We start from the raw sequence: 127,954 nt of genomic DNA on the forward strand, positions 1-127,954 counted from the left end.
CGCAGGCGCGGGTGCACCGGGACTGGAAGCGGGGCCCGCAAGCGTCTCCGACGGTCGGAGCCCGACGCTCGGCGCCCTGCGTCCTCCCTTTCTCCCCGGGATGCTCGCGCAGGTTGGCCCAGGGCACGCCGGCTCATAGCGCCGGGGGCCGGCGGAGGGGGCGCGAGCCGGGCGGCCTGGTCGGACCCACTCGGAGACCTCGTCCCCCGGTGAGTCCTCAGCGTCGCCTCCCTGCCCCACTCCAGGCATCCCGGGAACTGCTGACTTGAGCGCCTCGATGTAGACGTGAGCCGACGGGAAGTCCCGCACAGCCCGCCGCCGACCCGCGGCCGCAGTCCGTCCTCCAGGCTCCCCCAGAGGTTACTGTGTGGATCCCAGGGCCCTTCTCCCTAGACTGGTGTTGAAATCCCATCAGCGCCACCCGCATGGTTGAGGTCACAGCAGAGAATCCCTTTCTATACAAAGTATTGTGAAATCAACTGGGCCTTAGGAAGCATCACTATGAACAAAGCTGGTGGAGGTGATGGAATTCCAGCTGAGCTATTTCAAATCCTAAAAGATGGTGCTGTGAAAGTGCTGCACTCAATATGCTAGCAAATTTGGAAAACTCAGCAGTGGCCACAGGACTGAAAAAGGTAAGTTTTCATTCCAATCCCAAAGAAAGGCAATCCCAAAGAATGCTCAAACTACCGCACAATTGCACTCATCTCACACGCTAGTAAAGTAATGCTCAAAATTCTCCACGCCAGGCTTCAGCAATATGTGAACCGAGAACCTCCAGATGTTCAAGCTGGATTTAGAAGAGGCAGAGGAGCCAGAGATCAAATTGCCAACATCCACTGGATCATCGAAAAAGTAAAAGAGTTCCAGAAAAACATCTACTTCTGCTTTATTGACTATGCCAAAGCCTTTGACTGTGTGGATCACAACTGGAAAATTCTTACAGAGATGGGAATTACCAGACCAGCTGACCTGCCTCCTGAGAAACCTGTGTGCAGGTCAAGAAGCAACAGTTAGAACCAGACATGGAACAACAGACTGGTTCCAAATCGGGAAAGGGGTAAGTCAAGGCTGTATATTGCCACCCTGCCTTTTTAACTTATATGCAGAGTGCATCATGTGAAATGCCGGGCTGGATGAAGCACAAGCTGGAATCAGGATTGCTGGGAGAAATATCAATAACCTCAGATATACAGATGACACCATCCTTATGGCAGAAAGTGAAGAGGAACTAAAAAGCCTCTTGATGAAGGTGAAAAAGGAGAGTGAAAAAGCTGACTTAAAACTCAACATTAAAAAAACAAAGATCATGGCATCTGGTCCCATCACTTCATGGCAAATAGATGGGGAAACAATGGAAACAATGACAGGCTATTTTCTTGGGCTCCCAAATGGCTACAGATGATAGCTGCAGTCATGAAATTAAAAGACGCTTGCTTTTTGGAAGAAAAACTATGACAAACCTAAACAGCATATTAAAAAGCACAGATATTACTTTGCTGACAGAGATCCGTATAGTCAAAGCTCTGGTCTTTCCAGTAGTCATGTATGGATGTGAGAGTTGGACCTTAAAGACGGCTAAGCGCCGAAGAATTGACGCTTTCAGGTTCTGCTGGAGAAGACTCTTGAGAGCCCCTTGGACAGCAAAGAGATCAAACCAGTCAATCTTAAAGGAAATCCACCCTGAATATTCATTGGAAGGACTGATAATAAAACTGGAGTTCCAATACTTTGTGAAGAGCCTGATCAAAGGAATCTTGAAAATTCACAAGAAACCCCTTTGGAAATGGAAGGAGACCTGAAAAGCTTACTAGCTCTGATGCGAGAACCATCTTCAGGACACTTTGCACTGACTGGGGTCTGTGGAAGCAGAGAGCAGGGCTTCCTGATGGGAAGAGCCGACTCCTTGGAAAAGACCCTGATGCTGGGAAAGATTGACGGTGGGAGGAGGGGACAGCAGAGGATGAGACGGTTGGGTGCATCACAACTCGATGGAATGCGCTTGAGTAAACTCCAGGAGAGAGAGGACAGGGAGGCTTGGTGCGCTGCAGTCCATAGGGTCGCAAAGAGCTGGACGCCGAGCGACTGCACAGCGGCGTGGCACGCCTGGCGGTAGCTGGTGGCCCCTGGCTTGTTCCCTCGCCAAGGTGTATCCACAAGGCTCCCACCAGTGGTGGAGCACATTCACCCGGCCCCGTGCCCTGTCCCTGCCTCCATGGACCCCAGTGCAAAGTGTCCTGAAGACGGTTCTCGCGTCTTTTCATGAGCTAGTAGATGTTTCAGGTCTCCTTCCAATGGAAGGAGTTTCCTGTGAATTTTCAAGGTTCTGTGTCTGAAATATTAGGCTATGGGCGTTTTCACTATTGCCAGTCCTCTTCTCAGCCAGTCCTCTGTTGAAAAGAAAAAAACAACCTTATTTTGATGTGAGCCAAAGTTAATATAATTTTGTATCCTTTTTCTTTTAGGTCATTGCAGTTGTTTGTTTTTTTCCATTGCAGTTTTTTTTTTTTAATAGATATTTTTACTGACTCCTCAATATTAAACGTAACAAATATCCAACTATGAGGGGTGGTTGGGTCCCTCGATTAGTTCTGCACCATTTCTTCAGACCTTTTCATTCTTTGAAAAATTTAGCACCAGATCCACTGTTTGTCTCTGCATTTTACTTCCTGGCTTCCTACTTGAGACACACCTTTCCTTAGAATCGAAGTGAGAGCTGTGTGTGCGTGAATCACGGCCGATCCACGGCGCCCTGGCATGTCAGCTCGCAGGCCCTTCTCCTCCAAGGGCCTTATCCTCTGTGCAGCCGTGGACATGGACCCCCTTGCTGGCCACTGACCCAGCGCCTTTCACATGCTTTTACCTAGGACCACACTACAATTTACACTTTATGGGTACAGAGTTTCTGCTGGGGATGAAAAACCAAGGGGATAGTTGCACAAGACTGTGAATGCACTTAACACCGCAGAATTACAACACTTAAGGATGGTTAAAACGGCAAATGTTACGATACTGTACTTTACTACAGTAAAAAAAATTGTACAAAACACATTCTCCACCGTGGTCCAGCACCCACACGCCCAGGGTGACTCTCAGGATGCAATCTGCACTCTTGTGCAAGGCCCTGATACTTTCCATCCTTATTTTTCTTAACCACAGCGCCCACGTGACCGCGTGGTTTCCCGAGCCTGCCATCTGCCACGGCCCGCGGGCCGCTCCCTGCCTGGTGACCACCCTCCAACCCTGGACGGCGGGCAGCCCGCCCTGCCCCACCACGGCCGCTGTCGCCGCCCCCGGGGGCCCCGCACCTGCCCGCCCTCAGCCCCCTCCTCACGCCGCACTGTGGGTGGGTGGGCCGCTGGGCTCCGGGCGGTGCGGTCGCCTGGGGCCCTGACCATGCCGCCCCGCCGCCTGTGCCCGTCCAGGCCCCCTTCCCGGACGGCGCCCCTCCTCGCCCCTGTCCCGTCCCGCTCTCAGCCCACTCCCTGTCCGCCCCCCGCCCGTCCCCGTGTGCCCGCCTGTGCACACATCCTGTCTGCTGCGTCGTCATGGCCTCGTCGCTGGTTGGGCCCACGGTTATCCCCCCCACTACTATTGGCACGCATCCCCCGAACCCTGCAGAGCGCGGCTTCTCCCACTTCGGGGTTCCCAGCCCCCTGCCCCCCACGCCAGACCTGGCTCGGGGCTCAGCCTTGTCTGAATGGACGGTCACCTTCCTGAACACCTTCTCACTCGGGCCCAGGCTCCAGCCTCCCCCTCTCTGGCCTGGTGTCCCCAGCTCCTCCACCCTCCTGAGGCTGAGACAACTTCCGGCCCCCCCAGCCAAGCAGTCCAGGCTCCCGTCCACGTGTCCCCCCTGGGAAGTCCACGAGACCTCCAGCTCCGCAGACCCTCCATCAAGCTGCCGCCTCCCCCACCTCAACAGAAGCTGCCTCTGTCCCAGCGCCGCCCGGGCCCAGGGCTCCCCTCTCGCGCCTGCGTCACGCCCCGGCCGCATGGCCTCGGGCTCAGGCTGTGCCTCCTCGATTCTGTTCTCTGCAGACCGATGCTTTGAGGACCTCCCCCAGATCAGCCGCCTCTGGAAGCCGCCAGGAGCATTCTGCCTCTCTCTGACCGAAAGCCACAGTCCCTGCAGCAGCTGACCCCCGGCTCTCCGAACTTCCTGCTTCCGTCCCCGGGAGCTCAGAACCAGCTGGGCCTCAGGACGGAATTTCTGACGCTAACTGCGGGCTTGGGGTCTGCAGGATGATGACCCTCCTGGAAGTGGTCACAGTGTAAGCAAGGGCTCGGTCAGGTGGGTGTTCACGGGCTGAGCTCCATCCAAATGTGGGTGCGTGGAGAGGGGGTCTTTAGCAGAGAGTAGATTAAAAGGGGACTTTAGGGGGTTGGCTCTCACGCAGTCTGACCGACGTCCTTCACGAGGAGGACATGGAGACACAGAGGTGATACACAGGGTCACAGAAGACGATGACCACCCACAAGCCAAGGAGCGGCTTCAGGAGGACCCGAGCCAGCTGACACCTTGGCTTTGCACTCCCAGCCTCCAGGCCTCCGCGCATGAACCTACTGCTGAAGACGCCTGGCCTGCAGGGCTTTGGTAGGCGGGTGCGGCAGGCAAACAACCTGGGCTTTGGGGACAGAGACCACGAGCCGTCCTCCAGAAGGCCCCGCTGGTGCCCAAGACCGCCGGCTGGCCTGACCCAGCAGCCTGCGGGGGTCTTGGAGGCTGGCACCCTCGGCCAGGCGAGGGATGGAGTCTACAATCTGAGCGGCTGATGGCTTCCCGGGTGACAGTCAAGCCCGTTAGAAGTAGCTGCTGTCGGCATAGCAACCACGAGCCATCTCGCGTACTTTCCAGATTAAAAAAGCTCCCTGCTTCAGGACTGAGGGGAGAAAGATGTAAAGGCAGAGATGAAACTGAGCTGCCAACGGGAGCGGTTGCCATGGCGCCCTGCTGGCCTGGCGCGTGTCAGCCGCCACGGGGGTCCCTCCCTTCTTGGTGCAGATGAGGGTCTGAGAGGCAGTGATGACCAGCCCCCCACAGTGCAGGAGGGATGTCACAGCCGTGCTTTACCTAGAGAGGGGAGTGAATAATGAGAATTCATATTTGAGAATAACTATACGGCCAATATACAGAGCTGCTCAAAATCTAAACTCTCTGGCTGAGGATTTGTTTAAAACGTTTGCTGAAATGCAGTGTGTCTGGGGTGGGGTCTAAGGTCCCACGTCTGAATGTTGGATTGTGGAAAAGACACGTTCCATCCCGTCTGCCATCTTATCCCAGAGACGCTGCGTCTGAACCGGCCCCGGGGGAACGCGGTGCGGCTGTTCCGGGGTCTGTATGTTGTGCGTCAGGTCTTATCAGAGCCTTTCTTTGTGCCGGAGTCTGAGGGAGGCAGCTGGACCTGAATGAGCAAGGCATGCGGCTGCCAGGCGGGAACACCCCGGCAAGGGGAGGAGGGAAGAGGTGACGCGGCTCCAGGGCACTGGGCGGGGCGCCCCGGAGTCCCGGTGCGGCTGGGCTTTGCCTGTCGCGGGGGTGGGGGCCTGGGGGCGGGCTGGGCGCAGGAGCCTGGCGGAGGTGGGTGAGGACACGCGTGCTGAGTTGCTGCGGCCTTTCCCTTCTGCTCTTACAGGTCATGCTGCAAGGGGACTTCCCTGGAGGTCCAGCGGTTAACCGTCTGTGCTGCCACCGGGGCGGGTTCCATCCCTGGTCAGGGAACTAAGATCCCCCGTGCCATGCAGTGCATGCGGCCAGAAGTCAAAAAAGTTAAACGAACCGACAGACCATAATGCTGGGCAAACACCTCTGTCCATGTGGCTCTTCGCCCTAGAATTACTGTCTGGGGCGAAAAAACCCAGTCATGGAATTCCGGAGTTAAAACACACCTTCTGATGGCTCTGTCACTCTCCGGGGGTGTTCACCAACAGCTCACGAGCACGGCCTCACAGCTTCGCACGTTTGGCTTTTATCACTTTGCTTTCTCTAAAACGAACCAAACCAGAACAACAAAACCCCTAGGAAATAGGGATGGCACAAAGCAGCCCTCCATCTTGGCTTTAATTCACATCTCCCTACTTACTAATGGCACGGGATACTTCTCCTCATTTAGCAGACAAAGTTCTTCGACCACCTGTCAGTTGAGAATGAGGCAAGGGGCCTGTATTTCTGAGGTTCTTTTGATGTGGAGGAATAGACTTTTCTTCTTGGGCTCCGTGGGCTCACCTGCACTGTGGTCCTTATGTGTCGGTGTTCACGTTGGATATGGAGATGTTTCTCTCTAACCCACTGGTTTGTCCAAAATACTGGACTGAATAGTTTTCTGTAGCCATTTTTCCAGTAGTCATGTACAGATGTGAGAGTTGGATCATAAAGATGGCTGGGCGCCGAAGAATTGATGCTTTTGAAGTGTGGTGTTGGATGAGACTCTTGAGAGTCCCTTGAACTGCAAGGAGATCAAACCAGTCCGTCCTAAAGGAGATCAACACTGAATATTCATTGGAAGGACTGATGCTGAAACTCCAATACTCTGGCCAGCTGATGCGAAGAACTGACTCATTGGAAAAGACCCTGATGCTGGGAGGGATTGGGGGCAGGAGGAGAAGGGGACGACAGAGAATGAGATGGCTGGATGGCATCACCAACTCCATGGAGATGAGTTTGAGTAAACTCCGGGAGTTGGTGATGGACAGGGAGGACTGTGCTGCAGTCCATGGGGTCGCAAAGAGTCGGACAGGACTGAGCGACTGAACGGCTGCTAAGCCGACAGCCTGCACTTCTGTTCGTGACTCTTGGTTTTAGTGTCAACACGTGAAGAGCTTGGAAATTGTCTGCTCTCACAATAAGAAAAAAGCTGAATGTCCTGAAGCTCAGTGACTCCTCCCAGACCCACTGGAGTGTGGAGGTCACAGCAGGGTTCCCAACCCCACAAAGTTCAAGAGAGAATCACCGCTCACCAGCAGGAGCCGAAGGACCCATCAGTGGTGACACCGAAGAAACGCTGGAGGCCGAGTGGACTCGTTTGAGTTAAAAGCTCAAGGGGACCCGTCTGAGGGGCCCCACCCTCGCCCGCGTTTTCCCTCCAAGCAGCCCACCGGGTTCTCACAGTGAAGACGGGAGCAACACCACCTTGCCTGTGACTCGAGGGGCAGCACCCGGCGTGACACAGGCTCGGATGGCCCTCCACAAGCGGAGCCAGCGAGCAAGGGAGAGGACGTCCTCCGAGCTCCAGACGACACAGAGGAAGGGCAGAGCCGGCGGCACCTCCCCAGCCTCGCGGCCTCACTGACGGGGGCAGAGAAGCCCCGAGAAGCACTCGTGAGGGTCACGGGCCCCCGAGGAGACGGACACCTAGTCGTGTGATCAGGAAAGTCCTCCGTCCTCCGCGTCTTCCGCCCCATCGACGGGGTCCTGTGTCTGCAGACGATCACCGCTCAAGGGGCAGCAAGGCTCAGGCTGCGCCCAAGGAGGAGTCTCCAGGGGAACCCAGGGACTGCGGGGGGGACAAGGCCGGGATCCCGGAGGACGGCTCAGCTCTGACACTTACAGCTGAGCAGACGGCGAGCGGAGCCGCACTTCCAGGGAGAAAAACATAAAAACCTCACACTAAAAGCTCCGTCCACCCCAGGTCTACTACGCAACAGATCCACTACACTGCTTTTTAGCAAAAGGTTACCCATGCATTGGAGAAAAGGAAAGACACAGTCTGAAGAGCAAGCCTCAGAACCAGCCCAAGACGTGGAGAGGTTCTGGCCCCACGGGACTGGGAATTCAACACACCTATGGTTACGATGCTACGGTCTCTACTGGAAAACGTGGGCAACGCGCAGGAGCAGGTGAGTGTCAGAAGCAGAGAGACAGAAACACTAAGCAAGAATGGAAGGAGAATTCTAGGGGAGAAGAACCTCTCGCCCCTAGACTGGACATCACTGAGTAAAGTGTCCGTGAACTTGAAGATACACCTCTAGAAACTTCTCAAGGTAAAACTTTAACAGAGAAAAAATAAGTGGGGGGAAAAAAAAGGAATCAGAATGTTCAAGAACTGTGAGACAACTGTAAAAAAGTGCAACGTGTTCACAGTGAGGATTCCAGAGAAGGGAGCAGAGAAAAGGGTTAAAGGCATAATGGCCGAGAGATTCCAAAATTCACGCCAGGAGACAAAAAGTAACTGCAGGCATCTCGGACGGCAGGGCCGGTCCACATCCAAAACTCTCCACGGGCGTGCATCACGCTCAGAAGCAAAGGCAGAGGGGAAGTCGTGAAAGAGGCCAGAGTAAACCAAACAACAGTCGCTTACTGGAAGAGAAACATGGACAGCTGCCGGGAGCCGGCTCACGAGGTCCCACCCATGACAAGGCCACGAGGAGACAGCCTGACGGGCAAGGCGGATCAGGTTTTCAGCGATTCCTAAAAGCTGCCCCCGGCGCTCACCTTAAAGATGATAGCTGTCTCTCTGATGCCTGCCTCAATAGACTACTCCCTAGTTTCTGTGACACAGGCAGAAGGCCTTCCTCGATCTCTTCCCAAATAAGAATCCATTTAGAACTTTAATCATTAAGTTTCCTGGGTTGGTGGTATTTTATGAGATTATCCAGGGTGAACGGAGTGTTTTAATTTAAACTCCTTTGCTTGTATTTTAGCTTGTTTGGCAAATGCATTTATGCCCTTGGTACTAATATGCATGATTGCTTATAATACCCTAATCATAAAATAACATAAAGAACCTGATCATATAAAGGCCCTAACAGACATAGAGCTCTTCGGGGGTGAGGAAGCCCTATTAGAAAACACAAGAAAAATTATTCTATAGGTGGTTATTGGGATGTGATTTGCTTGCTGTGTTTTGCTTGCTGTATTTTTGCCTTTAATGTGCTAAGGCTGTGTTATAGAAACCATTGTTAATATAGTTAAAGATCTAGAGAAATAAGAGCTTAGCCCTAGTGTGCGAACAATGAGATGGTTGTTAATTGTCAGCCAGGAGTGCTAGGCGGAGGCTGCCTCACCAAAGTCGCAGAGTCAGTCTGGGGTAAACTTCTTAGATAACGCAACTGAGAACTTCTGCAGAAGGATTTTTGTGTTAACAAGGTTATACTTCTACTCTGCACTGTTGCCCTATGAGACTGCTACCTTTCAGTTAAGGTCACCATAGAAACAGAAAATAGGTTTACATTCACCTGACCTGCATAAAATGTTAATAGGCCCCAAGACCAGAAGATAATAGACAAGACCCTCATAAACAAAGAAGTATGCAGAAAACACCCTGGTTTCGTGAAGAACAAGCTGACGTCATGTTAAACTATCTTCCCCTCAGAAATGTACTTACTTAGGGTATAAAAGCCACGGTGAAAAATAAAGCACGGCCAGACCCTGCAAACACCCCCGTCTGGTCACTCTCTCTCTCTCTCTCTCGCTGACGCCGTTCATCCTGACGGTTCCCCTGGATCCTGCTGGCGCTGGACCCCGGCAGACAGGAATTACAGCAGACTTTAATAAATTAAAGAAAAATTATTTGGTGTGGCAGGTCTTAGCTAGGGCACGCGGGGCCTTTTGGTTGAGCGTGAGGGGTCTGCTCACTGACCAGGAGTCGAACTGCCCCTGTCGGACGGAAGTCTTCGCCTCTGGACGCCCGGGAGGGCCCCCAGGCGCCACTTTCTGACTGAGCAATTCTGTGACAGGACGGTGCGGCGCAGGGCCCCTCCTCACGGCCTTTAGGGGGCGCCCTGGGCGCCGGACGGCCGCTGCCCCCAGGGGGCCACTGGACGGACCCCCGGCCAACCCGCTGGCTGGGCTGCCCTGGAGGGGGGCCTGAGCCCCTCAGCTTGTTCCTCCACGGCAGCCAGGCCCACAGGAGGCCGTGGGCTGGTGGGGCTGGAGCAGCAAGGCCACCCTCTCTCGCGTGGGAGACCCCTGTGACCTGGACTCTCAGCCCTGAGGCCCCCAGGTGGCCCCCAGAACCAGGCAGGTGGGTACACCTGTTACCTCGGGGCGGAACTGAAGGCAAAGTCGAGACACAGCAGGGGTGTGTGTGTGTGTGCGCGTGTGTGTGCAGGGGTGTGTGTGTGCGCGTGTGTGCATGCACGTGTGTCCCCAAGGGCTGAAGCGCCTCTGCCATGGGGGTGGGGGCTCAGACCCTCATCTCTTCTCCCCCCACCTCACTGCCTGCAGACCGTGCTCTCTGACTCTGGGGGGCCAGGAACCGGGGTGGGGGTGGGCAGCAGACCCCCTCGTGCACAGCCAGCAGGTCGCCCCGAGGGAGGGGGCCCCTGACGTCGCCCAGCAGGTATCTCCGCCCCGTGGGGGTCTGCTTGACCCCCGCCCAGGCCCCAGGGCTGTTCCAGGACCTCCTGTCCCTTTGGAGCAGCTGAGCAGCCTCCCGCAGGTGGGCAGTCCTGGGGGTGGGGGCCCAGCCCCAACTGGGGAGGCAGACAGGCGGGGCCCCCACAGCATCAGCCACCTTGTCGTCCTCCTCACTTTACCCCCGCGCAGCTGCTTGTTTCAGGGAATGAACCCAGTGGCAGGAACCCCCCGGACCTGTCTGGAGCCCCCCACGCCTCCTGGGCAGGGCGGGCCCCACCGATGGTCACTCGCTCCCCTTGGACCCCTGCCTGGCCCAGCGCGTAACCGCAGACACACGTCCTCCGACGAGGCAGCTGCCCCTGCGGGCCCTCGCCGGCGCCAAGGCTGGCTGCTCGTTCTCCGTCCTGACAAGCTCATCCCAGCCGCCCCCACCCGCGCCTGGACCTCCCCGACATTCCTGCGACAGGAGGCGACTCCAGCCAACCCACCCGGGGCCCCCAGAGCAGCGGGTATCCTCGGGGCCGCTTCTTCGCTCTTTCTGCGGCGTCTGCTCTCCCGTCGGCTTCGAGGACCAGCTCGGTTCCTCTGGGGAAGAAGCGGCCGGCTCTGCGGGAGGCCCTCAGCCGGCGAACCAAGCTCACTTCACTTCACGGAAGGAAGGGCGCTGGTCACAGAGACGCTCGCCAACTCCAGCAGCGTGGATGCGTGAGTGCGGCAGAGGCTTTCACAAGGGACCCAGACCCCCAGTTCTTCAGCGAAGGTCTGCACGGCCTCCTGGCCCGCGCCCCGCCTGTGGTGTCACCGGAGTCCTGCTCCCTGGAGAAACCCTGTGCGCCCGCCCCGAGTCAGCCAGCCCCCCAGGCTCACGGCCGGGAACACTCCAGCGGGGAGGTCTAGTGTTCTCTGCTTTGAGAAAGCAACGAACCTCGCCAAGGGTGGGCGGCCGGCTTGCATGCGCCTGGACAGCCTGTCAGCAGACCGCCCCACCCCCGTCTGCACAGGCCCCCACCCCGGCGCCCGCCCTCTCGTCCCCCAGCGTTCCCATGGCTGAAGCCCGGCTGGCTGCCCTTGGGTCTGTGAAAAGGGGGTGCTGGCTCCCCTTACCTTGAGCCCCAACACCTCTTTCCAAGCCAGCGGCCACGGCAGGGAAGGGCGGGAAGCGGTCCTCAGACACAGCCCAGCCCCGGCCGAGTCGGGACAAAGCCGCCGCGTCTGGCTGGTCCACGGGAGAGCACCCCGACGCTGGCCGTGAGCATACAGTGCTGGGATCAGAATTCCTCAGGCTTGCACGTTAAAAGGAATTAGGAAGCAAGATGAAGGGGAAGAGAAAACAGAAAATCACTCGCCCAGACGTCAGTGATTAAAGGTGCTTTAATTTTTAAAAACTATTAATTTCGCTACGCTGGGTTTTCGCTGTGGCACGTGGGATCCCGCTTCCTGACCAGGGATCGAACCTGGGCACCTTCATTGGGAGCGCAGCCTCAGCCGCTGGACCACAGGGAAGCCCCCCCGACGCTGTCAATCCTGCAGTGAGCTGCTCCTGCCTATTTTCTGCATCCACAGCACGGGGTGGCTCTCGAGGCCCTGTGCGAGTGAGGGCCACCCACGGGGTCTCCCCATCCCCCCAGAAACAGCTCTGCTTCCAGCTGACAGGGACTCAGTTCTGTCACGGGTCGCCTCTCATCCGTGCGTGGCCCCGTGCAGACTCGGGAGCACCGCGGCGCGCCGGACGCAGGTCCTCTTGGCCTTTTCCACCTGGAAGCCCCTCCCTCTGCGGCTGGTAGGGTCTGGCCCCGACCATGCCCCGGGCCTCTGCCAGCAGACGCGCTCATCAGCTTCAGGGCTGGGAGGAGGGCCGCTGGGCTGGACTCTTCCAGGGCAGTCCACACTCAAGGGGACGGGCCTCCCCCCTGGCCCTGCAGGTGACCCAGCCGGGCCCCGGAGCCCACCTGCCTCCCCGCAGGCTCAGCTACGGCCACACCTGCCTGCCTGGGGGGCCGTCGGCCGGCCACCCCTCCCGGTCCCGACCTGCCTGCCTGAGGGGCGCCCGCTGACGGCCTGGCCCTGCAGGCCGGCTCTGGCCCAGGTCCCTGGGACTGCCCCTCCTCACCAGGCAGGTGCCCTCACTGGGGCAGGCGTGGCAGGAACCACCGCCCCGACCACGGACGACTGTGTCCTCAGCTGCCCTTGGCGCTGAGCTCCGCCCCCGTGGCCCTGGTCTGCCTGGACACAGCCCCCGACTGGCCTCGGCTGCCCCCGTCCCGGCGCCCCTCCACCGGGACCCTCTGCAGTCACGGTCAGCCCCGGACGCTCCGGTCCTGACAACACAGGGGCCCGGGCCGGCCGAGCAGCTGCCCTCACTGCGGGCCAGGCAGGCCGCGCCGCTGCTGACACGGGGGCCCGTCGGACGCCTGTGGGAGGCTGGGGTCGTCAGGCTCCTGTGCCCACTCAGAGCAGGGCCACCGGAACCACCCTCTGAGGGACGAGGACGACAGCGAAGCGTGTCCACCTCTGCGGGCACAGCCGGTGAGACACAGCGCCGCAAACGCCCGCCACACTCCGCCCGAGGCGGGGTCCGTGCTGTTCCCCCGAGGCCGTGGCCTTCCTCTCAGCAGACACCGTGGGGAGGTCCACAGCACGACGAACGAAGCCAGGAGGCACAGGGGGGCCTCCCTCTCGCTCGGAGGTCCCCTCGAGCGGGCGAGGTGCGGCCCCAGGCCCCCAGCTCGCCGGGACCCTCGCCGTCCCACAGGCCGCTGCGCGACGCCCCGCAGGGCCCGGGGCCGCAGGCCCACAGTCCCGCCCGAGCGCTGCTCTGGTCTGGAGAGACGTGGCCGCCGACGGTGAAGGAGACGCGGGGAGAGGCAGGGCCGCCGGGCGCGAAGCTCCGGGGCCCTCGGGGCTCCGGCTGCCGCCGCCCCCAGGAGCAGTCAGATCGGGAGACGCGCTTGCCGGGGCGTGTGCTCAAGGGCCAGACGGCGTCCCATCCTCACCTGGGGATTCCAGGTAACTAGACATGCACGGTGCTATTTTTGGTAACATGGACACAATTTAATGATTCTAATTTTTTTGTTTTTTGTTTTTTTACAAGTCAGGTGCCGTAAGCATTCAAATAATCCATCTTTTAGAAAGTACGTTTACAGCATCAAAAGAATTAAGATGAAATATAAACCTTTCTACTTACAAGTTTTATACAGATTAACCAAATCACAAATACCACAAATAAATGTTAAGTTGTAACAATATAATGAATAAACATTCAGATTCTTAATAAAATCTTCCTTTAACATTTGTTTTTAACTTACCATTATACTAAGTAATCTATGCAGAATTTGGGGTACAATACCAAGAAGGCACCCACAGTACAGAGCAGACAGGAAGCAGGTTTGGACCTTTCTCGAGTGCTCCACGCGCAGAAAGCGCAGGGAAGGCGCGCGCTCCAGGGGAGCCCGTCCGGGAGGCCCTGGGTTCCTCTGCTGGACACGCCTCTCATCTGCGCTAAGAGGGTCACGTTTCAAACACCAGCACAATTTTAAAGCACGAACGCTTTAAAATGTATAAGCAGAAGGACTGCTCAGATTTCCAAAACCACTACATTTACAAAAATATTTCCCTTAAAAACTTGGGATTGTCCAAAACACTGACTTACAAATATAAAAGTATGATGGAAGGGCCTAAAGCACGTGTGCATATTTACGTGTTAACATACCGTCATGTACTATAGAAAAGTTACCAATTTAAAACCGTATTAACACGTTAGCAACCGAAGGTCAGTCTCCTCTGCGCCGTCCGCACGTGACTGGCACACGCGTGTCGCAGGCTGTGCCCCCAGCGGCCTCGGGGACAGACCGACCCCGGGCCCTCCGCACACGGCTGCAGCAGGAGTCACGCGGACACGCCACCAGATGCAAGGGCCTTCCGCCTCATCCGCGGCCTGCACGGCCGTCTCGCGCGCTCGCAGGCCCGCCCTGCTGCTGTTAGGAGTTCTGTCTCATACTCACTGAAGGGCTTGGAATGTTTCAACAGGAATTTTTTGCTTACGTTTTAGACACCAAGAAAGCCACTGGCCCCAAGCTGAGGAGCAGGGGGCAGTCACAGCGTGAATTCACGTGACCTCACGCGCATGTTTCGAGAGGCGCAGGCAGACCCGACGGGTGAGCCTCACACACCACAGCCAGAGCTCTTCACAGGCTCCTTGTGGAGACAACTCCCTGACCTGCTGAACCAAGCTTGGCGTGACTAGTAAAAGGCTGCAGGGATGTCAACACAGCGTGAGTGGCTTCCTGCCCACCGGACCCCTGGACAGTGAGGGTCGGGGAAGCCTCCAGCCCCCAGGGGTTAGTAACCAAGGCTACGGCTTTGTCTGGTTAGCGAACGGCAGGTTAACCTCCTAACACTACTCTGGAATGTTAGTAGTCAGCAGAGAGCAGCAAGGCAAGAGACCGCAGCTCCTTTAAGCTGCACCCAGGGCCGCCGCAGCCCTGCCTCACGGCCCCGCGGGTCTGCACTGCACAGCTCTGCGCACGGAGGCGAAGCCACGGCTCCCAGGGCCAACACCCAGATGCAGTTCTGGTCTGCGGGGGAGTCCAGCATGCCAGGCCCTCCTGGCGCTTGACTGGGACACAGCCACCCTCCAGGGAGAACCAGAGAACCCAGCTTGCGACTTCTGGGCTGCGTCCTCAAGAGTCTGACAGAGCACTGCAGACCTGTGATCTGAGGACAGGACCGTGTCAGAACCGATGCTCTGCTGTGTGGAGGGAAAAACCCTCCACAATGCTGTCTGCATCACCTCACACAGACCAGAGCGCTCGGCGAGCGCCCAGCAGGGAGGGGGCCCGGCGGGCTTCCTGCTCTAAGCGCAGCCTGCGCGTGACTGTTGCTTCGGACCCCATGATCCAGAGGAAATCAACACTGAATCTCAACGTGAACACGGAGACAGAGGACGTCCGTTTATTTTCAGGAATGACAAGTGCATTTCTGTTCGTGTTAGCAGTCTTTATATAACCCATTCTCCACTGCTGTCAAAAACCAAACAAGAGAGAAAGGACAGCTGAGAAATGAAAAGCTGAAACCGAGCGACTTTTCCTAAGTGAGCTGCTGGACAGCATTCCCCGTGAACACAACTCAGAGGTAACAACAAGAGTTTTCGTTTCAACCACAGGCTTGTGGCACGTGGACTCATCTCCGCACAGAAGCTGTAACAGTCATGCGAGGGAACAGTGACGGCGGAACAGGCAGAGTTCTGAGCGCGGGCACGCGGGGGCGCCGGCACGCGGGCCGGAGGGCGGGCGGGCTCCACGCGGCGCCCCAGGCGTGAGCGGGCCCTGGCACAGGCTCCCCAGGCTCTAGCACACGGTCACACGGGAGGTGGAGGATGAACTTGAGATGCTGACATGCTGCAGGAGGAAGGAAGTGTACAACAGCTGCCCCCCAACCCGGCCCTCAGGGGTCAGGCGGGCGCCCGGCGGCCTGCGCCCCCGACCCGATCCCGGGGAGCCGCCGCTGCTGGCTGCTGGGGGACTCCCGCAAGCAGGCAGGGCCGCGTGTGACGCGTCCTGCACGTGCTGTTCCCCCCGCCGGGGCAGGTGAGCTGCAGGCCGCCTCCTCCTGCTTAGAGAAGAGAGTGCTCTACCCCTGACGCCCGCGAGGCATCAGCGGGATGTGAGGTGGCAGGAGTGCAAAGGGGGCTGTCACTGCCGCAAGGCGCCCGGGAGACGGGGCGGCGGGAGATGGGGCGGGACTCAGGAGGGGAGGGGCCACGGCATCTCTCAGAGCAGAAGGCGGCTCGTGACTGAAGCAAGGTGGGCGGGAGCAGCCCTGAGGGACGCACAGCCGCAGGTCACGGAGGCGACGCACACGGGCCAGAACAGCGCTCTGGCCGGAGGGAGTTCTTGGAAAGCACAGAAGCCGCCCCTCCGACGGCTCAGAGGAGTCAGGTGGACACGCAGACGGGCTGGGGACGGGCGGGCCAGGAGCTGCAGGAGAGCCGCGGGGTCTGCATGCCGTCCTTGGGCCCGTGTCCTGTGGGGAGACAGACAGACCCTCTGTGAGCCACGGACGCGCCACGGGGAAACCGCAGCGGCAGGAGGACAGAGAAGCGTGAAGGCAGAGAACACTTCTGCGGCAAAGGCCGCCTTCCCGGAACCACCCCGCAAGGCGGGACTCGCCTCCAGCCCCGGGCACCTGCCCTCAGACGCCCCCAGAGGCCACCCCGGGACGCGGGAAGGCTGGCGCCCTGCCCCACCGCCGGGCTCCCGGACGCCCTTCTTTGGCCACAACTGACAGCACGTGGCGGGAACTGCTTCCCAACCCGCGCTCGAAACGGCGCCCCACATCTGAGGTGCGGCTCACGGGGAGCCTCCCAGCGGCCTCTGATTCTTCCCTTTAGTTTATTTTTGGTTGCGCTGGTCTCTGCTGTGGCAGGTAGGCGGCCCTAGCTGCGCTGCGCAGGCGGGGTGCCTTTCACCAAGCGACAGTCCACCCCAGGACGCGCATGTCTGTAAACGCTCTGGACGGGCAGGCGGGCCAGAACCACCACACGGGCACAGCCGGCGCTGCCTTAAATGCCCCAGTTTTCTTTGCCCAAGCATGACCAGCACAGCCACGGGCTGGTCGGAGGCACGAGGCTGGCAGGCTGGACTGGGAAGGGCAGGAAGGGCCCCCTGCCACCCCGAGCCCTGAGAGGCGGCCACGAGGGCCCAACAGGCCTCCGGGAGGCCCCAGCACCCCTCTAACGTCCTGTCCTACTTGAGAAAATCATACTCCAGGTCAAACCCGCACCCCTTGCCGACAGACCCGCAGTCTCGCTGGGAGCAGAAGGACTTGGGGTTCACCGCCCTCCCCCAGGACCGTCCTGGGGGAAGGGCACGGAGAAGCCGTGCGGAAGCCCCTGCCCGGCCCTCCGACGTCCAAGCCGGCCTGTCCCAAGCATCTCCCAGCAGAGGCCTCAACCTTGTCCTAATTCTTTGTGACACTCACTTCTAGAGTTCTGATACAAGCCCCACTCTCTCCCGTTCCATAGAGACTCTAAAACTGAGATCAGTGTTTCCTCTATTGAGCACTTTTTTAGAAGAACCTACCAACACTGCTGTATGGTTTACCACACCTCGGGTTGCGAAGCTTCCGCACTAAAATCCCTCTTTAATAACACTCTGTTGTCTCCTTCTCCAGGACTTATCATATGGTTAAAGCTCCAGGTACCTGATAAATTTAAGATCGGTATCCCGGCTGGAATCGAGCAGTCTCTTCAAAAATGAGCTCTTTGAGCTTTTCCTTAGGCAAGTCGTCCAATTCCATGTCAAACTTGAAGGGTGCTTCGGCGACAGGCTTGAAGAGAAAGCAGAACTTTGAGATGAGGGAGGCCGTGGCGGAGGCCGCTGTCCAGGCTCTGGGTTCCCGCCGGCAGCACCGGCCCCTGAGGTGTGCCTGGCGCGCCCTGGACCGCCCGCGGGCAGCGACCCCGCACGGCGCTGGAGTGTGGCTAGGCGCTGCGGGGGCGGGAAGGGCTGCGGCTGGCTGCCCTGTGTCCACAGCCAAAGCCCCGATGCTCCAACACGTGCGTCTAGTTAAACACGCGATAGCACCTTTCTATGAAGAAGTACCACAGTAAAGCACAAAGCCTCAAGGAAGATGAAATTGTGGCAAACGGCCACATTTACGTTAAACAGAATGAACCCTGCTTTATCTAAATTTAGATACAAAAATGTAAGAATGAGATGGAAATACTCCAAAATTTTAATAATGATATCTGTGTAATAAGACTACAAAGTGATGTTTCTTGTATTTTCTGGTAAGTTTTTTTTTTTTTAAATATCCCCTCTCTATATAAATAACCAGAAAGTTAACACTGTCTATGTATGTCAATGGAGAAGAACATGGCAATCCACTCCGGTATTCTTGCCAGGAGACTCCCATGGACAGAAAAGCCTGACAGGCTACGGTCCATGGAGTCGCAGAGTCGGACACGACGAAGTGACTCAGCACGTGCGCCAGATTGTCCGCACACGCTCAGTGACGTCACCAGGCACGCCCGGCCTCACCCCTGCCACCCTGACGCCAGGTCCTAAGGGGCGGGAGACACATCCCACACTCGGCGCCGGCCTCCTCAGAGCGGGAAAGGGGGAGACACGCCGGCGCTCTTCCCGCAGGAGGGCTCACCACGTGGGGCCCCGGGCACGCCGCCCTCTGACCCTCCGGCACCCAGGGCAGTGGGAGCCCCGGGCCCCTCGGTCTCCGCTGCTGCCCTCTGACCACAGGGAGGCAGCCTCCACCGCTGCTGGGGGAGCTGACGGCTCTGCGCGCCCTCCGCCCTCCCTGGTCCGTGGTGGCGGCCCCGACAGGCAGGCAGGCAGGCAGGCAGGCGGCCGGACTCTCACCTCGTCGCTCGGGTCGTAGTACTGCTCCAGGTACGGGTGAGCCAAGGCCTGCTCCACCTCGATCCTCTTGTGAGGGTTGAATGTCAACATTTTGTCCAGTAAATCCAGAGCTACAGAGAGAAAGGTTTTGCACAGGTGAGAACCCAAAGGAGCAGTCACCAAACACCTCGCTCTTCCTGTTTAAGTCAAGAGCCACAGACGGGGGAGCTGAGGGAGCCGTGTGCTCAGGGGAGCCTGCGCCACCTGAGCGTCTGACCGCAGAGACCAGACTCAGCAAGGCGGCGCGCTCAGCAAAGTCTGCACACGGAGCCAGGATTCAGGCCCAAGTCTGCCCACAAAACGCGGCCTGGTCCGAAGGCACGGCTGCGCGCTGCAGGGCCGCAAGCCGAGCCTGTATGCATTACTGCTCCTAGGTCAGCCCCAAGGTCACTTCTGTGGTGGTTACTTCCTGCCGTGTGGCTTCAGCCTCCTTCCATGAGGTTCTGGCTGACTGGAAACACGTTCGCTGCTGGAGGCAGCAGGTGGGCGGTCTGCCCAGGGGCGCTGGGCTCTGCCCCCATGAGTCGCCTCTGCAGCCCGCCACCCCTACCCACCTTCAATGAGGAGTCCATCCACGGAGTAAACCACGTTGGATGTGATGAGAAACTCCACACAACAAAGGACTTTTTTCAAGTCCATAAAGTGAAGAGTGAAAAACAGTGGATCTTTTTAAAGTCCACATAATGAATTTCCATGAATACATTTTCCAACTAGCAAACGGGGAAACACGGGACACCGGCCAGGCCCCAGTGCCCCCCAGGGCCTGCCCCCCGGCCTCCCCCAGCACCGGCGTCTGCTTCGGGACTTGGTGACCTTCGTCTGCGGCCTTCAGAGCCCCCAGCATCGTCTGTAACCTCCACCTCCTGCTACTGCTGAGACGGACGCACTCCCAAGCAACGGCATTCCTAAATCAGACCTCGCATTCCTTCAAGTTCAATACTAGGCAACAACTTCAAAGGAAAAGAGTTTTTTTCTTTTTTTTTTTTGCTACTGGAGAAAGGCCTGGCTTCCAGCCTGCTCCACCTGCACCGTGCGCAGTGACAGGAGGCCGGGGGAGGCGAGCCGCGGGCTGGTGCAGGCCGGGCTCTCCGCCACACGCCCAGCACGCCGGGTGCTGCAGTTGCAGCGAGCCACGTTGCCCATGCACATGCGTGCCTGGGTGCAGAGGCCAACGGCCCTCAAAGACCGACGTCCCTCTGAGGCCGGATGGCATCCCGCCGGGACCCTGCCTCTCCCGGGGGGGCCAGGACCCCACGCTGTCCCCTAACTGAGGGGAGCGCAGCACTGTAGCCCCACTGTCTGCCCCACGGGTTACTCCCCCGCCGGGCCCCGGGGTGGCTCGCCTGGCTGGTGCTCACTCTGAGCCTCCTCACCCACCAGGTGGAACTCTGGCCAGAAGAAGGCTGCCGCCTGTCCCATCCACCCGCAGCCCCAGGTGCCGAGCGGGGCCAGAGGAGGCCCCCTGTGTAGGCTGTGCCAGCACAGCCGCGCTGCTCGGACTCTGAGCTCAGAGCCCGCTTCTGAAACCCCAAGGACCAGCTGTCAGCACAGCCCTGGGCCTCAACGGGGCGCTGCCCTGGGCAGGCCCGCAGCAGGGACGCCCCGCACGCCCTCATCACTGAGTCGCACACGGCGTGAGCCAGGGGGTACGGAGGACCGCGTGGGGCAGAGCGAGTGTCCGCCCCGGGCTAAGCCCGCCCCCGAGCATTCGGCAGCACAGGGCAGCGTGCAGACGCCCAGGCGCTGTCACCAAGGGCTGTCACCCCACGGGCCCCGGGGGCCTCAGGGCTGAGGAGCACACAGCCAAGAACTGCGGGACCCTGGCCAGTCCTCCTCTGTTCCGAGTGAGACGCCTCCCGCTCACGAGGCGGGTGAGGCCCTCCCCGCGGCCGGCGCACGCGCCTCAGCACACCCTACGGGAAACCAGGCCCCCCAGGGCGGCCTCCCTGGACATCCCTCCTGCGGGCCTGCACGCATCCCTCTGGGAAAAGGGGACCCTCTGCCCTACAAGGCCGGCCCTCCCTGCTGTGTCCTAGCCCCACACTCCCGGGGTCCGTTCTGGCTCTCCTTCAAACTCCTGCCCTGCGCCCCCACCCCTGAGGCGGTCACCAGGACCCGAAGTGAGCCCCCTCCTCTACAGGCTCCGAGGCCCTGCCCCCTGGCGCTGCCCAGGGAGGACTCCTGCCCACGCCCCGAGTCCCAGTCTTCACCCCTGACCTCCTCCAGGACCTCGGCTCACTCCCGAGTCAGCTCAGCATGAGTTACTTCTCCCATGCCTGGGAGACTCTGTGGGTGGACAGGACCCTGACTGGCGTCCCGCTGAGCGTGCGCGTGCACACGTGTTTGCAGGGCAGTGAGAAAGTCTGCGCGCTTTTCAAACAGCAGGTTATCTGACAAACGGAGACAGATTTCTCACAAGAACTGCGTTTTTTTAAATTTCAAAAAACAGGGGACTTCCCTGGTGGTGAAGACTTTGAGCTTCCAGTACAGGAATGTGAGTTTGACTCCTGCCTGGGGAACGAAGATCCCGTGGGCAGCTCTTGCCTGGGGAGGCAGGGACAGAGGCTCGGCCGCAGTGCCTGCCAGGGGCAGGGACACAGAGGAGCGAGCTTGCAGGAGGCGACCGTGTCACCACCAGAAACGAGGCTGGCCAAGGAGAGGCAGGGGGGAAGGCACTGCTGCATCGCAAGCCCAGACTAGGTCACAGCGGCCGTGCCTGGAGTCTGGCCCCCAGGCTGGTGAGGCCCTCTGGGCTGAGGCCGGTCAGGGGGCTCCCGTGAAGGGCAGACAAGGCCTCCGAGCCGGCCCTGCAGTCTGGGAGGACTCCCCGCACCCGCAGCCCGCCACACTGCTCGTCTCTGACACGTCTGCGGAACCTCCCTCCGCGTCTTCACACGGCCGGGGCCGCACTGTGTGCGACAATGCCGTGCCACTTCCTCAGTGAGCACTGCTCCCTCGCGCGGCCCCTTGCTGCGGAAACTGTAAAAACCCCAGTTAGGGTGTATTCCCAGCTGTCCTACGAGCTGGGTGAAACTTGCCCCATTCTGAGGTAAGGAAAACACACAACGGTGAGGTCAGTGACTGTCCCAAGTCGCAGGCCTGGGCGCCCAGCCTGGCCCTGGAGCCAGCCCAGGGCCGAGCGTGGGCGAGCGGCTGTCACACAGGGACGCTCGCGAGGCTGTGCGGCCCAAAGCGACGCGCACACGGCCCAGGCCGGGTCTGATCCACTCCACACTCCTCTGTGATCAAACCGAACACCGTTCACTTACGCGTGTCTTCTCGGTGTGCTTGTCTTTAAAGCTCAGGAAGATATTTTCCCGCACGCAGAGATCAGAAAAATACTGAGCACTCTAAATACTGTTAATTTTTAACAGTGTGATTTTTAGAAAAGCATTTGATCATCAATTGTTTTACAATTCACTCTGATGTGTGAATAGTGATTTAATCTGATTTTCTTTCAGATAGCTATTCGACTAGCCCCGTGCCATCTGCTGAAGAATCATCTCTTCCCCTTCACCACAGTCACTTTGGAGAGAATCCCAAGCTAGGTTCCTCTGAAGGAAAATCTACACTACTACTGGTTCAAGGCACTCAGCAGCCAGAAATTTCCAACAAACATGTGGAAAGACATTCAACCTCACTCTTAATTAAAGAAAAACAAGTTAAAATGCCACTTTCCCATTTGGTTGGCAACCCCCCAAGTTCAGTACCCAGAACTGCTGGAATAAGAAACGCGGCACGGCTGCCGACCTGCCTTCAGTCCAGAGCGTCCACTGCTGGGCGGGAGGACGCCCCTCCCACGGCCGTGACCAGAGAGGTCACCAGACTGTGACGGCCTCTCAAGGCCCACACCTCGCATAATAAATCACACCTAGGCTGGTCTCCTGTGTTTAGGAGACTTTACACTTCCTTCCCTGTGAACCACCACTAACGAGACAAACCCAGACGATCAGCTGCCTGCAAGCGGGCTCTTACTCTGTCCACCACTGCTGCACGTCCAGGGCCTCAGAACAGACACCCGCACGTTTCCTAGGCGGACACAGTGGTCTCTGTGTGCTGCAGCAGGAGAGCAGACGCGAGCTGCTGGCAGATGAACCGGCTCCACCCCGCTGCACCTTCTCCCAGTGCGGGGAGCAGGGATGACCGTGAGACGTGCTCTGACCGCAGGCTGCGGCAGAGACGCCCTGCTCTCAGACCACGCAGCCCCTGAGCTGGTGCTTCCGGGACACCGTGGGCATGGAACGCCCCCGTCTGGCCCACTGCAGGACAAGGCCAGCAGACCCGTCCAGCCCGTGGGCTCAGCAGCGACTGGCTGTCAGGCCTGGGCGAGGGGGGGCGACTGACCACAAACAGGCACAATGCAGCTCTGGGGAACAACGGAAATGCTCTGCATCCTGACTAGGGTGACGTTACAGGACTTCATACGTCTGTTAAAATTCAAAGGCTTGCACAACTGAAAAGGCTGAGTTTTATTCTATGTAAATCATTCTGTGATAAACCTGACTTTAAAAATTATCCAATGACAAGATGATTCTGAAGACATGAACTTAATCCAAGTTAAGAAGTTCCAAAGAAACCTACATGTGGAAAGCTAGACATCACCTCCAGACCCCTTAGCCCCCGGCCGTGGCGCAGTGCCCGCCACGGCTGTGCTACCGACCAGCGGCCGCAGCCCAGGGCCCAGAGCGCTCACGAAGACGACGGACGAGAGCACATTTACCTTTGGAGTCAGCGTTCGGGAACAGCCTGTTCCATGGCACCTTATTTTTGTGTGGAAGAGAGAGCAGATAGTTTCTAGCTTTTAAATTTATTATACAATTCAGGTCTTCCTGCGATGGGGATCCAAGAATACCTGTCAGATAAAGCAATCTGCAGTTAGTTGTCAGGCCTGAGGTACACCAAACGCGCGCCAGCAGCGGGGGATGGGCCCTGGCGCTCACTGTCTTCTCACCACCTCCCAATGCTGGACTTTCTTACCAAGTTTTCAATCAAGGACGAACAGAAACAGCTCATGCCTATGACAGGTCCAAGAGCTGCAGGAACTCGTCTCCACTCCACCTCATGAAGGGCTCTGACGTGAGCGTGGGCCCCAGACACTGAGGACCTTACCCAGAATGTGGTTCAGCTGGTCAAGGTAATGCTTCCCAGGGAAGATGGGCCTGTTGGAGAGCATCTCGGCTAGGATGCAGCCCACGGACCAGATGTCGATGGACTTGGTGTAGCCCTGCAGTGGGAGAGGGGAGAGTGACCCTGCCGCTCCGGGATGACGTGTGCTGCCTGCTCTGCAATTCAGAGGTGAGTGGAGACAGCACTCATACAAGCGCAGCCGGCTTTCTTGTGAGACACCAAAATGTCAAGACTGCTTGATTTCACTCCTCTCTTCAGAGCAGATTCACTTGTTAAGAAAGAAATTCTGTAGCAGACCTCATTCCTTTCATCAAATGATTTGTGAGAAAGAATTAGAATGCCTGTAAGCTTAAGCTGGGAAAACGAGAAAGCAGTGAACAGCCACTGACTACTCTCAGACATCCGTGGACCAATCACTCATTCTGTAAACTTGGAAGACACTCAAAAGGGGCATTGCTCCATTTCTAGAATATCTTTCTTCATTTGGAAAATCATTAAAAACAAAATAACAACCCATGATTTCTGCCCCCCCCCCAAAAAAAAGGTGTGCTAGCTCCATCCTATTTAACTAATTCCTATTTCTCATCTTCTTTTTCTATTCATTTTTCAGGCATAGTTTTTCTTTTAAAGGAGTTTGGTGAAAAGACATGGAAGGAACTGCCATCCAACAGCGACACCAAGGCGTCGCCGTGTGAGCAGAGCTCTACGGAGGACGCTCACGTGTGGGTAAGTCAGAGAGGAAATGTGGAGAACAGCTCAGGGAAAAAAAACTGTCACATATTAAAGGCTATGGAAATATGGCAAAGTGTTTTTTGAAAATCAAAGACTTAATGATCAGATCTATGCCTCTGATAAAGTGGGCTGAATTTCAAAATAATTCTTTCCAATAAGAATTGGAGGTTTAGCGGCATCTCCCTAAAATGTCCTAGTAGTTATTAACCTGCTGGTTACCGATATTATTACTATAATTAACAGCAACTATAACCACGATTAGGTGGAGACCGATGTCCTCAGGCAGCACTTGAGCCACTGCTAAGGAGGCACACACTGAAATAGTGGCAGCTCCTCCCCAAGTGACTCACGCAGAGACTCGCACGGGGGGAAGAGAACGAGGCGGCACGCGAGGGCGCGGGCGGGGACGACACAGGGGAGACAGTGTCCGGCGGCCCGTGAGGCTGCCCTCCTCTCACATGACGTGGTGTCCGCGTCCCCTGGTCACTCGACCTCCCACACGTGCGGGAGGCTCTTCCGGGATGCCACATGTGAAATGAGGCAACAGCGAACCCTGCTCTCCCGACGCTGGGCATTCCAGAATCTCACATGGGCATGGGCGTCAGCAAGAGCCACCAGGCCGTGCTTTCACGTCCAGGGGGCAGGCACCCTTCCCCGCTGGGTTCCAGTGTGGGGTCAATGATACCAACTCTCCCTTTCCCAGCTTCAGGCCAAGACTCTTCTTCACTAACTCAAACCAAAACAGCAGAGTTGAGAGACTGCAAGCAGCTCCAGGGGAGAAGCCAGCATGCTCAAACCAAGCCAAACGCTGAGGAGACACTGCTCTCCTCACTAAAACGCTTTTGCTGCGGAAAATAAGCAGTTAAAAAACGAGAAATACCTAATTCACGTTAACTTTTATTTTAAAATATGCTTAAAAATTAACATATCAAAACCTTCTCAGTTTTAACTTTCATATAGTAAATACTGACAGAGAAAACCCACATAAACAAAACCTGCTTAGGGTCTTGGATCAACATTTGGACCCTGAAGGGATCTGTAGCACAGAGTGTGCGAGAACCCCTGCCTTTTCCATTCCTGCCATGTTTCTGCGAGTTAAAAATCCTATCAAATGAGATGTTACAAATACACAGAGCACTCTTGCTGGCCAAAGCTGAGACAGTGAGTACTTAAAAAAAACACAAACAGGAAGATAACAGACAGCACAGAAACAAAACCCCCACAGCCACCACGAGTCCACCATAATGTTTTCAAAACAAAGATGGGGTCAGAGGAGGAGAAAGAGAAAAGGGGGAGCTCTCTTCTTCACAGATGAACACCAGCTTGTTAATGTAATTTAGAGAAGCCTGCTCTGCACACCCCAGCACGAGCAGTGACAGACACAGCGGCGCTCACGGCACCCCGGGGAGAGGCTTTGGGGAAGAGGAGCCCCAGACACAGCCTGAGACCCTGCGGGGCCTCTGCAGCCGAGTGACCCGGGCCCCTCAGGAGGAGCCCGCCCCGAGAGGCAGGAAGAGAGCTTGGGCGGGCCTGAGGCCGCCTCTGCGCTCCCCAAGGGCTCCAGGCCGTGCAGCAGCGGGGGCGACCCCACACGGGCCCGGCACAGGAGCAGCACACGAGCCGCTGTGAGGGCGCAGCCAGGCAAGCGCCGGACGAGGCCGCGGTCAGGGCGCGCGGAGGGCGCACCGCCTGCCCGGGAGAGTTCGCCAGCTCCTCAGGTTAGTCCGGTAGGCGTCACCGAGCCCGGCATGGGGGAAGTGAGAGGACTGCTGGGAGACAGGCAGGCAGATGGCAACGCGCACACAGGTGTGCCCCCGACCCAGTTCTTCCGTGGGTGTACTGAGGAAGATGCTGGCCACACTGCTGGGAGTGACACTCTCAGGCCAGAGGAGCCACGAGTGAGGACCCAAACCCAGGCTTTACTACAGTGAACGCCCAGAGCAGAGGCCGCCCCCCTGGGGGCCCCCCTGGGGTGGTGAGAGGCCCCCGGCACGCGGGTGCCCCGGGCATGGAGCGACTGGCACGCGGTCGTCCACAGCAGGAGCCGGCCCTGTGGGACTGTCTGCCGTCCGGAATTGAGAGAATCAACACAGCGTTTTCTTCTTCGAAACATCTGTTAGGCCAAGTCCTTCCTTACGATGGAATTTATTCTAATGGAATTTTACTTCTACAGCTGACTAAACACGGGTATGACACCTAGAGTAACTACCTGCTTTAAACAAATTCCATTTCCTCACAAAAGCAACCTAACGGATGGCCAAGTCCTTTACAAGTCAAGGCTGGAGGACGAGAACCCAGCCCACGGTCCGTGCACGTCACTCGCTGCCATCGAGCCTCCCAGGACGACTTCCGGTTCTGACACCTGAACGTGGGTCCAGCGCTACTCTCACAGCTTCCCTGACACGTTCGCTACGGAGGAGGGAACGGAGCTCTTCAATCTCGACCTTGTGACACAGACTCGGGACGAGGCGAGAGACGTCAGGTGAACCAACCTCCTCAACCGAGACGCCCGGTCAGACGCTACCTGCAGTGACGCGCCTGGACGCAGGCGGCCCCACGGCGCCCTCAGCCCTCACACGGGGCTCACTCGCGACGGCCCTGCTCTGCAGACGCTCCGCTCGTTTCCTGCGAGCAGACAAAGGCCCTGCCGCAGTGCGCCCTCAACCTGGGTGCAGGACCGCCGTGCCGCTCTGAAAGAGCGACAGCAGCTCATGTTTCTTCCACACTTGTGTTTTCTTCCAATTTTATTGCAATTTTGCTGAAGAAGCTTCCTCATCATCAGGTAGGTGAGACTCTTAGGGGAAAGCCCTGGTCCGCATTCACAGACCACAGGCCGTGCAGAGCCCAGCCTACAGGCCGGCCTGACCCCGGGAGCAGCAGTCGCAGGGGAGGAAGCTGCGCGGGCGGAGGAGGGCTGGCCGGGGGCAGGACGCAGGTGGACAGTGATGGGAGCACGCCCCGCGGCTCTGTAAGCCAGCGCGAGCCCAGCCGAGCGCTGGGACGTCAGTGCTGAAGGGAGACAAGACGGTACCCTGGGGCTGGCCAGGCAGGCCAAGCCTCAGGCCAGGCTGACTGCAACTCACGTCCTAAGTTCTCTGGCCTCCCGGTTTTCTTCCCACGCAAACCTGGTCCTTACCTTGGAATTCAACATGATTTCTGGAGCCCGGTACCAGCGAGTGGCCACGTACTCTGTCAGGAACCCTGTGTGGTCGTGGTCCGGATCTGCAACACGGGCCAAGCCAAAGTCACAGATCTAGGGGAGAAGAAGCAGGACACCTTCTGAGAGAGTCGAAGTCGTTCACAGCAGAGCAGCACAGACACTAACAGGGCAACGGCAGCGACGAGGACCAGAAGTGCTACCACCCTCATGCGGCAGAGCTCCGAGGGACTGACCCATGCCCTCACAACACCTGAGAGGCAGCCGCCTCGTGTCACAAAGGGGCAGGCTGGCGAGCTCGTGCACGGAACACATTGTCAGAGGTATGCAGTCTCTACTAATCCGCTTACCCACAGCAATCCTGCTCAGGTCACTTGATAAACAGTTATGCACCAAGAATAAGTTCCAAGCCCCAGCAAGCGCTGGAACAGTCACCGCCGCGAGCAACTCCGCCAGCACGCTTCTCCCCACACACGTGACCTCCTCTGCCTGCACACCTCCTTCCCCTGCTACAGTCAGACCCACCCGCAAAGCTGTACGAGACGCTGCACTCACTGACGATGAACCCTTACCCCCCCAAAAAATCCAGCTATTAATTTCTCCTGACTCATGCAAGCTGGCCTTGACCATGCAACAGTTGGGGCTACTCCAGATTACAATGTGTAAGAAGAGTAACTGGAACGTATTTGGTCCCAAACAACTGCAGGACCTTTTAATTCCTAGCTCCTGGGGAACTAACCTGAGAGAGAGAGATGCTAACACAGACGGGAATCTAGCAGAAGGCCACCTGGAAGACAGATCGCTTCAGAGGCTGACTGCTTTAATTCAGTCGAAAACTGACAAGGGTCTGAGCTCAGTCCATAAAAATAGAAATACGGAGGCAGGACACGGCTCAGGGATATTCAGAAGACTTAATGGACACCAACCTCTGCTCAGAGACCCTACAGCTGATGGTCTCGACAACTTAAAAGGACTCTGAAGGCCCCGCCCACCTCCTCAGGGCCCGTGGCCGTGGACACTGGCAACCCCTCGCAGCACCCCTGACCCCGGGCCCTGCTGCTTCCTCGATGTGGCACGCAGACGTTTCGTATCCGTGCCGCCCAACTCCCGTCCTTTGAGCCTGTCAGCGCGCCTTCAGGAGGAGCAAACGCCATGCCTGCTCCGCGTCCCTTCCAGGGCCGTGCTCTGGGCGCTCCAGGAGAGGGCCGCACAGTTGCTGCGGCATCTTGAGGCCCCCGTGGCCTCCAGCACCAGCCTCACCTCCACAGCCAGACGGCTTGCTGAGGCCATCACACCCTGGACAGCCGCGGGCTGACGGACTGTCTGAATCTGCAATGCGCCTGCGCCGTGCACCAACCCCTTGGGCACCCTCGGCGTGGCCGGGCCCAGACATGAGTCACAGCTCTCTGAGGGTCAGCAGAACCAGGTGAGAAGCCCGCATACAGGATCCCAGACCAGTGGGCTCAGTCCTGGGGCTGACGTCTCCACCCTCCTCTGGGAGCGGAAACAGAAGCAGGAGCCGCGCTTGGGCAGGCGGGCGGGACCTCCCAGTTCTTCAGAGACAGGTCCACGTAGCGTGAGCAACCTAAACACAGCTGTGGGAAGGGCTCCTCTGGAAAAGGCACGCCAACATAACCCTGACCCCACTCTGGCCACAAGCTCTGGGGCTGAGCTCGTACCAAGAGGGCAGGATTTATCCTCTCTCCTCTGGAAGCTGGGCAAGCCTTTCCAACTGCCTGAACCAAGAGAACACGCTGGAAGCGACGCTGTGTGACTTCTGAGGTGAGATCAGAAAATGCAACGTGGCTTCCACCTGGGGAACTGGGAGCCTCTGGGAGGCTGGACACTGGGAGCCCCCAGCGTCCACGTGGGGCCACCAGGTCACGTGGGCAACACGTGGCCCTGCCGCGGCACCACCCGCCAGGCTGTGGGGGATGACCTGAGCCTCCAGGGCCATGCCTTTCAGCTGCAGTCCAGAGGCTGAGCCCAGAGCAGTCACCGCCCCCCCGCTGCCTGACCAAACTCCTGACCTCAGAAACTACGAGTTCAAACATGACTACTGCTGTTTCGGGCCATGACATCTTGGGGGGCTTGAGAGAGGCTCGAGCCCGAGTGGACGTGAGAGGTAAACAGGTGTCCACATGGGGAGGTGGCAAGAGCCCCCAAGGGGGCTGGAGTCTGAATAGAGGGTCCAGGAATACACTGCACCAACCACTTACATCACTGGAAGCTGCAAAACGGTGACTTCACTAACTTTATCATCCCTTGTGCGTTTATTAGCTGGCATTTACTTTAAGGAAGCACCGTCACTCATCACCCGGGGCTTCGTGCCTACCCTGATGCCCGGAACCCACGGGGAAGACAGGGAAACCGTTTCCTCCTTCCCTGTCAGTTACCAGCTTTCAGAAGAGCGAGCTGGCTTAAGGAGGATCGTGTTTTACTACTGGTATCCTACACTCCCAGTAGATAAAAATTATTGGCTATAATTTAACAAATCAAGAGGTACATGTAGGGAAATTCCATTCACGGTCATCCACGGGAAGCTCACATGACTCTCTTAAAGTTCTTTTAACATTGCAACACTGAAAGTTAATACAGTATTAACCAAAAAACTGCCAAGGCTACAAAAAAGAAAACACACACACACACACGACAGTTCTATATTGAGGACGGTAGACAACCAGGATGTGGTAGAAGAAATAGAATAGGACTTAGTCAAATGTCCCACCACTCTTACCTGGCTATCTTTGGGACTGAGTAAATTCAAATTCTAGAACAAAAGCCCCAAAGACATTTCATTTTGTATCTTTTGAATCCTCCTTTCTAGGCCCACCCAGACGCATACATGCTATGACCCTAGCAACCTGGGGTCCCCCGGGGCTGCTGGATGAGGCTCAGTGAGCAAAAAACGAGGACAAAGACTGCTGGAGACCACACACCTCTGGAAGTTTCACCAAAAACACGTTGCAAGCAGAATCTCCAAATAGGGTCCACAACCCTCGCTTTTCTGTGGCCCCGAGAAATAAACCAGATGCCTGCAAGGAGAAGGTTCCAGGAGGGCCGTGAGAGGCCAGGGTGTCCTGGGTCTCGCGGCTGGGCACCGAGCACAAAGCATGTTTATGGAAGCCAAGAAAGGAAGCTGACTGCTACTGGGCTTGACTGTACCCGAGTCAAAAGCTAAAGGTCTAAGACACTTAAAAGAGCTGACGTCCTGAGGGCTCAAGAGTAAAAAATACTTACTAACACAGAAGTCAATGGAAAAAGGAAGAACTAATGTAATTACCTGCTTGAAAATTCAAAAAAGACCCTAAATAACAAGACATCAGTAAAGCCACTGGATACGAACTTTCTAGGCCCGGGGCTGTGGGACGGCATCGCGGTCACCCCAAGCTCTGAGGAGGGGACGGGCGTCCGATGAGCTCAGAGCCCTCTTCCCACAGGCACTGGCTGCAGCCCCCACCCCGGGCCCCTGCGCTGCCCGTGGGACACACTCCCACAACCAGCCCGTGGCCGGGTGACACGCATCACACTCCCATCTGGAGTGAGACTCTGAGGACGTGTGCCCACGTGGATGATGCATCTCCCACGTGGACATTTTCCAACGTGGGTCAACTGTACTGCTCTAAGTATCTAACACACCCTATTGTATTCCTGAGTGTGTGTTAAATTGAGTTTTGAAAACAATGCCTCAACTGTGCAGATGGCCGGTAACACACACATCAGTGTGGGTATGCATCCTGGCGAGCAGGAACAAAACGGTAAAGACAAGTCCACCAGCAGAGAAGAGGCAGCAAAGCAGTAGCTTCCGTGTCCTCTTCTCAAGGAGGAGCATTTTCACGCAAAAGTTAACTTCTCCCAGAAATATTACATACTTTAAAGATTAAGAATAGCTCTCCAAAACCAAACAAAAGCAATCTGCCGTAACAGGACGGTGAAGGTAACGAAGAGAAAGAAAAAAAGAAAAGCAGTAGGAGACATCAAGATAATTCCTGTGATTCTTCAAGAAAACCACTAAGAGCTGACCAGGTTTGGCTGTTCCTAAGCGCACCCTCATCTTTCAGGCCACTCTGACTCATGTGCCCAGACCCACGGACAGTGATCTGGGGGCTACACCCCACGTGGGAAGGGCATGAGTCTAACTCAGAAGGATATTAAGGGGTGACAGAGTCCACACCAGCCGTGTCTGATGCAGGAAGCTTCCTCCACCACGTCTCACAGGCTGTCTGCTACAAGGCTGTAAACACCCGAGACAGCAGATAAGCCAACTGTCTGAAGACAGGGCCACGGACAGTTCTAGAAGACTCTCCACGCAGAGCAGGCCTCGGTGCCGGGGCGCGGGTCCCCCACTTCTCCCTTTGCTACGGCTCCTTCTGTCTGCGGTCCCCTGCACCCGGCACGGCCGCTCACCTACTGCAGGGCCGGCATGCTGGGAGGGACAGCATGATGCCACCTCCTTCCTGACACGTCATGGCCCTGGTCAGAGCCGGTGGCCTTCCCCTCTGGGTCTGGAGGCGCTCCTTTCAGAGCCTCCGTCACCGCAGACGGCACCACAAGCATACACTCTACCGCCGTGATGTACAAGCAACATGCCACTCCTGCCAGGACCACCCCATCTTAATGAGCACAGCTCGGTAGTAGGTCTGGGAACCAGGAAGAGTGAGGCCTCTAGAGCAGCTCCTTCTGAACACTGTACTGGGTCTCCTGAGTTTCTACATGACTCTCAGCATCAGCCTGTCCATTTCTGCAAAAACAGGCACCTGGGGCTTTGACAGGGACTGCATGAAGTCTGCAGACCACACTGGGAACACTGCCATCTCAAGAACACAGAGTCTTCCAACCCAGGAACATGAGGTGTCCTCTCACGTGTGCAGGCCCTCTCGGACTCAGACGCGCTTCCCCTGGGCTGTACAACCCTTCACCGCATCTGAGCCATCTGCAGGCCTCCCTCCGTATTCACCTCTGCCGTGTAGTAAGATTGGCACTCTTTACTTGCATTTCTTTTTGCCATAAAAATGCTTTCAACTATTTCTGGTATAATTTCAAATATGAATAACAATAAATACAAACATGCCCCAGTAAAAGAAGTGTTTTCAACAGCTACGTCCTGAGAGTAAACACCGGGCTGACCTTGAGATCGCAGGTGGTGTTGAGCAGCAGGTTGGAAGGTTTGAGGTCACGGTGCAGCACGTTGGCTGAATGGATATACTTTAACCCTCTGAGGATCTGGTAAAGGAAGTAGCAGATATGGTCATTGCTGAGGTGTTGCGTCTTCAAGAGCTTGTAGAGATCTGTTTCCATGAGGTCCTGTACTATGTACCTGTTTGGAAGGTTAAGGTAACACCGAAAGAGCTGGGCACACTCAGCAAAGCGCTGAAACCAAAGGACCGCCAGCAATCCACTGTTCCAGCCTGAGGCCCCGGAGGGAAGGGGAACCTGCTGGCAGGCGGGCGCACCTCAGCGGGAGGGTCCGGAGCTGTGCCCTCCTCCTCAGCTCCCGTCAGACAGCACGTGCGCTGACGCCCCAGCGGAGACCTGACCTCACGCAGGACACGGACGTGAGTCCTGCCCCCGCAGCGGCCCACCACCAAGAGGAGCCGCTGGCATCGCTGAGAGGGGTGGGCGGCTTCAGGCACTTTCTCCTCTGGCCCAGCAACAACTCCCGACTTCACTGGTCTTTGACCTGCCTTCCTGTCCCCCTCCTTCCCCACAAAAACCAACCATAACACTTTTGGAAACACAGGCTGAGAACACGTTCGCTACTAGACTCAGCCCTTGGTCTACCTGTCTGCCTCTGCAGTTCAGGCTAAGACACTAAACACATCAGACAGTGCTCGCTGCGCTACCAAGGGGCCTGTGGGCTGCACCCCGTGGCTGTCCGCCCCCCCTCCTCAGCGTCTAGAACCTCAGGCGTAGCTGACTTCGTTTCCACGGAAAATAAACCGTAAATGCTGCCCGCGTCTGACCTCACCACAGTGTGCTTCTGTCAGTGTTCGGGGGTTTAAGCTCACGTCTCTGCACACATCACACACCCACAGTCACACCTGCGGGGACACGCTTGGGATGTGAAGGAGACACGACTGGAACACGTGTCATCTGACAGAGACGTGATTTTTAAGGCAAAAGGTAAAGCAGGACCGCAGGCAGCAGGGGCACTGCACTGAGATCAGCAGACTCAGCGCAGAGCCGGTAACCGTGGGAGTGCCCGGGAGACCGGCCTCCCCGGGGTGGAGCGCACGGGGCAGGCACGCCGCCTCCGCGCGGGCCCCTTCAGCACAGCCCACGCCTGCTGAGATCAGGACGGTCTGGACCTGACCGGTGCCGTGCAGGCCCCCTCTTCCACAGTCCATGGCTCTGTCCTGTTCACCATCATAACCAACCACACCTTAAGTGGGAAGAGCATGACCGGAAAAAGTGTTCACCAAAACTTTCCACAATTGCACTTTCTGAAAGGAAACCTTCACTGAAACTGACAGACTGAGAACAGTTACTGACAACTGGAAAGCTGAACTGGAGAAAAAGCGTCAGTGATGCGAGCAGCACAGTAACTGGCGAGCAGGGGACAGCGCCCCCCCGGGCTGCACTCCTCCCCTCCCCTAAGCAGGACGCGTCCAGGCCGGTGACCCCAGGCCACGGAGCAGCTGCCTGGGAAGGATACACATCTTTCATCTGCTCGATGGTCGGCGCTCGAATGATGTCATTGATTCCAATGATGTTCTCGTGTCGGAAGCGCAGGAGGATTTTTATCTCTCTCAGCGTTCTCTGGCAGTAGGTTTGGTGCTCAAAAGGACTGATTTTCTTGATAGCTACTCGAACTTTGTTGACATTATCATAAGCAGAGCTAAAAAAAAAAAGAAAAAAAAAGGAGGTGGAGGGAGACAGCATTAAAAACAGGCCCCAGGACACTGGCAGAAAGAATAAAGCGGTAAAGTAGTAAAGCGTCCATCACCCCGGGCAGAGACCTGCTCCGTGCACATGAAGACAGCATGTGTGCTGTCCACAGAGAGGCCCGCTCACCGGAGTGAGCCGCATGAGGCAGTGCGCGCGGGACCTCAGGACGAGTGGGCCCGGCCCACCCGTGCGGACGCCCACGTTCACGGCCCGGGAGCACGGGCGTGTGACACAGGCGCTCCGTGTCCCCACCGCTCCTAACAGCAACTGCATCTGCGGAGGGCCATCATGTCTGCCTCCAAAACAGCTTCCCACAGTTGCACCAGACGCCACTGACTCAGCGCAAACGCTGCAATGACCCTCAACCACGTCTCCTCCCAAGCAGAATGGACCCAAGAGGGCAACACGGACACACTACAGAGCATGGGGGACTGTAGCCCCGCTTGTAACTTGTGACGGAGGACAATCGGAACAAACACCGAGCCACTCCCCTGTACACCCCAAACTACAACCGCACTTCAATGGGGGGGGCAGGGGGCAGAAGGGTGCGGTGACTGGGAGTAACAACGGTGTCTTACTTGCAAAATGACACAACTATTTCTTTCTCCCCGCCCCCCAAGAAATTTAATCAAGACGCCTGACTGTGCTGTGCTTAGTCATGTCTGACTCTTTGCAACCCCGTGGACTATAATTCGCCAGGCTCCGCAGTCCATGCGGCTCTCCAGGCAAGAAGACTGCAGTGGGTCGCCACGCCCTCCTCCAGGGGATCTTCCCGACCCAGGAAACAAACCCAGGTCTCCCACATCGCAGACAGATTCCATACCATTTGGGTCATCTTATAACAAAACCTAAAGTATTGTTCAAAAAATACTCTCTCTCACACACATGCATAAAGAGTCAAAAAAAAGAAAAAAAAAGAAACACCTCTCACAGTCTTAACAAGGGGCCCAGCTCTTTCCAAAGTGTCCTGAGTGTCTGACGTAACAGAGTGCCAAGCAGAAGCAGCAGTGAATGCATCTGCAAGCCCCTCACTGTACACCTTTTACATTGTTTTGATTGAAGAACCATGTGAACCTTTTCAAAATATATTTCAAAAATTACTGTTAAGTGGGAAAAAAATCACAGAAGAAATCCTAGAAAACTGCTGGCATATCCCTTAAAGAAAAAAGCACAAATATTTCAGAATTCCTCACCAATACAAAAATATTTGAGAAATAAAGAGTACTTCTTAGAAAGAGGGGCAAAAATACCTTTAACCCCATGCCCACCTGAGAGAACAGTCTCTAAAACTGGAACTAGCTATGCATTTAAAACAGAGACACACACAACCCCCCGAAAAGAGGAGGACGCTTTTCCCAGCATTCGCTAAGACTGACAGGAGGTGCAGAGGTCGCTGCTCCCGTGCCCGGAGGAGCTCGACCCCCGCAAGCACCCAGGCATCTTAGAGGGACTCGGCCTCAGGCCCCAGAGGAATTTCCTCCCGAGATCCAAAGTGGTGGGAGGGGGAGGTCACTGCCAGAGGTGAGCACATTCAATTCTTAAAACGGTAGATTCCTATTACTCAGCATTAAAAAGGAAACTACTGGTAACATGAACGCAGATGAAGCTCAAAATAATTATGCTGAGTGAAGCCAGACCAAAAGAAAAGTGCCCCTCCTCACACAAAACGCAAACTCGTCTATGAGGACAGAAAGTGGGGCTGCCGGAGGAGGAGGGATGACACGATGGATATGGAAGCCAGGTAACTCTTGGAAGTCATCAAATCCATTATCGAAAGGTTCTGATAGCTTAATGGGTGTATGATAAGTCAAAACTTAACATGTAGACTTTTAAACTATACACTGGCATGCTGATTACCAATGACTTCTTAAAGAACTAATTTAAAAAAAGAGCCAAGGGTCCCCGAATGCATGATCAATTCCAGGGCCAGGGTACAATTCCAGAACTGTGCTTGCAGTCAATGTGGAAGTAGAAGCCCACACGACTCTAGAGGAGATTATTGAACACATGGGAGAAACGGGAACCAGCATGAGTCAAGGACGAACAAGTCATGCTAGAGCAAGCTCATTTCCTGTTGTGACAGGGTTACCACAACAGGAGGGGGACCCAGAGCTGCGGCGGAGCCCAGCCACACTTGCTAAGCACTTCCCACTTCTGAGACTCCGTGTCAGGACTGGGGGCAAAACCAAACAGTGGTCCTCTTAAGAGGACGGCAGTTTAGGAAGGGAAGGAGACAGGAACAGTCAGCCTTCATCACAGTAAAGCACTTCTGAAACCCAAGAAGAAGCTGGGTAGATTAAGTCCAAAATAAGGGTATTAAAGAGAGGACTAAAAGATGAGGCCTGTAGAAACCACATTCTGAAGGATGAGCAAGTGTTCAAAGGGGAGCAGGGGCCCAGAGAAGGCAAGAGGCACCACGTGGAGGGGACACAAGCAGGCCGCCTGCAGGAAGGCCGGCCCCTCCGCCGGCGGTGCGCACGCGGTCCCGGGAACACGCCACCAGGACCCCGCAGAACCCCCTAGGTCCCCTGAGGCAGCGAGCGGACGCCCTCTGGGGTGTACGCCACAAGGGCAGGCCGCAGCAGCAGCTCACACGGGTAGCACACAGCCCCGGCTGAGAGAGAAGAGGGCTCTGCTGGGGGCCCGTTCTCAGGGACCGCTGACACCAGCTCTGGAAAGCCCAGGAGTCTGCAACTTGAATCTGATCTGCTAGGTCTTCATGTAAGTCTGTCTGTCTGAGGAAGAGGGAAGAGTATATTTCATGTTTCGTGTGTGCTAAGTCGCTTAAGTCATCTCCGACTCTCTGTGACCCTGTGGACCAGAGCCCTCCAGACTCCTCCAAGCAAGAACACTGGAGTGGGCTGCCGTGCCCTCCTCCGGGGTTCTCCCTGACCCCGTGACCGAATCCGCGTCTCTCATGTCTCCTGCACTGGCAGCGACACTTGGGAAGCCCTTCTTGTTTCCTTGATCACAGTTTGATCCCTGTGGTATGTGATGCTCCAATTGTTTTCTTGACCCAGGCCTTGCAAAGAAAACAAGAAGATGGGTCAGGGAGACAGTGGTCTTATACTTTCTGGAGTAAAGGTCTGAGGAGGCCTGCAGGGGATTCGGATGGAGGAAAGAGAGGCTCTGCTTCCAGCAGCAGTGAGGAGGTGGAGGCTGGGAATAAGATATGGGAACGTTTAATAAGCCACAGAGGGGAGCACTGCTGAAGAGAAGAGAGGTCTGAGGACAGAGCTCCAGAGCAGACGGAGAAGCAGGAACCGGCCAGAGCATGAGGAAGCAGCTATAAACACCAGGAGAGAGTGCCATTTCAGAAGCCAGGAGTCCCAAACAGAAGTGCATGAGAAAGATGAGAACTGGAAGCCAGCCACCGAATCTGCGATCAGCAGACGGGTGGAGCCTGGGTGGCGGCTGATGGATGGGAGTGGGGACGGCGTGCACACACACAGGTGCCCATCTTTAAAGAAGGTGAGGAGGAGCAGAGTGACCGGCAAATCCAAGGCAACAACCAGAAGGCTCAAGCTGTCAGGGAGCAGTGGAGGGGTCGGGGGCTGGGGGAGCAAGCAGGGTGGAGAGGAGGCTCCCCGAACTCGGCAGGTGTGAGGAGGCAGCGTGCCTTCAGGCGAAGCTGCAGGGCCCCCCCTGCAGGGTCCTGGGGCTACAGAGCGGGGCACGTGTGGGGCTGAAGCGGGAGGCACACCTATGGCCTCACCCTGGGGGCCACCGAAGGAAGTCACAGGGCTTTTAAGCGAGGCCACACTGGTGTCCGCTGTGAAGCTCCCTCAGGAGGCAGACTGCGGCAAGAACAGCACGTGAGGGCAGTGCGCCGGCAGGAGCCCTCGCAGCCAGCCTGAACCGTGGTGGGGCCGCAGCTCTGCAGAAGGCGCTGCCTCTGTCACCAACCTCATGGCTCCCAGCTTAGCGAAGAGTGTCAGTCGCATCTGACTCTGAGACCCCATGGACTGTAGCCCGCCAGGCTCCTCTGTTCGTGGACTTCTCCAGAAAGAAGCTGGGTTGCCACTCCGTTCTCCAGGGGATCTTCCCGACCCAGGGATCTAACTGGGGCCTCCTGCACTCAGGTGGGCCTTTACTACTGAGTCCCTGGGAAGCCCTAGCTGGGTTCTGGTTCAAATGCTCAAGGGCAGACGCACACATCCTATATTGCTTATGCCATCTTCCGCGGAGCTATAACCAAATTCTCGGGGAGAAACCAACAGTGGAGGAGCAGAGACAAAGCTCCGCAACACAAGAACCCGGAACACATGTCCGCATCCTCTCCCCGCCCCCTCACCTGCGGGCGGGCTGCACCTAGGGGCGCGCGCCAAAGCACAGATGGCGACACAGGAGGGAGTCACTCTGCGGCGAGCAGCCTGGCAGACCCCACCCCCAGCACCAGTGACACCCGCGGGCGTCTCTGGTAGGAGGAGAGAGGCGGCTCGCCTCTGTGGTGCTCTTTCCCAAGCCCGTCAGCCCAGTCTAACGGTGAGAACGTCTGCAAACCCAACGTGGGGGCTAGTCCACAAAATGACTCGATGGGCTCGCCCAAGTCATGAAAAAATAACGAGACACAGCCACAGAGACGAGGCGACACACAGCCAAATGCATGCCGTGTCCTGGAGCGGGTCTTGGAGCAGAACAAGGAGTTCAGTGGGAAAGTAAATTCCAAATGAAGTCTGGAATTCCACGATACCAATGTTGGCTTTGATAAGCATACTGCAGACATGTAAGACGTTGACATGAGGGGAGACAGAAACTGGGGAGGGGCTTACGGGAGCCTCAGCACCATCTGCAGCTCTTCTGTAAATCTAAAATTATTCCAACATATAAGTTTGTCTGAAAAAGATCTTCCACTTAATAATACTTCCAAAATTGATGAAATAATTGGCATATAGAAAATATAGACTTAATTTAATAAGTAGAAGAAAACAATCATCTCACAGTTAGCTACTTTAACCTCCCGTAAAAATAAATGCCCAATAGAACAAAAATATTCCTAAAAAGGTAACTGAAAATTTTACCTAATTGAACTTTAAGTTATATTCTACTTCAATCATTGGACAAACATTTACTAAATATCCCAAGTAGCTAACTATACATGCAGGTTGAAATAACAGAATATCATCCCTCCTGACTTCCTCCCTTTGAGCATCCTTAAGAATAGGGATGATATTTGAAGATATTTATTGCAAAACTGCCTAAAAGAACAAAACGTATTGCCAAACATAAGGTTTAATACATTGTGGAATATTAATAGGTCCCTGTGCAGCCATTAAACTAAGTATGAAGACTGTAGTAACTATAAGTGAGGTTGAAAACAAAACCAGACTGTAGCTTAAAAATATTTACCTAGAAGAGCCAATCTGCAAAACAAGCTGGGATGATGGAGCCATAAGTGACTTAAGACATAATTTAAATTGTATTTTGTCTTACTATTTCCGTCTATTCTACTGGGAGGGAAAAAAAATGAGGTATGGTAATGTAAGGTAAGGCAGCTTGAAGGGGAAGACCTGAGTTTCTTTAAATGAGTTCCTGACAACTGAAACACTGTCACAGGCTTTGCTTCTAGCCATGATGAAAGAACAGAGACTGACCTAGTCTCTAACTAAAAGGGAAAAAAGACAGGGTTTATGGAACAGCGGTCTTCAGACACCCAACGGCAGGCAGCACAGGGCAGGGAGGCGAAGGCTGTAATGGCCCCACCTCACTGCCTGGAGCGTCCAGACTGCAACGCCGAGAAGGGTAGCTTCCTCAGGATGAAACAGGGTTGGAGACCTGGAGTGCCCACGTCGGCCGAATCTGTGAGGCAGAGCACAGGAGAGGGGAACGCCAGAAGGCTGAGGAGGCTTCCCCCGGGCGTCCGGCTCGGGGCCGATCAGAGCCCAAGCACGCTCCGATTCCAAGGCCGCGGAGGAGCCCCTGGAGAGGAGCAGGTGGACGGAGCCACGTGGAGCCAGAGTGGGAGCAGCTCCTGTCCTGCTGCAACAAACCCAGTCCTCAGCGAGGCCGCGACTCAGTCCAGGGGCTAAATTAGTCTTTGACTGAGGGCTATTCTGCACCTGCCGTTAAAAACACTGAGAAGAGAGCTCTGAAAGGAACAAACTGTTCAAGGAACTTAACTGCATCCCAGGGAAAAAAACTGCCAAATATTTAAAGGAATAAAAAAAAAAAAAAAACAATCTAGCACTCAATGTAAAATCCACAATGTCGTGCATCCAGTCAGCATTAAAAAAAGACCGAAACACGGACCTTCCCTGGCAGTCCTGTGGTTATGAATCCACCTTCCAAGGCACGGCACATGTGTTCAATCCCTGGTCTGGGAACTAAGACCCCACAAGCCGTGGGCAACTGAGTCCATCCACTTCAACAAAGACCCAGCACAGCCTAAAACTCCCCCAAAACCCAAACAAATGAAAAAAGAAACCAGGAAATATATTCAATATCATGTAATAACCTATAATAGAAGAGAATTTGAAAATACATATATTGAATATACTGAATCACATCTGAAATATTAAAATAAAAACAACAAAAAAGCAAGAAAATACCATAAAGAGAAAAGCAAAAAAAAAAAAAAAAAAAAAAAAAGGGCCCATAAAATAGAGATGACAGAATTAGTAGACAAGAATTTTAAAACAGCTATCATAAATATACTCCACACACTCACGAAGGTAGGACATGATGTGAGGAGAAAAGTGGAAGGTGTAAGAAATACTCAAAATGAAAAAAAAAAAAAAAAAAAAAAAAACCCAAAATGAATTTCTAGAGACGCAAAAAAATACAACGGCTGAAATCATCAAGAGAGTACGCAGTGAGGACAAGCCTGGTGACCAGAGGACGGCGGCGGACGCCAGCCAGAACGCCAGGCAGCGGGAGCAGGCCTGGGCGTGGGGACAGAACTCCAGGGAGCTGTGGGACAAGGCCAAGGAGCTTAGCATATACTTAGTCGGAATCTAACAACTTCACAGGTACAAAACCCGAGGGAAAGCAAGTATTTCTAGAAAAGCGTTAAATGCCAAGGAAAGACACATACAAATGCTCTTGCTACACTGGTTTCCAACTTAGCAACAGGCACCACTTAGCTGAGACTGTCCTTACAGCAGAGGGAAAGCTTACTCTGATGCCCACGTATTAGCTGAGAGATGCTGCAGTAAGATACTTCTGGTATCAAGCTCTGAGATTACAGAATTATTTCTGGATTCCCACTTGGACATACAAGGATAATCTGATATATTCCGGACTCTGAGTCATTTCAGATCTGCTGTGTTTCTCAGTTAGGACTGAGAGCAGCAGTCTTGCCTGGGAAGAAAGTACGTGAAGGAAAAAATGGCCTGCCTCAAACTGCTCCATGAAAACTGGACCCTCATTCTTTAAAAAAGCATTGTTTCAAAATTTCAGGATCTCTCTCTTGTGGTGGTGGAGAAGGCAATGGCAGTCCACTCCAGTACTCTTGCCTGGAAAATCCCATGGACGGAGGAGCCTGGTGGGGTGCAGTCCACAGGGTCGCGAAGAGTCGGACACAACTGAGCGACTTCACTTTCACTTTTCACTTTCATGCACTGAAGAAGGAAATGGCAGCCCACTCCAGAGCTCCTGTCTGGAGAGCCCCAGGGCCGGTGGAGCCTGGTGGGCTGCCGTCTCTGGGGTCGCACAGAGTCGGACACGACTGGAATGACTTAGCAGCAGCAGCTCTTGTGGTGGAGGCCCCCTTACCGCTCTCGTGACGCTGACCTCCCTGAGGCTCCCGCTTCCCCAGGCACATCGGGGTCTGTCTGGCCTGAGGGCAGAGCGCTCAGCGCAGTCACTGCTCTCCAGGGCTGAGTGCCCTCACCAGCCCCACTTTCAGTACGGACACTGCCTTCTCACAGACTCTAGGGCTGCAGGCACGAGGCGGCGCCCACAGGGCTGGCTTGGAAGCTCTCTACACTCCAGAGCACGCCTCCTCCTCCTCTCAAGGTCATGTTTACTACAGGGCAAAAGGGGCTCGGGGAAGGCTCTTCCACTCTAAGGCAGTGACAGGCTGAAGGTAGTCAGGGGAGGGGTAGCTGAGAAGGCAAGTGTGCTGAGCAGGGATGGGACAGACCGATGAGTCAGTAAACCCCAGAGAAGGCCCCAGGTGGCTGGAGCATACCACGCCAAGAGTCCCACTATTTCAAATGCGCAGAAGGTAAGAGCAGAGAGTCAGTGTGACAATACACACACAGAAAAGTGAACGGTGAGTCACAAGGGAAATGCGCATTAAAGCCACATAGCAGGCCCATCAGAGTGGCTAAAATGAGAAAGAACGACCACACCAAGTGTTGATGGGGATGTGGAAAAGCGAGGACTCTCACAGCCTGCAGGTGGAACTGCAAAACGGTACAACCGCTGCGAAAAGGCTCGGTGGTTTCTGAAAAATTAAATACACATTTGACATACAAGCCAGAAGTTCCACTCCTTGTTATTTACTCAAGAGAAATGAAATCAGATGTCTCTGACAACTGCCAAGATACAGACACAGCCTAAGTGTCCCCTGATGGATGAGTGGATAAGGAAGATGTAGCCTGCAGTGTGTGATGGAAGCCCAGCTGGCCACAAAGAAAGAAGAGACCCCGTTCTCTGCCACAACACAGATGGGCCGCAAAGGCACTGTGCTAAGTGAGGCAGGCCAGACAGAGGGAGACAAATAGCACAAGATGTCACTTACACGCGGAATCTAGAAAACAAAAGCAAAGCAAACCCAGGCTCTCAGATACAGAAAACAGGCTGGTGGCTGGCGGAGGGCAGCTGGGAGGAAAAGAGGTGAAGGCGGTCAAGAGGCAGAAATGTAGAGGGACAGGATAAGCAGGCCTGGGTGTGGCGCACACAGGGAAGGCGGCAACTGCACTTACTCTGGCGGTCACGCGCGACACGACGTGTTCACAGGTCAAACCACTGTGTGCACACACGTAATAGGATACTGTCCCCGAATAACTCCAATTAAAAAAGAGAAAACACACGCCTGTGGAGACTTGTGTACAGCGGCCTGTAGGAGCTTTCTTTAGAACACTCACAGAGTCGGAGGAGCCCAGAGAGCCATCAACAAGCAAAGGTTACACAGGGTGTCACCCGCCGCGTGGAAGAGCGCTGAGCAGCAAAAAGGAAAAGACTCCCGATGCCCTCGACAAGGATGGGCCTGGAAAACCCACGCCACGGGAGGGGGCCAGGCAGAGCGCGCGCACGCACAGTTCTAGGCGAGCCGAGGCTGACGCACAGCCATGGACAGCTGAGCCGTGGCCGCCCGGGCGGAGCACTGACCGCAGGGGCGCGAGAGGCCTTCACGGTGACACGATGTGCTCCCCGTCCTCTGCAGGGGTCACACAAGTGCGGACATTTGCCAAGGCTCACTCAACGATGCACAAAGGAAGGTGCATTTTACTGTGTATAAATTATTCCGCAAAAGGTGATTTTTAAAAACTGAGCTATGTTACAAAATGGTGGCGCTAATTTTCTTTCATGGTTCATATTGAAGACGATTTCAAGACAAATGTTCCAGACAGGCTCTGAGCAACGGCAGCACCATCAGAATAAACACCCAGGCTTCCACAGTCATTCCAAGGCTCTGACATAAATACAACATTTCTGGGGGACATTCAGGTTCTCTCCCCATCCTCCCTGGTCCCCTTCCATTACAGTTACTTCATAGCAGAGGTTCAGTGATATTCTGTGAATAATAAAGTTTGTCTAATAAAGGGGGTAACTCATCATGCATTAGCCTCACATACTGTACACGTTGTTAAGCAACTAAAGTGCTACCTATCAGCTGTGAATGGGTTATTTTTAGAGAAAGCTATTAAGCTGTTCTCTAAGCTACCCATTTTGGTGAACTTTAATTATCTGAACACAAAACTACAGTACTTTGTTTCACAGATAAAAATTAAGTTGTCTTCAAATGCTAAGTTAGACTGATCCAAATTAATGTTCCAAAAATAAGTAGGTGGATAATACAAATGGCTGCTTTGAAAGAAAACGGATTACTTTAGACTGATTCTCTCGTAACTTACTAACCAAGAATGCCAGTGCAAAGGTTTCTCTAGAGGGTGCGAGCCATTAAGTGAGCAAATAAAAGCTAAAGTCATTTTAGGTGTAAAACCACCACAATTCTACACATGACTCAGTGCTCCATAAACTACAGATGCGGCAGCTTAAGATCTGATGTCATGAGCACGTGTGCAGTCTCTCCAGGAAAGGTGCTCTGGACAGCCCAGAGCTTGAACAAGCTTGGTTGTCTACATATACATTTTTAAATCTCTCCAGCAATAGTCAGATGAGTCCCAAGTCTGCCTTTCCCTTACTAGCCCAGACATTACTGAACTACTCAATACCTCTGAACAACCATTTGCTTGACTCAAAAATGAAGAAAGTCTCCCTGGAGAAGGAAATGGCAACCCACTCCAGTACTCTTGCCTGGAGAATCTCATGGACGGAGGAGCCTACAAGTCCATGGAATCGCCAAAAAAAAAAAAAAAAAAAAGAGAAAAGAAGAAAGTCTAAGGGTTACAAAGATTGCAAAAACAGCAGATGAAAAGCCTTAGGATATTAGACCACTCCCCAAAGTGGAACAGGGAGGCCGGGCGTCCTGCAGCCCACGGAGTCACAGAGTCAGACACGACTGAGAGACGTAACTGAACTGATGTCTGCCCTCACAGTGCTGACCAAGTTAGAGAAAGATGTCATTATTCTGGGTTTAGGCTTCTTCCAAACATAGCTGCAAAACTTCTTTTAAAAAATTTTATATGTATACAAGAGAATGGAAAAAACCGCATACCCACGTATGTGGCTGTATGAATTAATGCATGCATACAACAGACACAGACAGATAGAACCACAGAAAGATGCAGAGCTGTAGGGACTTACACTGAGTAAAGGTTCCACAAATGCTGGTGAACTCAGCCAAGTACACAGATTATTGAAGGAAAAAGCATGAAAAGCATTTCTCTCCACAGGAACAGCTAACCTAAGAAACCCCACCAGGATTTAGCAGCCACAGCCATCAACCCTGATACCTGAAGCACGCTCTCCCTTCAGTACTGCCATCAGTACTCTCTACCAGATCCGCTCCGTACTCTAACCTGCAGTCCTCTGGAGAAACGGCCTTTGGAGCTCACCCGTGCTCTGAACTTGTCATGAGACCTTGAGGACGCAGAGGGGCTACTCACTTGTGGAACATCCCCCTACACTTCCTTCCTCCTCAGCTCTCCCCTCCCACTTTCACTGGGCAAGGATTCCAGAACGGTCCAGGTGGGCTGGCTTGCGGTGAGCTCTGAGAACAGCCAGAAGTGGTGAACCAAGGTCATCAAGCCTACCCCAGATCTCCGCACTCTGGGTAGCCACCCAGGCAGCGGCACGCGTCTCTGGACCTGAAGCAGAGTGAGGCAGTGAGTGACCCTCAATAACCGTGATGCCCGCGGCTCGCTGAGCACTCAGCACCCTTCTGTATTATCTTCACCACGACCCGATGAAGCACAACCCCGACTTCACAGATTTTTAAGAACCTAAGGCAGGAGGGAGTTATCAATTACGCAACCAGCAGACGGGAAAGAACTGGGATTCAAACCAGGGGAGCTCCCAAACCCGTGCTCTCAGCCCCCGCACCACACGAGGGCCAGCACCCCCACTGGCCATGCCCTCTTGCTGGTGATGAACCAAGGTTTGGTTCTTAACTGGGCCAGAGTCGCACAGGGCAACTGAAAAGAAGCTGATGACGGAAATTTAAATCATCGTATTGACCACGATACAGAAAGCATTCTGCTTCCCAAAGTAGCCTATGAGTTCTGAAGGTTTTGGCTATTTACATCATCTTCCTCAGGATGCGTCAAAATTTGTCTCCTCCGAAACAAGTGGCAAATATGTACTGTAAACGAGGAGGGCTGCAGGCAGGGGACGTAAGGCAAACCAGACACCAGAGGAGCGACATGAAAAAGAGAGGAGAGGTGCCCAGACAGGCCCAGGCCCAGAAGCCAGAAACCCTCACGGTGAGGGTCTTCAGTGGGGGCACAGGGGAGGAGGAGCAGGAGGACAGGGAACTGCACTCCGCAGAGAGGACCGTTTACTTCAAACGGCCATCCCTGCTTGCCTCCGTAAAATGTGCCCCAGGGAGTTGACAGGGGATAAGACAGGCTTGGAGGACCATCCCCAGCACAGCAACTCCAGTTTAGATGAGAAACCCAAGTTTCTCATGAACTGAACAATATCAGAAGTATTAACACCCATCCAGACATGTGGAGAAGGACTAACACAGAAAAATGTTGAAACTGGAAGCACACAGCATTATTATCTAAACTGAAAAGAGCTGCCTGCACAATGAAGCAGGTGGTGAGATGTTATATAACAGATGCTAAACTAGGTAAAGAAGAAAACTGTAACATATAATTATAACTCTAAAATGCCAGTAAGGAACTCTCCAGTCAGAGTTGGAGAACTAATTTTACTTCTTTCCATTAAAAAAGTTTCTGCAGTTGAAGTTGTTTTTTCTTTCCCCAACCCATTAGGACAGAAGATGTAAGACAAGGAAAGGAAGACCCTGAACAAAATCAGCAAACTTCACACGTCTGTGTTACAAAATATATGCAAATTAACTCTCTTACAGTCCTGGAGGGAAGGTAAGTTATAAACCCTCCTGAACAGGGTGGTAGGACAATCCCTACCAAAATCATACATCTGCACCCAAAATGGAACACCAATAGTAACAAATGAACCTAACTGTATTTCAAATTAATAACTTAACCACAATGAAGGGCATGAGGAATTAGATATCAGCCTAAGTAACTTCAGGAAACAGTATCTTTTTTGTTTTTTTTTTTGCCCCATGGCATGCCAGACTGAATCGAAGCAGAGACCCCTGCTGTAGAAGGGTGGAGTCTCTACCACGGGACCACCAGAAGTCCCAGGAAGCAGGATTTCAACTGGATGCTGTAAAGCTAAAGCAACACAGGGCTGAACACAAGTCCTGTATCTAGTCAGTGAGCTTCTCACAAGGATAAGGGTTCGCAATTCTGAATCTAGTTTATGTATAAATAGAATGAGACTGAACAAATAAGCAAACAAACAGAGACAATGAGTGCCAAGCTGGCAGAAGAATCACAAGCAAGAGGGAAAGCTAAAATGACCCACATGGTGCTTGCTGCGCTGGAAGCTGAGACATCAGGAAGAACTCAGTTTTCAACACAGAGGCACAGACACAGAAAGACAGACGTGTGTATGCAGCAGGGTGCTGTGCACACACCCATTCCCCAGTTCTGCTCACGGAGAAGACCCGGAAGGCACAGCGCCCCAGCGGCAGTGAGCACACTTCTAACACTAAGAATGTACTCAAACAAGGGTGGGGGGTGCTGAAAGGATCAATCTGAAGGAGCAAACACAGGTCAAAAGTGAAAGAAGAGTGAAAAGTGAACGGGCTTCCCTGGTGGCTCAGATGGTAAAGTGTCTGCACCCGGGCTCGATCCCTGAGTCAGGAAGATGCCCTGGAGGAGGAAATGGCAACGCACTCCGGTACTCCTGCCTGGAAAGCTGCATGGACGGAGGAGCCTGGTGGGCTACAGTCCATGGGGTTGCAAAGAGCTGGACACGACTGAGTGACTTCACTTTCAGTTTGAATTTTAAAATGACAATAATGGGTTATAACCCACAAAATAAGACAGATACCCATGAGTTTATACTGACACAAATAAATAACTGAATGGGGAGAAGGAACAGCTCTTTCTCACTCCTGTGTGGAGTGCCTAAAAGAAACAGGAGAAACAGAAAAACCATCATCAGGTAAATACCACAATAATTTTTCAGACAAGATCCATGGATGGATCTTAATCTACTGAGTAAAAATCTGAGAAGAAACAGGGTATCTGCATAGTCTCAAAGTACATCCTATAAGATATTTATTAATTCCAAAGGGGTAAATAGACGGATATTATCTTAACCAGGTGATTAATGTCTCTAGGGATAAAACATTTCAACAACCCAAACCCTCTGATACTATGCAGTGAGAAAGGCACACTGTCATTTCTGTTAAAACTGCATAATCTCATTCCATCCATGAAAAAACAGGTAGACACACTGCAGGACAGTCTACAAAAACAGTCCAGCACTCGCCACAAGTGTCACTGTCCTGAAAGTCCAGAGAAAACAAGAAATGTCACAGCTGGAGGAGACTGGGGAGGCACCACAGCTTATGTGCAAAATGGGATCCCGGAAGAAAAGACAACACTAGCGGGAAAACAGGGAACTGGGGATAAGGTCTGTATCTAGCACTGCACCAGCTGTAACTTCCTGCTTCTGGCGGTATTACCACAGACAGACAGTGTTAACACTGAGGGTGCAGGAGAACCCTCTGGACTCTCTTCGTACCTTTTCTCAAAAATAACCTCAAAACAAAAAGTCTAAAAATAATATCCTTTGGTTAAAGTTGTATGCATATGTAAGTATTTGTGTGTGCATATGTATAACAGATTTTTTAAAAGAGCAGAGAATAAGAAAAACGTGAAAAGAGGGAAACTGACCAAGCCTAAAAGAAACGGTTACTGGTGTGATAAAAGGTGAGGAAATATGGGAGAATAAATTAAATAAGGAACATATTAAAACACTCAGAAGAGTTGCTGACATAAATGTTCCATAAATGTTTTTAATTCATATACCAAAATGGTAAAAGAAGGAACAAGGGCAATGGTTAAAGCCATGATGGTGCTGTGATCCCGGCTACTCCAGCCCAGCGCCTCTCCAGTGTGGCCACACACTGGAACCCATGGAGCTTTAAAAAGCCACCGTGTCTCACAGTCAGAAATCGGCAGAACTGGTCTAGGGTGCAGTCTGGCAACGCTGGGGATTGCTTTTTACAGAGCCCCAGGTGGTTCTAGTGGATAACTGAGGCTGAGCTTCACTGCTCCAGCCCTCTTCTCCTCTGTCCACCTTGGCCTGGACTGAGATCTCCTGGTCTCAGATCTGCTCTGGACGAGGCCTCCCCGCAGTCAGATGGAAGGGGAGAGAACACTTCCCCTCAGGGCCCCCCTTTCCTCTTCCACCTGGGGGACCACCTAGGAGGCCATACTGATGAGGAAAATTGAACCACATTTAAATGAATAATACCAAAAAGTGGAATTACTTTGGAGACAGAAAATGTGACCACAGAAACAGGATGACTACTTCTGGTCCCCGATATCTTCTATTGTTTAAAATGAGATTTGGGGGCTTTTTGTTTTCTAACTGTTTAGGCTAGCTACAGCATTTCTTGAAATTTTAAGTGAGTTGAAAGTTAAAAAAGAGAGAAAGAATGATGTCTTGTTTCCAACACTGTCTTATTTCACCCTCACCCCATAGGCATTTCATTAGTTTCTTGTTTATCGTTCCATGATTTCCTTATGCAAACACATACTGATTTTAATGATATATTTTGGAGTGGAATAATTTCCAAATCTAAGTAGGCATCAGAATCATCTGGCAGCCTTAAAAACTGTGGGTACGGGGCTTCCCTGGCGGCTCAGTGGTTAGGAGTCCGCCCACCAATGTAGGAGAAACGGGTCCCGCCCCTGACCCAGGAAGGTCCCAGGTGCCACGGAGGAACTAAGCCTGCGGGCCACAACTGCTGAGCCTGTGCTCTGGGGCCCGGGGGCCACAGCTACTGAACCCTGAGGGCGCACGAGCCTGTGCTCAGCGACAAGAGAAGCACCAAAATGAGCAGCCCGTGCTCCCCAACTAGGGGTGAGCCCCCGCTCACTGCAGCGAGAGCAAAGCCTGGGCAGCAGTGAAGACGCAGCACAGCCAAAATAAAGAGCCGAGTTTTTAAAAAGCGTGGGTACCAGTTTCTATTCATCCCTACCGACTTCCGTCAAGCAGAGTCTGAAACTCTTTTTACAGAGTTCCCTCAGGTGATTTCCTGTGACAGACACCTCTGAATGCACCTGCCCAGGGCTTATCCAGAGATCTGCCCCTCCACCTTGCCTGGGTCCCTTGGGAGTGTGGCTCCTTCCTGGCATGGTGGACCAGGTAACACCTAGCATAGGGAGAATACATCCACCCACAGGCTGAGCTGGGTCAGCTAACTTCTCAGAGCAGCTGGGGCTGCAACACAGAGACTTTAGGACGCCCCGGGGCCAGGCTAGCTCAGGAGTGTCCGTCTGGAGGGCAAGGCACACCCAGACTTCATCCTGCAGGCCTGCTGCTCCAGGGACAGCGATGGAGCCACTGCCCTGACCCTTGATCCTTCCCAATTCCTCCCCTCAGGTCCTAGCCCAAGTGCCTGCGTTTCAAATAATTGGAGAGTGTACACAAAGGATCCCCAAGACTTCAGAGACTGGCAAGAATTCCGTAGGATACTGGTCAGCACAACCAAGAATTTCTGCGAAATTGCTCAAATGTTTCATTGCCCAAGTTACTGTGGAAATCTCATTTCTGAAATCAGTTTCTTTTCTTTTCTCCCCATATTATCTCTTCACTTTCACCCTCAAGCAATAAATATATCTGCCATCAAACACCAAAGCCCAGACAGACAGAAACACAGTCAGAGACAGTGGCTGCCCCCAGATAACTCCCAACACTGATCCTCCACACATTCAGAGGAACAGCTGATCTCCAGGATGACTGCTGCAACTCGGGCCTTTACTCCAGAAAACCTGCCTCAGGGACACACTGGCACGAATCTGAAGAAACCACCTTAAACCCACTCAAATTTTATTTTGGGTTCAGTTACAAAGCCCTGGTCTTGGAAGTCCTAAATGTGCACTCAAGCTCCTGTGCCGTCACAGTTCTGTGCTTGGAACCGTGGGCACATCTAACCTGAGCCTCAGCATCTTCCCCATAAAGTGGGGAGACTACCTCTCTCTCATGCAGGGTCACTTGGAAGAATAAGTATCTGCAAAGTCGCGTCACACATTCAATACAAATGCAAACAACGCCACTGCCACCTATATGACAACCATTTTATCAGTTTCAGCCCAACAATCTCATTTTTTATTTTATTATTTTTAAAAAATAATACTTAATTACATCAATTTTCAGCTGATCACTGTATACGCCATTATTTTAATTTTCCTTATATTACCATTAGATATAAAAACTACGCTAATGTTTAAGAATACAACAACTACATAGAATTTCAAAAGCACTAAGGCCTACCCTAGAGGCTAAGGGTCTCAGTCAAAGCCGCCCAATGGGAGGGCTAGGATTAACGCTTGGTCCTTCCTCTGAATTCTGTGTTCTTTCCATTATGTAAGAACGTGCCCAGAAAGTCTTACACAACAGAACTTTGGGAAGCATTAACTGAGAAATGGTACAGAATTCCTCCTCCTCTAAAACCCAACAAAATAAACATGCTATAAACAAAGAAGAAAGATAAGAGTCAACTGAAGCGACACAGCACGCGAGCGTTAAAGGGCAAGGCTGGGAGTGGCCGCTCAGTGCAAACCACAAAGGCCCAGGAGAGAAGCAGCAGGCCGGGAGAGCCAGCTCTCGAAGGAGAGACAAATTAGGACAGAATGGGACTCATTAACAACACTTAAAGTGTCACACGGGAGAATGCTAAACAAAAAGAGACTAGAATATATTCTGCAGAACCTGACATATTACAAAAGAATTTTAAACAAAAAAGAATTCTGCAAATAGCAGAAACAAGATCTAAGAAGAAAAGAATGTTAAGCAGAATGTAAATTTTAAGATAATAACTTATAAAATAGCAACAACAGAAATCAGTTAAGTAGGGAAGACAGGTCAGGTGAAACCATCACAGCTGGAAAAGATTAAAAAAGAACTAAGGACTTTGCTGACAATCCAGTGGTTAGGATTCTGCACTTCCATCACAGGGGGCACAGATTCCATCCCTGGTCAGAGAACTAAGAACCCGCAAGCCTCACAGTGTAGCCAAAAAATAGAAATAAGAAATACTGGCCCAATGACTGGAGTTGGATAGTAATACTTGCTACAAAACTATGATTTTAAGGAATGAGAGCTTATTTAAGGAGAGATGAAAACATTTAAAAAATAGCTTTTTTTCTCTTCAGTATTCCTAACTCTTCAGGTAGTACTTGACTTTTCTGTTTTCTCAGTTGATGTATCCTGCTCTGAGATCCTAAAAAGGGAGCGCACTCAGTGGGTCTGATGTGGTGGATGCTCACCCGGGAAGTTCTGCGCATGCGTGGCACCATCTCCCGAGAACACCCATGGGAGGTCATGCCGGATCTCTCCTTCTACAGAGATCCTGAAGAGATTGAGAAAGAAGAGCAGGCAGCAGCTGAGAAGGCTGTGACCAAGGAGGAGTCTCAGGGAGAGTGGACTGCTCCAGCCCCAGAGTTCACCGCCACTCAGCCCGAGGTGGCAGAGTGGTCCGAGGGCGTGCAGGGGCCTTCCGTGCCGATTCAGCAGTTCCCCACGGAAGACTGGAGGGCTCACCCTTCCACTGAAGACTGGTCTGCAGCTCCCACCCTCAGGCCACTGAATGGGTAGGAACCACCACTGAGTGGTCGTAAGCTGTTCTTCAACAGACTTCCACCAAAATGGAAAATAAACTTTCTAAAAATTAAAAAAAAAAAAAGAAAAAGAAAAATAAAGGAATTAAGCTACAGTAACAGAGGCCCACAAAGATTTAAGATTAATTGTTTAAATCAAAGGCTATAATAAAATTTAAAAATAAAATCAGAGAAAATAATCAAGAAATGTTTTTTGAATTGAAAATAAAAAGGGTATCATTGGCAAAAAAAAAAAAAAAAAAGAACACAGTGTGCCTACGAATCAGGGTTAAATCCAAGTGGAGGAGATTAAAAAAAGGAGTTAAGTAGCAAGCAGAAAAAAACAAAGATCTCGGAAAGTAGAAACAGATGAGAAAATGACAACACCTGGTCCTCAGTACACAGCAACGTGGGTGAGGCCACTCAGAGTCCAATGAGGAACACTGCTGCTGCTGCTGCTAAGTCGCTCAGTCGTGTCCAACTCTGTGCGACCCCACAGACGGCAGCCCACCAGGCTCCCCCGTCCCTGGGATTCTCCAGGCAAGAACACTGGAGTGGGTTGCCATTTCCTTCTCCAATGCATGAGAGTGAAAAGTGAAAGTGAAGTCGCTCAGTCGTGTCCAATTCTTAGTGACCCCATGGACGGCAGCCTAGCAGGCTCCTCCGTCCATGGGATTTTCCAGGCAAGAGTACTGGAGCGGGGTGCCATTTCCTTCTCCGATGAGGAACACTAAAAATGAGTAGATAACTATTTGTCAGATTGGTTTTTATGGAGTCAATGCCAAATAGTAACTAAAGCCTCTAAAAAGTAAATTCTGAGAACATAACAGTAAAATAGTCAAATGCATGTGAAGAGAAGCCAGAACGCAAAGAGCGCCGCGCCCCCTGCCCCCCTACCAGCTCCGAAAGGGGGATGGGACTGCAGGAGGCAGGAGTGACTGGCAGGTAAAGCTTTCCTTTTGGGGTGATACAAACGTTCTGAAATTAAGTATCCATCCCATCTCAAAAGCATGGCCTCATTTAAAAAAAATTTTTTTCAGGTCGCTTATCAGCTGCTAACACTTAAAAGAGTTCAACTGGAGCGAATTTGCTGGTGGTCCAGGGGTTCACTGACAAGGGTGTGGGTTCATCCCTATTGGGCAAGGCTTGTATAAGAGTTCAACCTGAGAGGTATCCTCACTCTGGAGAGCCACCAGAACCAAGGCCAGGCACAAGAGCCTGGAGCAGGAGGACGGACAGGCTCTGAGTGCTCCGAGTGTGGACACGGGAAGAAAAGGCATCCTGATGATACACACGTTTTACCTTGGCCAACCCACTCCACCAGAGCACGAAAATGGACAAAGATTCAAGGTAGAGGCCCTGTAAGAACTTAAAAGCAAATATCTGGGCACAACAAGAGTAAAAAGCCTTATGATACTAGGTTACAGTTAAAAATAATAAAGTAGATCAATGAAACCAGTAGATTCCAGAAGGACACAGGTAAACCCCTCTGAATTTAGCATGAAAAGTCACGTGAAATTAGACAAAGTGGGAAGCAATACTGATAAACCCTATACGATTAACATGGAATAAAATAGATAAAACATGCAAACCTAGCATTCTTCTCCACAGTACTCACAAAGTTTAGAAGACTAAATTAAAGTGTTAAAGGGCTTTGTGTATTTCACCAACTCTGAAGCAATATGAGAACACACCAAAGAATTAGTTGATGAATTTGACTACATAAATATTTTTAAAGCTTTCAGAAGAAATTAAAAGGTTTTCAGAACATTAATACTCAGCTTCTAGTGCATAAATGGTCCTATAATTTGAATATAGTTTCCCTGATAGCTCAGTTGGTAAAGAATCTGCCTGCAATGCAGGAGACCCTGGTTTGATTTCTGGGTTGGGAAGATCCGCTGGCGAAGGAATAGTCTACCCACTCCAGTATTCTTGGGCTTCCCTTGTGGCTCAGCTGGTAAAGAATCTGCCTGCAATGCAGGACACCTGGGTTCGATCCCTGGGTTGGGAAGATCCCCTGGAGAAGGGAAAGGCTACCCACTCCAGTATTCTGGCCTGGAGAAGTCCATGGACTGTACAGGACATGAGGTCGCAAAGAGTCCGACACAACTGAGCAACTTTCACTTTCAAACACCAGCTAAGTGAATTAAACTTAGAAAAAAGTTTGGCCTCACCAATATCCAAAAACAAGGCACCTATAAGGTTGATCTCACTTCTATTCAATTACATATAAGTTAAAGAATAACACCGCATTCACAGTGAGAGGGTACTGGGGTTGCGATGGGCGCACAGAGCAAAGGACTTTTAAAGATGAGTAAGGATCGGGGGGAGTGGGGCATGGGTGGGAAAAGAGACGAACAGAGACAGCATAAATTCAAAGGCTGTTTCTGGAGCGCAAACTACTAAAGTCTCATCTTTAACCTGGTCATCCGTTTTTGAGAAATAGGTTCTAAGAAAGTTACTCCAAGAGGGTGGGGTCCTGTTTGTGCTAAAAATGTTTATAGCTGCATCAGTTAAAAATAGTGAAAAACTGAAGCAATTCAAATGTCCAACAAATGAGGAACAGTTACACAAACTATCTGTTTTTAATAAAATTAAATGCTGACAATCCATGTTTGAGTCACAGGTACATGAAAGGGTGGTGGGAATAGGAAGCACGAGAGTATAGTATAAGCGCTAAGCAGGTTAGACAACAACGACCTTGCTGAGAACAGGCCCAGCAGAGCAGAGGGAAGTGAGGCCCAGTGTGGGGGAGAGGGCAGAAGCAGGGCAGGCCCTGGCGGAGAGCAGGGTGAGAGCGCCCGGAAGGGACCGAGGGTTCGGCCTGCCTTCCCTCTGAGGACGGAGAGTCATCAGCACACGGGAATGTGGGTGAGGTCACTCAGACGGCGCGCACGCAAGAGCAGAGTGCACGGACGAGGAACAAAGGCCAGTGACTGGGAGCTCAGGCGTGCTGCAGCAAAGCAGAGGCAACCTGTGAAAGAGGAGACGGTGTATAGCATCAGACCTTCAGAAAAGCCAGTCTCTGGGGCACAGCCACACGGGCAGGATAGGACCTCAGGGAGACTGAGCAGCCCGAGGCCTGCGTGACGCACTCAGCCCAGCACAGGAGGACCAGAGCAGAGGGCGCAGCACAGACCACTCAGAAAATCTCACCGGAAGGGGAGGGGTAAAAGGCTCCTCCATCCTTCAGACTCTGGGGGACACTGCAAGAAAGTTCAAGACCAATAAACAACAGAGCACCACTAGACAGATTAGCAAAAGCTTATGTTTTCAATTAAGAGTCTTAAACCCAGCCTGTTTTGCTGAGTTTTAAAAATCTTTCACCATAAGGACTTCCCTAGTGGTCCAGTGGTTAACAAATCTGCCTTCCGATACAGAGGATGCAGGTTAGATTCTTGGTACGGGAATTAAGACCCCACGTGCCCCAGGGCGACTAAGCCTGCAGGCAGCAGCTACAGCCCATGAGTGACCCACGCAAAACCTGACGGAGCTGAAAAACTTTACTTTTTTAAAAAACTTACGTAGTGTAAAAATAAATTAATAAATAAATAAAATAAAAAAGTTACGTAGTGTGTATACATAAAAAATATCTTTCACCATAGAACTTGGCTAATATACCGTGAGAAAAATAAGAATACGACTTTTAAATAATGATTATTATTTTAAATAAAAAAGAAACATTGTACAAATCCCTATTCACTCAGTAGGCTTCTAATATCAGGAACAAAACAAGAGTGTCTGGTCTCACCATTTCTCTTCAACACTGTATTTGAGGTTCCAGGCAGGGCAATTAGGCAAGAAAATGAAATAAAAGGCACACAGCAGAAAAGAAGTAAAATTCTCTCTGTTTGCAGATGACACAATCTTATATACAGAAAATCCTAAGGAATCCAATTTAAAAAACCACTGGAATTAATTAACAAGGTGAGAAAGATAGCAGAATACAAGATTAATTTATAAAATATGAACAATCCAAAAAAGAAATTAAGAAGCCATCTCCAGGGCCTCCCCCGTGGTGCAGTGGTTAAAGAACCCACCTGCCAATGCAGGAGACAGGAGTTCGATCCCTGTTCTGGGAAGACCCCACATGCCACAGGACAGTTAAGTCACAGCTACTGAGCCTGTGCTTTAGAGCCCGGGATCCGAAACTACCGAAGCCCGCGTGTCACCACTACTGAAGCCCACGGGCCAAAAAGCCCATGCTCTGTGATGAGAGGCCACCGAAGTGAGAAGCCTGCACACCACAACGAGAGAGCAGGCTCCACTCGCCGCAACTACAGAAAAGCCCTTGCAGCAATGAACACTCAGCACAACCAAAATAAAAATAAAAAACACTTCCATTCACAATATCATCAAAATAAAATACTTAGGAATAAACTTAACAAAAGGGGGGTAAAACTTACACTTTAAAAATTAGCTTTGCCGAAAGATTTTTTTTTTAATTGAAAACAGAGGAGGAAATATCACATGTTCACGGATCAGGAGACAAGATACTGTTAAGATGGCAATACACCCAGGGTTGATGTAAAGATTCAACACCATCTCTGTCAGAATCCCAGCTTCTTCTTTGAAGGAACTGACAAGCTGATCCTAAAATTCATACGGAAATGCTAGGGAACCAGAAACACTGAAAAAATTTTGCAAAAGAAGGACAAAGTGACAGGAACCACAGTGCCCATTTAAAAAATTTATTGCAAAAAAAAAAAAAAAAATTTTATTGCATAGAAAGTAATCAAGTCGGTGTAGAGTGTGGTACTGGCACAAAAAGATATGGATCAATGGAACAGAACAGAGGGGAGTCTGGAAATAACTCCATTTCTATGGTAAACTGATACTCCACAAGAGTGACAAGACCACTTAGTGGGGATAGGAGTCTTCTCAAGGAATGCTACTGGGACAACCAGCCAGCCACATGCAAAAGAATGAAGTTGGACCCTTACCTCACACCATATACAAAAATTAACTCTAAATGGAGTAAAGACCTAAATGTAAGAGGTAAAACTAAAAAAATCTTTAAAAACAGCATAGGGATTGTCTTATATTTGGGCTGCTAAAACAGACAGACAAAAACTACTTCACAGACTGGGCAGCTTATAAGCTACAGACATTTGTTTCTCATAGTTCTGGAGGTTGGAAGTCTGAGATTAGGGTGCCAGCATGGTTGAGCATGGTTGAGTGAGGACTCTGTTCTTGATGTGCAGAGTTCTCACCATACTCTCCAGAGAAGGCAATGGCAACCCACTCCAGCACTCTTGCCTGGAAAATCCCATGGGGGGCGGGGCCTGGTAGGCTGCAGTCACGAAGAGTCTAACACGACTGAAGCGACTTAGCAGCAGCAGCAGCACCCTACTCTCACATTGTATTAGGCTAACCAGAAAGTTTTCTGCGTTTTCTTTTTTTTTTTTTTTTAAGTTCTACCACTTTATTGCTACCAACCCATTTCCCTCCACCCTCGTGCACACATGCTCAGTCATGTAATCCCATGGACTTCAGCCCGCCAGACTCCTCTGTCCATGGACTTTTCCAGGCAAGAATACTGGAGTGGGCTGCCATTTCCTTCTCCAGTTTTCTGCGTTTTCAATACGATGTTAAAGAAAAACTCAAATGAACCTTTTGGAAAAGCCAACTGAAGGGGCCAGGAAGCTCTGTGCAGTCTCTTTCACAAAAAGCACTAACCCCACCCTTAAGTGGACGGTGGACCTGCCCGTGTTCAACTGAGGAATGAGTTCCAATCCTCAGAATCAATTCCAGTGGTCACAGCCCCTCCCTTCAGGGTTGTGGGCGTGAGGAGCACAGACTGTTATCTGGAGATGAGACAGCAAAGACAGAAGGCGAAAAGGAAACCCATGCAACAAAGGACAAAGCAGAGCCCTCCTGTCAGAGGGGGAGCGCAGGGTCACCAGGCGGCCCTCTGAGGATCACCATACTTAACTCAGCCCACCAAGTTTGTACTTCTGATAATTTACTTGAGTTGTGTCATTTTATAGCTCTGCTGAGCCTTGGAGATTTAGTCAGAATGCATTAAAATGTGGTATATTTTACATAAAATGTATTGTAGCTTTAAAGCTTAGCTGCAGAAATTCATACAGAGAAGAGTCAAAACCCTAAGAATTATTAGCACATTTTAAGACAAGTGATGATGACAGAGGATGAGATGGTTGGGTGGCATCACCAACTCGATGCACATGAGTCTGGCAAGTTCTGGGTATTGGTGATGAACAGGAAGGCCTGGTGTGCTGCAGTCCATGGGGTCACAAGGAGTCGGACACGACTGAGTGGCTGAACTGAATGAACTGAAGACAAGTGATATTATGTTACACAGACACTGCAATAAAATAGTTACAGAAGATAGGAACACTGAACATTATGCTCCATCAGATTAATCCACAATGTCAGTATTTATAAAAACACTACAAATACAGTAAAAGTTGCTCAGTCGTGTTCACCTCTTTGTTCAACTATACAGTCCATGGAATTCTCCAGGCCAGAATACTGGAATGGGTAGCCTTGCCTTTCTCCAGGGGATCGTTCCAACCCCGGGATGGAAACCAGGTCTCTCGCATTGCAGGCAGATTCTTTACCAGCTGAGCCACAAGGGAAGCCCATGTGGTATCTACTCAAGGTAGCAGATATTAAGTTTCCAGCTATCTCACTGAAATCTCTATTCTATTTTAGAGAGTCTAAAAAGTCGAATGCAGCTGTGTTAGCTACAATTCCATTAGATGAGTGCATATAACAGATGACTTCCCTAACCTCCAAATGACTAATTCTCCTCCCCTGGAATACAGACAGTGACTTGCTTCCCAAATGAAATAGGGTAGAAGTGGCGATGAGCGTCTTCCGAGGAGAGAGCATGAAAAGGTGCTCTCTGGGGAGAGCAGAGCTGACCAGCCATGACGCAGGGAGAACAGAGGCCTCCGCAGGGGAAATGAGCCTGCACCCCCCAGCTCTCCCCACCACATGCAGCAGCACCAAGGTGGCAGCTGGGTGTGGCTGGAAGCAGACCCCCAGCCCCGACTGAGATCCTGACTGCGACCCTGGGAGGCCCTGAGCCGGAACTGCCCACCATGCCCACTCCTCCACTCCTAACTCACAGGAAGTGTAAGATAAATATTTACTGATTTACTGACAGAAAGCGAAGAGGAACTAAAGAGCCTCTTGATGAGGGTGAGAAAGCAGAGTGAAAAAAGTGGCTTAAAATTCAACATTCAAAAATGAAGATCGTGGCATCCGATCCCATCACTTCATGGCAAACAGATGGGAAAACAGTGGAAACAAGTGACAGATTTTATTTTTATGGTCTCCAGAATCATTGTGGATGGTGACTGCAGCCATGAAATTAAAAGACTCTTGCTCCTTGGAAGAAGAGCTGTGATGAACCTAGAGAGCATTAAAAAGCAGAGACCTCACCTTGCTGACAGAGATCCATATCACCAAAGCTGCGGTTCTTCCAGTAGTCATGTACAGATGTGAGAGTTGGACCATAAAGAAGGATGAGCGCTGAAGAACTGTGGTGTTGGAGAAGACTCTTGAGGGTCCCTTGGACTGCAAAGGAGATCAAGGCAGTCAATCCTAAAGGAGATCAGTCCTGGGTGTTCATTGGAAGGATTGATGCTGAAGCTGAAGATAACATTTTGGCCACCTGATGTGAAGAGCCGACTCACTGGAAAAGACCCTGATGCTGGGAAGATTGAGAGGAGGAGAAGAGGGCAGCAAGGGATGAGATGGTTGGATGGCACCGCCAACTGAATGAATATGAATTTGAGCAAACTCCAGGTGACAGTGAAGGACAGAGAAGCCTGGTGTGCTGCAGTCCATGGGGTTGCAGGGTCAGACATGACTTAGTGACTGAATAACAATTAGTATTTTAAGTCACGAAGTTGTAGGGCATTTATTACACAGCAATAGGTTAATATAACAGCAACGATATGAAGAAAAACAAGGTAACAGAAAACTCTGTAGGGGTCATTTAGTCTAGGAAAGGAATGAAGGGAATGTGAAGATCACCTAAAAACATTTTCCTTCCAGAATTGGGGCATCAAGAGCACAGCAAAGCCACAGGGAGAGTCCTTTCCTAGGCTGTTAGTAGGTACTTTAACAATTAACTTTAAACCACAAACACAAACAATATGATTCTCACAACTGTTGGGTAAAACAAACCAAAATATAAAACCAGGCAAACATGTTAGAAGTCGGGGGTGAAGGGTTGAGTAGGGGCTGAAAGGAAGAATGCAGCAGGCTTCTGGAGGGCCATCACGTCAGTTTCTTGATCTGGGTACTAATTATCCAGTTAGTGAAAACTCATTGGGCTGAACAATTAAAGATATGTGCACCTGGGTAAACGTATATGTCAATAAAACATTTTTTAAAGATAAAATACTATTATTGCTATTAGGAGTAATAACCCATAGTTAGTGCTTTTCTTCAACTACAGGTCTCTCATAAAAAAAATCTGACCACCATAAAACAATTAGGCAGTTTCACTATATGCATTAAAACAATTAAAAAAAAATCCAGGGCTTCCCAGGAGGCTCAGTGGTAAAGAACCGCCTGCCAAAGCAGGAGACACAGGTTCAATCCCTGGTCCAGGAAGATCCCACATGCTACAGAGCAGCAAAGCCCACGTGCCACAACTACTGAAGCCCGTGCGCCCTAGAGCCCGTGCTCTGCAACGAGAGAAGCTGCCGCAGTAAGGAGTCAGTGCACCATAAATAGAGAAAAGTCTGAGCGGCAACGAAGATCCAGCACAGCCAAAAATAATTAAAAAGGAAAAAATCCAGTTCGTACTAACTCCAGAAGCAAAGAGAAGAAGGCTTTCCAGGCAGACAATCCCAAAACCCCTCGGGGGAGAAAGGACCTGTTCCGCACCCCCACTGCTCACAGGAAGGCTGGCCGCTCCCACCTCCTGGCACACACCCTCCTCTGACCACTCCATCTCTGCTCCCTTAAGTGACAGCGGGGGACCTGAGGGCAACGCCCGCCTTCTCCCTTCAGGGAGGCAGTAAGCCTCATCCGCAAGGCCGCCTGAGGCAAGTGCAACTAAGAGACACAGGCTGGAACTGAGGAGAACGGCAAGTCTCCCAAAGTCACCTGTGGGATTATGAGGATGGGAGCACATATGAACTCGTGTCGCTGTTTTAGTTGCTCAGTCGTGTCTGACTCTCTGCAACCCCATGGACTGTAGCCCACCAGGCTTCTCTGTCCATGGAATTTCCCAGGCAAGAATACTGGAGTGGGTTGCCATTTCCTTCTCCAGGAGATCTTTCCAACCAGGGATGGAACCCGCACTGGCAAGTGGATGCTTTACCACTGAGCCACCAGGGAAGCCCAGCTTCTATACTGACCCTTAAAAAAAAAAAAAAAAAAAAAAAAAAATATATATATATATATATATACGTATATGGAAGACATTAAACCACATCTCCTTGTGTCACCCCACATGGACCACACCCTGGCAACATATGAACTCTAGTCTGACTAACTAGAAAATTCATCATGAAGACTTCTAAAATCCATTTAAAACTTACAGAATAAAAATAAAACATTACTGTGAAGCTAACACAACACTGTAGGTCAGCTGAACTTCAATTTTAAAAGTAAATAAAATGCTTTTAAAAAAAAAAAAGCTCTTTAACTTTCAGTGTTTGATGTCATTAATTAACAATGGTGATACTAGATGACCATATAAGAAGTAATTTTACTGTCTGTGCCCAAAGGGAAAATACACATATGTGTATACACAAAGACTTCTAATTGTAAGCTCCCTATAGTATTTATTAAAGGTTCCTCTGAGGTAATGGTTTTGTTTCATTCATATTTTCATCCCAGCAACTGCTTAAGACCCTCTTTATTGAGTTGCATCCATCTCAGCCCCAAATATTTAGTGCTGACGGGCAGCACACGAAGCGCAAGACTCGCGGAAGCAAGCCCTCCCCTTCACGCACATTAGAATGGCAACTATCAAAAACCAGAAAATCAGTATTGACGAGGATGTGGAGAAACTGGAACCCCTCTGCACTGCTGGTAGGAATGTGTAATAGTGAAGCTGCTTTAAAAAAAAAAAACACAGCAGGAGGACTTCCCTGGTGGTTCAGTGGGTAAGACTCCTCTCTGAATGCAGGGGGACCAGGTTTAATCCTCGGTCAGGTAACTAGATCCAACATGCCACACAATTAAGAGTTCACATGCCTTGCCACTGAAGATTCTGCACAGCCAAATAAATAAATACTAAAGAAAAAGAAAAAAGAGCCCACAGCCTGCCCTACAGCTGAGCATCTGAGAAACACCTTAATGTCTATCCTAATGGCTTTTCGATGATGGACCCCCCAAGAAGTGAACGAGAAAAGAGAAGCAAAAAGGGGAGAAAGGGCATCTCAGGGTTAGGCAGGTGAGTAGGCAGAGCAGGCTGGAGGCCTGGGAGGCAGCTCTAGATGTCTGCTGGGGAATTGGTTGTTTCTTACTTAGTAGGAGTGTTAATATTAAGAGGAGGAATACATTACAGATGGTTCCTTGGAAAACATAACCTGGATGCTCTACATGAGAATCTTTTTATAAATATTTGAAAATTGAGAGCATACAAATTAAATTCATGGGAATGGCTTATCAGTTATAGCTAACCACCAGCAGAACATTATCAGGGATATTATTAATATCAAACTTTGTTGTCCTTGCACTGAAAACCATTCAGAAACTGTGGATTTTCTGTCGCTCATCTAAGCTGGTGTTCTCACATCTTTGAGCTTCAAAAAGAATAAAAGGGACATCTTCATGAGAAGTTAAATTGCCAGTTAAGGAAAGCTAGGACTCTGAACCCAGACGTGCTCCAGGTCTCGAGTCTCTCCAGCTGATACCCACGACTGCTGGCCCTGCCTCTCCAACAGGCAGCACAAACACCAGCAAGTCCCGGGGGAGCAGGAGGGCGCGCTCAGCAGAGGCGACCAGTACCGGTTTGTGGAGGAGACGCACCTGAGCGGAAGGAGGACTTGAACAGGGCCCAGGGCTTCTTGGGGAAACACTGCCCGAGTCTCCCCAGGAGACCGTTCAGCACTCCAGCCTCCACCACATACACACCGAAGGTCAGTAATGCCCCCCAACCAACCTAACAGCCAAAATCAAAACAAAACCCACATGCAATTTAAAATGCTGTTGGAGAAGGGGTAAAAACCACAGGCGCTGAATACCCTGGTGTAAGCAGAAAGATGAGAGGAAAAGCACAGCGGGCAGAGAAAGCGTGAGAGACAAGGGAACACAAACGTGATGAGGGGCTGGCAGGGAAGGGCATCCTCTAATGCCTTTTACCCACAGAGTCAAGTCTGAGCTCAGGAAACAACAGCCTTCAGAATCTGTCTCAACTCCAAGCTCTCTCTTGAGGCGCCCAGCCGACACGCCGCCTTCCTAGACAACTCCAGGCTTTCCTGACCTAATGTACTGCTTTCACACCTCCGTCTTTGCATGTGCCATCTACCTCAATTTTTTTTTTTTTTTAAGTTCTACCACTTTATTGCTACCAACCCATCTTCCTCCACCCTTGTGCACACATGCTCAGTCATGTAATCCCAAGGACTTCAGCCCGCCAGACTCCTCTGTCCATGGACTTTTCCAGGCAAGAATACTGGAGTGGGTTGCCAGTTCCTTCTCCAGGTACCTCGATTTAGAATGCACTCTTCAAAGCGAATGCTCAGCCACCCATCAACACCCAGTCAAGCTTGTGAAGCCACACCAAGCCCCTCATCACTCGGGCATTCTTTCCTCCCCAGAGCGCTGCACGCTGCACGCACTCCTTCTACACGGCACTGGTACACTCTCTGTATGATGCCCAACTCCACCCACCATCTGAACTAAGAGCTACTACAGGGCTGGGACCATGCGAATCTTGGCATCTAACAGGTGCTCAGCAGAAGTTTTCTAGTGAATGACCTTGCAAGAAAGATTTTTTAAAAGGCTGAAACATGACAACAGGTATTTTCTGTTACTGTCAGCTTGACTTTTTGGTTGAGTATCACTTAGGAATAGACAGATGAGGATGCTCTATCACTTGAGAGCTGGGTGTCCACGGGCAAGTTAACTAACCTCTCTGTCTCAAATTCCCCCTTATTCAAAGTAACCACCTCTGCACTGTGGTGGTGAGGATTTATCAGTGTCTCAAAAAAAAAAAAAGCAAAATGCAACAAAGTGTTGACTAAACAGGAGATCTACTAGTCTGCCTTCATCACAAAAATCACAGGACAGGATACTACACAATCAGGAATGTGATCACAATGAAATTTTGGTTGGAACCACCTGGGTGGTTTTTGTCTGTTAAGGTCTCACATTTTTATTACTAAGCCAAAGCGCTAGCGCAGAAAGACACAAAGAAAATCATCATTTTCCCAATAAAACAGGTCCAGCTGTTCAGATGGCAGTGATGTTCAGAATGACATGGTAAGATGCAAGTGACCTTGACACAGCATAAACTGGTGTGCCACCTCATGTGGTGGATCCTTACAGACCCAGCTTCGTGGTTCTGCAGTGTCTTCTCTTGGAGTTGTACCTGATTTGATCATCAGTTTTCACTCGAATTCACTGCGGAATGGGAAAACTCTGCTTTTGTTCTTTGGCCTGGAATCACTTGATTCTGAAAGTCTTATGAGAAGACATAGTGAAGAGCAAACTCAACCACACACAGGATGGTGGGGAAGAGGGGAGAGCCCATCTGTCAGGAGAGCTGAAAGTCAACAAATCCAACAGCTTCTCTTCCAGCTGCATGGCGTTCTCTACCATATTCAAAACAGTCCTTAGTGACCACAACCTTCGCGGGCTCCTCTGATAGTGCACACTACAGTCCTCTGGCCTCTGACCACGCTTCCTCTGTCCTTTTCTGAAACTTGCCCTCTAAAGACACCTAAAGTCAAGCATTCCTTTGGCTCAGCTCTCACATTTTTTTCTCATCTTGTCCACTCTCGAGGCTTCAATTTGTATCTCTATGGAGATGATTCCACAGCCTCTCAGTCACATTCGACAAGTGTTTCAAATTGAACTTACCCAAAACACTTCTTAAGACGATGAAGCAAAGAGCTTCAATTCTCCTCTTTCATACCATTTTTTTCTTTTTTCCTGATTCTTATACCTCTCACCACTCCTCAGCTTCCTCTTCTGCTCATCTCTTAAAAGGACTCATTTGCTAGGGTTACCTTGTTGGTCTTTCTATCTCACTGCTTCTTAACCTTTCTGGGATAATCGAGCCTTTGAAAATCTAATGAATGTTCTGTGTTGTTTACTAAAAAGATAAAGATACAGAACACACGCATGCCACCTCACCCATGACCTCCAATGAGAATCTATCATCCACTCGAGACTGTTACTGACACAAATTTTCACCTCAAATTTTTCCTTCCCTCTTATTTTCAAGATGCCTTCTGGATATAGCTCATATGGCCTACTGCATCACAAACTTAACAAGTCCAAACCAGAAATCACCATTTTTCCTAAACAAACCTTCTCTGCTGATGGTATTCCTTCTCTCATAAGGGCACCACCATCCTCCCAGGCTCCCACGCTAGAAGACTTGAAATTAACAACTATGGCAATGCCGTATTACCAAGTCTGCCCTCAGAAACCGCTCTCAAATCCCATCCCACCTCTGTCAGCCTCTTATCCTTCAAGACCTCATAATCCTTTGCTTCATCCCACACCTGCCATGATCAGAAGTCTACCACTCTTCTGACAAGAGTTCCATTACTGATTATATCTTTGTAAAGGCTCTCATCTCCATTTGCTATCATCCTCGCCTACTATATTACTTTACCTCTAGAAGGTTACAATAGCCTCACTGATTCCCCACCCATTTTTCCCCCCGTTATTTCCACCAGTGTTGACCCCTCCAAGTTCCAAAACTGACCATGTGCCTGCCTCTTTTCAAAAACACTCATGTGTCTTCAATGTGCAAATACACAACCAAACTCAGGTCTGCCTTTAGCGTCTTCTACAGTCTGGCACCTAAATACTTTGCCAGGATTAGATTCCACAGCTCAGACTGTCAGTTTCAGATATTATCTTTCTTTAAAAAAAACAAACAAACATATGGAATGCTTCATGAATTTGCATGTCATCCTTGATCAGGGGCCATGCTAATCTCTGTATCGTTCCAATTTTAGTATATGTACTGCCGAAGCGAGCTATTATCTTTCTATCAAAATCACACTCACTCCAAAAGGCCCAATTCAAACGCCACTCTTCATGTTTATATCTTCTACATGAGGATTAGGAAAAGGACTCTGCACAGAAAAGGCAAATTCCTAAGGAATTGATTTAGGAAATGAAAGGGAAAAGAAAAAAACAACCAACTTTTTCCTGAAAATTCTTAAATCTTTCTGGAAGCTGTTTTTTAAAAAAAAATATTACTATTCAAATACTTACATTTCAATCAAGAAACCCTCCTTAAACCCAGCGTTGTTAACCAACATTAAAGGCTAATAATGTACAATGTAAATTAAATTATTAAGTAAATATCAACCTGAAAATAAAAAGTTATAATCTAGACCCACGATTCTAATTCCAGTAGTATCTGTACTTGGATCTTAAGAAAGGAACATCAGAGTAAGAAGACTTAATGCTTCACCTGATAAGAAACTGAGGTCAAATGAGTCTACAGCAGTGATAGAAAGCTACCAGACTTAAATCAGCTTCAGATTAGTGAAAAATTCTTATCAGATTAAAAAAAAAAACTTTCAACTGAAATGTCATAAAACTATTTTTAGTAGTTAGTAGTTGTTTTAAAGGGCTGGAAGATGTGATGGGCAATTCTGAACCTCTCATAGAGGGACGTGTTCGCCGGCATACTTCCCAGCAGGTGCAACAGCAATGAGATGTATCACACAGAAGCACTGCTGCGGGTAGTACATTCTGCCACGTTCTAGGACCTTATTTCTTTTAAGCCTGACCTAATTCAAATTTTCACTCCTAAGCCTCTGAGTTCGTGTTAATTTTCAATTGCACATAGTGAAGCATTTTGCTCCCCCAAAGAATGAACATACTCAAGATTAATCAAAAGACTTTAATTGAAAATCTTTTTTGAAAAAATGTTAATACTTGGCAAAAATTGCCCTTTATAGTATTTCTAAAACTATGATCATTCAAATTTGAATACATTTTTGAAACAGAAATGCTTATAACAGTAGAACAAGCTAAAATCCGAACATTAGTCATAGTCACTACACTAAGAAAGGGCTCAGAAGGTAAAGAATCCACCTACAAGCAGGAGACCCAGGTTCGATCCCTGGGCCGAGCAGATCCCCTGGAGAACAGAATGGCAACCAACTCCACTGCTCTTGCCTGAAGAATTCCATGGACAGAGGAGGCTGGCAGGCTACAGCCCATGGACTCACAAAGAGTCGGGCACGACTAAGCAAGTCACACACACCACACCGCAGCAACTGAAATAGGACCTCAGTCCAGGATCCCAAGTCTGACTCTAGTTGCACGACTTTAGGAACTGGCTTCACCGGGAAATACTTTCTCATTTGAAGGGTATCATCACCTTTCCCTCCCTCCAGATGGCTGCTCAGATAAAATGAGATAATGGACCTGGCACAGTACCTACCACGGAGGGCTCAACAAATACTAGCTTCCTTCGTTCAACAGAAAAGACACGCTTCCAAGAAGATTTAGGTGTGAGGCTCGCACAAGTCTTCACCAGCACAAAACACGGCAGCTGGTTGGTTCTAATGAAAATCCAGAACCCCATTCCACAAGCGTTTCTGAGGACACACTGGATGAGGACGAGAGAGCCTGCATGTGACCCTGGAGGACGCCATTAGAACAGGGCTGCACACACACACACACGATGACCACTAAAATTTCCAGGAATTGAGGTTCAAACGTCTGGAACGTTTAACGCTGGTAGGGGAGCTCAGGCCGCGCGAAGAAAAAGCAATTCAGATTGGGCCCAGCTCCGGATGACTACTCTAATGAACCAGGAGAGCGACGCGGGCTCATCCTCCTGAGTCGCTAGCAGCGCGGCACTAAAACCCGCTACGAGCCTGAAAAGAATCCACCACGAACGCCCGCTCGCAAGCCTGCGTAGGAGAGCCCCCGGCGTCGCGGAGGGCACCTCACGAAGGCCGCAGGCGACGGGAGGAAAAGACCACGGGCTGAGGTCGGGGCTGTGTGCACCCGCCGCGGAGAGCGTCCGAAGGAATTCGCGTCCGCGCTGAGCGTACCCGGGCGGAGGGGGCGCCTCGGGGGCCCAGCCCCCGCCCCCCGCCCGCGCCCAGCGACGCCCAGGCCCGGGGCCTCCGCCCCCCGCCCGAGTCTCCCTCGGCGCGCAGACGGCAGCGCAGGCCGGGGGGCCGGGGGGCCGGGGGGCCGGGGGGCCGGGGGGCCGGGGTCGGCGTCCGGCCGCGGCGCGGGCGAGGCCGTGGCGGCTCCCCCGCCAGGCCCGGGCGGGCGCGGCGGCCTGCGGAGCGCGGACACACTCACCACACCATGCCGTAGGCGCCCTCGCCGATGTACGAGAGATTGGTGTAGCGCGGCCCCACGTCGAACACCTGCCCGCGGACCATCTCCGGGCCCGCGCCCGCCGCCGCCGCCGCCGCCATGTTGGCTGCCGGGCCGCCGCCGCCGCCGCGCTGCGCTCGACGCTCCGCGGCCGCCGCTCGGCCCACGCCGCGCCTCCCGGGGGACCGGGCCGCCGCAGCTGCCGCCGCTGGCCGGGAAGGAGAAGGGAGGCCGCCGCTCGGGAGAGCCGAGAAGCCACCCGCGGCTCGGACCGACTGCCTGCCTGCCTGCCTGACTGACTGACGGGCGGGCCGGCGGGCGGGCAGAGGGAGGGGCGCGCGCCGAGGAGGGCGTCAGGGCGGCCCGGGAGACGTGCGCGTGGATTGGCTCCGCCCGCGCAGGGGGCGGGGCATACGGCCGGCGGAAGAGGCGGGCTGGGGGCGGGGCATGGCGGCCGGCGCGGCGGGGCCACAGACGCTTGAGGGGTTGGGGGCGGGGCGGGGCGCCCGGGCGCCCCCCACTTCCCCAGCCAGGCGCTGGGGACCCGGACGTCGTACCCGAAGGCCGCGCCGAGCTGGGAAGGCGGACCCAGTCTCAGCCAGTCGTGCGCTCGGACCTGGCCTTTGCGCGTGCGCGGTCCACACGACCGTGAAGAGGCCTCGACTCCCGGATAGAAACCGGAAGAGGGACCGAGACCGAGAAAGACATTTGCATCCTGAGAAAGTGTGAAACCCAGAGGTGGAGGCCAAGGGGAGAGACCGGGACGGGCGGGGCCCGCTGGTCGGACACAGGCTTATTCAACGAGTGTTCCCTACCGTGATCCTGCAGGCCCAGGCCCCCCAGAGTTACCTTTCAGCGGAGAGAGACGTGGAAGGACTGGAGGAGGGATGAGTCGCAAGGAAGACTGGGCGGGAGACTCTAGTGATGGTGCTATGAAAAAATATGAAGCAGAGAAAGAGGTCGGGCAACCTAGACAGCACAGTACAAAGCAGAGACACAACTTTGCCAGCAAAGGTCCGTCTAGTCAAGGCTATGGCTTTTCCAGTGGTCATATATGGATGTGAGAGTTGGTCTATAAACAAAGCTGAGCGCCAAAGAATTGATGCTTTTGAACTGTGGTGTTGGAGAAGACTCTTGAGAGTCCCTTAGACTGCAAGGAGATCAAACCAGTCCATCCTAAAAGAAATCAGTCCTGAATATTAATTGGAAGGACTGATGCTGAAGCTGAAACTCCAGTACTTTGGCCACATGATGCGAAGAGCTGACTTATTTGAAAAGACCCTGATGCTGGGAGGGATTGGGGGCAGGAGGAGAAGGGGACAACAGAGGATGAGATGTTTGGATGGCCTAAGGGACGCAATGGACATGAGTTTGAGTAAACTCCGGGAGTTGGTGATGGACAGGGAGGCCTGGTGTGCTACAGCCCATGGGGTTGCAAAGAGTGGGACATGACTGAGTGAACTCAACTGAAAGAGGTTCGGGAGTAGGGCGTTGAAACACCGAGAATGACATTAAGATTCAGAGACTTGAGACCCAGATCGGTAGACATGGAAAGAACCTCAGACATAGGACATGCTGAAATAAAAATGCAAAGATAAAACACTGAAAACCAGAGCAGCAAGCTCTAGAGAGAAGGAGACGAACACGCTGAAGGTCAGAAATAGTCACAGACACCACAGGTTGAAAAATAAGAGTCGGACTCTTGAAGCAAGTGAACGCCGAGAATAGCTAAGACGATGAGAGAAAACCCATCTCCCCACTGCTTTTGGACCTCCATCCATGTCCTATTTGGAGGGGAGTCAGAGTGGGAGACCCTGCATCCTGATTGTCCAGCACTGTAGTCTTGAAAGCCTGGACTTCCAGGCATCAACAAAGACCAATTAGACAGTCTCCAAGCAAAAAAATAAATGAACCCTCTAGGGAAAAAAATGTGTGACACATGAGAAAAGAGAGTCCTGGAGCCAAAAATCACTCCTTTGCAATAAATATATTTAGCCCATGAAGCAGAACCCAGTTTTAGAAAGAACCTAATTCTTATTCTTGATTAAAAAGAGGACATTGCTTCTTTTAAAGAACAGGCCGAGATAAATGGAGAGTAGCCTGAAATTAAAATCATGATAGCCAAAGTTAAAGCTGTGGTCAGAGCAGTAAAAAGTAGATGGAATGATGCAAAAGAGCCAATCAGCAACATAGAAGACAACTATGAGGAAAAGTAAGTGATGAAGTTCCTGGAGAAGAAAACACAGAACACCATGGAGAGTCGAGCTATAGGCACCCCGGGAGAAGACAGCAAATCCATTAGAGGTGACAAATTATACCGAAAGAAATTTTGCCTTCCGTCTAAAAAGATCTGGGGTGGAGGGGGGGAATTGAGTGAGTTCTCTGAATCCAGAAAAATAAGCGGAAACCAACTTCAAGAAATAACCTGGAGGGGCTTCCCTGGTGGCTCAGTGATTAAAAAAAAAAAAAAGCCCAATGCCGAAGACACTCCTGTCCCAGGTCCGGGAAGATCCCACATGCTGTGGAGCAACTGAACTCACATGCAGCAACTACTGAAGCCCATAGAGCCTGCTCTGCAACAAGGGAAGCTGCTGCAATGAGAAGCCTCACGCGGCAAGGAAGAGTAACGCCCATTCCCAGCACCTAGAGAAAAACCCACACAGCAAGAAGACCCAGCACAACCAAAAATAAATTAATTAATTAAAAAAAAAATAATCTAGAAAAGTCCTGAAGTTTCAGGGTAGAAAAACACAGTATTTGATCATTAAAAAAAAAAGAAAGACTATTTGAAAAGCTGAAAGCTGGGCCTTCCCTAGTGGTCCAGTAATTAAGAATCCACCTTCCAATGCAGGGGATGCAGGTTTGATCCCTGGCTGGGATACTGAGATACTCTATGTTTCAAAGCTCAGCCAAAAAATAATAAAAAGCTGAAAGCTGATTTTCTGCAGATGCCTCCTCTGTAATAATAAAATGCCAAAGAAAAATGGGAACAAGTTGGCAGCCGTCTGAGAGGGTAGGTTATCCATGTGACATCCTACAGGCGCTTCGGCTCCACGTCTTCCAAAGGAGCCCTGCACTCAGAGGGCAAGATAGAGCTTGAACCTCAGCTTTTCTGCTTATTACCTGTATGACTTTGGCCTCAGTTTCCCCACTCTTAAACACATCACAACAGCACTTACCTCCCTATTGTACAGAATAAGACAACAGATGTAAAGCTCCTGGCACCTAGTACATACTCAGTAAATGTTATCTCTGATTACTATCGACCCCACCCAAACCTGTTCCTCATCTCAGGCTTCTGGATCCTATCACCACCCAGATCCTCCAGCTGAGGTCTGGGGATGATCCCGGACAGTTAATTTTAGCTCACTCCCAACCTCTCCCTGCATCTGACCCATTGAAGACTCCTATACATTCTATTTTTCCAGTATTTTGGAAATTGCTGCTACTCAAAGTGTGGCCTTGGGACCAGCGACATCAGCATCGGGTGGGGGTCTGTTCGGAACACAACATCCTGGGCCCCACCCCAGACCTACTGACTCAGGATCTGCATTTTAACAAGATCCCTAGTGGTTTCATATGCATTTGAAACTTTTGAAAAGCACTATTTTCTTTTTAGTTGAGATGTAAGTGATATATAACAGCACCTGCCCTCTGCCTGGCGTTTGCCTGCCCCCCATGCTCCAGACAGACTAGATAGCTCTCAGCTCTTTTCTGCCCTTCAACCTTGCCATGTACCCCTCTGCAGGTCATGTGTCGTCTCTTCATTCTTCTAGCATCTGTGGGCATTTTAAAGTCACTGACTTTCTCCAGAGAACTTCTCTTGCCTGGTTCTGTGGTCGCTAAGCAACCGTGTGATGAGAGTCTGGCGTCCCTTGTGGTCTTAGACAGGGAAAGTGCACTGACCAGGGGACAGCCCTGCTCAGGGAACTGCTGTTCCCTCTAAGATGGGGTTTAGACGCACATCAGCCTCTGCTGAGTCAGGCTACCATGAGCCAGGCCCGGAGGGGAGAATCATCTAGCTAGACTGACAACAACAAATTTCCAGAAGCACAGAGCTGAGAACCTGAGAACATGGCTCTGGAGCACCAGGAGACCATGTAAGCCGTCATCCAACACTAAGTGAAAGTCGCTCGGTCGTGTCCGACTCTTTGCGACCCCATGGACTATACATACAGTCCATGGACTTCTCCAGGCCAGAATACTGGAGTGGGTAGCTGTTTCCTTCTTCCGGAGCTCTTCCCAACCCAGGGATCAAACCCAGGTCTCCCACGTCGCAGGCGGATTCTTTACCAGCTGAGCCACCAGGGAAGCCAAAGACCTAAGACCCTGCCAGACAGCTAGCTGGCCACCTCTCTGTCTTCCTCAGTGTCCCTCTAGAGCGCTGACAGTGCCCTGGTCTGCGGAATCTTAGAAGACACGTGGACATATGTCATTTTCTGCCTGCCCAACATTGACCCCTTCTCCTTCTGGTAGCGACAATCCAGTTTGTTTTTGTGGGGGTGAACTCTCTCTTCTACACACTTACAGCATTTGGCCCCACTCGCCCACCCCAAGGCAGGAATAAGCATGTGACCCAGGGCTTCCCAATCAGAGTCACAGATGTTGGTTCAAAAGATGAGCATGAGACCTGATCCAGGCCAGTGACACTCAGCCCAGACTTCTGCAGAAGCAAAACTGAGAAAGGGGTACTTCCCTTCTGCCAAGGTTGCCAGAGCAGGGGGTATGGGGCTGGGGCCAAACATATCATAATGTGAGAACTGCCCTCTAGGATAAAGCTGAGATGGGGGAGCAGGGTCCAGGGACAGAGACAATTTCCTGACGACACAGTCTGACGACTCAGCCGAGGCTGGACTTCACAAGTGCGTGAGACAATATATATTCTCTTTTTAAATTAAGTCAATTTGAGGTAGGGTTTTGTCACTTGAAACCACAGGAGTTTGTGACTAATACATGACCCAACTAACTCCCTTTTCTGTAAAAATTGCTCAGAATCATACAATAAATCACTGGGACATGAATCAGAAACTCATGAATGATGAAATGAGAGAAAAGAACTGGCAGTGAGCCTTGAAACTAGCTAAAGATGGAGAGATAACTGAATAAAAACACCACTCAGTAGAGACAGGCTGACAAGCTGAAGTAATTGTTGTTGCTCTGGTAACAAACAATGCAAAAGGGAAAAATTGAGAAAGAGGATTTTTTTAAACCGGGGTTTTAACCTCAGATTAATGCAATGAAAACCAGAGAGGAAGAAAGAGGGTAGGAAAAGCAAGGTACTAAGCCTTTGTTTTACATAAAATGAAGAAAAGAGTTAGCCTTTGTTTTACATAAAATGAAGAAAAGAGTTATTGTAAAAAATTGTATAATTTCATTTTTTTCAGTGTAAAAAGTTTTATGTCTACCTTATAAATTAATTTGTTGTTGTTCAGTCACTGAGTCCTGACTCCTCTGTCCTCCACTATCTCCCAGAGTTTGCTCAAGTCGTGTTTATTGAGTCAGTGATGCTATCTAACCATCTCATCTTCTGCCACCCCCTTCTACTTTTGCCTTCAATCTTCCCCAGCAAAAGGGTCTTTTCCAATGAGATAGCTCTCCGTGTCAAGTTACAACAGATAAAAGGAAGGTAATTCATACAACAAAACTCGAGACCTGTAACCAGAAGTGTACTAGACACTTTCCTCACATTGTAATCAGAAAAGAAATGGCAAGGAATCATTAAAAAAAATCAAAATACTAGAAAATTAGATGATGGAAAGTTAAGAGAAATGTAAATAAATAATAAACCTAAGTAGCTAAAACCCCTGTATAAAAATATGAAAATCTCAAAGGGCAAACTCTGAATATTTACTGTTGTTAGCAAAGATGTGCCAGAAGAGAAGACAGATATTGGATATTAACCCACGCATTTGGGATCGGGAAAGACTGAAAACCGGGTGTCAGGGCAGCGATGGCGACCCAGACATAGAGAACAGAGCGTGGACACAGTGGGAGAAGGGAACGAACAGAGACGATAGCATGGAAACATATTCATTACCACATGCAAAAGAGACAGCAAGTGGGGGTCTGCCGGCTGACACAGATGCTCAACCCAGTGCTCTGTGACAACGTAGATGGGTGGGGAGGGAGGGGGGTTCACGTGGGAGGGGACACATGTATACCTGTGGCTGATTCATGCTGAGGCATGGCAGAAACCAACACAGTATGGTAAAGCGATTATCCTCCAATAAAAAATGAAAAGACTTGCCAAAAAATACACACAGGCTAAAAAGTCATTGCGAAACCAAACTCACCATGTTACACAGCAGCACAAAACAGGAGACAAATAACCTTTGGAAATACAACTGATAGAAACACACCTACAGTAAAATATATTACAGTAAAATACATTAGACTGTGACATATAAAACAAGGATAAAGATAAGGGAAGCAGCACAATAATAAGGCATAAAAGTATATACTGAGTCCTACACCTACATAAAATATAAAAGATATCTTGCCACAAAAAAGGTCTTTTGTTTGTTTGATTGACTTTTTTGGCCATGAGGCATGTGGGATCTCAGTTCCCAGATCAGGGATCTCGCTGGTAGCCTCTGCAGTAGAAGCCGAGTCTCAACCACCGAGCCAGGAGGTAAGTCCTGAGTGGCAAAATTTATGTTATGTATATTTTACCACCAAAAAATCAATTGGCTACATTTGTGATAGTTGATTTCTGGAGTCTCTAGTGCCATCGATCTATGTGTTTACCCCTGTGACAGTATCAGGGTATTAATTCAAAATTTGGTTTTTGGCCATGCCATGCAGTAGTTCCCCAATCAGGGGTCAAACTCACTCCCCCTGCACTGGAAGCTTGGAGGGTCCACCACTGGACCACTGGGGAAGTCCCCCAGACTGTCTTAATTATTCCGGCTATAAAGGAAGTCTTAAAATCAGATACTGGGAGTCTTCTAACTTTATTCATGTTTTTCTAAACTGTTTGAAATACTATATTTCTTTTGACTCCCAGTATCAATTTTGGTCACAGTTTTTCTTCCAAGGAGCAAGGGTCTTTTAATTTCATGGCTGCAGTCACCATCTGCAGTGATTCTGGAACTATAACCAACCTAGACAGCATATTAAAAAGCAGAGACATTGCTTTGCCAACAAAGGTCCATCTAGTCAAAGCTATGGTTTTTCCAGTAGTCATGTATGGATGTGAGAGCTGGACTATAAGGAAATTGATGCTTTTGAACTATGGTGTTGGAGAAGACCCTTCAGAGTCCCTTGGACAGCAAGGAGATCCAACCAGTCCATCCTAAAGGAAATCAGTCCTGAATGTTCATTGGAAGGACTGATGCTGAAGCTGAAACTCCCATACTTTGACCAACTGATGCAAAGAACTGACTCATTGGAAAAGACCTGATGCTGGGAAAGATTGAAGGCGGGAGGAGAAGGGGACAACAGAGGATGAGATGGTTGGATGGCATCACTGACTCAATGAACATGAGTTTGAGTAAGCTCCAGGAATTGGTGATGGACAGGGAGGCCTGGCGTGCTGCAGTCCATGGGGTCGCAAAGAGTGGGACACGACTGAGCGACTGAACTGAACTGGTCAATTTCAGATGTGGTGCTGGAGAAGACTCTTGAGGGTCCCTTAGACTGCAAGGAGATCAAACCAGTCATTCCTAAAGGAAATCAGTCCTGAACATTCATTAGAGAGACTGGTGATGAAGCTTCCAAACAATTTCTTTCAATTTTTATTTTTTTTAAGCCTTGCCATGTAGCCTGACCCCTGAGCAGAAGGGGTTATGATCAGGTGGCAGAACTTCCAAATAGGAGGGGAGTGACCGCCCACATGGTCATTTAGGGCCAAGAACAGGAATCCAGCTCTGTCCCCTGTTCCTTCAGAAAAAGTCACTCAGTGGTCCATATACACATTATCTGCTTATTCTCTCTGGTAATCAAGGAAATGCAAACGAAAACCACACCTGCCAAATGCAGGAGACCTAAGAGATGTGAGTTCCATCCCTGGGTCGGGAAGGTCCCCTGGAGGAGGGCATGGCGACCCACTCCAGCATTCTTGCCTGGAGAGTCCCATGGACAGAGGAGCCTGGTGGGTATACCTAGTCCATGGGGGTCGCCAAGAGTCAGACACGACTGCAGTGACTTAGCACGCATGCAACCAAGGAAATGCAACAAAACCACAAAGAGGTGCCATGACACACGTTATGTTGGGCTGTGCCCGGCTGTGTCCGACTCTCTGTGGCCCCACGGGCTGCAGTCTGCCAGGGTCCCGTGTCCATGGGGTTTCCCAGGCGAGAATACTGGGGTGGGTAGCCATCACCTACACCAGGGGTTTCTGCTCGTTACACTGATGGAATTAGAGCCTGACGGAGCCAAGCGCGGGTGAGGATGGGGAACGTGGGCACGCCCTGTGTACCGGGGCCGCCCTTGGTGGGGGTGAAGATGCGTCCTGCACCCAAGTGGTCACCCAGCCCACCCCGGTACAGGGCTCTGCAACTGCCATGTTGAGACTCCTAATAATTCATCCCAGGGCCCCATGTTTTGCTCTCTATCAGGTCCTGCAAGTTCTGTAGCCGGTCCCGCCCGGAGGTTTCACTCCGTGGTATGTGGGCAGCAGGACACAGACAGAGGATGTTCACAGCAGCTCCGTTTCTGCAAGACGCCAGAGCTCCCCGCCCCGAGCAGGGATGAATCCCAGGAGGCCACTGAGTGACAAGGACTGGGAGCAGAATGCAGCCAGCAGGCCCCCCACCCCGCCGGAGAGACAAGCAGGATGAACGGACGGCGGCAGGAGACGCACGGGCGGGCAAGTCCACACAGAAATCCTTCCCAGCACGAGTGAGGCCGGGCGAGGTTGCTCCCAGGTTGGCTGACGGGCCCACAGTTACTATCAATCACGTCTGATCTATGATGTTGCTTCTCCGTGCGTTTATGTCAAACGCTTGATGGAAGAACCGGCCCAGGCTGGGAGAGGCGGCCGTGACAGGCGGCCGTCCTTGGCGGGGACGTGCAGGCAGGACACGAGAGGCAGCTGCCTAGGACCAGCTTCATCTGTGAGGCTCCGGTTACACAGCAGACGAAACTATACAGTGGACATCAAGAGGACCAAACGGCAGCCTGTCTTTGTAAGATATGTCCACGCAGTTCCAACTCTAAAATCTGTAACTCGTACATGTAATCTGTTTCATTTCAGCAACTTTCTGTTGCTTGCCTTTCGGGGCAAAAAGGTGACCTTCATTTCTAGAGGCTGTTTTTTTTTTTGGTTTCATTTCTAAACACCTACCTTGGTTGTTCTGTTGCACACCCAAAATCAAAGTCTTGTTTCCCCTCTTCTCTTTTCCAAGTTCTGTCCTTTGTGTCTTGTTGCTTTCATAATTTAGAAGTGGAGGCGGAGGGGAGGAGGGGAGGAGGGGAGGAGGGGAGGAGGGAGGAGGGAGGAGCGGAGGGGAAGGAGGAGGGGGAGGAGGCAGGTGCCCCAGTCGAGCTGTGAGGAGCGCTGGGGACAGCGGTCTCAGGAGCGGCCTCCTGGGCCCCGGCCTGGCGCCTGGCGGGACCCCTGCCAGGGCTGGGTTGGCCCCCAGGAGTCTGCACGCACCCCTTGGCCCTGGGCACCCAGATATCCAGGCCCGAGTCCCTCGGAAGCAGAGCTGGAATGAAGTGCAGCTTCATGCGTGGGGCTGGCTGAGGGTCTGTCCTGACTGGTCCAGAACCAGGGTGGGTAGCTTGGGGTCCCAAACCCTTTGAAGGAACCTGGGGGGCTGGCTTCCTGCCTGTCTCCCCAGCTCTGGGGGCTATCAGCAGCTCCCCCAGGCTGGACCCTGACCTGGCAGGCACAAGGCCCAGTGTCTGCTCCCCGCCGGCTCCCAGCTCTGAGTGTGTGTGTCTGCGTGCGGGTGTGCACACATCCCCCATCTGCCCGCAGCCCAGCTTCAGACACGTGAGGCCGCTCACGAGGGAACCGTCAAGACAGCCTATGCTTAAGGAGGAGGCTGCCAGCACTTTCTGCCGGGAGCCAGGAGGCGGAGGGGGCGGGCAGGGCGAGACAGATGGCTGAGTGGGTGGGCTGTTTGGGAGCCCCAGCCTCCACTGGTGGTGGGGGGTGGGGGAGGAGACAGATCAAGCTGCCTCCCTTGCTGGGGGGGGTTCGGTTCGGAAGGTGGGAGACCACTGCCCCGGGCCATGGAGCCGGTGGGGCGGGGGGGGGGGTGGGCACCGGGAGCTGAGGGCTGACCTGGGAGTGCCCGGCAAGGCCCGCGGTGAGGGCTGGCAAAGGCGTGGCGTGGGGGCGGCTGTGTCACCGCTGTCCCCGGGGGTTAGCGGGCCGGGCTCCCCGCAAAGCACCAGCACCACCTCCCACCCCATCTTGAGCCGCTCGGGCGGCACTGCGGGGCCCTGCTTCGAGTGCCGCGCATGTGGGCAACTTGGATGCTTCCCATGTTCCCGAGAGCTGAGCTCAGAGCACAGGGGACCTCCCGTCTGAGTGCAAGAGCAGAGGGTTTCCAGCCTTGCGCTCCCCAGGGGCCTGCCCCAAGACCCCCTCCCAGGACCCAAGGGATGGCTCTCCTGCTGCTGAGGCCCATGGGCTTGGGGATGGGAACCAGACTGGCTGGTGGCCGGCAGGGTTCTCCCGAATGGTCTGCTCACTTCGCAGGATCGTTAGATGGCCCGTCGAGCGTGTGTGCTCAGTCATGCCCAACTCTTTGAGGCCCCATGTCATCTGCCAGGCTCCTCTGTCCATGGGATTCTCCAGGCAAGAATGCTGGGGTGGGTTGCCATTTTCTCCTCCAGGGGATCTTCCTGACTCAGGGATGGAACCCAAGTCCATCAGCAGCTTCCAAAACCACATCCTGATAGCCGGGGGATCAAGGAGTGAGGAGACTGAAGAACGCAGGACTCTGGACTCAGTGGAGGGGTTCAGAGCTTGTGGTTTATTGACACGAGCGTGGGGGCCCCAGGACTTGTCCCTCGGATGGGGAAACCGCCACGTGGTCTGGGAACAAACCCCTTCACACGGAACACCACTTCCGGGAAGCCCACCGAGATGGACACAGATAAACCCCTGGCAAGGCTGCAGGCATATTTGGCGAAGCCGTGGACCTTGGTGGAAGAGCGTAGGCCTCCGGGGTGCCCCCAGGGCTGCAGCCAGAAGCAAAGCCAACAGCTCATCCCGCACAGGCCCACCTGATCCGCCTGGCTCGGGGCCGGGCCGGGCCCAGGAGCGGCGGAGCTGTCCACCCTCCCTGGGAATACTGCGGACGTGGCCAGGACACCCGAGTCCACGGTGGAGCTCCGGCTGCGGGGCAAGGGTGACGGGGGCCGAGCACTGGCCTGGGAGGGCAGGCGTCACTGGCAGCCGACCCAGGGCCCCAGACTGACAACCTGCGCCTCTCCCTTGGGGCCTACCCCTGCCGCTCTCCCAGGCCTGGACGCTGAGGGTGTGCTGCGTCGGGGGGCCTGGCTGCCCACCCCTGCTGGCTGGGAGCGGCCCCACTTGTAAAAGCAGGGCTCGAGGGCTCCGGCTGCCATCTTCCATACAAGGAAGGCGCCGGCATCAGTAGCTTGACTCTTCCCCAACCCACTTAATGTTAAGAATAGACACTAATAATACTTAATCACCCCTCCCTGCAGGCGGGGAGGGGCGCTAGTCCTGGGACTATTGCCCCTGAAGCCCCGGGCACCCCCGTCCCGCTTCCGAATTCCAGTCTGACGCAGGGACTCGGTGCGACCCTGTGTCCCACCAAGGGGACGTGGAGGCCCAGGGCCACACGGTGACCGAGGGACAGAGCTGGGGCTTAACGGGGGACCCTGGTTCCCAGACCGGCACCCCCGGCTGGGGCCTCTTAAGACCGTGGCCTGACAGGGCAGTGGGTCAGGACTCGAGGAGACCGACGGGGCCCAGTCCAGATTGCGGGGGAAACGGCCCTGTGACCAGGCGCTGCAGGAGGCCACCCCTCCCGGCGGGAGAACAGGGGCCCCTTGATGAGCCCTCCCTAACCCCTGGGCCCGGAGGGCCTGACGAGGCGGCTTCTGGCTCCCGGAAGGTGGGAACTTCGGGTTAGACGGAGCGACACCCGGTCACTTGGCCACCAAAGCTCTGAGCCGCGGTGACCAGCTTAAGAGGCTTCAACAGCGAGCCCAGGACCCCGCTCAGCCACTTCATTCCTGCCGCTGGGGCTGGGAGGTTGGGGGGCAAAGCTGAGCCGGGAACGGGCCTCACGAGGGGCTCTCAGCCGCCTCCCTGGTGAGGAGGGCCTGGGCTCCCGTAGTGCAGCCTGTCCTGGGCCCTGCTGCCGGGGGGACTCTGACCTCCTCCACGGCACCCCGCGGCCCCGTCCCCAGGACCTTCTCGGAAGCCTCCGCCTAAGCCACCCGCCACGCTTCCCCACCCATCACGAGGATCCTACGTCCTCCGGCCACAGGACCCCTCCACCCTCTGCTTCCAACTCCACACCGACTGGAGGGTGGGGAGCCAACCTGTCACGCACTTGCTGCAGCCTCGGAGCCGCAGGGGCCAGTGGGCGGCGGGCAGAGGAGGGCCGCGGAGGCCGGGGCTGGAGCAGACTCCCCTCTGCTCTCCCACTGCCTCCACAGGCGGTCAGGGCCCCTCGACCCGATGAAACCAACTCAACCTCGGACATGCCAGGCCCTCCAGAGCATCCCAGACAGCGGCGCGGGCCTGCTGTTGGGCAGGGCTCGGGCCCTCGGCCTAGGGTCCGATCAGACAGGGGGACGGGACCAGGAGGGCGGGGAGGCAGGTGGGGCCACGGTCACCCCAACTCTGGAGCCCCAAGGTCTGGCCCAGGCCATGCAAAGGCAGAAAGAACTCTGCTGGGGAGAATATTACTCAAAATCACGCCGCTCTGACACAACAATCCTGCTTTTGTTAAAAACAAAAAACTGAAGTGTGCTCTGGGCATCCATCCCAGCCCAGAGGCCCCAGCCTTGCCCACAGCTGTTTAAGGCACTTGAATGGCTTATTTACACCACCTGGAAAAGTGTGTGTTTCAATCCTGATTGAGAGAAAAAAAAATTTCAGTAATACTGCAAAAGGAGCATCTCACCAAAAAAAAAAAAAAATCAATACTTAAAAGTTTCCTCGGGAATAAAATAAACGCGGAGCTCCGCTTAAGTTACATGACCCATGGAACCTCTTGGCACTGACAGAACATGGACCAAACCTGAAGTACTGCTTCTGAATGAAACGTTTCCCTGGGAGAAGACCACCACAGATAGGACACACGCGTCTTTGTCTGGGCATCCCCTCCTTGGAGCACGAGTCGCGTGCGGGCACCGGGGAGGCCACGGGTGGGCGCCCCGTCTCTGGTCCACGAGGCCCACCCTTCCCACTCGGGCACCCCCAAGCCCTCGGTCACCGGCAGTGTTGGGGGAACAAGAAACCTCTGCCGCTCCCTACCGGTTCTGCCCGAGGACCCCCAGTGCCCGGCCACCCCGCGTGCGTGCAAGGCGTCTTTGGTGTGGCTGGGTCCCGCCCCCTGCCCCCTCCCGAGCCGCTTTCCTCCACGAGGGCTCTCGAGCCGTGGGGGGCATCACCTGCCCACCTCCCATCAGGTCCTAAGGCATCTGTGGGGGAGGATCACGGGGCGGGGGGCGGGGGTCCGCGCCTCCTAGCTTCTCCGCGGCGCGTCGGGCTCCGGCTCCAGCAGGTTCCGGGGGTCCCGCAGGAAGACCACCACGACCGTGATGTTATCGTGTGAGCCGCGCTCGCGGGCGGCGGCCACCAGCGCCTCGGCCACGTGCAGCCCGCTGCCCCGGGGCCCCGCCAGGTGGCTGCGCACGAGGTCGGCCACCTCCTGGTGGGGGATCACGTCGAAGAAGCCGTCACAGGCCAGCAGCAGGTAGTCCTCGGAGCCCGTGAGCTCCCGCGAGGCCGCGTCCGCCTCCCCAGACACGTAGGGCTTCTGGAAGACGTCCCCTGGGCCGGGGGAAGGTGGTAGGGAGGGTGGTGAGGGCCGGGCGCCTGCTGCTGCCCTGACCCCGGGCCCTGGCCGGCCTGCGGCCACCCCACCTCCAACGCGCAGCGGCTCACGGGGCACACGGCTGCCAAAAGGTAGCTTCCTGCGGTGCCAAGTGCTCCGGCGGGGACAGAGCAGGGCGGTGAGGGGAGGGGGCTGGGCCCCGGGGGTGGGGAGAGAGCGGGGAGGCATTTCTCAATCTTGGGGGGAGGTCTGAGCCCCCGACGGAAGCCTCAGGGGCAGGAAAGCAGCCTCGTGTACAGGCCGCCCAGGAATCACCTTCACCCTCAGCCCTCAAGGCCCCGCCAAGGGCTCCCCCCGTCCTCCCGAGAAACTGTCTTAAGGACTGTGACTTTAGCTGCCTCATCTGGCTGGGAGGCAAGCTTCTAAGGCGTCTGCACCCGCGCCCCGGGCTCCCCGGGGCCCTCCACGGGGGACCCTGCCGTGCCGGCGCCCTCCCACCCCTGGCCTGCTTACCGATGGCTCTGGACACGGCCAGGGTCCCGTTGACCCTCCAGCAGTCCATGTGCGACACGAAACCGCCCAGGGCCTCGATGCGGTCCTTCTCGTCCTGCGGAGACAGCCAGGGTGGGCGGTGGGGTTGGGGCCGCCCACGCCGCCTGAGGGGAGGCCAGCTGGCTCCCGAGGCAGCACGGGAGCCGTGCGGCAGTGAGACGTGGCTGACGACCTGAACCGCCCCACAGACGCAGGCGCGGCCGAAGGTGCTAGTGCCGAGGCGCACGCGCGCCGTCCCCACGCAGCTTTTTGGGCTTGGGGAACACGCTCGCGGCAGCCGAGAGAGCCAGGGCCTGGGTCGACGCAGGGCTCTCCGCTGCCGTCTCCCGGGGGATACTGCGCCTCCCCGTCACAGGCCCCTGGGCAGGGCTGGGTGACGCTGAGCAGGCCCTGGATGAGCTCTGGGGCCCCAACCCCGGCCACTGCCTGGCTCCCCGGAGCTCCACCACGGGGTTCCAGGCCTGAGAGGACTGCACAGGCCCAGCCCAGCCTCGAGCCCTGAAACCTTCTCCGACCTCCAGAAGCTCCCCGGGTGGAGGCGTCTCCAACGGGGCTGCAGCCACCCCAGTGCCCGCCCCGCAGCTCCCGTCTCTGCCCCACGCCGGTCCAGGCAGGGCGTCCTGGGGCATGGGCCACCCCAGCCCAGCCGCCCTCCTGCCTCAGCCTCCCTACCGCCAAGCCCAGAGCTGCTGGTGGGGTGGGTTCCTGCAGCTCTGCTCATCCAGGCCCTGCCTACCGCGTCCTCCCACAGCCCCGGCCTTCCCAGCCCGCTCACCTGTGACCCCACCTCTGAGAGGGCTCACCCATCACCTGCCACCTCCCCCCCGCCGAGCCCGGAGCTCCACGACCCCAACCCCACCCAACTCACGAGTGTGTGTGCCTGTGTGTGTCCTACAGCCCCTCCAGGCCCCACGCCCCCAGGGAGCATTGCACCGCCAGCCCCCAGGCCTCAGGCCAAAGGCATGGCGGCCCTCCTGGGTGCCAAGGACTCCCGGACTTTGCATCCCTGAAGCCCAGACCCTTCCTTCTCGGCACCCGCCCCACCCCACCCCCCGCCTTCACGGGAAGGCCCTCCCCACAGCTGCCCGACATCGTTCCTGCAACCCAGCCCACAGCTTGCCCTCTGCTGGCCCCACTGTTCCAGAAGCTGCCAGGCTCCCTGCCAAGCGCCCCCTGCCATGGGAGCAGCGGCCGCTCCCGCTCTCCGGCCGCCCAGCAGGCCACACCTGCTGCGGGGTCTGGGTCAGCCTCTGGCTCAGTCTGCGTCCCTAGCACCTCCTCCCGGCCCGCTGCCCTCAGGCCCCAGGCCTGGCCTCTCCTAGCTCGGACCCAACGCCATCCCTGCCCCGAGGCCTCCCCCACAGCCCGGTACTCCACGCCTGTGCAGGAGAGGACTGCGCGTTAACCTGGGCCGCCTGCCCGCAGATACCCAGTTCCGTCCTGCAGCTCTGGGCTCCGTGTCGCCGAGACAGGGAGGGCTCTGTGAGATTCCCGGCGGCTAGCGCGCCCCACTTTAGGGGACCCGCTGGCGCGAGGCAGGGCGCCCTCCCTCTGGAGGACGGGGCCCCCTTACCTGCCGCTCAGGTCTGTGTGGCTCCATCAGCTTCACCGCCTGCCCCTGCTGCACCAGCAGAACCTGGGAGTCCCCGAGCCAGGCCACGTGCAGGGTGCTGCCCTCGATGAGCGCACACACGCCCGTGGTGCCGCTCTGCAGCCGCTGCAGGGAGACGCGCACGCAGGTGAGGAGGGCGAGGCCGCCACCCGCCCGCGCCCACACCAGCCGGATGCCCACCCCAGAGCGGCGCTCAGCGGGAAATGGGAATGGAAGGACACATGCAGGGACCCTGCGGCGAGAAACGGGCGTTCGTTCGCATCAAATCCGCATGCACAGACGCTGCCATCTGTGGTGTCAGAAAGCGGAGAGCTGGGGGGTCCGGGGAGCAGGGACCACAAACGCTGGAAGGAACTTCAGGGGTGAGGGGGAGTCTGTTGGCGCAGTGAGGGGCACGCGGGGGCAGAAACACGTGCCAACACCCCCAGCCGGTCCTCTGGACACGTGGAGCTTGTCAAGTGTCAAGTACACCTCAGCCAAAGTGTGTCTGGATCATCACGCCCTCAGCTGAGCACCTGCCGCAGGGAACCCTTTCTCTCTCCCGGCTGGCTGGGCGCCCACCCCGGGGTCTCGGAGCTGGAGGCTTTTCTGTTCAGATGCAAAGTCCAGCCTCGCTGATCCTGATGAGGGTCTGTACTCAGACTGTGCCCCCTTCCCCACACCCCCTCAGGAGCCAGCGGGCTGTTTCCAGGTCTCTAAAACCATCTTAGCATCCACCCTGTGGGGCCAGAGGACCCTGAGGTGTGAGGCGAGGGGAGGTGGGCAGTCAGGTCAGGAGCCAGATGCACCCTTTTTCTTTCAGAAACAAATGGCTTGGCCCTGTAGCTGCCGACGCGGGCAGCCCGGGGTGACCTGCCTGGGGGCCGGGGGAGGTGGTTACAATGCAGAACAGTAACACCTTGCTGTTACTCTCTGTCTCAGGGACCTGCGCTCAGTCACCTCTCACGTCACCACGGCAGAAAGATCACACGCCGCGACGGAGGCTCCAATGACGGAGTTTTTAGCAACAAGGTGTTGCTCGAGGTGCCTGCTGTGTTCAGACATGACGCTGCCACCTGCTTGCAGATGAGGGCAGAGTGCAAACCCAGCTGTTATCTGCACCGGGAACTCGGCACGGTCACGTGGCGTGCTTCATGGCTGCGTGCACATCGCGGAGGTGGTCTGGAACCGAACCCTCGAGGCCTCTGAGGTCTGCCTGCCCCGATCCTGTGCTTTCTTCTCTGGCATTTTACGATGTGGCGACAATCGAGGGCCTTCTGACCCTGAAGTGGGCCCTCGCTCCGCTCCCAGAGCTAACTCCTAGAGAGCGAGCGCTAGTGTCTCCCCTGGTCGTGCTCCGTGACCTGCACCAGCCAGCCGGTCTGAGCCCAGGTCCTCAGCCACTCCTGTGGTCCCTGGTCCAGGCCGTCTCCCCGCCGCCCTGATGACTGGGGACCACCCCGTGGTCCAGAGACCCTGCTGCTGCTGCTGCTAAGTCGCTTCAGTCGTGTCTGACTCTGTGCGACCCCACAGATGGCAGCCCACCAGGCTCCGCCGTCCCTGATATTCTCCAGGCAAAAATACTGGAGAGAGTTGCCCTTTCCTTCTCCAATGCATGAAAGTGAAAAGTGAAAGTGAAGTCTCTCAGTCATGTCCGACTCTTAGCCACCCCATGGACTTCAGCCTACCCGGCTCCTCCGTCCATGGGATTTTCCAGGCAAGAGTACTGGGGTGGGGTGCCATTTCCTTCTCCAGGGGATCTTCCCGACTCAGGGATCGAACCTAGGTCTCCTGCATTGCAGGCAGACGCTTTAACCTCTGAGCCACCAGGGAAGCCCTAGCCTAGTGAAACCATCGGATTCTCAGCTTCCCACCGTGCCTGCCCTCAGGGGCCAGGGTGAAGGCGCGGAAGCACGCGGTCCTCTGTCCCCCGGCCTTCCCGGCTGACCCCGGGGGCTTGCCGCGTAGCCCTGGCCTGGGGTGGCGTCGCTTCTTGAGAACCACGAGGCAGAAGCCCCGGGCCTGTCATCCTGCCGCCCCTGATTAGGACACAGTCTCGCTGCCCGCCCGGCGAGGCCCGCACACCCTCCGCTGGAGAGAGCCCCGAGTGGGCTCCGGCCACAGGCCCTCGAGGCAGGAGCGAGAGGATAAGCCGGCCAGCGGGCTTCGGAGGGGGCCCATCCGTCCCCTTCCTTGCCGAGGCCCGCCCCCGGCGCCCCCACGCTGCGCTCACCTCTCGCCGGGCTTTCCAGAGGAACATCTCGTCGGTGCGGCGGAAGGCCGCGCGGAGGGCCTCCGCGGGGTCCGTGGCCAGCTCCGGCCGGTGGGCGGCGACCGCGTGCACCTGCACGGACGCGTACCTCGCGGCGTCCGCTCCTCCGTGCCCGTCGAACACGGCGAAGTAGGCGCGGTCCACCGAATCCTGGAGGGGAGTGCGGGACGGGTCAGGGCCTGGCGGAACCGGGTGCTGGGGGACGGGGGTCTGGTGGAACAGCAGGCGTCGCCCCAGACAGGCTGTGCCGGCGGGGGCGTGGCTTAGGGAGGACGAGGCGGCAGGGGCGTGTCTTGGGAGGACGACGCGGCAGGGGCGTGGCTTAGGGAGGACGGCGCGGCAGGGGCATGGCTTAGGGAGGACGAGGTGGCAGGGGCGTGTCTTAGGGAGGACGACGCGGGCGGGGGCGTGTCTTAGGGAGGACAATGAGGCAGGGGCGTGTCTTGGGAGGACAACAGGCGGGGGAGTATTTTGGGAGGACGATGGGCGGGGGAGTGTCTTGGGGAGGACGCCGCCTGTGCGGGCGGGGTGGGCGCGTGGGCAAGGGGAGAGGCCCCAGGCGGCTCTGGGGGCTGGGCGGGGCCAGGTCCTCCCCGGCCCAGGGGGGCGGATGACCCCGGCTGCCCAGACCCCAGGGGCAGGTGTTTATGGCAGCCGCGGGCGTCCCGCTTGCCGGGGCTCCGGCCGACGGCCCCGCTGGGCACCAGGTCACCTCCCACGCCCGGGCCCAGGCCGGGCCCGCACTCACCTCCAGGCCGAAGAGCAGGTTGAAGGCGGGGAGGCACACGTGCCGGTCCTCCATCCTGCGGCGGGCGTTGCGGATGGCGTGTGCGGAGACCAGCCACTGCCGCTGCGGCGTCTGGGCCGCTGCCGGCACCTGCTGCTGCCACTGGCTGCACGCCTGCCAGAGGCGGTCAAAGAGGCTCCGCGCCAGGCCCGCGGCGTCCAGCACTGAGGGGCAGGACGGGGGGCTGTTAGGGAGGCGCCCCTGCGGACCCCGGGGGGCTCCCTGACCCCACCCTCCCGCTTCCCGAGACCCGTGGAGTCCATCAGCCTGACTGCCCGGCCCCCTGGGCACAGCAGCCTAACGACCCCCGCTTACAGCCTGTGTCAGCAGCTACCACGCGCTTGGTTTGGAAACGCAGTCACACAGGAGCCCCTGTCCAACAGCATGGCTGCACCCCCAAGGAAAGAGCCAGAAACGCAAGGATAATTTAAGAACAAGTACAGGACCACTAATAACTGTGCATTAATGAAAAACGATATACATCCAATGACGGAGAAAATTACGGTCTGTTCTCCCAATGAAGATTTAAGCTGCTACTAAAAATGATTTATGTGTAAAAAGCAATTATCCGTCAATAAAAAGTTAAAAAATAAATAAAAATGTTAAAAAAAAAAAAGATTTATCATGTCCAAACTCTTTAACTGCCATCCAGCCCAGCAACGGCACCCCGGGGCTTGTATCCCAGAGAAACAAAGGCTAGCACAGGAGACCAGGGGGCGGTCCCGGCAGTCTTATCTGCAACAATCGAGAGCAGGAATCGGCCCACACGTCCTTCGACGGGTGACGATAAATTCTCGTATATAGCACCCAGGACAGTGGTCAGTGGAAGGAAGGAAGGAAGGAAGGAGCTCCTGACACAGAGATCTGGTGACTCTCCAGGGAGCCCCGCTCAGTGGAAAAAGCCAATCCTGCGTGACGTCACTTATCTGCATCCTCAAATGATAAGAACATAGGGATGGTGGCTGTCGCGGCTTAGGGTGAGGGCAGGCGGGTGTCAGGGTGGCCACAGCGATAACGCAACATCCGTGTGGGATGAGACTACGTCAAGACCCTGGTTGTGCTATCTCATCGGTTTCCAAGACAGTCCCACTGGTGGACAAAGATGAGGGTCCTCCCCGACATTTCTCACAACCGAGGCCACGGCTACCCGAGTGCCACGTTTAATTTTAAAAGTTCAGGGGTGGGGCAGAAATCGACTTGGAAGCATATGAAGTGCTCAGCTCACAATCTTTTTAACAAATCGACACTGAGGGGGAAAAACATGAAAATGAGAAACACAGGGGAAATCCCACGTTTGATCACAAGCACGTGAAAGCCTCCGACCCACGTGGGCCCGGAAGACTTCAGAGGCAGGAAAGGACGTCTGCAGGGCGGCGTCCCGGGCCATGCTTTTCCTTAAGGACACTTTTTTGTGCTTTCCCCACTTCCCACTGCAACCAGAGGCTGTTTTTTGGGGTTGTTTTTTTTTTTGGCTGGGTTGGGTCTCAGTTGCTGCATGTGGGATCTAGTTCCCTGACCAGGAATCTACCCAGGCCCCATGCTGTGGGGGTCTCAGCCACCACCGGGAATCCCAGGAGCTGGTTTTCAAACAGGTCCATAAACGCTCTGACACTTTCCCTTGTAGAGTGGGGCCAAGCTCACTGGGGCGGGGCGGGGCGGGGCAGGTAGAGGCTCCCTCCGCCCTGCCACACCGGGTCTCGGTCACACCTCTGCCGGTGGCAGGGGTTCTTAGAACTCCCTAGCGATGCCAGTTTTGCAAGAATGGCTTCGAGGGACAGACTTGCCTGCACTCCACTCCCATGACGGGGGTGAGCTGATTAGCGCGGCGGGCCCAGGCCTGCTTGGAGGGCGGGGCGGGCTGAGTCAGTGCCCCCTGCCCCGGCCCCGGCCCTCAGAGACCCCAGGTCTGGCTCTGGGCGGTCAGCCGCACCAGCTCCTTCCTGCCAGCAGGTGGTGTTGGCTTCCCACTGAGGGGGCAGGGGCATCTGTGGGCCGGCTGGCAGGCTTGGTAGAGGACAAAAGCGGTCTATCATCATGGCCCTCCTGCCAGCCTCAGGCAGGAATGCGTGGCGGGATTGGGCTGGAATGCAGCTGGGCAGGGAGCCAGGGAAAAGGCCGTGTGTGTGTGTGTGTGTGTGTGTGTGTGTTGCAGGGAGCCAGGGAAAAGGCTGTGTGTGTGTGTGTGTGTGTGTGTGTGTGTTGCAGGGAGCCAGGGAAAAGGCCGTGTGTGTGTGTGTGTTGCAGGGAGCCAGGGAAAAGGCCGTGTGTGTGTGTGTGTGTGTGTTGCAGGGAGCCAGGGAAAAGGCCGTGTGTGTGTGTGTGTGTGTGTGTTGCAGGGAGCCAGGGAAAAGGCCGTGTGTGTGTGTGTGTGTGTGTGTGTCTCCCAGCAGGCATCCCACCTGACCCAGCACCCTCTCCAGCCCGTGAGCACGCAGGAACCCAGCCCCTGCTCAGGCCTGGGGAAAAAATTACCAAGAAAGCGATAGAAGAGCCTGCAAAACGGGGCCTGCCTGATGGGAGGCTCACTCCCGGCCAGGCTCCTCCGGGTGCGGACTGCAGGCTCGGGAGCAGGGCACCAGCTCTCAGGGACCCCCGAGTCACCACCCGACCGGGTTCCCAAACCTTCGCAGCTGAGACATGGCCCAAACTTTGAATTTTCTACCCCTGGCCCCACAGCTGCCCTGAGGTCGGCTCCCACACCACCACCCACACGTTGCGCTGCGGCGGGAGGGCAGGCCCACGAGGGCTGCCCCGGACAAGGCTGTCCACTGCCCGGGCTGCGGGGCTTGTCCTCCACGCCGGGGAGGCCTCTCCTGGGGCTGGGACTGCCACCCTGCCGTGAGCCCGGCACTGCCCACCAGCGAAACGGGAAAGGAAAGGCGCCGGGTGACCACGCGCCCCTGCGGCCTGTCTCCCACTAAGCCCCCGAGCCCCGAGGGGGGACTCACGCGTCACAGGGGCCTTCTCCTCTGCTCCGTCCCCGTCTTCTTCCTCTTGCTCCGGCAGCTTCTTGAACTCAGAGAGGTCCGATTGCAGCAGCTGGGAAACCGCCTCGTGGGCCAGGCAGGCGGCGAGTGATGGCGGCGCGCTCCTGGGGGCGGGGGCCTGGAGTTAGGATCCCGGGGTCTGCCCCGCGCTCCAGGGACAACCCCGGCCCCCTTCCCCTCGGGGAGGTCCTTCCGGAAGGAGTGGCGGCCGCTCACACACCGCCCGCAGCCACGATGGGCAGGTGGCCCTCAGGTCCTTGCGGAACCGGATGGCCGTGCAGGCAACACCATTTATGGGGTGGTGCCTCGCTGGGGCTGGGAGGGGACCCACGGACGTGTGAGCTGAGTCTACTGGACAAACGGCCCGACGTCCAGCCTCAGACAGCTCCTGCCCCCAATACCAGTTGGGGAGCCCTGGGGGTTGGGGAGCCCTACGAACCGAGTCGTGTGTGTTACAGATTCTAAGACCAGCGCCTCGGAACGTGAGCAGGCGTGGAAGTTGGGCTATTGCAGAAGCCACTAGTTACGAGGAGGTCCCCCGGGGGAGGGGGGCGCCGATGCAATCATGCTGGCGTCCTTATTGAAGGGGGAACCTGGGGCAGAGACCCCAGGGAGACACCCTGCGAAGGTGAAAACTGGCAAGCGGACCTCCAGCCGAGGACTGCCAGCAACGGTCAGAGGGACCGGCCCCGCAGACACACGGCTCTGGGATCCCGACCTCCGGAATCTCAGGACAACACGGCTGTTGTTGAGGCTGCCCGGCCCCTGGCGCTTTGCCGTGGCCGCCCCAGTAGGGGAATGCGGGGAGCACCACACCCACGGGCTGTGAGCCCCCTTCACGTGGGGTCCCGGGGGAAGCAGGCCATCCAGGCAGCTGGCGCAGGGGTCTCTGGGGAGGCAGCTGCCAGGGTGACGGGGTCAAGCCCTTGGTGTGGCCGGAGGAGGGACGTGACACCATCTGACCGGGCTTTTTCAGGCCGGCCTGGCCTCAGACCGGAGGGGATGGGGCTGGTGTGTGGGGCAGGGGACTGGGTGGATCCGCACGGCGTCTCAGGATCCCCGGAGGCCAAGAGGCCTAGGGCAGGTGGGCACGCGGTCTGGGTGGGCGAATGGGGTGTGGCAGAGCGGCTGACGGGGGCTGGGGAAGCGCGGTGACGCCAGGGGTGCCGCCTGGGGCTGAGTCTGGGAAGCGAGACCTGGCTGGCTGCTTCCCAGGGCAGACAGGCTGCGCAGAGCCGAGGGTCAGCGCAGGCCAGGGTGGGGGCAGCAGGCGACGGGAAGCTCCCGGGCAGCAGAAGAGGGACATGCGGGGGCTCCGGGAGGCCTGGGGGTGCAGGGGGCGAGGCCAGCGGGAAGCGCTGTGGGAAAGTCTCACCACGGGCTCCGGGGCGTGCGGGTGCAGCCCCCAGACTCGGGGACCGGGTCCCACCATGGGAGGTCCCAGCTCTCCAGGCCTGGCATCCTGGCCTGTCCCCGAGGCCGGGCAATCCCAAGGGCGGCTGGACACTGTGCCAGGCGGAGCCAGGCCCTCCCGATGGCTGGCTGGGTGTGCTCCTCTGGGCACTCCAGAGGAGTCTGCAGAGGGCCTGAGGGAGCTGCTGGGATGAATCTGTCGCTTTTTTTTTTTTTTTTTTAATGAGAGGCTGACTCAGGGGCACAGCCTCTGGAACCTGCCTTTGAAAAACAACCAGCCAAGATCCCCTTGGCCCCATGGGGATTTCCTGCCCGGAGCTGGGCCTTCCCTTTTCACGGTTGGGAGAACTGTGCCTCCGCTCCCCGGTTCCCAGTGCGGGGCGAGGCCGCAGAGGCTTCCTGCGCCCAGCAGTCCTGGTGGGGGGCAGGGAGGTGGCTTCCGGCCTTGGGGGCAGGACAATGCCTGGCCACGGGCCCCGCCCGGTGCCCTGAGGCCACCAAAGACTCCAGCGAGGATGCCTCACGACAGGGACCAGGTACCCAAGAAACGAGAACCGCTCTGGTCCACCACCTGGCGGGTTTCCAGGGAGCCCGCAGGCCGGCGGCAGAGATGAAACGGCCTCTCAGTTACGGGGGTTCCGGCCCACCCGGGGGCCTGAGACGTGACCCCTGACGACGAGGAGGAGGAGGAGCTCTCCCGCAGGATCCATTCACAGCCGGCAAGCTCGGGCCTGGACGGCCAAGCGCCTGCACATGAGCTGCTGGGGCCTGCGGGGGGCGCTGACCGCCAGACAGGAGACGCACGGGAGCACCTGTGTCTACACGGGAAAGAAATGCTGGGGCAGGGCAAGAGCAACGGAAAGCTGCTGCTGCCAAGGCGCTTCAGCCGTGTCCGACTCCGCGCGACCCCACAGACGGCGGCCCACCAGGCTCCCCGTCCCTGGGGTTCTCCAGGCAAGAGCACTGGAGCGGGCTGCCATTCCTCCTCCAGTGCATGAAAATGAAAAGTGAAAGTGAAGTCGCTCAGTCGTGTCCGACTCTTAGCGACCCCATGGGCTGCAGCCCACCCAGCGCCCCCGTCCTGGGGTTCTCCAGGCAAGAGCACTGGAGTGGGGTGGCACTGCCCTCTCCGGTAATGGAAAGCAAGTGCATTCAAATGGCTGGAGGGATTTCCCTGCTGGGGGCCTGGGTGCTATCCCTGGTCGGGGAACTAAGATCCCACACACCGTGTGACGCAGCCGAAAAAAAAAAAAAAAAAGCTGGAAAATACGAGACTTTAAAATAACGGATTTTAAGATCCTTCGAGGGGCGCCCCTGGCTGCTCGGTGGTAGAGGATCCACCTGCCCACGCGGGAGACGCAGGTTCGATCCCTGGCGTGTGAAGCGCTCACGTGCCGGGGAGGATACCCAAGCCCCCGTCCGCACGACTCCTGAGCCTGTGTCCAGGGCAACTACTGAAGCCCACACGCCCTGGAGCCCCTGCTCCACAGCAAGAGAAGCCCGTGACCCGCAACCAAGGGCAGCCGCCGCTCGCCGCACCCAGAGCAAAGCTTGCGCAGCATGAAGGCCCAGCACAGCCAGAAACAACGAAAACGCTTTTTATAAAATCGTCCAATGTTGAGAATTCCCTGGCGGTCCTGCGGTTAGGACTCTGTGGTCTCCCTGCGGAGGGCGAAGGTTCAATCCCTGATCGGGAACTGAGACCCTGCTGGCTCTGGGACTGTGACCCCTGACCTCTCACCCGCCACCAGCATCAGGCCTGTACTGTTTGCCCGCGTGGACGCCTCGGGCCGCCCCCCCTCTCCGGCTCAGGCCCCTTCCTGGGCAGGAGGGCCCTCGCGCCCTGCTCAGGCCCGGCAGGGACACCGGACCAAGGGGCTGCCGTGGGCTTGGGGCCGTTGAACGTCCCTTCTGCCCAAGTGCCACTGTGGTGCCCGGCCCCTTGTCTCGCCCCCGTCCAGCCCCCCGAGCCCCAGCGTGGCCTCAGCCGGCCCCAGGCCCGCTCGGCTCCCCTGGTCAGCCGGCCCCAGGTCCGCTCGGCTCCCCTGGTCTGCCTCTGAACTAGTTCCCCAAAGTAAGAGCAGCCAGCCTCAGCCTCTGCATGCGCCATGCGGACGGACAGGCCACCCGCACTTTTAGACCCGCGGCCGTCACGTCCCCGCGGCCGCCTGGACAGGCCTCGGGCCCCTCCCAGCAGGCGCCGGGGGTTCAGGGCGGGAGCTGGCCTGCCTCCAAGGACACCGAACGCCAGCACTGGGGGTGACCAGTGACGGGCGAGGCCCCCGGGGGGGGATGAGGCTCTGAGGCCGCCTGGCCCCCCAGCCCCGCCCACGACCCTCTCCCTTGGGCGGCCCGTGGCTCTCCGTCTCCCCGACTCCCTCTAAGCTGCTCATGTCCCTCTAACCTCATCTCCATGGCCTGGGCAGTGGGGACACGGCCACCACCGCTCGGGTCTTGGTGGCTGGGGGACAGTGTAGCCTCGGGCCAGCCTCTGAGCCTCTGCCGCCCCGCCCATGAGGGGCTGGACCGAGGCCCTCAGTCAGAAGGGGAGCCTGTCGGGGAGCAGGGCCCCCAACCCCGCGGTACGGGCGCCCTTACAGGGAGGGCAGACACAGACAGGCGGGAGAATGCCAGTGGGCACTCACGGCCAGGTCGCATGTGGGGCCGGGCCGCACCCGCAGCTGAGACCAAGGTCGGGGGCGGCCCTGACTGCGGGTCTCTTGGATGCAGAGATGGGGCCCTTGCGTCAGTCGAAGCCCCCCACCCCGCAGGCTGCAGCCCCGGGAAACTGAGGTGGCTGGTGGGGGCAGAGGGGATGCCCATGTGGAACGTGACCAGGAGTGAAGGTACAGGAGAAGCTGACGGGGCGGGGGGTCATGGTCCCGCGCCCCCCTCCCTGCATGCTGGGCCCCTGTTGGGGTCACGGTCCCGCGCCCCCCTCCCCACACGCTGGGCTCCTGTTGGGGTCACGGTCCCGCGCCCCCCTCCCCGCATGCTGGGCTCCTGTTGGGGTCACGGTCCTGCGCCCCCCTCCCCGCATGCTGGGCTCCTGTTGGGGTCACGGTCCCGCGCCCCCCTCCCCGCATGCTGGGCTCCTGTTGGGGTCACGGTCCCGCGCCCCCCTCCCCGCATGCTGGGCTCCTGTTGGGGTCACGGTCCCGCGCCCCCCTCCCTGCATGCTGGGCTCCTGTTGGGCTCCTGTTGGGGTCACGGTCCCGCACCCCCCTCCCCGCACGCTGGGCTCCTGTTGGGGTCACGGTCCCGCACCCCCCTCCCTGCACGCTGGGCTGCTGTTGGGGTCACGGTCCCGCACCCCCCTCCCCGCACGCTGGGCTGCTGTTGGGGTCACGGTCCCGCACCCCCCTCCCCGCACGCTGGGCTGCTGTTGGGGTCACGGTCCCGCACCCCCCTCCCCGCACGCTGGGCTGCTGTTGGGGTCACGGTCCCGCACCCCCCTCCCCGCACGCTGGGCTCCTGTTGGGGTCACGGTCCCGCGCCCCCCTCCCCGCATGCTGGGCCCCTGTTGGGGTCACGGTCCCACACCCCCCTCCCCGCACGCTGGGCTCCTGTTGGGGTCATGGTCCCGCGCCCCCCTCCCTGCACGCTGGGCTCCTGTTGGGGTCACGGTCCCGCACCCCCCTCCCCGCATGCTGGGCCCCTGTTGGGGTCATGGTCCCGCGCCCCCCTCCCCGCATGCTGGGCTCCTGTTGGGGTCACGGTCCCGCACCCCCCTCCCCGCACGCTGGGCTCCTGTTGGGGTCACGGTCCCGCGCCCCCTCCCTGCCCCTGGCTCCCATCCCGCACCCACACCGCTCACCGGCTGTTTAGGAAGCCCAATGCCAGCTCGGCCAGCTCGCCTTCTGCCTCCTCGCGGCTCAGCACGGGCCCTGGGACCTTCCATGGCAAGGGGCCCTCCGGGCTCAGCGGAGCCGGGAAGTCACGGAGGAGCGCCTCCAGGAAGCCAGGGGTCTCCTCTGCCATCTGGCCGCTCTGCTGCGGGGCCCCCGCGGCCATGCCCAGGGCATCGGGGGTGTGGGGGAGCTGCTGCCGGGGTCCTCGGTCTTCGCCCTGCGGGGGACGTGAGGGTCAGCACCTGGGGCTGGGGGTGACCGTGCCCACGCTCTGCAATGACGAGTGCCCATTTTTCCCTGCTTCCCCTTGGAAGCCGGGGCCACACCGAGACCAGGGCTCCAGGCAGAAGGGCAGGGCCACCCAGCTTTGGACGCAGTTAGTTCTGAGGCCCACGTCTGAGGAACAAACCCTGATGGGGGGCCTGGGGGGCCCAGAGGGGTGACTCCTGGAGACAGAGCCGGGGAGCGGGCAGAGGGCTGTCCAGCTGAAAGCGGAAGGTGTGCTCCTGGTGAAGGAGAGCCTGAGCGGGCAGAGGCAGGCAGGAGAGGGGCCGGGGCCAGGCCCCAGAGGCAGGCGGACGCGGCCTGTGGCCTGTGAGGGGGTCTATGTGCCCTGGACGTCCGCCGGAGGCAGTACCGCGGGGCAGCAGAAGGCTCCCCTGGGACACTCGGGGCCTGGGGGGGGTGGTCAGGCCTTATGTCCTCCCAGGAGTTGTCCCAGGCCTCCTGAGGCTTAAAGGGGTTGACCACAGGCTAAGTGTCTCCAAACATCCCGACTGTCCTGCGCTTCAAACGGCCGGAGGATGGGGGACCCGGGGCCCCCGACCCTCTGAGGATCAGAGCTCCTAACTCGGCATGAGTCTCCGGGAAGGACGGGCGGGTGCGGGCTTGGGGGAAGGGAAGCAGGACGGGTGATGAGCGGAGGGTCTGGGGGGCAAAGGGAGCTAAGTTAAGAAACACGTGGAGCAGGAAGTGGCAACCCACTCCAGCAGTCTTGCCTGGAGAATTCCATGGACAGAGGCCATACAGACCACGGGGTCACAGAGAGCTGGACACGACTGAGCGGCTGACAGACACACGCCTGCTCTACGGCTCTGTCTACCCTTGAGTAGAGACGTGTGTCTTTAGGAGACGTACGAAGGCGTGACTCACGACACACTTTCGTACTTAAGGAGAGAAGGTTCTGGGGACAGGCGCACACTCACGGTCACCCCTCCCGTCTGCTCACCAGTGAGGGAACACAGCGCAGCCCCCGGCCGCAGAAAGCGCAGAGGGGCACCGACGAGGGATGGAAAATAAAGTGCGGCCAGGTCAGAGCGGGCGGGACACTGCGCTGCACCCGCAAGGGTGTGACTGAGGGGAGGCACCCGGAGAGGCCAGGCCGGCCTTCTACCTCGCTGCCGGGGGGGCCCGTTCCCTGGGCCTGGAGTCTGCTCCCCTCAGCAGCAGCGGAGCCTGCTCTCCGCTCTGTGCCCAGCGCCCCTTGCCCGAGCATGACTGCCCGTGCGGGGTGCTGGCTGGCGACTCTCACGATCTGGGACCCGGGCCTGAGGACCTGCGAGGGGCGTGGGAGGGACCCTGGGCCGCCAGCCCGCGCTGCCACCTGCTCGACCCGTCTGGCCCAGCGTGGCCCGTGGCCAGGCCGTCCTGCCCTTGGCACGAGGCCCCCCGGCACTGCTTGCAGTGGAAGTAATGGTGCTGCCACCTAATACCCGCAGGGGACCAGTGGGGTGCAGCCCACTAAGGGTGTCCGGCCCCTCCCCTTGCCTCCAGACGTGGAGCTACGACCCCCACCTTACAAGGCAGGGCTGCGAAGAAAGGGCCACGTCAGCCACCCTGGGTCCCAGTCAGGAGCCCGGCTGCCAGCCCACTCCTGGGGGCTGCTGGCCTCGGGGGTCTGGCTGCTCCCAGACCTCTCCCTCATTTCTGCGCCCGAGACCCGAGCGCTCTGCCCCACCTCGGCTGAGAGCCCCACACTGTCTTCCGGGTTCTACAGCCCTCCTGCTTGCACCTGACTTGTCAAACTCCATTTCTCTTTTTCTTTTTTCCATTTAAAGTATCTACTTTCCTCTAGTTTACCCATCTTGACTTAGAAGCTCAATTTGCATGTCTGTAAGCCTGGGTTTTTCTCCGCCACATGGACAAGGCAGCTTCCTGTGGAGTCCTGCTTGACTTCCCAACAGGAGGGAAGACAGAAACAGAGCCTTAGGAAAAGAAAACCACACCACTGTTACAAAAGTATCGTCTTCCTTGTTACAAATTTTTCTATAAATGGAGAATCTTATACATTCATATACAACCACTGAGTATGGTGGAAACCTTTCCAGATCTTTTCCGGTGTACATATTTTCTTCTTTTTAATACATTTAAGGTAATGTGTATGCTCAGTCACGTCTGACTCGGCGGCCCCATGGACTGTAGCCCGCCAGGCTCTTCTGTCCATGGGATTTTCCAGGCAAGAATTCTGGAGTGGGTCGCCACTTCCCACTCCAGGGGATCTTCCTGATGCAGGGGTCGAACCTGCATCTCGTGTCTCCTGCATTGACACGTGGATTCTTTACCACTGCCACATGGGAAGCCCCAGGTAAAGTATACACAACACATAATTGATCATTTTGTTCATTTTAAGTGTGGGTTTCCCTGGTGGCTCAGTGGTAAAGAACCCACCTGTCAATTCAGGGGACAAGGGTTCGATCCCTGGGTTGGGAAGATCCCTTGGAAAAGGAAATAGCAACCCACTGCAGTATTCTTGCCTGGAGAATCCCCATGGACAGAGGAACCTGGCGGGCTACAGTCCACGGGGTCAGAAAGTCAGACACGACTTAGTGACTAAACAACACATGACATACCATTCATCCTTCTACTCATTCCAAGTGTACAGTCGTGCCGCGTTCAGCACACTCACATGCAAGGACCACTTTCACAGGATGACTTCTCACCAGACGGTAACCTGGGCCCCACCCCCACCCGGGCTCGGGCGTAACGGCACCTCTACGCCAGGCCCCTCTGTACACAGCTGCTGTCAACGTGAGGGCAGAGAGGCGGGTGTCAGCTTCCTCCCAACACCCTCTGCAGGTGCAGCCTGAGGCCTGGCCCCTTAAAAGAGGAAGCTAAGACACTCGGTGGAACGCGGTGGGCAGCAGACAGGTCCTACAGGCAGTGTTGGCTTCGGGCCACATCAGAAAGGAATTCTAGGAATGAGCCTGCGGAGGGTGGCCTAGCGGTCTGCGTCCTGTTTACCTCTCACGACTGTGCTGACTACAAGCCTGGACTCAGTCACGCTGCAGTGAAGAAACAGGCTCCGGGAGGGTCAGCAACCCCCCACGGAGGCCGCACAGGCAGGAAACGGCCAAGCCGGAATCAGGTGGGGTCTTCCCGGCCTTTGTCATTTCCAGCTCAGTGGCAGGAGAAAAAGACGTGAAGTGTGACCATCGGCCGGATATGGCAGGAAAGGCAGAAATGAGCCTCCAGCTCTAAGGCTGCAGCCCCAGGGGGCACAGCTCACCCTCGAGGCCTGCCCAGGGGATGTCAAGAGAATGTGTCACTCAGCACGTGTCACTAAGGGTACGGTCCCCGCTGGGCGCCAGGCTGCGGGGCGGGGCCGGGCGGGCCTGGCACGAAGACCCCTACTCCGGCCAGCTGCCACTCCCCTGCTGCAGACAGGCTGAGGAGCCGGCCTGAAGCCGCGCAGCTGCAGCGCGGGGCCTGCGCCTGGGGTGCCATCGCACACGCGTCTGGCTAACGCCGCTGCACGCAGCCCGAGCGCTGGCTGGAAACGGAAACACTCGGATATACTCGGGGCCGGGCCGGGATCGGGGGGCGCCGGGGCGCAGCTGCGGCCCGGCACATGTCCGGGGGGCTTGCTGGGGTAGGGGTCTGGGCCGGGGGTGCGGAGAGGAGCGCGGGACCCCGGGCAAGCTGGCGCTTCGCGCCTCGGCCCCTCACTGCGCGCCCCGGCTCGGCCCGGAGCCCCCCGCCGCACCCCCGGGCGCGCAGCCCCCAGGCCCGCTCCGGGCCCCCGCCCCCGGGGTCCCCGCCCTGCAGCCCCCAGGCCCTCGCGGCCCCCCAGCCTGCCCTTCCGCCCCCGCCGGCGCCCCCCCTGCCGCCAGCACCCTGCCCCGCGCCCCCCAATCCCAGCCAGCCTCACCCTCCGCCGCTCTGCCGCCGGGCGCCCGCCTGCCCGCCGCTCCGGCCGGCCCCGCCCACTTCCCGTCCGGCCGACCCCGCCCACTCCGCCTCCGGCCGGCCCCGCCCACTTCCCGTGCGGCCGTGGCGCAGGCGCAGTCGGGCCCGGGCGGGCGGTGCCGGCCTCTGCTGCCCCCTGGCGGCCGCGGCTGCGGGGCGCGCATCTCCTCCGCCCTTAGCGTCCGGGTAGGTGGACAAAGCAACCCCTTCCTCGGGAGCGCCCAGACACTGCAGCTGGCGCAGTCGAGAGCGGGTCAGCGGGTGGTGGAGCGGGGGTGCCACCTGACGCTGCCTGGGGCTCACGACCCTTTTGCTGCTAAGTCGCTTCAGTCGTGTCCGACTCTGTGCGACCCCATAGACGGCGGCCCACCAGGCTCCCCCGTCCCTGGGATTCTCCAGGCAAGAACACTGGAGTGGGTCGCCATTTCCTTCTCCAATGCATGACAGTGAAAAGTGACAGTGAAGTCGCTCAGTCGTGTCCGACTCTTAGCGACCCCATGGACTACAGCCTACCAGGGTCCTCTGTCCATGGGATTTTCCAGGCAAGAGTACTGGGGGCCGCTTCTCTGCCACCCGAGAGACCAAGGGAAAAAACTGGGGGTCATGCTACACGGCTTGTGGTATAGTACTTCCCGGACCAGGGATCCACCATGTCCCTGGCCATAGAAGTGGGGAGTCCTAACCACTGGACCGCCACGGAATTCCCTGGAAGTATTTTAACACCGAACAGATAAACATTTAGGTCAAAGAAAATGTTTTAATATATAATATGTTCATCTTTATATCAATGCAGTTGTAAAGCATAATATAAACTTTTTTGGAAGAGCCCTCAAAAGCCCCACTGGGGCCCTGCCCACCTGGCCTCCAGGTGGGCACACGGCCTGTGTCTGGCCCAGGAACTAAGATTCACTAACAGGAGTCTGGAGAACTAACACTCGGCCGATTTGGAAGGACAGAGACTGGGAAGGGGGTGGATCTAAGAGGCGGTGGGCATCTGGGCAGAGACGGCAGGGTGGGCTCCCTTCTCCTCAGGTCTTCCTGGATTCTGTAACCCGACCCCAGCCCCAGGTCAGCATGGTGACCCCAGCAAGGCCTGTGGTTAACTGCTTATGACCTGTGACCTTCTACATGTTCCTTAGCTGCCCCATATCCAGTTTCCATATCAGAAGGAGACCAGGAGCTGCCAACCTACCCTCCAAGGGCTGCTGTGAGACCCTGATTCAGTGTTTCTCAAAGTGCACCCAGAACAGCTGTGAACTGAAGTTTGAGGACTGCTGGGTAGGTGAGGGGATCCTGTGACAGCTGTCATCCCACGGGCCTCCCGGGCGGGCCACACGAGACTCCTCGGCACTGATGCCCCCGGAGGCCAGCGCCGGGAGGTGGCGGGGAAGCGAGGCATGCCGCCTGGCCGGGAGCATGCCTCTTCCAGCGGGCACAGGGCCAACCCCACGCCCAGGAGCTGACCGGCCCTGTGGCTGGTGTCAGCTCCTCCCGGCCGTTTCCGCCCACTCAGCTCCAGCCCTGGCTCTACCCTTGGGAAAGGAGCCTCCCGCGTCGCCCGCCCGCGTTCCAGCCTCTCGGGTGAACCCATGACCCGGGCAGCAGTCCCGGCCTGCCCGCGTGCAGGCCTGGGGAGTGTTTCACGGGGCCCGTCAGGGGGAGGCCTGGCAAGGGGAGACGTCCCAAGGTGGGCATGTGCTGGGCTGAGGTGGGCGCCCTCATGGGAAGCGGGCAGGTGGTGCGGCCTGCAGGTGGTGTGGCTCCCTGACCCTGCCGTCTGCCGCCGCCCGCCTCTGTCTGAGGGCACACGCTTGAGAACGGGAAGGGGAACAGGCCTGGGGGGCCAGGGTCACATGCGGGCCCCCCACACGCAGACCCACCCGGTGGGCAGTGGGTGGAGTGCGGGCCCACACCCAGGGAGGAGTCCCCCCAGCCTCGGGCGGCGGGGCGCCCCGGCACCCTGACAGGTGCACACCGCGCCACGGCTCACACTGGGACGCGGCGGGCGCCCCGCACCGGGCCTGCTCCTGGTTCTGTGCAGTGAACCCCTGCAGGACTCGGGCAGGGCGGGCACTCGGGGGGCGTGTGCAGGACGAGGGAGGGGCAAGGGGATGGGCACAGCCCCCCGACAGCAGGCAAGGCTGGGGAGCCGCTGGCTCTGCAGAAGACACCGCATTTAATGATCCCCGTGGCCTGCTGGCCGTCACACGAAGTAGGCTGCCAGGGCTGACATCTTGTCCTTGGGCCGCCGGGGGCCCGGCTTCCCCGCCGGCCTCCGGCCCCGGCCCCGGCCCCGGCCCTGCCTCCGCCCAGGCCCGCGGTGCATGGGGTGGCAGGAAGCTGCGTGCTTCAGCTCCACCAGCTCCTGGAAGACTGGGTCGCAGAAGATGCAGCCCGTATGCTGCGTGCCGTCGCCCGGCAGCGGGGACTTGGCCTTGTTGAAGTCCACGTCCAGCAGGGCGGCCTCACAGGAGGCGCACGTCTCGGCGGACACGCGCACGCGGTGGGCGTTCTCGAAGCAGTGGGCCAGCACGTGGCACCTGTTGCAGGCCACGCGCCACTTGGGGCCGGAGGTGGGGTCGAGCACCAGCACGCCGCTCTCGCACCCCACGCACTGGCCGATGCCCAGCATGCTGAGCGAGTGCTGGCAGCTGGGGTGCGTGCACTCGTTGCAGCCCGTGCCTGCGGGGAGGGCCGTGTGAGGCGCACGCACCCACCCCCACCCCGGGGGCCCCTCCTCTCGCCCCACACACGCTCGCCCTGGGCTCTGCTTCTTCAGGGCTTCCTTAACTCTCACGCCCCCCCAGCGCTGAGGTTTCCAGAAGGGTGTCTGGGCGGCCTCCGGTCAGGTCCACCCCCCGTTGTCTCACTCCCTGGGGCCCAGGTGGGGCTGCCCCCCTGCCCGCGGGGGGCCCCCCAGCACCCTCCCCCCGTGCCCCCAGCCTGCAGTCCAGGGTGGCGCGGGCAGCGGGGCTCACCCTTCTTCATGTCCCGGAAGGGCGGGTGGTTGGAGCAGTAGGGGCACAGCGGGTAGCTCTTGCCCCGCGAGCCCGACGACCACAGCACCAGCTCGAAGTCGTCTAGTGGGCACCGCAGCTCCTTGTAGAGCTTGATGGTGCCGTTCTGGGGCAGCGTGTAGGTCTCGTCGCAGTGCGAGCAGTGCAGGCGGCTCGGCTTGGCCTGGGCAGCGTCGGGGGACAGGGGTCACGGGGCTGCCGGGGCCCCCGGCCCAGCCGCCCACCCTCAGCCTCCCTGGGTCACAGAGCGGGGCGCACGACGCAGAACACGCACGGCGGGCAGTGTGGTGTCGCGGGGGCCGCTCAGGCCAGGGTCTCTGGTCACCGAGTCTCGGGGCTCACTGCTCCACACGCGCACAAAGGCGCTGCTAAAACCCCACGTGCGCATCAGCTCCCGTGACAGCGAAGAACGCGGGGTCAGGAGCGCGTGGACGGCCCACGGGTCAGGGCCCCACGGCTCACGCGCAGCTGGGTCTGAGGGCAGCGCTGGGCATCTGCTGACGAAGCTGCCCGGACCTCGCGGTCACTCCACGTGCAGGCCGCTGGAGCGAGGCCGCGGGGAGGCGAGACTGCGTGTTGTGGACACGCCCTCCTACCTGGATGTACTTCATGAAGCGGTGGCACTTCCCACAGCGGGAGAGGGGCTTGCCCGTGGCCGCCAGGGGCGAGAAGGACACCTCCATCAGCTCATCCATGCCTGCAAGTCAGCAGGACCGGAGTCACAGCCCAGCCCCGGCCACTGCCTCCCCACGGCTGGCGTACTGGGCCAGCTGCAGGGACCACCGCACGTGTCCAAGGGCGCCCCTGACGGTGGGTGTGGGCAGCCCCCTGGAGCCACGGCCTGGGAGCGGGTCTCCCGGAGGGGGATGACGGCCCTAAGCCGGGTTTCCCCGCCAAGGGGCAGGGAAGGGGCACACTCACCCGCGATGGAGTCCACGAAGTAGTGGAACTTCCTCTTGAAGACATCCAGGGTGTGGCCCAGGACCTGGCGGAAGTCGGCTCTGCCCTGGGCGATCAGGTTCAGCTGCTTCTCCACGGCGCTGCGGATGGTGGGCAGCACCAGCTCGGCGTCTGCAGGCGGGCGGGGGCGCTGTGAGCCCTCACGCCGCGTGCAGGGGTAGGGCTCCCACCTGTGGTCTCCCAAGAGCCCTACGATGGGGACCAGGGCACCCCGTGACAGGATGGTGTCACCGGACGGGCTGCCTGGCTGAGGTCTGTGCCGTCTCTCACGGCCCCTGGGGGACCCCTCAGGGCAGATACACGGCCCAGCACCAAGGACTCCAGGGCCGGCCAGGAGCCAGTCTGCAGGAATCCAGGCCCCCGCTCTCAGACCCAACAATTCCAGGAGGCCATCAGCCCGGCCAGAGTGGGCCCGGTGGTGGGGGCGTGGCCTGGAATGGGAGGCGTGGCCGGGGCGGGCCTGCGGCGGGGGGCGGGGCTGGGGCTCACCGATCTTGTAGTAGCCATGCACCAGGACGATGCCGAGATTGGTGGGCTTGAGCCGGCGCCCGCTCTCCACGACCACGTAGTTGCGCTGGCAGATGTTGTTGATGTGGACAGGGATGCTGGCGTCCGTCCCTGGGCACAGCATGGATTCGGCTCTCCCTCCGCCCGCCCTGCGAAGCCGGCTTCTCAGCTCCCCCCTCCCCCTCCCCCGCGCCACTCGCAGGCCCACCCTAGACTGGACTATCCCCCAACGCGGAGGCTCCTGGTGGCTCAGAGGCGAAGGAGCTCGGCCGCCCGCCCCTCGCGTCTGCTGAATGGGAGCTCCAGCTTCTCCCCGCCTCGCCCCACGGCACACGCTCATTCCAGAAACAGGGCGCAGACGCACGCGCAGAGCGCCGCAGCCAAGTGGTCCCTTAGCAGCTGGCAGACCGCCGGCGGCCTGGCCTGGGGGCCCCTCCTGATTGGCCCTGGGGATGCTTCCAGTTGCGGAGCGGCCTGGCCGTCCCATGGCCGTCCAGAGCCTGTCAGCCTCTAGGGGCCTGGTCCACCAGAGCCAAGCCCAGGGAAAGGCAGGGTCCCTCGTGGGGCATGGGGCTGGCTCCAGGGGTGTGAGGACTCACGTCACAGCCCTGGGCCTGGGGTCTGGGGTCTGGGCAAGACCTCTCACCCGCACAGCGGCGGCCACACAAGCTCCTGAGCACACCGCCCCAAGTGGCGCTTCCGGCCCCAGGGAGCAGGGTTGTGGGGCCTTGGCCTTTCTGTTGTCCGCGGACTCGACCTATGCCCTCCCTGCCGGTGAACCAGGGGCCCCCTCGGCCAACGCTCAGCCCCGGAGATGAGCTGGTGCCAAGGACGCATCTCTAGGCTCAAGGCCAGGTCCGGGGGTGGAGGCTGCAGCCAGGGCCCCCAGCTGCCCTGCCCCGCTTGGTGGGCCCCGGCGGGACGCACCGATGCCGTGCTTCTCCATGAGGGTGATGAGCTCGGCCTCCGTCAGGTAGTCCGGCGGGCTGGTCTGCTTCTCCAGCAGCTTGACCTCGGCCACGGCCAGGGTGTCGCCCTTCTGGCAGGTGGGCAGGCTCTCCTCCAGGGGCACGCTCTGCCAGGGCATGATCTCCGTGAAGCCTGCAGAGACACCGGCCCTCAGGACACACGCCGCGCGTCCGCGGAGGGGGGAGCCGCCCGCCTGCCGCCCCTACCTGGGGAGATGACGGTTTTGCCCGTGCAGGTGAAGCGCTCGGGCCCAATCCGGAAGGAGACGCTGCTCTGCAGGTACTTGCAGTCGTGGCTGACGGTGGCGATGAAGTGCCTGGTGATGTACTCATAGAGGCGCCAGGCCTCGCCCCCTGCCACGGGCGTGGACACTCAGTGCCAGGCTCCAGCTCCTGCTGCGGCACCGGGGCCCCTGCTCCCAGCCCGCGGGGATGGGGGACTCCAGGCCCCCCATGGTTGAGCCTGTCACACTGCCCCGCCTGGCCTTCTGCCCCAGGGCCTCCCAAGTGCCTGCCCCAGCGCCTGCCCCCATGTCACTCCTGTCCCGGCCTAGCGATGGAGCACAGCTTTCAGATGCCCCACGCTGCCACGGGCCTTGACCCCCTCCAGATACTGGGTCACCAGCGTGCCTCACCCTGCCGTCCTGTGAAGCTCGATGCATGCGTGCATGCGTGTGTGCCAGAGAGCGTGACGTATGGGGAGCCCCGTACCTAACTCGGCCTCCGTGGCAGCCTTCATGGGGGTGATGGGGGGATGGTCACCAGCGTCATGGCCTTTCCGTGGGCGGTTGATGCCTGCTGCTAAGAGCCGCTTCACCTGCGGGGAGCCAGGGTGGAGCGGGCGTGAGCTAGGCGCGGTCCCTGGCCCTTGCAGGGAACGCCACCGCTGCCCTGGCTCAGCGCTCGGGCCCAGCTCACCGTGTCAGCCCAGTAGGGGTGGTTGGCCTGCTGCCGCAGAGGCCCCTTCAGGTCGAAGCTCTCGGGGTAGTGGGTGGTCTCGGTGCGCGGGTAGCTGATGTAGCCCTGCGTGTAGAGCCGCTCAGCGGTCTGCATGGCGTGCTGCGGGCCCATTCCTGCCAGAGACGCAGGCTCAGCGCCAAGACGCCGGGTGCCCCAGGCTGGGCGCTCAGGCTCCTGGGAGGCCAGTGCCCTTGTCTGCAGGCCAAGGCCGAGCTCCCTCAGCAGGGCGGGCGCGGGCGACCGGCGCAGCCCTCGAGACACGGCCAGCCCCTTGCCTGGTGGCAGCCACCCCCTCCTATCAGCCAGGGGGCCTGTGCTTCCAGGTCACGAGGCCCTGAGAGAGGAACAGCGCCCGCACTTACCCAGGGCAGAGCTGGCCACACGCAGCATCTCCACGGTGTTCAGGGCCAGTGGCCGCTGCTTGGCCTTCTCCTTCCTGCTCGTGGCCTCCACCTGGGGACGGGCCGGGGTCAGGGCGGGTGCGCGAGGAGCCGCTGAGGGTCTGACTCTCGTCTGCCCTCCGGGCTTCTTTAGCGCCCTTTACAGCGGCCCCACGACTCGAATGAATGTTTGTTCAGGCCCAAGACGGGAAAATCGAGAGAGAGTTCTAGAAGACTCTTTTTCAGGGGAGCAGCTCTGGAGGAGAGGAGTCAGGAACAGCGGCTGCACACGGGGGCCCGACGGGAGCCAGCATCCCTGTCCGCAGGGAAGGCGGGGGCCCCGGGGTGCGGGGGGTCCCGGGGTGCGGGGGGCCCCGGGGTGCGGGGGCCCTGAGATGCGGGCCCCTCACGGTGCCCCCAAGCGTCGCTACGCCTTCTGATTCGTCAGGAAAAGCGGGAAGCCGGAACTTTCTCTGTGAAATCTCCTAACTTCTAACTGTGGGTCGCCGTGAGGAACTTCAGTAAACAGCTCCCACTCACAGAAAAGCGAGGTAAGCAACCAGCTCAGCCTCTAGGCTGAACGGCTATTGAAGAGGTGACCGTCCTGTCTACGGCAGAAGCAATCTAGGCTTCTCAACCGCCACACTCACCCCTGCCAACCCCATGTGAACCCAGCCAGGGCCACACCCCGAGCTCTGGACAGACAGACACAGCAGTGGAGGCTGGGGTCACGGCGGGGAGGCCGGGACGTGGTGGCCATCACGAGCAGAAGCGTGGCGCAGCTTTAGAAGTAGCTCTGGCGCCTGAATCGACTGCACGGGGTGAGAGGGACCCAAGGAGGCACGACTGCAAGGCGCAGCCGCCACGGCCGTGGACCCGCCCGTCAGTCCCACGGGGCCAGCCCCTGCCCCATGGCATCAACCTCTTCCTACCAGCCACGCGCCATGCTTCCAATTCCTAAGACCCTGAGTGATAAACGTGGCCGGTGAGGCCAGGAGAGCTGATGGCCTGGAGCGGCCGTGCTGACTGTGGGCCCTGGGCGGGCTCTCGACGGGCACAGGGGCCTCTGGCTGGATGTGCTGAGGACAGACGTCGAGCAAGGGGGCACCCACACCAGCCAGAGCAGGCAGCTGTGAGGTGGCCGCGGCCTGGGGGAGGGGACGGGCAGGATCGCGGTGGGGGCGTGTGTGGAAGTAACTACTCCTCTCTCTAAAAGGTGTGTTTTCCAGAAAGACAGAGGGAGACCTGCGCCCTGGCCAGCAGAGGCCTCCGAGGCCCCACAGCAGCCCACCTGGGCCTCCTTCTCGAGCTTGGTCATGTTCAGGAACATCTGTGCGATCTCCCGGTCGAACACGCGCACCCGGTCCCAGTCTAGGAGGAGGGAGCGGTCCTTATCGACGTCCACCTTCAGGAGGGGGACAGAAAGAGAGTCAGGGAGAGACAGTACCCAGGTGAGCCTCCGCCCGCGGGGAGTCCAGACAGGCGGAGCTGGTCCTTGCCCGGGCCTGGCTGGAAGGGCTCATGGCCGGGCCTGTTCAGGGCCGCAGCCCAGTGTGTGGGTGGAGGCCCAGCCCCTCCTGGAGCACAAGCTGCTCTGACAGAGGCCTCGCTGGGGTGAGGGAGACACTCTCAGGGCAGGAGCCCAGTGCCAAGGCTGAGCTGTCCTCAGGGACGTTGCAGCCACCCCCAGAGCCCGTGCGGCCCTCGGCTCGGCCCCACCGGGGACCCCAGCCCCGTGTGGACTGCAGCAGCTCCATGTTATACTCAGAGTCCTACGAGAGCCTTCCATCTTTCCTACTTGGAAAACGTGTTCTAAGACTTTTTAGAAGCTGGAAGGCCAGTGGCCCATGGCCCTCAATCCAGTCCTTGGACCTGACCAGCCCGGCCGCGGACCTGACCCTGGGCTGGACGGCCCTCTCCTGTGCCCACGGTGGGACAGCGGTCCACGTCCCTGCCCTGGGCCTGGGTACCATGATGATGGTGGAGGCGCTCAGCCGCCACACCCAAGCCCAGCAAGTCCCGGTGTGAACGGGAAAAGGCCGCGGACCTTGGCCTGCAGCACCCAGTAGGTCTCCGGTTTGAAGGACTGGATCTTGTCATGCCGCTCCACACAGAACCCCAGCGTGGGGGTCTGGCACGGCCCGAAGGAGATGAGCGAGCTGTCCAGGTTGCCGTATTTCCCCTGGAAGTACTTAGTCTGGAACCTGTGAAGGGGGTCGGAGAGACAAGGACACGCCGGTCAGGTCGGTGTGCCAGGGGCAGGTAGGCGGGGCGGGAGGAAGGCAGGCGGGGCAGGCAGGCGGGGCGGGAGGAAGCCCTGCGCTCTGCTCCGAAGCAGGCGGAGGGCAGCGGCTCTGAGCTCCCCGCAGGCCCCACGCCTCCCCCCGGGGCCCGCCCACTCTCACTGCCGTGGGGGCCCGTGGTCTGCGTCAGCAAGAGACAGCTGTCTCAGGGACCGAGAAGGCGGGCAGTCTCCTGTCGCTGGTCGGGCCTGGCGGGACGGGGTGGGGGGGGCACCTCGTGAAGGCGCAGCCGATGCGGAGATCCAGCTCCTGCCGCGCGTCCACCGAGAGCGCCTCGTTGTGGTCGGGCTCGCCCAGGCGGGCCATGGCAGCGCAGATGTCCGTGTCCGTGATGGAGCTGAAGCGGGCCCGGAACACCGTCTGCTCACCACCGTGGGCCTGGTTCATGACGGGCAGCACCGCATCCAGCACCTGAGGGGGCCCGGTGGTGACGCCCACAGCTTGCCCGGGCGCCCGCCCCTCCCGCTCCCGCCGGCCACCGCCCTCCCCTCCGCAGCCTTGGTCTCCGCGGGCCTCGGCCACCGCACTCCCTTCCCTTCCGTGCGCACACCCTTCTCTCCCTACAGCGGCTCCCACCCTCAACCAGGAGACTACCGCCAGGGACACAAGAGATCCCGGCCACTAAGTCTGCCTTCTTGAGGAGAGTATGGGGAGGGGGGCGGCATCTGGGAGACCCTCCAGCAATGGGAGGAAAGATAGCGATGGGAAAAGAAGGCAGGGCAACAGACAGGTAGGAGCACGAGCTCTGGACAACGCCCCGGCAGGCTTGGGGGTCCCGGAGCCCAGAGTCACTAACAGTCATGCAGGCCGAGGCAGGGGTGGGTGGGTGAGACCGGGAGAGGGCCCCGGGCGACAGCGGGGTGTCACAGCCCGAGGGCCTCCTGCGATTGCAGCCCTGGGAGCGGCAGAGACGGGGCGGGCACCGTGATGGAGCAGAGCTGGCAGGGGTGAGAGGAGTCGACAGGGCGCCCGGCTGCAGGGCTGAGGTCCCGGCGTAGGGCCAGGAGGGCCCAACGCTCAGAAGCCACGCTCTCCTCCCGGCAGCCCTGTGCCGGAGAAATCCTGCCCCAGCACTTCCTCACAAGCTGCCCGCCAGATGACGGGACGCTCCTGGCCTAGGCAGAGCCGGCCGGCCGCGTGGACCTCCACCCCTCTGGGCCCTGGCCCCCAGTGTGGCGGCCCGCGGACCCCCAGCCCTCACCTCGAAGCAGATATTCTCGCCCTCCTTGTCGCAGTCCAGCCACAGCACGATGCAGTCACAGCCCCTGCCCTCCACCTGCGCACAGACACGCGTGTGCACTGCCGGCCGCCCCACCACCGCCCACGCAGAGCGTGCGCCCCGAGCCCCCCCAGGCCCCCCTCGGGAGCCCTGGGGCCAGGGCAGGAGTCACCGGTGGCTCAGCCTCTCAGCAAAGAATGTAGTTCAGAACTGCCAGTTTTTAGACCAAAAACATAATAAATGGCATGAGATCTTAATCCCCAAAACTGCATCAAAAAAAAGAGATTGAACTGAAATGACTAAACGTTAACGGCAGTTGTCCTAGATGCTGAGATTACAGATAAATTTTTTTCTTCCTCCTTACTTGTATTTTCTAACTTTTAGCATGGGTTTGCATTATTTTTACTGTTCTTAAAGTTTTCTGTTTTTACTTTTACTCCTGGGTGCACCAGGACCTCGCTGCAGTGAGGGGGCTACTCTCCTGTCACGGTGCAGTAGGAAGCCCCGGCGCTGGGGCACTGGCTCAGCACTCGGGGCACACAGGCTTACTTATATCGCGGCAAGTGGGATCTCCCTGGACCAGGGGCTGAACCCGCGTGCCCTGCACTAGCAGCAGATTCTTAACCACCAGACTCCCAGGGAAGTCCCCGTGTTTACATTTGTTTTAGAACCCACCACCACCAAACCATTTTAAAGCAGGAGGCTGGTCCGGGGCTGAGTGACCGGGGCGCCCAGGCAGGCCGTGAAGGGGAAGCGTGGGCCCCAGGGAGCCCGGGACGCACCTGCAGGAACTTCACCATGTTCAGCTTGGGGTTGGCCTCCTTCTTCTCCGTCGGGGCCTGGCTGAACAGCTCGGCGGGGTCCACCTTGTCCCACTTGTTGTACTTTCCTGTGACACATGCCAGGACGTGAGGACCACACGTCACAGCTATGGGGCCCGGGACCCTGGACGGGGAGGCTCAGGGCAGGGCCTCCTTCGCTCAGGAGCTAGCCAGCTCTGGGCGGGCCTGTGGCGGGGGCACCACTCCTGGAGGGCTGATTGTCCAGGCAAAAGGCATGCCGCTCACCCTGTGTCCTCCTCGGCCAGCGCCTGCACCCTCTCCCCGCCCAGTGCTTGGCCAGCCCTGACAAGCGCTCAGCAGATCCCAGGGGACCTCAGTATCCTCAGGCCCCCTGTCCCGTGCATTGCCCCCCACTTCTCTACTTGAGGCTCGGGGTGCAGGGGGCCTGGACAATCCTGGGAGGCGACGGCTCTGTCCTCAGACCTTTCACACAAAAGGAGCAGAGAAGCAGCTAGGCCCAGAGTTCCAGTCGGACCCACAGCAACCGCGGCCCTGGAGCCAGTCCACGGGGTCACTGGCGCTGGCCTTTCGCTGCCAGCCGCCAAGTGACCGCAGACAACGGGCACCCTCGGCAGGCAGTGGCCCACTCCAGAACACCCGCACGGGCCAGGCTCCCACTCAGGTGCGCGCTACTGCCTCCATGCTGCCCAGGAAGGTGACCAAGGGCCACTGCTGTGGCGAGGACTGCAGGGCAGCCCCCACAGCCTGCTAGCCTCGGACTCACCACTTCTGGACAAACCTCTCTGCCCCGAGCCCACCCCAGGCTCCCTCTGGGCCGCAGGCAGCACGGGGCAGGGCTCCTCGGTGGAATGGGGGTGGGCGGGGGCGGGGCTCACCCAGGAAGTCCAGGGTCATCACGTGGCCACAGACGGACGTCATCTTGAAGCGGACTGGCTGGCCCGCGAAGGTCCCGGGGTACTCGTACACCGAGCACGTCCCGTTCAGCCCTTTGCGCGAGGACATGCTGCCTGCGGAGAGGCGGGAGGCCCTGACGCAGCTTCCCAGGGGCCGGGCCTCCCCACAGTGCTCAGAGACCGCCCAAGGGCTGTTTGCATTTCTGTGCTCACTCCTGAATTTGATTCTTGCCTCTTTCAGACACTCCTCAGAAATGCCCCGGAGACGCCCTCACTGTCGACCCCAAGGTGACATCCTGACAACCCACGGAGGGTTCCTCTGCTGGTCTCTCTCTCGGCCTCTGGGGACCAGGCACGTCTGAGTCTCCCTTCCCCTCCAGACCACAACTTCTCAGCCTGCTGCTCCAGGGTCTCCTCTCCCCTTAGCTGCTAGACCAAGGGGAGGTCAAGGCAGACGCCTGCCATCTCTGAGTCCCCAGCACCCAAGGACCCGGGCCAGGGTGGGCAAGGGCAGTGTCATCGCTTCCCGGTGCCCTGGGGCTGCGGCTCAGCCTCGTGTCGCTCCCGAGTGGCATGAGGGGTGTGCGTGTAGCTGGGCATCCGTGGGGCACTGGTGTGGACGCCCGGGCATGGCCTTGGCACCCAGGCTGGGGCAGGGGGCCTTCCAGTGGACTTCCTGCCCACGTTAGCAGGGTGGGCTTCTGCCGTTCAAGAGCAGTCCCCCTGCCTGCACACGGCTCCTAGTTGCGCCCGGGAGAGACCCGGCTCACGCCGAGTGCGGAGGTAACCGCACCCCATAGGGACAAAGTGACTGAGGGGCCGAGGGCTTCACCCACGCCCGCCGTTCCCAAACAGACTCGACTCCAGGGGCCTGGGGCTGCTTCGGAAGAAGGCAGGCCTGACTGGCGGGGCAGGAAGGCCCATGCTCCCACACCAAAGCTGCCAGACGCCGGAGCTGCCCTCCTACCTCGAGAGAGGATCTTGGCGATGGACTGGGCCAAGGACGGCTTCTCGGCCACCATGAGCACGGTCTTCATCGTGCCTCGGGCTGCCGGCGCCCCGCCTCACCCTGCTCTCAGGAAACGGCTCAGACACCGCGCTGAGGCAGCGTCACGCTGCTGCCACGCCGCCAACTACTGAGACAAAAGACACACAAAGAACAGCGGGGTTTCCGGCACAACCTGTCACTCTGAACGATCAAACGTACCTGAGGCAGAAACAGAAACTCGGGGAGACCCGACGGCCTCTCACAGACAACGGCCAGAGCAGCGGAACCAGCTGCAGATGAGGGTCTCCTGTGAGAGAAGCGGAGGTGGCCCCACGGCCCCAGGTGGATTTTGGCCCCAAGTCTGCACCAGGAAGCCTGGGGGGGGCGCCTCTGAGCCTGGCCCCTGCCAGTGGAGCGGTCTTTTACCCCCGGGGCCAAGAGCGGCACCTCCAACGTGGCTGAACTTCAGGGTGCCCTGCGCGCCTTACCCAGGGCCAGGAGCCACATCCTCCTGACACCAGACCAGCCAGCCAGGGGATCTAGCCCCCAGTAGAGCTTGCTTGGCCCTTCCCAACAGGCTACGACCGAACCCCCTCCTGCCCTGCCCCACCTCTGCAGGCCAGGCTCGAGCCAGTTAAGTAGAACACCGTGGTCTAAAGCAGGAATTACACAGCCCCGAGGATTTCCCACCTTGGTAACTGAATCAAACATCGAGGCAGTCAGGGAAAGGAGCCTTTCTAAGCTCCTCCTTTGCAGGCGGTGCTATGGCTGTAAACACCACTTCGTTGAATCTTTAATGAGCAATTCTACAAGGCCTGCTTCCCTGGCAGCTCAGCTGGTAAAGAATCTGCCCGCAATGCGGGAGACCTGGGTTCAATCCCTGGGTTGGGAAGATCCCCTGGAGAGGGAAAAGGCTACCCACTCCAGTATTCTGGCCTGGAGAATTCTATAGACTGTCTAGTCCCTGGGGTCTCAAAGAGTTGGACACGACAGAGTGACTTTCACTTTTCACTACAAGACCTTCGTTGGAACTCTTTAAACTACGAGTAGACTGAGGTTGCACTCATCTCACACGCTAGGAAAGTAACGCTCAAAATTCTCCAAGCCAGGCTTCAGCAATATGTGAACCGTGAACTTCCATATGTTCAAGCTGGATTTAGAAAAGGCAGAGGAACAAGAGATAAAATTGCCAACACCCGCTGGATCATTGAAAAAGCAAGCGAGTTCTAGAAAAACACCTACTTCTGCTTTATTGACTATGCCAAAGCCTTTGACTATGTGGATCACAATAAACTGTGGAAAATTTTGAAACAGATGGGAATACCAGACCATCTGACCTGCCTCTTGAGAAACCTGTATGCAGGTCAGGAAGCAACAGTTAGAACTGGACATGGAACAACAGACTGGTTCCAAATAGGAAAAGGAGTATGTCAAGGCTGTATATTGTCACCCTGCTTATTTAACTTATATGCAGAGTACATCATGAGAAACGCTGGGCTGGAGGAAGCACAAGCTGGAATCAAGATTGCAGGGAGAAATATCAATAAACTCAGATATGCAGATGACACCACCCTATGGCAGAAAGTGAACTAAATAGCCTCTTGATGAAAGTGAAAGAGGAGAGTGAAAACGTTGGCTTAAAGCTCAACATTCAGAAAACTAAGATCAGGGTATCTGGTACCATCACTCCATGGGAAACAGATGGGGAAACAGTGGAAACACTGGCTGACTTTATTTTTTTGGGCTCCAAAATCACTGCAGATGGTGACTGCAGCCATGAAATTAAAAGATGCTTACTCCTTGGAAGGGAAGTTATGACTAACCTACACAGCATATTAAAAAGCAGAGAAGTTCCTTTGCCAACAAAGGTCTGTCTAGTCAAGGCTATGGTTTTCCCAGTGGTCATGTATGGATGTGAGAGTTAGAGTATAAAGAAAGCTGAGCACCGAAGATTTGATGCTTTTGAACTGTGGTGTTGGAGAAGACTCTTGAGAGTACCTTGGACTGAAAGGATATCCAACCAGTCCATCCTAAAGGGGATCAGTCCTGAGTGTTCATTGGAAGGACCGATGCTGGAGCTGAAACTTAATACTTTGGCCACCTGATGCGAAGAGCTGACTCATTTGAAAAGACTCTGATGGTGACAAAGATTGAAGGCAGGAGGAGAAGGGGACGACAGAGGAGGAGATGGTTGGATGGCATCGTCGACTCAATGGAGATGAGTTTGAGTAAACTTCGGGAGTTGGTGATGGATAGGGAGGCCTGGCATGCGGCAGTCCATGGGGTCGCGAAGAGTCAGACACGACTGAGCAACTGAACAGAACTGATCTGAACTGAGACTGAGGTTCAGAATAGCTGAGACTTGTGTCAGACCTTTGCCAAGGCTCTCGGGACCCCCGGCTCGCTGACCACCAAGCCCGCGCTGGGCTGACTCCTCACGTCCCCTTCTCGAGCAATAGCGAAGCCAGACGAGGCCGCCGGGAGAAAGCAGCGCTCAGGATTCCAGCGAATCTGCTCCGACAAGTGCCTTTCGCCTCCTCTGCCCTCCCATACACCCCGGGCGCCCTCCGGACTGGACCAGGCCGGGCCGGGCCGGGCCGGGGGCGGAGCCTGGAACCCAACCCCGCCCGACGCCGCCTCAGTCCCCACCCGCGACGCAGACCCAGCTCGGTGCAGAGGGGTCCCGGTCCCAGAGCCCCCTCCTTCTGGACGCTCCCCGAAACCGCCCGCCCGGGAGGAGGAGTCGAGACTGTTGAGCCGGCCCGGTACCGGTGCGCAGCCATGGGGCTGGACCCGCGCCTCAAACCGCACAGAGCCCTGCCGCTCACCTACTTCCAGCCTCCCGCTCCTGGAGGCCTGCCGCCATCTGCTTCCGGGTCAGTCGCCATCTGCTTCCGGGTCCGTGCCCGGACAGCGTTCCACGCCCCCCTCTCCCAGCCCTCCGGCGCTGCACGCTCGCACTTGTGGGTTCTGAACCTCGAGAGTTCCGGGGCGGATCCTCCAGTCGGCCCTAGCACGCGGGGTCACAGGGGGTCCCCCCCAAATACCTTCCATCTCATTCTTCCCCCGCCGCGGGGAGGCAATAATGACAATTACCTACAAGGAGGAAATCTGGATGATAAGCATGAAGACGTATCTACTACTAATAAACTAAAAACTACCGATGCGTGTATAGCAGGCTTCTTTGAATGCTATAAACATTGTGGAATGCGTGGATGAGCTAATGTAAAACCTATCTGGAAAATAAAAATAACCTTTTGTGTTAGAGTAATGGGTTTATGGGAGATTTAAAATAATTTTCGTGGCTTTATTTTGATATCTTTCATTAAGGAGAATGTTTAAAATTTATTTATTTTTGGTTGCGATTTCTTTGCGGTGCAGGGGCTTTCCCTAGTTGCCGGGGGTGGAGGGCGCCCCTCACTGCCTCGCACAGGCTTCTCCTTGCAGTGGCCTCCTGCTGCAGGGCAGCCTCTAGGCCTTCAGTAGCTGCAGCACAGTAGCTGCCCTGAAGGAGGAAACAGAACAGGCTCCATCTTGAAAGCAGGACTCCGTCCTGGGCCGGACTGTGGACTTGGAGCTATATGCCCAGTGTCTATGGAAACGACATACCACTGGAAAACCAGGCCCCCGGAAGGAAGAGCCCCAGGGCTCTCCATGCCTAAAAGAATACCCTAATTATCTGTATAACCGAATAGTATCATACATTCTGTTATGCTTATTTGGGTATGACCACAGGCCTATTGATAATTGTCCACTGTTAACTACCTAGGCTTAAGGCATATGATCACAGGTTAACTTTGATTGTATCTTTCTTTTTCCTTTATTCAGACTAGTTTTAGGAAACCTTATACACTCAGGGTATATAAGGTTTTCACAAACACTGGTCGGGGTCCTTGGCTAAGAGGAGACTCTGCCTTGGGCCCGCCGGTGTAATAAACTGCACTCCACTATCTGCATTGTCCTTCTGAGTGAGTTTGTTTCCCAGAACAACGCGTGGCCACAACAGCCCCAGGGCATGTGGAACCTTCACACACCAGGGACTGAACCCTTGTCTCCTATATTGGCAGGCGAGTTCCTAACCACTGGACCACCAAGGAAGTCCTACAATCTGATTCTGACCCTGGCTACGTGGAGTTTAGGGTGACTTGCACAAATTAAGGACGCGACCCCCCAAAAAAAACCATCCCTCATTTCAGACACCAGCTACAAACTCAGCTATCCCCAGGCAACCTATATTTCTGACCAAATGGCCTGGGAGGCTCCCCTGAACCTCGGTGGCTGCCGGGCCAGCCGGAAGATTTCAGCGAGCAACACGACGCGTTCCTTTAGGCTAAGAAATAAAGACACAGGACAGATGGGGTCGAGAGGATCGCTGCAGTCAACGATGATTCTTTATTTCTCTAAGCTTCATTTATATTTAAACCAAGAAGGAGGCATCCCAAAGAAAATTCTTCCCCATGTACATCATCTTTAAGATAACAATCACCAGAACTCTCACTAAGCACCAGAGCACAGGAATGGCATCTTGATTTATCTTAGGGGTAATCGTAAAAAGGCTATCTGTCTGCGTCTTGTGTGCATTCAAGGCTTACTAGTGTTCTGTTAGGATTTAACTTTGGATAGTAAATTCCAGAGGGGTGGCGGGACAGAGAGCTATGTCCTTGAACAGACCCTTGATAATCAATCAAGGCAGCTCCCAGAGTCAGCTCTTTCAAGCCGCTCCCCGCAGGTGGCCACTGGGATTACATTCCTCAGGACAGTTGCGGGGACCGCTAGCTCTGTGATGGACTCGGTCTCCAGCCCCCCTCCCCGTCCTGGGAGCTCAGCTCAAAGTTCACATCGTCCCATCGCTGGGTGGGGCTTTCCTCATGGCCAGCATCCTTCACGAATCACCCATTAGTATAAACTCAGCGCCCCCCCCTGAATAACAAGCGCTGGATTTAGAGGCTGCCTCCCAGGAACCAGGGACAAGGAGTAGCTGTTTCTCTCCTATACACACCGTGGTCCACGCACAGCATCTCATTTATGAACCCAAGGACCCAGGGGCAGGAGTGGACCCCCAGGACCACAAAGCTCACAGATGCCTCCTCCCCCGCTCCCTGGGGAGACCCCCGTGAGGACGAGGGGCAAAGGCCTGGGACAGAGCTGGAGTGGCTAAGGCTACCTCTGCCCCTCCTGAAAGCCCGTCCAGTTGCTTCCTGTTCAGGAGCTGCTAGTCACTCCAGGTTCACTCCAGCGGGACAGCGGCTGGGTCTGGAGGGGGCGGGGCATGATAGGGGCATGGGAGGGGATGGAGCGGACCCTCACCCAGGGCCCCTACACCTTCTGCAGCCCCCAGCAGGTGTTGCCCACCATGAGGACCTGTCCTCTCTTCCCGGCTCACCACACACACAAGTGCGCACAAGAAGCTGTGGCGCTCAGCTTCCTTTGGGGGATGCGGAGTCGCCCCCTCAGGGACTCCATCCTGGCCTCCTGGGCACTGGTCTGTGAGCCTCATGCAGGTGCTTCCTCCATCAACGCTTCCCCTGGGTTAAGGCAGGAGCCACAAGGGCCAGCACGTGGCCGCTCCCCCGACCGCCATCACAAACCCAGGGAAGTTTGGGATGGCCACCGGGAGCCAGGCGTGCCAAGGCTCCACCTCTGGGAGGTGGGGAGGAGGGCAGGGGGTCTGGCCCTGCCCCGCGAGGACTCAGGGGCTCTGCGCACACTGGAGGCAGACCTCTGCTCCGCCGCACGATGTCCTGGGTCCTCGTCCTGCTGGGACTCCTGGTCCACTGCACAGGTGAGAAGCCCCGGAGCGCGCGGCTCCCGGCCCCTTCCCACGCCCTGCTCTGCCCCGGTGCCCACCCGCCTCTGTGTGCCCAGGCTGCAGCCCTCAGCCTGTGCTGAGTCAGCCACCTTCCATGGCCTCGTTCCTGGGAGAGACCGTCCGGCTGGCCTGCATTCTGCGCGGCGACCACGACATCAGCCTTTACAGCATCTACTGGTACCAGCAGAGGCCCGGCCACGCCCCGAGATTCCTGCTGAGATATTTCTCCCACTCGGAGGAGAGGCTGGGCCCCCATGTGCCCCCTCGCTTCTCTGGCTCCAAAGACCTGGCCAAGAACACGGGGTATTTGAGCATCGCTGGGCTGCAGGCCGAGGACGAGGCTGTCTATATCTGTGCTGTGGGGGTCCTGGGCATGGGGCGGAGGCGGGAGATGCAGAGAGAGGAGAGGGAAGAACGGGAGCTAGCCACTCCGGGCTCCCAGGGTCCCGGGGCCCCCCAGGACATGCTCCCCTTGCACTAAAGGCCGAAGGGCTGCATCCCCACGGGGTGGGGGTGTGGGCGAGGAGGCTGGGTCAGTGGGCTGCCCAGGGCCAGAAGACGCTCCTGTGAACCCCCTTGGAGGGTGGATTTGGGGATTAAAGGTGCTTGTGTCTTGGGAGGTTGTTCTGCCGAGTGGTCTGAATTGGTTCGGAGGAGGCCCGGGATGCTTTGTGAACCATCAGAATGAGTGGAATGCACCTGAGAACCAGCTAGGGTGAAGGTCCCAGGAGACTGGCTGGCCATGGTCTGCTTGGCCAGAGCCCGTGGGCTTGTGGGTCTTCCGGGGCAGGTGGCTGATATGGCCCCTTGGGGGTGCCCCTGCCAAGGACAGGACACGCTGTTGTCACCTGATTGTGCACGGGGTAAGCAGCTTAGAAAACACATTTGCTGGCCCTCCGGGGAGGAGAGCGGTGCCCAGGGGTGTGTGTGGACGCGGTCCCTTGCTGGGCCCGATGGTTCTGTGCCATGGGGGCTGGCCCGTGCCCTCTAGGGGGTCCAGCAGCATCCCTGGCCTCCACCGCCCAAACAGCCTCCCGCCCGTGGTTATGACGACCACAGACGTCCCCAGGCATCACCGAAGGTCCCCAAGGAGGCAAAATCGCCCCAACAGAGACACCCTGGGCCAGGTGAGAGGAAGTGTTCTCCGTAAATGGCACAGATAGGAACTAGTTTTGGTTTTCCAGGCCATATAATCTTTGTGGCAACTACTTAATTCTATCCTGAGAGCTCAGAAGCAGCCACAGACCCTCTGTGAACGCACGGGCGTGATTGCTTCCTGTGAAACTTGGTTTACAGAAGCAAGACAGGGCCGGGCTGGTTGTGGCGCTTGGGCCGTGCTCTGCTGACCCTGCTCTGGAGAAACACTTGTTCCCGCCTCCAGGTTCCAGCCAGACCACACTCGGTGGGGTGAGCAAGGCCGCCTGAGGCCACTTGTGCCTGTGGACTCCAGGGTACCAGCCCCTCAGGACCCGGAAACCCCGTGGGCAGGGGTGTGGCCTTGCCAATGGGCTTGCTGGGCGAAGAGAAAACAGTGGGTTCCTGCTTCTCTGGCCCACATCTGCACCCCGAGCCCCGAGGGGCGGGGTCCACGTGTGCGCTGCAGGGGGGGACCCTGTGCAGCCACGTCCACACAGGTGGACACGTCTCCCATTCAGAGAGGTGCCAGGTGAACCGCCTCCCCTGTGACTCCAAACTGGGCTGAGAAAGTCCACTGCTCAAGACTGAAAAGACCCTCAGGGGCAACCCCTCCGTGTGTGTGTGTGTGTGTAGGTGTGTGTGTGTTTAGGTGTGTGTGTGTGTATGTGTGAGTATGTGTCTGTGTATCTCTCTGTGTATGTGTGTGTATGTGTGTATGTATGTGTATATGTGTGTGTAGGTGTGTGTGTGTTTAGGTGTGTGTGTGTGTGTGTGTGTGTGTGTGTCCTGAGTCTCCTGTACAACCGTTTATCTCAGCTCAGGCCGGTTCCCAGCCCCCTCTGGGCTTCTGCTGTCTGAAATGCACTGAGTTCTTCCCGCATCAGACCTTTGCCCCTGGGTGCTTTGCTTCCTGCATCAGACCTTTGAACTGTGGTGTTGGAGAAGACTCTTGAGAGTCCCTTTGACTACAAAGAGATCCAACCAGTCCATCCTAAAGGAAATCAGCCCTGAATATTCATTGGAAGGACTGATGCTGAAGCTGAAGCTCCAATACTTTGGCCACCTGATGCCAAGACTCAACTCATTTGAAAAGACCTTGATGCTGGGAAAGATTGAAGGTGGGAGGAGAAGGGGACAACAGAGGATGAGATGGCTGGATGGCATCACTGACTAGATGGACATGAGTTTGAACAAGCTTCAGGAGATGGTGAAGGACAGGGAAGCCTGGCGTGCTGGAGTCCATGGGGTCGCAAAGAGTCAGACACGACAGAGGGACTCAACTGACTGCGCTTCCGCTCTCTGAAACGCACTGAGTTCTTCCTGCATCAGATCTTTGCCTCTGGTCTTTGCCTCTGGACCACCAGGCCCCGGTTTCCAGAGGCCAGCTTGGTGGTCCACGGAGAGCTCTGTTTCTTGCTTGTAACCAGCCCTTCTCTCGCTTCTGTCCTCTGTGATTCCGGGATTCAGAGTCACAGCAAGAAACCCAGAGAGCAGGGGGTCCTGTTGGCTCCTCCATCATCCCGCTCCCAAGTCTGACCCAGAAATGCAGAATCCAGCCGGCTGGGACACGTCACCAGTGGTGCTGAAAGCCAGGGCCCAGACATTCTGGCCCGAGTTAGGTGTCGAGGCCCGGGGGAGGGGATCTGAGGAGGACCCAGGGGTCTGGCGGGAAGGAGCCTACCTATCAGACGTGGTGAAGTGCAAGGGCTCTGCGCGCACACCGAGGTCCGTGTGGCTGTGATGGGGGCTGGCACGTCGAGCTGGGGCGGGTGACCCCGCTCAAGGAGGCCGGGTGGGGTTAACATTCAGAGGCCCTTGAGCACAGAGTCTCATCCGACACTGCCTTTATGTGATGCGCACACCGTTCACGACAGGATGTGAAATGAGGATACTTTCATTCCAGCAGAACTAGGAGGGACATGTCCCCTCATCAATGATTGAGGCGCCCCAGGGCTTTCCTATAGTAAAACCAGGATAAATGTCTGATCTTTCCGCCCTTTATTTACCAGTCGTTGAAAATCACAAGTCAGTGAGCTAGCATCCTCCAACTTGTGAGCACCATCACGCCTTCACGGGTATAAGACACTGAGGTGTTTAAATCCACCGCGACCGTGGTGAGTTTTTCTGTCTTCGGGCAGCGCAAGGCCTTTCAAATCAGTGCCTAAGCACAAACATGATGGTGCATCTGAAACAGCTCATTCAGTTTTGTCTTTAAAACATTTGGGCCAAATCACCTTCACTTCAGCTGGTTCTCTAAAAGATGATGATTTTGTAAAAAAAATTGTTGGTGTATGGATCTTTATTATTGTTTTTTTCCCTTTATTTTTAGTTTTGCCATTCATCTTTTTTATTATTGATTTAATTTTTATTTTATTTGGAGTGTCGTTGATTTAGTGTTGGGTCAGCTTCAGGTGTAGAGCCAAATGGTTCAGCTACACACATATCCGTTCTTCTTCAAGTTCTTTTCCCAGTTAGGTTCTTACAGAATACTGAGCAGAGTTCTCTGTGCTACATTTACAGTGAGTGAAATCGCTCAGTCGTGCCTGACCCTTTGCGACCCCATGGACTGTAGCCCACCAGGCTCCTCCATCCATGGGATTCTCCAGGCAAGAATACTGGAGTGGGTTGCCATTTCCTTCTCCAGGGGATCTTCCTGACCCAGGGATCGAACTCAGGTCTCCCGCATTGCAGGCAGACGCTTTAACCTCTGAGCCACCAGGGTCCCCATTAATCATCTATACCCAACAGTGTGCATATGTCAATACCAAGCTCTGACTTCACCCCCCATCACATTTCCCCTTTGATAGCCATAAGGCTGCTCTCCTGTCTGCGAGTCTGTTTTTGTTATGTATACAAACCATCTGTACACTTTTTTCCGATTCCACATAGAAGTGATAGAGTATGATATTTATCTCTGTCTGAGTTACCTCAGTATGATGGTCCATCCATGTTGCTGAAAATGGCATTAGTTTATTCTTTTTTATGGCTGAGTAATATTCCATTGTGTGTGTGTGTGTGTGTGTGTGTGTGTGTGTGTGTGTGTATAGTGGCTCAGATGGTAAAGAATCTGCCTACAATGCAAGAGACCTGGTTCACTCCCTAGGCTGATAAGATCTCCTGGAGAAGGAAATGGCAACCCGCTCCAGCATTCGTGCCTGGAGAATCCCATGGACAGAGGAGCCTGTCAGGCTACAGCCCCTGGGGTTGCAGAGTCGGACACGACTGAGCGACTAGCACAACACGTATGAGTGTCTTCTTTAAAAGACTAATGATTTAGAACACCCTGGATGGAAAAAGAGGACAAGAATGAGAAGCATTTGAAACCGCCCATGTGACCAGGGTCCCTAACACGCCACTGTCCCAAGAGAAGAAACATTAAGGAGAAATTCAGGAAAACACAACCCACCTCACGCCATACACCCGAAATTAAAAAAGAAAGCCAGCCATTAAAAAGCAGCGCGACAGCTCCGTTTGCTGCCCTCAAGGCACGGTGGCGCCCGGGCCGGAAGTCGTGGCAGGTTCTTGTCCACCGGACTCTGCACGGACCGCAGAGACGGAAGTGGGGCTGGGAGGGTGGTGGTCCTCGCAGGCTGGCCTTGACCCCTCCAGTCCCAGTGGCTGCCGTCCAACTGGGGGCGGTCTGGAAAAGTCCCTCAAATCAGACACCTCCCGTCCTTCCCGGCATCTCATTAGCACGTCCTCGACCCAGAGGCCCAGAGACGCAGCAGCTTCGAGCTCAGCGTCAGCTCCGCGGACCTCAGAGCTGTCCCGGGGGACCACCACCAGGGCGCAGTGCCCGGCACCCACGGGCTGGCAGCGCCCAGAGTCACCTGGGAGCTTTGAAAAATGCCACATGTCCAGGTCGCCGTAGACCTGCTAAGTCTGAACCCGCATCTTCACAGGTTCCCTGGCGCCTCCAAGCATGAGGAAGAGCCCTTCCGGCGCCCTTGTCCTCTGCTTCAGCCTCCCTTGTTAGGACACTTACACTTAAGCTACATGTGTGGTCCAGCAGCTGATGCTCTGAAGATGCTTCTCAGCCACTCACCCCCCAGGGTCCCCGGGGTCCAGCCAGACGCGGACCTCCGGCCACGGCCGCCAGGGGATACACGGTCTGCAGCAGCGGCCAGGCACAGGGCACAGGGCGGGTGGGGTGTAGCTGGGGGTCCCTGAATTGAGGGATAGCCCCTTCTTGTCCCCAAGACCTAGAGCTGTCCTGGGGGAACCACCGCTTCCCTGGGCAGCGGGGGAGTGTCACACCCACCCGGGGGGCTGGGAAGGACCAGCTTCCGCCTGGGACCCCGGGGGATACCCAGCCCCCAGGTGCGAGGAGCTTAGGTCCCAGGCTGGAGTGAGCCAGGCACCACAGTGGGGAGAAGCTGGACCGAGTCGGGGACCCAGGGTCTCCCCCATACCCTGCGTGGGGGCTGTTAGGGTGACCGCACCCCATTACTATTCAGAGCCTGGCCCATTTCCTTAAGAACTGTGGGGTCTCATGATTCAGTATCAGGCCCTTGCAGACGCCAGGTCAGTGCACGTGGAACACAGGATCCAAGCAAAGTCACGTGGTCTGTGGAGCCTGACCTCACCTTCCTCACGTGAACTCCCGGTCACGTGGGGAAATCAGCGTACCTGTCACGGCAACCCGTCACTGCACTGGGCAGGTGCCGACAGGACGTCCGGGGCGGCCTGACCACGAGGGCACGTGGCTTTTATGAAGTTCACTCTGGGGGCCCCTGGTGAGAGCGTCACGATGATGGACAAACCGTCGGGACCTGAAGCACGGAGTGGTTTCCACGCGAACTTGAAGTGTGAGCGTGGACAATGAGCTTCGTCTCCCACAAACACTGGATCAGAAACACGTTCTCCAAAGGTCCTCCATTTCCCGCCACTATCCAGAGCGTACTGGTGTATTCGGGTGACTGAGGCAGGACCCCACGAACCCGCCGCCCTCCTCGAGCACGGACGCTCTCTGGGCTCTGTCTGTCCTGCACGACCTCGCTGCTGCAGGGTGCTGGCTGCTCCTGACTGCATTGGTTCTACAACCTCTATGAGTTGCAACGCAAACTTTGGAAAGTGGCAGTTGATGGCATCAGGGATTCATTCATCTCTTGATGGTTGATGGTTTCCCCCAAGGCACACCCGATGGGCCAGCTGCAGTAGTGATAATAATACATGTAAAAACAGCAGTCATCTCCCATACATGTTGTGGGTGGAGCACTTCTCAGTTTATGAAGCACTTTGAAAGGATGGGTTCCATCTGATTCCACTTATACAAGGTCCGTGTGTGTGCGCGCGCGTGCGCACGCCCACTCGTGTCCAACTCTTTGGGACCCCTGGACTCTAGCCTGCCAGGCTCCTCTGTCCATCGAATTTCCCAGGCAGGAATACATGGTCCCTAGAGAAATCAAAATCGTAGACCCTGAAAGCACAAGAAAGGTGGTTCCCAGAGCCTGGGGAGGGGACAGGGAACTTGTGTTTAAGGGAGACAGAGCGTCAGTGTGGGAAGACGAGGACGTTCTGGAAGAGGGTGGTGTGGTGGCAAGTGGATTCTGCTCTTACTATGTTTATTATGAGGGTGTGTGTGTGAGAGAGAGACCTGTGGATGTGTGTGTGTGTGTGTGCGAGACCCATGGATGTGTGTATGTGTGTGAGACCCATGTATATGTGTGTATATGTGTGACTGTGTTTCTGTGTGTATGTGTGTGTGAGACCCATGTGTGTGTGTGTGTGAGACCTATGTGTGTATATGTGTGTGTGTGTGTGAGACCCATGTGTGTATGTGTGTGTGTGCGAGACCCATGGATGTGTGTATGTGTGTGAGACCCATGTATATGTGTGTATATGTGTGACTGTGTTTCTGTGTGTATGTGTGTGTGAGACCCATGTGTGTGTGTGTGTGTGTGAGACCTATGTGTGTATATGTGTGTGTGTGTGTGAGACCCGTGTGTGTGTGTGTGAGACCCAGGTGTGTATGTGTGTGTGTGTGTGTGCGTGAGACCCATATGTGTATATGTGTGTGTGTGTGTGAGACCCATGTGTGTATGTGTGTGTGTGTGTGAGACCCATGTGTGTATATGTGTGTGTGTGTGTGAGACCCATGTGTGTATGTGTGTGTGTGTGTGAGACCCATATGTGTATATGTGTGTGTGTGTGTGAGACCCATGTGTGTGTGTGTGTGAGACCCATGTGTGTGTATGTGTGTGTGTGTGTGAGACCCATGTGTGTATATGTGTGTGTGTGTGTGAGACCCATGTGTGTGTGTGTGTGAGACCCATGTGTGTATATGTGTGTGTGTGTGTGAGACCCGTGTGTGTGTGTATGTGTGTGTGTGTGTGTGAGACCCATGTGTGTATATGTGTGTGTGTGTGTGAGACCCATGTGTGTGTGTGTGTGAGACCCAGGTGTGTATGTGTGTGTGTGTGTGTGAGACCCATGTGTGTGTGTGTGAGACCCATGTGTGTGTGTGTGTGAGACCCATGTGTGTGTGTATGTGTGTGTGTGTGTGAGACCCATGTGTGTATATGTGTGTGTGTGTGTGAGACCCGTGTGTGTGTGTATGTGTGTGTGTGTGTGTGAGACCCATGTGTGTATATGTGTGTGTGTGTGTGAGACCCATGTGTGTGTGTGTGTGAGACCCAGGTGTGTATGTGTGTGTGTGTGTGTGAGACCCATGTGTGTGTGTGTGTGTGTGTGTGTGTGTGTGAGACCCAGGTGTGTATGTGTGTGTGTGTGTGCGAGACCCATGTGTGTGTGTGTGTGTGGTGAGACCCATGGTGGGTGTCACCCAGCAGGGGCTGAACACAGCGCCTCACGCCCAGTCTTGTGATGGAGCCGCGCCCGCCGCGCCGCGGCCGGCCTGTAACCTGGGCCGCCTCCCCACCCCGCCTCAGCCCCG

At 56.0% G+C, this 127,954-nt stretch overlaps 4 protein-coding genes and 1 non-coding gene across 11 annotated transcripts; 1 reads left to right on the forward strand and 4 right to left on the reverse strand.

The window, feature by feature from the left end:
• Positions 1 to 13,326: 13,326 nt before the first annotated feature.
• On the reverse strand, positions 13,327 to 69,844 carry MAPK1 (mitogen-activated protein kinase 1). Of its 2 annotated transcripts, none has more exons than XM_065904528.1 (9): positions 69,520 to 69,844; positions 34,383 to 34,565; positions 32,855 to 33,044; positions 27,707 to 27,823; positions 23,821 to 23,935; positions 23,432 to 23,563; positions 18,673 to 18,782; positions 17,498 to 17,623; positions 13,327 to 16,318 (listed from the first exon to the last, which is right to left on the reverse strand). In XM_065904528.1, the coding sequence occupies exons 1-8, from the start codon at positions 69,636 to 69,638 to the stop codon at positions 17,507 to 17,509; spliced, it is 1,083 nt and encodes a 360-aa protein (XP_065760600.1). In that variant the 5' UTR covers positions 69,639 to 69,844; the 3' UTR covers positions 13,327 to 16,318; positions 17,498 to 17,506. The 2 variants fall into 2 exon arrangements, with proteins under 2 accessions (XP_065760600.1, XP_065760601.1); XM_065904529.1 differs by lacking the exon at positions 69,520 to 69,844 and adding an exon at positions 52,732 to 52,924.
• On the reverse strand, positions 67,117 to 67,218 carry LOC136146168 (U6 spliceosomal RNA). Its single transcript, XR_010658907.1, has one exon. It is a non-coding gene; the product is annotated as a U6 spliceosomal RNA (small nuclear RNA).
• Positions 69,845 to 80,428: 10,584 nt separating the features above from the next.
• PPM1F (protein phosphatase, Mg2+/Mn2+ dependent 1F) lies at positions 80,429 to 101,124 on the reverse strand. Of its 2 annotated transcripts, none has more exons than XM_065904526.1 (8): positions 101,078 to 101,124; positions 96,897 to 97,147; positions 91,628 to 91,770; positions 88,641 to 88,843; positions 87,854 to 88,042; positions 85,603 to 85,746; positions 83,991 to 84,084; positions 80,429 to 83,473 (listed from the first exon to the last, which is right to left on the reverse strand). In XM_065904526.1, the coding sequence occupies exons 2-8, from the start codon at positions 97,091 to 97,093 to the stop codon at positions 83,166 to 83,168; spliced, it is 1,278 nt and encodes a 425-aa protein (XP_065760598.1). In that variant the 5' UTR covers positions 97,094 to 97,147; positions 101,078 to 101,124; the 3' UTR covers positions 80,429 to 83,165. The 2 variants fall into 2 exon arrangements, with proteins under 2 accessions (XP_065760598.1, XP_065760599.1); XM_065904527.1 differs by lacking the exon at positions 101,078 to 101,124 and adding an exon at positions 100,171 to 100,596.
• A 734-nt stretch (positions 101,125 to 101,858) lies between these two features.
• Positions 101,859 to 116,997, reverse strand: TOP3B (DNA topoisomerase III beta). Of its 5 annotated transcripts, none has more exons than XM_065904425.1 (18): positions 116,942 to 116,997; positions 114,093 to 114,258; positions 113,108 to 113,239; positions 112,212 to 112,318; positions 111,412 to 111,486; positions 110,425 to 110,621; positions 109,955 to 110,111; positions 109,199 to 109,312; positions 107,890 to 107,980; positions 107,486 to 107,640; positions 107,279 to 107,384; positions 106,775 to 106,921; positions 106,527 to 106,700; positions 105,582 to 105,710; positions 105,054 to 105,203; positions 104,729 to 104,829; positions 104,094 to 104,295; positions 101,859 to 103,797 (listed from the first exon to the last, which is right to left on the reverse strand). In XM_065904425.1, the coding sequence occupies exons 2-18, from the start codon at positions 114,160 to 114,162 to the stop codon at positions 103,319 to 103,321; spliced, it is 2,586 nt and encodes an 861-aa protein (XP_065760497.1). In that variant the 5' UTR covers positions 114,163 to 114,258; positions 116,942 to 116,997; the 3' UTR covers positions 101,859 to 103,318. The 5 variants fall into 5 exon arrangements, with proteins under 5 accessions (XP_065760497.1, XP_065760498.1, XP_065760499.1 ...); XM_065904426.1 differs by having other exon boundaries at positions 114,093 to 114,261; XM_065904427.1 differs by lacking the exon at positions 116,942 to 116,997 and adding an exon at positions 114,333 to 114,388.
• Positions 116,998 to 119,849: 2,852 nt separating this feature from the next.
• On the forward strand, positions 119,850 to 120,403 carry VPREB1 (V-set pre-B cell surrogate light chain 1). Its single transcript, XM_065904556.1, has 2 exons — positions 119,850 to 119,895; positions 119,979 to 120,403. The coding sequence occupies exons 1-2, from the start codon at positions 119,850 to 119,852 to the stop codon at positions 120,401 to 120,403; spliced, it is 471 nt and encodes a 156-aa protein (XP_065760628.1).
• The last annotated feature ends 7,551 nt before the right edge of the window (positions 120,404 to 127,954 follow it).

The sequence above is a fragment of the Muntiacus reevesi genome, chromosome 13 (genome assembly GCF_963930625.1).
Source record: "Muntiacus reevesi chromosome 13, mMunRee1.1, whole genome shotgun sequence".
Taxonomy (NCBI): Eukaryota; Metazoa; Chordata; class Mammalia; order Artiodactyla; family Cervidae; genus Muntiacus; species Muntiacus reevesi.

Bases quoted from the DNA above. Each gene is read 5' to 3' on its own strand.
- MAPK1 (XM_065904528.1), bottom strand. From the start codon at position 69,638: ATGGCGGCGGCGGCGGCGGCGGGCGCGGGCCCGGAGATGGTCCGCGGG. The intron at 23,936-27,706 runs GTAAGGACCAGG...CTCCCACTGCAG, and splicing joins AAATCATGTTGAATTCCAAG to GGCTACACCAAGTCCATCGA. The intron at 18,783-23,431 runs GTAAATGTGCTC...TTCTCTCTGTAG, and splicing joins CCCGAACGCTGACTCCAAAG to CTCTGGATTTACTGGACAAA.
- PPM1F (XM_065904526.1), bottom strand. From the start codon at position 97,093: ATGGCCGCGGGGGCCCCGCAGCAGAGCGGCCAGATGGCAGAGGAGACC. The intron at 88,844-91,627 runs GTGAGTCCCCCC...CCTGCCCCTCAG, and splicing joins GGAGAAGGCCCCTGTGACGC to TGCTGGACGCCGCGGGCCTG. The intron at 83,474-83,990 runs GTAAGCAGGCCA...CCCCCGGCCCAG, and splicing joins GGCCGTGTCCAGAGCCATCG to GGGACGTCTTCCAGAAGCCC.
- TOP3B (XM_065904425.1), bottom strand. From the start codon at position 114,162: ATGAAGACCGTGCTCATGGTGGCCGAGAAGCCGTCCTTGGCCCAGTCC. The intron at 113,240-114,092 runs GTAGGAGGGCAG...GCCTCTCCGCAG, and splicing joins CGCCAAGATCCTCTCTCGAG to GCAGCATGTCCTCGCGCAAA. The intron at 110,622-111,411 runs GTGAGGGCTGGG...GGGCCCCCTCAG, and splicing joins GCGAGAATATCTGCTTCGAG to GTGCTGGATGCGGTGCTGCC.
- VPREB1 (XM_065904556.1), top strand. From the start codon at position 119,850: ATGTCCTGGGTCCTCGTCCTGCTGGGACTCCTGGTCCACTGCACAG. The intron at 119,896-119,978 runs GTGAGAAGCCCC...CTGTGTGCCCAG, and splicing joins ACTCCTGGTCCACTGCACAG to GCTGCAGCCCTCAGCCTGTG.